Below are 124,238 nucleotides of genomic sequence, written 5' to 3' on the forward strand. Positions count from 1 at the left end.
GGCACTGGTAAGCTCATTAACACATGCTGTATGATTAAAAAAAAAAAACTAAAAACTGTGATCTTGATTCAAGCCCCAGGTGACAGACGGAATTGAATTGCCCGAGTAGTTAAGCATGCACTCCAATCTTAAATTTTAATGTTGCAAATTGCTTTTTATGTTGTAAACTGCTACAGGTTACATTGTATGATTTTGGATGAAAATTTTCCTTTTATTCTCTGCCGTCCATTGTAAAGGCCTTTGGCTATATAAAATAAAAATGGCGGGGGGGGGGGAATACTCCACCCATAGGAAAAGAATTTTCTTGGTGTATTTGAGTTCTGTGGTGATTCCTTTTGGTCTTCATGCCCAAGTGGGAAACCTGTGGCCTCCAAGATGATGGGCCTTGGAATCCAGTAATTCCCTGACTCACTTGGACCTGTGGCCAGTGTCTCCAATTGGCCAGCGTGCTGGCCAGTAGTGGCCGGCCAGTGCCTTTGGGGGCAGGTTAGGCAGAGATCAAGGAGACTCAACAAATCAGCAATTTATTTATTTACTGCCTTTAAATTCCACTTTTTTTCCCTCCAAGGAGCTCAAGGTAGCATACAAGGTTCTCCCCCATCTCATTTAATCTCTACAACAGCCCTGCAAGGTGAGGCTGAGAGGCAATGATTGGCCCAAGGATACCCAGGGAGATTCATGGCCGAGTGAGGATTTAAACCCTGGTCTCCCAGGTCCTAGTCTCACAATCTAGCCACAACAGCACAGTGCAGATATCAGAGGTGTTGTATGCTGGTAGGGTCTCATTCTGGTTAGCAATCATGCTGCAACATGCTATTGGATCACCCCTCCAGTGGTGGTGGCTGAATCCCTGCACCCAACACCGGATTTAGGGTGGTACAGGCAGTTCCCATGCACAGGATGCCAAGCCAAGGGGGCCATCATCATCATCATCATCATCATCATCAACAACAACAACCTATATTTATTAATTATTATTAACCTATATTGGAGTGGGTGCCAAATTTTGTCCTCGCTCATATTCCCAAAGTCTGTCCCTGTCCCACCTGATATTGCAGGCAAAACAGTGAGTGTCCTGAAGCTGTCCTGGGCAGGAAGTCATCACAGTGTTTTTCTAAACATCTCTTTATTCTGGAGGGTTCAGGTCTGCCTCAAAGGCAAGCTCTCAAATACCACAAAACTGTCCCCGTTGCTAAGGTTCCTTTTCTTAAGGGGGGTGGTGCATGGGTATTTTCTCATCTCAGTTGCTTCTCTGAGGGTGACCCACTTTACTGCGATGATCTGAGTGGCGAGTGAAGAGTCAAGTAAGGCAGAGAGCGGCACTGAGTGCTTGGTGACAGCATGTTTTGCAATAGCACTTCCTCAGGCCAATAAATAATGCAAAGGTTGGTTCTAGTTTTGGGAATGGAAAGGCCTGCAGTGCAAGGTTGTCCTGGATTAATTTTTCAAGAGCACAGAAAGGGCTTTGGGCTTTTACATGAGGCTTCTGATATTTTTGCAGATGGGGAGATGAGAGCTGGTGAGAAACATGCCTTGTAAACAGATAAATAAATGGATGGATGGATAAATTTCCTCCCCTGCTGCTGAACTTTCATTCTTAAGACTTCTGAGGTATGTGCACGTGTCACACATCCATATGTATTTATTTGTCAGTATGTTTACACCCCACCTTTCCTCCAAGGCACTCAAGGCAGTGTATGCAGTTTTCTCCTCCAGCTCATTTTATCCTCACAACAACCCTGTGAGGTAGGCTAAGCGGAAAGACTGTCTGCCAGCAGCCCAAAGTCACCAACTCAAGTTTCAGGGCCGAGTAGGGATTTGAACCCTGGTCTTCCAAGTCCTAGTCCAACACTCTAATCACTGTACCACACTGCTCCCCTGTACTGCTCTGATTACTTGACTCTTGATTCTCAGCCAACTGTGTGAACTGTCCCACGGGGGGGGGGGGGATATCCTTTTCAGGTATTTATTTATTACAACTATTTGTATCCTGTTTTATCAGGATGCAGATCCTTACAAGCAACAACCATGGAAATATGTTTGATAGAAACACAAATTAAAAATGTCAGGACATCAGCATCCTTCCCACAGCGCAGTTGGTGGCAAGTAGCCTTGTGAGGAGAGGCCAGCTGGAGCAGAAAGCTGGAGTTAACCTTGGCTGCCTCCTGGTCTCTCCTGGGATTGTGTCCATGGTAGGGAGTAGGGGATAGACGGACCTATAGAGGGAGGGACGGAACCAACTGGAGCAACTAAACAGTATCCAGGCTAGTTCAGCAGGAATTGCAGAACAGATGATAAAATCCATAAATGAACTTTATATCTTATATCCTGCTTAAATGCAAAAATGGCTTACAACAGAAGCAAAATGTTATACTTGTCTGAACTTAAAAAAAAAGAAGTTAAAGATTCAGGGTACAATCCAGTACTTGAGTTCAACCAGTGGATGGAGATATATCCCCAGCATGCTGGCATATGCTGGCAGAGCACTCTTAATGCAGAGCAGCCAAAAGGCCACAGATAACTTTCATAGAACCATAGAGTTGGAAGGGATTCCAGGGGTCATCTAGTCTAACCCCCTGCAATGCAGGTATCTCAACTACAGCATTTGTGACAGACGGCCATTCAACCTCTCTTTATAAACCTCCAGTGAAGGGGAGCCCACAACCTCCTGAGGGAGTTCATTCCACGGTCAAACAGGTCTTCCTGATGTTTAGCCAGGATTTCCTTTCTTGTAGTTTTCATCTGTTGGTTTGGGTCCTACCCTCTCGAGCAGCAGAAAGCAAGCTTACTCCATCTTCTGCCACCTGCCAGTCGTTTCATAATACTGTAACTTAAGTGCATGGTGGGCTTGAACTATGGAAGGCATGGGGAACCTGTAGTCTTCCATATGTTGTCAACCCCTATCTCCCATTAGCCCCAGTCAGCAGGGGAAATGGTTGGGAATTATTATTTTTTGGTACGGCCATGTTAGCTTATTCTGGCTTTAGTAACATCTTGAAATGGTTCAAATGCAATGAAATGTCTGTTTCTGATGTGCTGTTAAAACTGTGCATTGGTTCATTTGTGTACAGTTTTGTAATCTACATTGGGAAGCATTTTGTTTTTAAAGTGGTGTATTTTGCAGAAAATAAAATAATCTGGCAACTTCTGGAGAGCTGTGGGTTCCCCAGTCCTTAACAAGGGAAACAGACGGGGCACATATTGAGATCACCACCCAACAATTAAAATCACTTGGGGATAGGGCTCCACATTACAGGACTCTCTCCCAAGGGATGTGCTCTTGGTCCCTGCAGCTGCATGACTTGAAAAGGCTTTGGAAGCCCAGCTGTGCTGAATGGCTTTTACTTGATGTGTTTTATTGATCCTGTTGCTGTTTTATTGATATGGCTCTGGAATTTGGGTCTTTTTTTACTGGCTGAATTATATATTAATGGATTTTTGATTTGTATTTTAATGCTTGATCATAAGAGTGCATTGTGTTTTTATATTTGTGTTTTGCTTGCTGCCTTGGGCACAATTTGTCCAGAAATGCAGCCTGCAAGTATTTAAATCAGGGATGGGTTTTGCTTGGGTGGAATGTGTCCTTGAACTCTGATGTGGCCTCTTGCTTACCTGAGTACAGGATACAGAGGTATACATGAGTTCACGTAGAAACTAGCTTACTATACATACAAAGGCAAAATGTTCATTAATTTCTCTGTCCATTTTTGCTTCTGGTCATGCACACTGTTGGGATGTGGCCCCCAGAAGGAAACATGGCTCTCAGGCTGGGAAAAAGTTCCCCATCCCTTATTTATATTAGCAAAAGAATAAAATATATTACACTGCACCACCACCATCTGGGGGCCACTGCCTCCCTTGGTTCCATAAATTCACCCCCAGAGCCCTCTGCCCTGCCTGCCCTATAGAAAGCATTATTCAAAATAGCAGTTTCCATGACCCACTAAGGAAGAGAATGACACACACAAAATTCAAAATAGTAACAATTAATTGCACGGTTATTCAAAATCCAATCAAAACTATTTAATTAATTCAACAAAACTGATGGACCTTTCAAAGTCTGATAGCTATTTATACTTCCAGCAGGCCCTGCTCCCTTTTGGCTCTTTGCACCCACCTAAGTAATGCCACTCCCACAGAGTGTTGGGGGAAGTGTCCACTTTGGGAAGCATTGAACTAGATCCTTTCCTGCCTGCTCTGTAACCTGCCCAGGGGAGGCTGATCCATTAGGACTTAAGGAGCATTGCTCCTCCAACCTCAGTCTGCTTCCAGGTAGTCCCACCTGCACTTCTCACAGCCAGTCTGGAGTGTGGGTGTGTAGAACTCATCAGGGAGGAGGATGGGGGCAAAACTAGAATTTTTGGCACCACCTGTTATTGGCCTTGGCTCCACCTACTGTTGGGCTCCCCGCCTTTGCGCCCTACCTGTTCCAGTGGACTCCAACCACCACTGAAACTGACTGGCTGCTGTCTTGGTTGGACCGTGCTGCTTGACTTGATGCTCACTGGGTACTGACAGCCACACAGTTTGGGAATTTGTACCCACCTGTTTGACCCCCTTTGGAGCATTAGCCTCTTAACTGTCTGTTTGGCAGGAGGGAGCCTCGCTTGCTCCAGATAAGGAAAAAGTGGACTGATGAATAAAAATATCCCCCTGTCTGTTCTAGGAATTTATAGCAAGTGTAAGCCAACACATTTGTCGCTTCTTCCCCTGTCCCACTGATAATGATGAATATTTTCTTCTCTTCAAACATACAAATGTTCTCGATGTTAAAAATAAAGGAAACGGGAAGATGAAAGTGAGGTTTCTGGGGAGTGTGTGGGATGGCGAAGACGGCTGGTTTTTACATAAAAGGTTCTCAAGCTGTAGGACTGAAGCAAACACCAGCCCCACCAGGTTGCCCTGTCAGCTTCCATCCACAGGAGCCTTTCCATCAGAAGACTGCAGGGCCTCCCCACTCTCTCTGCCATAAGAACATAAGAAGAGCCTGCTGGATCAGGCCAGTGACCCATCTAATTCAGCATCCTGTTCTCTCAGTGGCCAACCAGAAGCCTGTGGGAAATCCGCAAGCAAGAGCCAATAGAAAGAGCACCCTGTAGTTTCCAGCAACAGGTATTCATAAACATTGTTGCCCCCAGCCACGGAGGCAGAACACAACCATCATGGCTAAGGACAGCGATGTTTGGTTCCACCTCTTCTTGAAATCTCTACATTCCACCTAGTATTTTACAACAACTATGAGTCGTATCTAATGCTGCTGTTGCACGAACAGAAAAGACTCCCACTTGCACAACAGGACTTGACCTTCCTCTCTTCTATGCAGTTCCCACCCCATGAATCCTCAAAATCTGCTCCAGAGCAGGGGCGTAGCAAGGGAGGGTGGGGGTGGGGGTGGGGGCTGCCCCGTATTCCATAATGGAGGGGGTGACAAATTATCAAGGAACAATTTTTTTGGGGGGGGGAAATATTGTATTATTTGTGAATATTTTTTTGAAAATGCCTGCTCTGAATGTCTTATCTTACTATATTAGGGATTATATAGCTATATATGAAATTCCATGCATATCGGTTAATATCTTGACCCTCCTCCACCAAAATAGCTGTTCACTTGGCTGTTTTCCTATGTCATGAAGGCTGAAATTTCAGTTCAGAGAACACTTACTGTTCCCAACCCTAACCCTGTGGAAAGCCATCTAACTAGACTTTAATTTGATTTTGAGATGTTTTTAGGAGGTAATTTAATTATTGTTTGATTTTATACCAATGTTATGTATCTGATGTTAGCCACGTTGAGCCCAACTTTGGCCGGCGAGGGCGGGATATAAATAAAAGATTTTTTTATTATTACTTGTTATTATTCCTTTGTCAGAAAATATGAAATAACGTAAAACCATTTTTGCGGGGGGGGGGAGGAATCAATGGGGGGGTTGACAAGAAATTTTCCACGCCGGGTAACACCTGACCTTCCCATGCCTTGGGGGGGGGGTTGAAATTTTTTTTTGTTTTGCCCCTGGGTACCAATTTACCTTGCTACGCCCCTACTCCAGAGGATTGTGGGAGCCTTCAGAACAGAGTTTAGGAGCACATGGGAGCTGCAGGGGGGTGGAGAGGAATAAATGGAAGGCTATGTTTAAAACACATTTAAAGCACGTTATTCCCCCCTGCAAAAAAATAAAAATAAATCTTGGGACCTGGAGGGTGCTGGGAATTGTAACCGTTTGGGGTGTAAGCAACAGTTTGCAGGATTCTTTGAGATAAGGCAAGTGCTTTAAATGTATGGTGTGCATGCAGTCAAAGTCCACTCAGACAGCAACGGATACAAATCCCTGTAGTTGTTTTTTTTAAAGTGCACAGAGTTTTTTCACCCCTCCTTTAAATAAAAAAGCAAATAAATAATAGATAAACCTCTTACTGAGCTGCTAGTCAGGAGTGAGAGAGACATTGCAAATATTTTTATTATTTCTCCTCCGCAAAATTTTATATACCACTTGCTTGTAAGAAGAAGAAGAAACACCTCAAAGCAGTTTGCAAAAAGAAATAAAATTAAGCAATAAAATTAACCCTAAGACAGCTAAAAACTGCTATTTGAAACATTCCAAAAGTAATTAAACCAACAAGCTAAAAACACATGTTAAAACACATTACAACATTCTGCATATCTGGGTAGGCTTGCCTAAACAAAAATGTTTTAGTATGTGCCAAAAAAAAAGTACAGTGAAGGTGCCTGCCTGATATAAATAGGCTGGGAGTTCCAAAGTGTGGGAGCTACCACGATAAAAGATTGATTGCTTACAAATAAGAGGGACCAAACATCTGACTTGGTGTAAGGCAGCTTCCTATGAGGTTTGTAAAGTTCATGTGCATCATGGAGAAAGTGGATAGACAGGAAGCCCCCATCTCACCCATAACACTAGAACAGCTTTTTCCAACCTGGTGCCTCCCCATATATTTTGGATTATGACTCTCATCAGTTGAGCAGGCTGGGATGGATGGGAGTTGTAGTCTAAAATGTCTGGCATAAGGCTACATTATTGTTTATTCATTAAATTTACACCCTACCCTTCCTCCCAAATCTTGGAAACAATTCCAGTGCATATGCAAACTGGGAAAGATCTCTGCTTTAAAAGCCTGCTTAAAAGAGGAAGCTCTTCAGCTGCTGCTGAAAAGACAGTGGAGATGACATCTGTCTAAAATGTCTAAAAGGGGAGAGATTCCAAAGGGTAGATGCCACCACACAGAAAAGCCTGGTTTCAATGTTATGCATGAAGGACCTCCTAATAAGATGACTTCTCTGCAAGAGGACCTCTCTAACCCATTGGTTCCTCAACTTTTTCGGGCCATCACCGCCTTGGTTCCATAAACTCATCCCCAATGCCCCCTTCCCCAACCTATAAAAAGCATTATTCAGAAGAGCAGTTTGGACCATCCACTAAGGAAGATAATAATACAATAACATTCAAAGCAGTTACAGTCAAGTTGCACATTTATTAAATATCCAATTTAAACTGTTTAATTTAATTCAACAAGATTGATGAACTTGATTCAGTGATAACAGCTTTTTGAAGTCTGATAGTTATTTACACCTCCTGCCACCCCCTTGCCTTTTAGCAATAGTGGTTTGGACAATCTGCTAAGGAAAATAATAACACAATAAAATTCAAAACAGTAACAATTAATTGCACATCTGTTCAAAGTCCAATTAAAACTATTTATGATTAACTTGATCCAAGAACTTGATCCAGTTGATTCTGAGCTGGACAAGCGTATTGGCAAGGCAATTCCAGCAATGGCTTGCCTTTCCAAAAGGGTATGGGAGAATGTGATGCTAACGACCCAATACCAAGATGAAGTCTTGCATGTTGAGCACACTGCTTTATGGAAGTGAGTTGTGGGCAACTTACACCTGCCAGGAGCAATGCCTCAGCATCTTCCACATGCACTGTGTTATAAAGATTTTGGGCATCACATCTCAAGACAGAGTCTCAAACAAAGATGTGCTCTCCCAAGCCCACATCCTCAGCATGTTCGCACAGCAACGTCTACACTGGCTTGATCAAGTCCGCAGAATGGAAGATGGCAGGATCCCCAAAGATGTGCTCTATGGGGAACTGGCTTCAGACACCAGGCCCATTGGCAGACCAACTCTACATTACAAAGATGTCTGCAAATGTGGCATGAAAGCTGGCAACATCAATCCTACCGTGTGGGAATTCCTTGCAGATGACCGCAGTGCCTGGAGACAGACAGTCAGGTCGTGCATCCACAGCAGTGATCAGAGGAGGAATGACGGCTGGGAGGAGTGCTGAGAGAATAAACACCATGGTGCACCTGCAGCAGCACAACTGGATGCCTTCATCTACCCCAGCTGCAACAAAACATGTCTCTCCTGCACCGGCCTCTAGTCACAGCAGGCACCATAGAAGCTAGGGGGTGAGCACTGCCATTCAAATGCTCTGTGTGTGTGTGTGTCATCATGTGATTGATTATGCGGGGTAGGGCTTATCTGCCCCCCTTTTTTCAAGTTGGCGCTCAGGCAACTTGATAGTCATTTACAACTCCAGCACACACACACACACCCCTTGCCTTTCAGTGCCACACCTAGGTAATTCCACCCCAGAGGGCAGTACCACCCACTTTGGGAATACAGTAACTGATCTAGCTAGTATTGCCAGCACCGATTGGCAGCTTCTTTTCAGGGTTTCATTCCCCGCCATACCTGGGCAGGTGGGGACTGAGCCTGGCGCTTTCTGCGTGCAGAGCAAATGCTCTGCCAACTCCAGCATTGATGACAGCCTCCCCACGGATGGATGCGATGGGTGTTGGGGGGAGGGGTTGTCTTCTTCTCCCCATAGCTGGAGAAGCCGCTGCTGGTTGTTGTGGTGGTGGTGATGGAGGCGCATGCGCTGTGCTCGTACTGCGGAGCCCAAAGCTCGCAGGGAAGCGCTCGCGCACCGAGCCTCCGCCGCGCGTGCGCTCTTCTGCACGCACCGTGAGAGGCAGTAGGAGCCGCTGCGATAGTCAGAGCAGAAGCTGCGGGTGCATCCTCGGCTCTGCAGCCTCCTCAAGTAGCATGACAGGCGGAGACATGAGCTGCAGCGGCAGCGGCAGCTGCAGGCGCTGAGCCCATCACCGTCGCCTCCAGCATCCCAGCAGGTGACAATGTGGAAATGCGATTTCTTGCTTTGCATTTTTGAAAAGAATTCTCTTCCCCCCCCCCTTTCTCCCTCCTCCCTCCGTTTCTCTGCAGGGTGATGCAAAATGTGAAGGGCTCTGACTTTGCATGGCGATGCGCTGGAAGGGCGGGTTGGCTGACTGATACTATCTTTTTTGGCTCCCTCCCCACCCCCGGATCTAGGGCTTGGCAGGCGAGGAGGGAGACAGCGAGAGTGAGAGCGAGAGAGCGCCCTTGGGCACCCTGGATTTGTGGGCTAGCAGCAAGTACTCCCCCCACCCCGCTCACTCTTTTTTTCCGGGAAAGAGGAGGGGGCGCGTGGTGGTGGGGAGGCTGGAGGGGGCTCCATTGCATTGCGCGAGGGAAGTGGCAGGGCAAGGCGAGTGGGTGGCTGGCTTCTGCATGCTGCATGTTGCGGCGCTTGGCACATTCCCGGTTGCTAGAATGTGGGCAGGAGGGCATGCGTGCCATTATTAGCAGAGAAGGGGGGCGGGCAGAGAGAGAGCGAGAGAGCGGGGCGTGGGGAGAGAGGGACAGATTCCGTTGTCAGACTTAACTAGAGAGAGGTGGGGTGGGGGTAGATGTTCCAAAGTGGAGAGCGAAGGATGTGGGGGCGGGGCGGGACCCTTACATCTTGGGATCCATAAAGACAGGGTAGCTCAGGGAGCTCTCTGGAGAAGGACAACGCTTTTTGCACATCATTCTATGGCCCCTGCTTCAGCATATATTAGGTGGGCACTTTGGAAAACCATCGATGTTGGCTTACTGCATTCCCTTTCGGGCAATTTCCACAACAAAAGGGCACGCGAGGGTGTTTGGAGGGAGGCCTCGAGGACTAGAAAGTGGTTTGTATGGGAGCCCAAGAGGGCTCCGCTTGCAGGACTTGTGGAGTCATGAGAGAGTACCTTGAAGCATGTGCAGAGTGCTTTGCTTCACTGCAGCTGCGTAACCAAGGTCAGCATTCCATGCATCTCTTGGATGAGCAAATGGAATTTCCAGGTCAGAGATTACGGCTTCTTGACCGCCTTGAGTCCTGGCATCTCAGGTTTTAGAAGCCGATTAGCCAGTGGCTGTGAGCTTGCCATACAGCTGGGCTTGAGCACTCGGGGGCATTCTTGTGATTGCAGTTCTGTGACTTGGATTTGCTTCTTGCTGAGTGTCAGATGCTGTGGTTTGAGTGGGTATGCCATTGGGTGAGAAAGAATAATAATAATAATAATAATAATAATAATAATAATAATAATAATAATAATGTCTGATAACATTGAGGTTCATTATAAGGTGGGATGAGAATATTAGACACATGACTGGATGAGTTGCCTGGGAATTCACCAACTGATTTAGCAATTTGAAAGCAACTGACTTCAAATTCCAGTACCTGGACTGGATGTCTTCACTCCTATAAATTATTGCTCCTTCCTACCCTGGCATCCTCTGTCCCCTGGTGATTTAAATATATTGTATTCTGTATATGGAGAAGCTGGGAAGACTTAGCTTGGGCAGCCCATTGGAGAGGTTAGCACATGTACACAGTCTCCTAGTCAGCTTGAGGCCTGTTTCAGGTGTCAATGTATACTGAGGCTGTTGCCCATCTCTGCACCTGCAAGCCAGCAGTGGCGTAGCATGGGTTGCTAGCACCAGGGGCGGGCAAACCGCTGATGATGACGCAGTGCCCCCCCAACAGAGCCAAGTGGGGCCGCGTTGCATAGCCTGCCCATGCAGGGGGGAGCCTGGCTGGCCAATGCAGCCCTTGGTGGGTGAACCCTTCCCCTGACGCTCATGGAGAAGACCACCTTGTCTAAATCCCTCTATTCACACCCACTCACCGTGGGCCTGAGCTGCTCTTCCACCTTCACCGGGGCAGGATGGGGATCCCTGTGGAAGCTGGCACCTGTGGGGGGGGGGTACCTGGTTGTGTCCTCTCAGAATTTTGCGCCCAGAGCCATGCCCCCACTGGCTCCCCCTATGCTACACCACTGCAAGCCATCATGGGCTAGTTTGCTGCTCCAGGTGAAAATTAGTTTGGCTTCCCCTTCCCCAGTCTTTTACATTTTCTTGAATTTTTTGTACTTGTGAGTGGAATGATAGTATGCATTAGCATGTGTGAGCAAAAGTGATATGATAAAAACTTTTAATGGAAGACACAAGTTCTCCCTTCTTTTGTTGGCTTTAGGAAAAAGCAATTCTCCCCTGCCCTTGCACCTGACTTAAACTTGACATGCAGGATCCATGACCAGATACCACAATATTTTTGTCTGTATTTTAAAGCAGTCACAGGGAGCTCTAGATTTGACTGAGGTAGTGCAGCTGGGGAAAGCATAAGGAGAGCTTTCTGGATCAGGCCAATGGCCCATCAATAATAATAATAATAATTTATTATTTATATCCCGCTCATCTGGCTGGGTCTCCCCGGCCACTCTGGGTGGCTTCCAACAAATATTAAAATACAATACAAAGTCACAGATTTAAAAACTTCCCTAAACAGGGCTGCCTTCAGGTATTTTCTAAATGACAGGTAGTTGTTTATTTCTCTGACCCCTGATGGGAGGGCGTTTCCACAGGGCGGGCGCCACTACCGAGAAGGCCCTCTGCCTGGTTCCCTGTAGCTTTGCTTCTCACAATGAGGGAACCGCCAGAAGGCTCTCGGTGCTGGATCTCAGTGTCCGGGCTGAATGGTGGGGGTGGAGACGCTCCTTCAGGTATACAGGACCGAGGCTGCTTAGGGCTTTAAAGGTCAACACCAACACTTTGAATTGTGCTCAGAAACGTACTGGGAGCCAATGCAGATCTCTCAGGACTGATGTTATGTGGTCCCGGCAGCCACTCCCAGTCACCAGTCTAGCTGCCACATTCTGGATTAATTGCAGTTTCCAGGTCACCTTCAAGGGTAGCCCCACGTAGAGTGCATTGCAGTAGTCCAAGCAGGTGATAACTAGAGCATGCACCACTCTGGTGAGACAGTCCGCGGGCAGGTAGGATCTCAGCCTGCGTACTAGATGGAGCTGGTAGACAGCTGCCCTGGACACAGAATTAACCTGCGCCTCCATGGACAGCTGTGAGTCCAAAATGACTCCCAGGCTACGCACCTGGTCCTTCAACCTGTTCTCATGGTGGCCAACCAGATGCCTGTGGGAAACCCACAAGCAGGATTTGGGCACAAGAGCCCTCTCTTCTCCTGTGGTTTGTAGCAACTGGTATTCGGAAGTATTATTGCCTCCAACTGTGGAGACAGAGCATAGTCATCAAGTCTAATAGCCACTAATAGCCTTATCCTTCATGAATTTTTCTAATCCTCTTTTAAAGCCATTGAGGTTAGTGGTCATCACTGCCTCCTGTGGAAAACAGGATACTGCTTCTCCCACCTTTTTTTTTCAACTTAAGGCCTAATCTGTGCTATATATTTAAAGCAGTACTGTACCACTTTAAATAATCATTCCTTTGCCCAAAGAAGCATGGGAAGTGTAGTTTGTTTATGGTGCTGAGAGTTGTTAGGAGATCCCTATTCCCCTCACAGAGGTATGATTCCAAGTTTACTGGGCAGAGGTGCCACCTTCTCCAGGGGACTGAGAGGGCGCACTGTGATGTCCTGACGTTAGAATGTCACATGCATTGTCAGGACATTGTGTGTGGAGCCCTCTGAACATTAAGGGGGCCCAGGCCCCTCAAAAAAAGATTGGGGGGGGCTCCAAAGTGCCACGGCCCCCAGGAGCCTGCACCCTTGTCCATGGGAAACAGGAGTGACTGTTAAACCACTTTGGGAATCATACCTCAGCGAGTGTAATAGAGACCTTCTCACAGCTCCTGTTAACAAAATACAGTTCTCAGGATTCTTTAGTGTAAGAGAGCTTTATGTATAGCAGTTAATCCTATAGGGGGAAATGCCCCTGTAATTTTTTTCCTTTGAGTGGTTACTCCTGCTCCATTCACCTGTATGGAAACAGGCGAAGAGACTATTTTCAGGTAAACCAAACAGCTGATGGAAAGGTGAAGCAGTATATCAGCTCTTACTGTGCCAAAATTTTGAAAAACCCAGATTTTAAAAAAAGTTTTCTTCATCTGTGAAAGGGGATTCAATTTCTCTGCCTCTCTTTTCAAGGTACTTTATAGTTTCTTTATGCTTTTAAAGGGTGCAAGATGGAGTTTTATCATTGTGAGGTAGCTATGGCGGGTGGGCAGTGTGTAGGTCTTCCTGTCACACATTTCTCCAGCTCTTTGCAGCCTCTCTAGCTGCTGTGCTTTAGCTCATGAGTTGGAGCTGGGCATATTTATCCTGGAGAAGAAAAGACTGCGAGGAGATATGATAGCCATCTTCACATATCTGAAGGGCTGTCATATAGAAGATGGAATAAGCTTGTTCTCTGCTGGTCCAGAGGGGTGGACCCAAAACCAATGGATTCAAATGACAAAAAAGGAGATTCCAAATACAGTGGTGCCTTAGTTTGCAAACTTAATCCATTCCGGAAGTCCATTCTTAAACCAAAGCGTTCTTAAACCAAGGTGTGCTTTCCCATAGCAGCGGAGGACTCAATTTACACTCAACAGGAAGCAGAACATGTTCTGTTTCCAAGGCAAAGTTCACAAACCAAAACACTTACTTCTGGGTTTGCAGCGTTCTTAATCCAAGTTGTTCATAAAGTAAGCTGTTCTTAAACCAAGGTACCACTGCTAACACTAGGAAGAACTTTCCAATGGTCAACAGTGGAATGGGCTGCCTCAGAATGCGGTGGACATTCTTCATTGGATGTTTTTAAACAAAAGTTAGATGGCCATCTGTCAGGGATTATTTAGCTGTGGTTCCTGCATTGCAAGGGGTTGGACTAAATTCACCTTGGGGACCCTTCCAACTCTACAATTCTGTGAATCTGTGTCTTCCCTTATTTTAATGGAAGTGTAGGAAGACTGTGTTTTTTTTGTGTGTGATTACTGAGCACCTGAATTCAGTACACTCATTCTTCCTTTTATCTTTTAGAAAAGATCTCATTGCACTGATTCCTGTAACAATTCCACTTTTTGAAAAATGTATGTAGCATTGTTAGGTGTACCAAGGATTGTTGGATAAACATGTAATTGGTCACTTATTAAGGACAGCCAGAAACTAGAAAGAAGGAAATATTTTTAATCGTATAAACATAGTATAACATGTTTTGGGAGACAGCACTTTATCAAAATCTGACACAATTTTTTTCCATGCCTAGAGGGCAAAAAGAGAGAAAGACTTTTGTGGTGGGCTGGTGGCCATTCATAGAGCACAGGAACAAAGTCCCTACAGGACAAACTGTACCTGTTGCATTCTGTAATAGATGGTTGTGTCAACGTCTTGACACCAGCAACTTTTGGACTCCCCACTTCAGTGCTTACAATACGGTAACTTTACTACTATTCTTAAGAGCTTCAGGTTTGTAATGGGGAAGAGGAGTGGGATGCTTAGTTTGTCCTTTTTCTCTTTTAAGCAAAAAAACCCCCAATGAATTGTTGTCAGGAGCAGGGAAGGCAGCATCTCTGCTGCCTGCACTTAAAGAAAAGTCATTTTGAGGATGTCACAGGGCTGTCAGGAAGCCTGGACACTCAGAAAGGCTGCAGAGCACAGACCACTGGCTGGATGATTTGGACTGATCCTGTGGGTGGGGTGTGTGTTGGGGAGAGGGGATAGGACTCTGTGACCCCCCCTGGAGGAATTTGACCAATGGCAGCCCCTCCCATCCTGCCTGTTGGGCTGAGCTTCTGCTGAGCAGGGCTACAGCGAACATACTGTGCATAATAGCATAGCTGTTTCATGAGATTATGGGGATGGAGCCAGTGCCACAAGTAGTGATTTCTAGACCCTGGGTCTGGCAGCCAATTTTCTGGCCTCTTCCATCCCCTGGGAAGCAGCACCAAGCTGAGTTAAGGATAATTGTGAGCCTTTTAAGGGCCCTGCTGCTGAATTTGTTCAAGTCCCTGCTGCTCAGCTGGTCTAATCCTGCTCTGCAGCTGAGGCACAAAAATAAGTTTGTAGCCAGTCTTTAATAGTAAAGGCCTTGATGTGTCTTTCTACCATCAGGCTGCAGACTGTTTCCCTTTCTGGTCTGCTATCTTTACTAAGGCCCCAAGTAGGCAAGCATTGCTAATTTGACATTATTTTAGTTGATGTTGTACAAGTGTGTCCCCAGAACCTCACTTTGTGCTCCTGGTTGGGCTCACAGGTGGGTTTAAGACTTGGTGCCCCAAATTTATGATCAGAAGGAGCTATCTTAATCAAACCTACTGGTCCAGACAACCCTCCACATTTATAAATACCAGAAGATGGGGTATTGCTTTGCTGGGTGCATACAGAGTCCATCAAGTCCAGCTCTCCATTTCTAGCTATGGTCAGCCAGATGCCCCACAATAATATCCCTTCCTTGTATACTGCCTCTGAACCTGGATGTCATATGAACTTAAGCTGGCGGCCATAATACCTTGTGACACTGAATGCCTTAAATCTTGTTAAACTATGGAACAAGGTGGTAGTGAAGGCCACCAACTTGGGTGGCTTTAAAAGAGGATTAGACAAATGCATGAGGACAAGGCTGTCAATGGCTACCAGCCACGATGGCTATGTTCTCCTTCCAATGCTGGAGATAAATATGCCAGTTGCTGGGAATCACAAGTGGGGAGAATTGCTGTTGTGCTCATGTCCTTCTGTGTTGAACCAAAGGTGAGCTGTTCCAGAAGCTTTGCTAACACCACAATTCAAAGTGTTGGTGCTGACCTTTAAAGGCCTAAATGACCTCGGGCCAGTATACCTGAAGGAGCGTCTCCACCCCCAACGTTCAGCCCAGACACTGAGGTCCAGCTCCGAGGGCCTTCTGACAGTCCCCTCACTGTGAGAAGTGAGGTTACAGCGAACCAGACAGAGGGCCTTCTTGGTAGTGGCACCTGCCCTGTGGAACGCCCTCCCATCAGATGTCAAGGAAATAAACAACTATCTGATTTCTGGAAGACATCTGAAGGCAGCCCTGTTTAGGAAAGTTTTTTATGTTTGATGCTTTATCGTGTTTTTAATATTCTGCTGGGAGCTGTCCAGAGTGGCTGGGGAAACCTAGTCAGATGGGTGGGCCATACACATACACACACACACACACACACACACACACAATATTCAAGATAACCCAACAGTTAATTGGTATTGGTTGCAGCAATGAGCTCATTTGTTTCAATGTATGTTAATTGGTTTGCTTTGATGTTATCCTTATCTGCGGAATTGGGGTGCTGGGCTGTGAGCCCAGAAAGGGGAGCTATCTGTAAGGGTTGGGTATTTGCCACCTATGCCCTCATCTAGTGAGGTGAAATGATGTATGCTGTATAAAGAATCTATGCACTTTTACATAAGAAGTTTACATAAGAAATAAGAAGGAAGGATGGAGAAATGAGGCAACTTCAGGAGTCGCACAAAATGAAAACAAGCGCTGCAGGTGGCCTACCTGTGCTCTAAAGTAGGCCTCACCAAACTGGTGCCTTCCAGCTATTTTGGACTACAATTCCCATGAGTCTTGGCTACCATGACAGTGCTGGCTAGAACTGATGGGAGTGGCAGTCCAGATAGGGGCCATCAGGTTGGTGAAGGCTGCTCTAAACAATTCATAATTTTAGGAACTTCTATCATTTTGCACTCTTCTCCTTTCCTCTTTTATATTGTTGTGATTGCATTATTTATTGTAGATCTTGCCTGATAAGCTGCCCCTCTCAAAGAGGTGCAACAATACAGAGCCAGCCTTAAATTACTAGCCATTTACTCATGCAAGAGACTTTCCCTGCCTGCCTCTGCCCCTTGGCGCTCAGCCAGATGTAATCATTCTGAATGTGCTGCTGCCATTAGCTCATCACTGCACTCATGCAGGAATAATGTAATCCCTTTGCCGTCTCAGTGCATTTTCCCATTGCTGTGGCTTCTCAGCACCCCAAATGCAAGTAGAAATCTGATCTTACATGACCCCATCAGCTTGCCTTTGGGGAGGTTTGAGGAGGCTGCTGACACCCCTGGTGGCTCATCCAAAACAATGTACTCTGTTGATTTTGGTGAAAGAGGAGCAGGGAAGACCTAAGTTTGTGTGCTTGGTACTCCCCTTGAAAAGAAGCAGACTTAAAATGTGTTTGTGGTGATGCTGGTCCTGTTGTGGAGGTGGGGATGATTAACAAAATCAATGCTCCTGGCTAACTGTGAATATCCCCTCACTCACCCAAGTTTAGGATATTTCACCATTCTTCAGCAGAGTTTCTCTTTCTTTGAGAAAAATAAGTGGCTCACGTAAATCTAAACTAAGCTTTAATAATACTGTAAAGAAAACTGTAACAAAATAACATAATGAGAGAAACTAAATACAGTACAACCACTTGAGGCAAGTCTGAGGCAAGAAGCAAGAGGCGGCAGTTGGTCCCTCTTAACCAGGGGTCGGCAAGGCTTACCAGCCATGGGCTGGATCACTCCCATGGAGATCGTCCATGGGCTGCACCAGCACAGCGTGATGCTAGAAATCGCTTCTGCGCATGCCCAGACAATGAAAACTGCACCTGCGCAGAAGCAATTTTCGGCGTCTGGGCATGCACAGAAGCAATTTCTGCTATCTGCGTGTGCACAGATGCGATTTCCAGTGCTGTTTGGTGAGTCCATGCGCTGTGCCGGTTTAGTGCAGCATGCAGGGACTCGCCAAGTGGGCGGCTCGATTCGGGGGCAGCTCGTGGGCTGGTAAAACGGTCTTTGTGGGCTGGATCCGGCCCATGGGCCGCACATTGCCGCATTCTTAACAGAACACAGACCAAAGGGAGGGGCTGATTCCAGAGCAAAACACAAAGCCCCGCCCAACACATACCAAACATTCTACTGATCAAATTAGGCCCCAGGGTTTTTCTTACAGTCCTCTTCTCGCTGTGCCTAATTTGAATTAATCAATTTGAATTTAGCATGTAAATTCTCAAAACTTTCTTATTTAACCATTCAGCAATTTCTGTACAATTTTGTTTGTTCTCTGTACACAAAATTGTATCATCTACCTTGTTTTATACCTTTGTAGATTTCCATCCTCATCTAACTTTTTCTTAAACACACATTTGCACCCTATAGCCCTTTTACCCTTTGGCAATTTAGTAAGTGTCCAAGTATTGTTTTTATTCAACGCTTCAATTTCTTCCTTGGCTGCTTCTATCCCCTCAGACCAGTTTTCCTTAAGAACTTCCAGGAAAGGTTGTCGAATGCCTTCTCTGCATCTACTAGCATAAAGGCTGCTTTCTTTCCTGGGTTTAAGTCTAGATATTCAATTACATTAATCAACATTCTCATATTATTTTTCATTTGTCTATCTGGCAAGAATCCGGCCTGATCTTCATTAATAATATCTTTGAGTACTTTTTTAAAATATATTGGCCAGAATTCCTGCATAAAGTTTATAATCATTATTAAACAATGAAATTAGTCGATAGTTGTTAACAGATTCTCGAGTTGTTCCTTGCTTAGGTATCAAAACTATGTTAGCTGCTTGCCAAGTCGCTGGTATTCTTCCATCTTCCAAGATCTTGTTCATAAGTATCTTCAGAGGTAAGGCTAACGCCTCTTATAGTCTTTTATAATGTATTACTGGCTGACCATCTGGTCCGGGGTTTTTCCAATATTGGCCTTTGAGATAGCTTGGTGTAGTTCCATCATAGATATAGGTGAATTTAATTGTTCAATTTTGTCTTTTGCTACCTTTGGGATTTCCTTTCCATGGAGATATTTTATTATGTCCTCCTCCTCTTCTTTTTTAAAATATTTTTATTGGTTTTCCCATATATACATCCTGTAACAATATTTCTCTAACAATTTTCCATATTTTCCCCCTCCTCCCCTGGACTTCCCTCATATTCCCATTTTGTTTTATTTCCATATTACCCTCTGTGTTGTTTCCCAATTTTCCCCCATACATATAATCTTAATTTTTGTTAAATACACTTGTGTTTGTTTATTCAAACCCTGCCAGTGAGTCCAATTCTTTATGTTACTTCTTCATAAATGCTGTAAATGGTTCCCATTCTCTTTTAAAGTCTTTGTTATCCTTATCATGTAATTTATCTGTTAATTTTGCCAGTTCTGTATATTCCATAAGTTTCCCTTGCCATTGTTCTTTTGTTGGTATTTCTTCTGTCTTCCAAGCTTGTGCTATGTTCTGTTCTTTTTCTATATCTGCCTTGTATAATTTTTTGAAATATCTTACAAAACACTTGCTTATTTCTTCTGGCTCGTCAATTATCTTCTCTTCTCTGTTTCTCTTTAAAATTGTTCAGATTAGGAACACATGGACAAGATTGCTCTCCTTCTCTGAAATACACTATGCTTCTCACTTTCACTTCTCCTGTCTTTGGATTAAGAATTCTGTAACTTTTGCGCCCCTTCTCAAAGCCAACAAATATTCCTAACTCAGTCCTGGTGATAAGTTTGGTATGTCTTTGTGCTGGCACATATGCAAACACTTTAGATCCAAAGACTCTAATGTGACTGATGTTCGGTACTCTTCCAAATCAAAGTTCAAATGCTGTTTTATTTGTAGCTTTTGTTGGCAGTCTGTTCTCCAAATACGTTGCTATCATCACTGCCTCACCCCAATATTCATTGATAAATTACCGTAGACTCTGTCAATATATATCTGACCATCTCCACCAGAGAGCAATTCTTTCTCTCCTCCACAGCATTTTGTTCTGGAGTAAATGGGGTAGTGGGCAAATGTTTAATACCATTTTCATCTAGATAAGATTTGATGTGGTGTGACATGTCCTCACCACCATTGTTTGAAATTATTGCTCATGGCTTTCTCCCAAATTGGTTTTCAACACTTGCAATAAACATCTTCAATTTCTCTGCAGTTTCTGATTTTTCCTTTAAAAGATAAGTTGTGCAATTTTGGGAATAATCATCAATGAACATGTATACATACTTATTTTTCCCATGGAACATCAGTTGAATTGGACCACATATACCAGTATAAATAAGTTGCAAAGGTTCTGTTGAACTTTTCTGGCTTTGCTCGGGATAGAAACAATTTTCACATATTTCACTGTTCAGGTCAACTTTACAAGGTTTAATTTCCATTCCTCTCACCAAACCTTTCTTTGGCAGGTCTGCAATAATCCTGAAGTCTCTATGCCCAAGCCTTATGTGCCATAGATGGATACAGGTTGCACTTGAATTCTTCTTGACCATATTCTTCTTGACCTATATCTAGCACAAAGAGTCCATTATTTTCAAAACCTTGTGTGTCTAAAACTCCATCTTTGGTAATTACACATCTGTTGTGATTAAAATTTACATTAAAACCACGTTTGATCAGGGTTGATACACTCAGCAAACTGTATATTAATTCTGGCAAGTAAGCTACACCTCTCACTTCATTGCAAACTGTTTTTCTGCCTGAACACATTTGAGTGAACCTGTTCCTTTTCATTGTACAGAAATTTTGTGGCCATTTGCAACTGTAACTGGCTCTGATGAGTTTTCATTTAACTCTGAAAAAATAGCATCACATGTCATGTGCAATGAAGCTCCCAAATCAATTAACCAACCAGAAGAGTTACTGTTAATAGTATCAATTTTCCTATAACTTGAGATTGCTAGATAGTTCTGATGAATTGCAAAAGCATTTTTAGTTTGCTTTCTGTCACCACCCTGGAATTTTTCTTTATTAGTGACCCTTTGCTTTGTACAATTCCTTGCAAAATTTCCTATTTTCCCACATGAAAAGCCTCTAGATTTGTATCTTTTGTCTGCACCTTGAAAAGCAGCCTTATTTTTAAATATATACGTATCAGTCTTTTGTACAGCAAATACTTATGTTTCACACTCTGCTGCCTTTTCAGCTCTCCTAGCAGTCTCCTCTTTAAGCCTTGATACAACATATTTCATATCAAGTTTATCTTTAGTCTCATGCATGTATCAAAAACTGTAACTTTCAGGCAAACTTTACAGAATTAAAATCATTTTGTCACCTTCTTCAAATTTCTTGCCTATAATATCTAAATGATCCATCAACACTGTCACTTGACTTAGGTGCTTTTCTAAATATCCATTTTCTTTCCATTTTAATTAAACAGCTTTCTTGATAAATACGGTCTCTCATTCAGAGTGTTTCTCTCATACAACTCTTTCAGACCTTGCCACAACTCTTTGGCAGTCTTAACATTTTTTATGTGGTGTAAGTTACTCACATAAATTGAAATTTCTGTCCTTGTCTTTCTGTCCTGCTTTTCCCACTTTACTTTTTCTGCCTCTTTTGCTGATGCAGATTTTTCAGTTGTTTCAAAATGTCCATAAAAGATAGTTACTTGAAGTGAGAACAGGCACAGCAGGCTCTAGGGCTTTCATAGCTTTTATATACTTGGCCATATTATGATTTTCTCTCTCTCTCTGCCAGACTGGGCCCATAACCCAATTGTTGTGGAGGTGGGGGGATGATTAACAAAATCAGTCCTCCTGTCAGACTGGAAATATCCCCTCACCCATGTTTAGGATATTCCATGCCTTTGCTCAGCAGAGTTTCTTTTTCTTTGAGGAAAATAAGTGGCTCACATAAATGTAAACTAAGCTTTAATATTAAAGGAAACTGTAACAAAATAGCATGATGTGAGAGGTTAAATACAACCACTTGAGGCAAGTCTGAGGCAAGAAGCAAAAAGAGGCAGTTGGTGCGTCTTAACTGACATTCTTAAGGGAACACAGACTGAAGGGAGGGGCTGATTCCGGAGCAAAACACACAAGCCCCGCCCACCAGGTACCAAACACTCTACTCAAATTAGGTGGGGGGGGGGTTCTTACAAGTGCTAGGCTGCATATGTCTTAAGGAGGAGAGAGATGGTGAACTGAATGCATGATGTGGTCACCTTAAAAAAGGTAAAGGACCCCTGACAGTTACTTGGGCATGGTGGGGGGTTGGGCTAGATGACCCATGTAGTCCCTTCCAACTTTACAGTGCTGTGATTCTAAGATATGACAGGCACCCACAATCTGTACTTTCTGGAAACAATTGAAAACATGTTTGTTTCAACAAGCTTTTCCTGCTGTGTGAAATATATTTTAGGTGTTCATCTTGTATTGTTTTTAAAACTAATTCAGTTGTTTTTATGGTATGTTTGTATATCACCTTGAGGCCTATGTAAAATGTGATAAAAAAAATTAAAAACCTAAATAGTAATAATATTTATTTATTTATTTATTTAATAAAACATTAAACACTGTTTGATTATAAAACAACCTCCTCAAAGTTTTTTTTACAGAAAAGATAAAGCAATAATAGTAGCAATAAGAAAAATTAACAACAATAGTTTAAAACTTTCAGAATGTCAAAATAACAATAGACTGAAAAGCAGATTAACATTTGCACCAAATTCACACTTTTCTGTCTTTTGCAATGCAGTTCTCCAGCCAGGTTATGTGTACAAATGCATATACTGTACTAGGGTAAATTTTGAACTGTTTACAGAAAATTGCATGGTGAAATTATTTTGTAAAAATGTGTACATTAGCATGCATTCGTCCTAAAATGCAGATTAATTTTCACAAGGACTTAAAAACAAGAACCACAAACTGATGTGGAATTGTGGAGAACTGAACTTATAATTGGGAAAATGGCAACTAGAGAGAAATTAAAACTGACAGATTCAACCATTCCTTCTCTGGAGGAGTCAGTAGACTGCCTGGGTATGGAGCCATATTGGAACCTGAAAAGCTATGCTAGCATCCTCCACCATATTATTTTGCAATGCCCAGGAGTATCTGTTGGGGGCTCAATAAAAAATGGGATCTGGTGATGAGGAAATATATTAAACTGTAAAGGAATCAACTCTTCCTCTTTCTTTAAATCCTCCCGACGAAGTCTTGCTTGGCACTTAAAGTTTACACAAACCTTCCCCAACCTGGTGTCCAGGTGTTTTGGACTACACATTCCCAGGCAGCATGGCCAATGGTCAAGAATTATGAGAACAGGGATTAATTCAAAACATGTGGTAGGAGAAGATTTAAGAGCTGGGGGGGGGGGAGTTACAAAATAAAGAAATAGAATGTGAGTTGAAATGGGATCACTGGGGGGGGGGAGTATGGGGAACCCTTTGGCTCTCCAAATGCTGCTGCCATTTTCCCTGGCCATTGGGCATGCTTGCTGGGGCTGAAGGGAGTTGTGGTTCAGCAATTCAAGCAGGTCTTTGTTGGAGTCATTCCAGGCATTTAGCAGCCCATGGAAATGGCAGGAGCTCATTGTATTGTGAAATAAACAAATAATATTAAAAATTGTCTAGTAGCACCTTAGAGACCAACTAATTTTGTTCTGGGTATAGCTTTTGTGGGTATAGCACATTTCTTCAGAATCATTGTATTGTGTTGGGGAAAGTGTATCACAGAAAGGAGCATGCTCTGATGCCATTGCCAGGCATGTTTGCTCTCGCTCTTGCTCTTTCTCTCCCCCCCACCCTCAGACTTAACATGTGCATTGAGTTGGACTGAGCAAACAGATTCATCTCCCAGAACAGAAACAGCTTGGGGAGGTCAGTGGATCTGACAGAGCTGAGATTCCAAAGAGGTTTGACGGATGCATTTTTGGAAACAGAAAAATGCCGCTGAAGGAAGTGACCATATGCTGCTAGACAAGAGACATCTCCCCCTCCACATTAAGTGGGGAGGCTCTGCCTTTGTGGGAGAATTGCAGGGACTGACCTGGCCTGCATCCCAAGTGTTTAGAAAGAGTGAGCTATGGACTCCTATTCATGATGGAACACCCTTTAATATTTCTTGTAAACCACTTAGAGGCTTCACTATAATCAAGCAGCATATAGTTTTTGTTAAATAAATAAACAATTAAGAAATCTATTTGGCTTCAACTTCTTTATGATCTATTATTACCTGATATCAGTGCCACAAAATCAGTGGTCTTTTTAGTATTCCCCAAATTTCTATTGATAAATTTGTTTCATTTTTATATATTGAAACATAGGGATAATGCCTCATTTATTCTTAGATTTTTCTGTATGCTTTTTACCAATCCATCCCCAAACATTTCTTGAAGTTTTGTAAGACTGTAAGAGGCCCAACACTACCTGGAGAAGCTCTGTGGACAGCACAATAAGGATGCAATGGAGGCAGCAAAGTATGCCTTCTTTGCTGCCTTCACTGCCACTAGGTAGGCTTGACTAGTGTTTGATTGTGTTCCCAGCTTGTTTCCTCACCCTAATCTCTCGAGTGTACAAGGGGGCCAAATGGGCTCTATGAAGTGGGAGAGAATGATCAGGGGCAATCATGTCAATGGCCTGAACCTTTGGATGTCCCAGAGGCCAGATAAGTAAAGGACAAGAGACTGTGAACAGGCAACAGAACAGATACTGGTATTCAGAGGCATACTGCTTCCGACATTGGAGGTACAGCATAGCCATTGTGGCTGATAGCCTTGATGTGCCATGAATTTGTCTAATCCTATAAAAATGAATGTCTGCTTAATAAGAACCTTCCAGTGTTCAGAAGCTGGTTGCACAGTCAAGTGCATCAGTCAGTCACTTAAAATCCGCAAGTGTGTGCTCCTTGAGTGGACTCTTTGTGCAAGACGAAAGAGGCACTGGAATTCCTCAGTCTTTTGTACCACCCAGATTCTTAGCTGCCATGACAGCTGGCAATAAATTAGAGCTATTCCAATAGCCATTTTAGCTTTCAGCCAGTTAAAAATTATTGCCACACAAATGGAAAGTAAAATGCTGCAGCAGCTGTCTCCTCGGAAAAAAATATGTATTTATTTTTATTTGCATGCATGCATTTCCCAACTTTGTTTCATCATTGAAGTGAAGCAGGTCTATGCAGGCTGTAGGTTTGGTTATTAGAAACAGTAGAAATATGCAGGGCGAACATATGTAACGTGAATATATGTAACAGTCTGAGTATAAGGCAGTTTCCTATGTTCCTATGATAGACCATGGGCTTGTCATTCCTGTCCTAGACAGAAGCAGGGGACAAACAAGGGCAGGCTCTGCTGTGGACTGTGGCCACTCCTACTGCCTTCCTGTGCTGCACTACTGCACTATCCCCATCTCAGTAAACCAGAGACAAATCCATGCCAAGGCATCAAGAATGTTTGTGTGTGTGCATGCACAGAGCTGAGGCATGTATCCTTTCAGGCTAAACTTATGATGCACATACTAAAAAGACCAGCCAACATTAACTTACGACAACTCAGGCCAATGGTCTTTCTTGCTTAGTACTATTTGTAAAAAAAAAAAAAGGACTACTTCACAAAGCACAGAGTTAAACTATGGCAGTAGCTCCCATAGGGGGGCAGTGATGACCACTTGTTTGGATGGCCTTAAAAGAGGGTTAAACAGATTTGTGGAGGAGAGGGCGACTGATGGTTACTAGCGATGATGTCTTTGCTATCCCTCCACAGTTGGAGGCAATAATGCTTCTGAATACCAGTTGCTGGAAACCACAGAACAAGAGATTGCTCTTGTGATTGGGTCCTGTTTACAGGTTTCCTACAGGCATCTGAATGGCCACTGTGTGAACAAGATGTTAGACCACATGGGTCATTCTCCTGATTCTCCAGAAACTTCTTGTGTGATATAATGTCCCAAGTTCCTTTTAAGTGGAGCTGTTGAAGCAAAGCATGTGCTCTATGACTGAGCTCTAACAAAGCACCCACAGGACATTTACTATTTTCAGAAACATTTTTTGCTTCTGTGTGAACCATAGTAGTTCCATAGCCTTGCTCAGCTGCTTTTCCTAGACTCTGCCAGTCTCTAGGCTAAAAGACGAGAGAGTATAATTTAGCTAAGCTGTTTCATTGCACTCTCATGATGGAATGTGCTGAATGGAATCTCTCTCTCTTCCTCCTCTTTCTCTCATGCAGAAGCCAAAGTCTTGAACAAGATGACTGCTCATCAAAATACCATTTTGTCCTGACATAATTCTTTATGTTCTGCCCTACTCATAGTCTTTCCAACTTGTTTTCTCTCCTGCATAAGGAACCATTGGATGCATTATGCATAGCCACCTGCTCTGAACCATAGGCACAATTGAGGGCTCGTGGGAGTGGTTGGATGCAGGGATACCAAACAAGGATACAGGGATACCAAACAAGTCAGCATATACTACTTGGAAGTAAGGGCTTCTGCTCTAGGTCATGTTTGTGAGATTTATTGAGGAAGGGGACCTAGCTCAGTTATAGTGCATTGCATGCAGAAGATCCCACATGCCTACAACTGATCTCCAGTTTTCGGCATTTATGGAGGTAGTGATGGGGAGGAAGTACTAACTAACACCATACATTGCAAATATATAACACCAAGCAATACCCATGAGTGTGAATAGGAAATACTGGGAAACACTTGTGCATATGACTGAAAGTGTTCATGTGTAGACAGAGGTGCACAAATGCACAGTGGTGGCTGGTGAACATTTGGACTGGCAGGGTGAAAGGCACAGAGCCCAACAGTAGGTGGAGCTACAGCCAATGAAAGTGTGAAAGATTGAGCCAAGCAGCTGCAGCTTTGTCTCCCAATCTCCTACCTACTGATTTCTGCAAGGACAAGACAAAGTCCTAGGAGACTGACAGCTAGTGCTACTCCTTGGACAGTTTGCAAGTAAGAAGGCAGGCAGGCTGGCTGGCTGAAGGCAAACTGAGGTTGGGGCAGTGCCCCATTTGCCCAAATGATCTAGCCTCAACTGCAAATACACAGAAACAGTGGCCCACATATGCATGAATGCCCTAGTGTGGACACAACGTAGATGGTCCTTTGATCTGATCTAGAAGGTTCCTTCATATGTCTTTTGTCCATCCACTAGTATTCATAAGCTAGAGCAGAGCTATCACGGCTAGTAGCCATTGATAGTCTTACTGGCCATGAATTTGTCCAGTCCTCTACTGAAGCCATCCAAGTTTAATGACAAATGCCTTTGCACGCATGATTAAGTAAACCCATCAGTGATTTCATGCATTTATTTAATTAATTGTGGGAATGAATTACTTAATCGCTTCTGGTGATGCTTAATTGTCCTGGCTGCCTTAATTATACAACTTACAATGAGAACGTTCAGTCCCTGTGGAATGTTTACTTGTTCTGTATTCCCCTAAAACACCATTTTGTGGGATCTGCTCATTTTTCCTTTTCAGGGTTTTGGACTTTCATGGTTTTAACTCTTCAGGCTGTGATTTCTGGAGGCTGGGCTCATAGCAAACACAGGTGTCACCATCCCTGTGTTTGCTGGACATGATGGGAGCAGTACTACAAAGCATGTGGGGGGCTCAAGATGGTGGAAGGCTGGTCTAGACAATGCATAGGCGTGTCTTAGATGACACAGTGGCATCCCATCCTCTATTATTATTAATAATTACATATATATTCCACCTTTCTTCTAAGGAGCTAAAGGTGGCATGCACAGTTATGCCTCTTCCAAATTTTATCCTTACAATCGTGTAACATGGGCAATGGTCCCAATATACCAGAAAGAGTCTGGAATAGTGGTAATACTGAAACCAGTATTCAGAGACTCCAGAATCATTTCACATGTTGGGCAGGATACTAAAATATTTACTGGCATTTTAGCCAACAGATTGGCAAATATATTACCTAGTATAATCCATACAAATCAAGCAGGTGTTGTTAAGCATAGACATATATCAGATCCCGTACATAAGATGTCAAACACAGTATATTATTGGAAACTGCCAAGGAATCTACATGTGATTGCTTCGTTAGATGTTCATAAAACCTTTGATAAAATATGTTGAAGTTATTTGTATCTACTCTTCTCTAAAATTAACTTTGATGGTGGTTTTATGTTAGCATTTCAACATTTATATACTAATAGCAAGGCAGTTGTTAGGGTTAATGGACAGGACTCTTCCACAATAGATGTACTGAGAGGTTCTAAGCAAAGCTGCCCTCTATCACTGCTGCTTTTCATATTAGCAATAGAACCACTTGCAAACACTCTTCAAAATAGTAATAAAATCAATGACATTAGATGTAATGGTCAATCCTATCCGCTCAATTTATTTGCTGATGATATAGCCTGATTGTCTCTGATCCAGAGGTGTCATTGACGGAGGCCATTGGGGAGATAAAAGCGTTTGGTAGAGTGACCGGATTGACAATTAATAAAACCAAATCAGAATTGTTGTGTTTGAATGTGCCAATAGATTTACAAGATGACTTAAGAGAGAATATAGGTTTTACGATCTGCCCACAATAAATCAAATATCTTGGAATTAATATAACAAAAATCTGGAAGAAAGCTAATTTTCTGACATTAGTAAGAAATATTAAGACAGATTTCAAAAACTGGTCCAGGCTGACATTATCATGGATGGGAAGAGTGTTGTTGGTGAAAATGATGGTTCTACCAAAGTTTTAGTTTTTGTTTCAGACTATACGCATTTGTATTTTGATTGAGATATTGTGAAAAAAGGCAAAAGGTTGTAAACTTTGTACACCAGGATGCCAACTTTGCTGCCACATAAACCCGGACAACACCATTACTGGCCCCAACAACATCAAACATACCATCTCAGGACTATTTAATTGCTCATCTTCCAAAATTGTGTATGCAATCAAATGCCAACAGTGCCCTTCAGCTCTCTATATTGGACAAACAGGCCAAACCCTACGCCAAAGGATAAATGGACATAAATCTGATATCAGGAATCACAAGACAGAGAAACCAGTAGGAGAACACTTCAATCTCCCAGGACATTATATAAAAGATCTCAAAGTAGCTGTCTTAATACAAAGGAATTTCAGAAATAGACTGGAAAGAGAAGTGGCTGAATTGCAACTAATCACCAAACTTAAAACCATGGAGAAACCTGGTCTGAACAAAGACATTGGATTCTTATCTCATTATACATGACAAAGCTATCTTTAGCCATCTCACCCCTTGCCTTTCCCTGTAGGACCCTGTAATAATTGCAGTCGTTAACAGTCGTCTACATGTTTTCCACACCTATCAGCTGATCACCCATTCCCACCACCCTTCTGAGTAATACCCCTCCCCACTCCCTCACTATATTTAAGGGTCTGGTGACTTCCGTTTCAGTGTATCTGAGGAAGTGTGCATGCACACGAAAGCTCATACCAAGAACTAATTTAGTTGGTCTCTAAGGTGCTACTGGAAGGAATTTTTTATTTTATTTTGTTTTGACTATGGCAGACCAACACGGCTACCTACCTGTAACTTGTACACCAGGGTAAAAGACCCAGATTATGATTATTTGTGATATACCAGCAATTTCAGAAGGTGTGTCTGTGTGTGTGTGTTGCTTTACTTTATTTACAAAGATATCAGGATGCTACTCATATTCAAAACGTATTGGAATAATGTGTTAACACAAATGATAAAACATGGCTGCAAATGGTTTTTGAAAGAGATATATAGAGCACCAAGTTTACAATTTTTAATACATAAGAAAAACAGTTTTGATTCCATAGTAAATCCATTTGCACAGGCAGATCTGAAAGTATGGAACATGTAGGCACCTAAATTAGCTCCTTCAGTCTCACCATTGTTACCTTTTGTACTGCATCTACTTTTTGATATGACAGGAAAATAGCATGTTATTCAGAAATGGAGAGCGAAAGATCTTTATAGGCCAACTGATTTATTTGAAAATGGTTCACCTATATCACCTGAACAAATAATGAGACAATTTGGAATGCAGAGTGTAAATTGGCTTTATGCTAATCAAATAGTGTATTTTATATCAAATTCTGAAGTTAAAACGCAAGCCACTTTAACATCATTTGAAAATTTGATTTTACATGCAAATGAATATACATTTTTTTTAAAAAAAAATCCATACTCTATTAAATAATAAACGAGTTAACAATTGGAGGATGTAATTCTGTGAAACAGCAATGGGAATTTGATTTAGAGATAGAGATTGCTGGGGTAGATTGGAATAATTTGTGGGCTAAAAAACCACTGATTTCAGTATCAACTCATATACAAGACAATACATTTAAATTATTACACCGATGGCATTTGACACCATTACACTATAGCTGTATTAATAAAACAACCTCACCATTGTGCTGAAGAGGGTGCAATAGTAGAGGTACAACATATCACATGTGCTGGACGTGTGAGCATATAAAACCCTTTTGGCAGAGGATATTTACTTATGTTAGCTATATCACAGGTCAACAGGTGGAATGTACCCCAAGCTTGGGATTGTTAACTATTTTTAAAGAAGGGCATTTTTACCTTTGTTATAAAGAACTAATTGCTATTCTTTTAGTAGCACCATGCCTGGCATAGAATTGGAAAGGATTGGATGAAACATCTGTGTATTGCTTGCTGGAAACAGAATGTATGGTTTATTGCTGTATCAGAAAAATTAACAAAGAGATGACAAGCATGTAGAAGGTTGTGTGGAAATATGGCATCCTTATATAAAGTAATTTACTGATAACTGTGCGGAATAGCAACCACTGAAATAACAGATTAGACTTTGGTTTCTTCCCCCCCCAAAAAAAATGTATTAATTTTTAACATAACACAAACAAAACACTACATAGAATAAAAAACAGTATAACAAAATACAAACAGAAACACTTATTTAAACCTATCTATCCTTTATAACATTGTAAATTTACTTCCTCACATCCTCTCCGTCTGCTTTCCTCGTAAATCATCTTTAGTAATTCCTTTACCTTTTTCTATTCTCATATTTATACTCTAATCATCCTATCATATTTAATAACCTTAGCATTACTTCATCTATTGCTACATCTTATCTAACTTCTATATCTGCAGCCTGTTTCTTCCTGCTTGTTTTAAACACTAATTTTAGCATGCTTCTTCAAATATACTTTAAATTTAGTCCAATCTTTCTCCACCTTGTCGTCCCTCTGGTCTCGGAGTTTCCTGGTCAGTTCAGCAAGCTCCATATAGTCCATCATTTTCACCTGCCATTCTTCAATCGTTGGTAGGTCCTCTGTCTTCCAGTTTTTAGCTAATAAAATTCTTGCTGCTGTTGTGGCATACATAAAGACTGTTCTGTCCTCTCTTTGGATTTCATGGTTTAAAATACCCAGTAGAAAGGCTTCTAGGTTTTTTACTAAATGTAATTTTCAACATCTTTTTCAACTCATTATATATCTTCTCCCATAAGCCTTCTACTTTCGGGCACGTCCACCACATATGAAAAAATGTCCCTTCTACTTGTTTACATTTCCAGCATTTGTTACATTGTCCATGATACATTTTTGCCAACTTAACCAGGGTTAAATACCACCTATACATCATTTTCATAACATTTTCTCTTAGGCTATTACATGCTGAAAATTTTATACCTGTCTTCCATAGTCTTTCCCAATCTTCTAACATGATGTTATGCCCTATATCCTTTGCCCAACTGATCATTACAGATTTTACCATCTCATCTTTTGTATGCCACTCCAGCAATATATTGTACATTCTGGACAGGTTTTTAACCTTTGGTTCTATCAGTTCCGTTTCCAACTTGGATTTCTCTGACTGAAAGCCATACTTCTTATCCAACTTATCCAACTCATTAATCTGATAATACTGCAACCAATCAGATACTTTCCCTTTCAACTGATCATATGATTTCAATTTATAATTTTCTCCTTCTTGAGCCAAAATGTCAATATATCTTGGCCAATTACCTTCCATATTTATTCTTTTGTAAGCTTTAGCTTCTAAAGGTGATATCCACCTGGGTGTTATCCTTTCTAGCAAATCTTTATATCTCAGCCAGACCTGGAACAAAGCATTCCTAATAATATGGGATAAATAACAGACTAGACTTTGGCAACCTTGAATAGATTGATTTGTCCCAGAGAGGGGAGTGGGGTAAGCTGGAATTTTGTTTTGTTTAATTTTCTTTTTGTAATGGTTGTTATATAATGGATATATAAAGGTAAATGTGGGTGTGGGTGCCACTGTGGTCTAAACCACTGAGCCTCTTGGGCTTGCCAATCAGAAGGTTGGCAGTTCGAATCCCCGTGACGGGGCGAGCAGAAAGCTGTCTGTGGACAAACGCTGGTTCCCTTGGCCTGAAGCAAGATGAGCGCTGCAACCCCAGAGTCATCTTTGACTGGACTTAACCATCCAAGGGGTCCTTTACCTTACCTTTTTAAAATAATGGATACACACACACACACACACACACACACACAATAACCCTGTGATGGAGGTTAGGCTGAGAGACTGCATTCATCATTGTTGCTGCATCCCTTGCGGCATCCTCATGGCTCAGTGCCCAGTGCCAACAAACCGGTCACACTCCCCAAAATAGACCTCTGCGGGGAGAATGACATGGAGAATGGTGTAAACTGGTTAATCTGCAGTTTGGGACAAGATAGAAGAGACTCTGCCTAGTGTGCAAGTATCTTTTGTTTCAGTAAGGCAGCCTTCACCAACCCGGTGCCTGCCAGATATTTTAGCCTACAACTCCCATAATCCCTCACCACTAGCTGTGCTGGCTGGGACTGATGGGAGTTGTAGTCCAGAACATCTGGAAGCCACCATGCTGATGAAGGCGGCAGTAAAATATATTGGGACCAAGAGCCAGGAGCTGTTCTCCCTTGTGAAAATATGGAAGTCAGCAGTTACTCTGATTCTGTTCCTACTGCTAACCAGCACTCACAGGTCCTTGGTAAAGCAGAGAGTAGAAGAAAATTGGTAGTCCTTCTCTTGTTAAAAGATTTAACAGTGATTCAGTTGTTAAAATATTTAGTGGTTTTAGATTATGCAAAGGCTAATGGAGCCTTAATAATCACAATTTGTCCTAGCTGTAGAGTCATGTTCATTTCATCCTGTCATACTGACTCTTTGCTCCTTCACTGTTTCTCTATCATCCCAAAGTCTAAAGAATACTCTCTGCATGAAGAGAGCTGCAAAAATAAATAAATAAATAAATAAATAAATAAATAAATAAATAAATAGTTAGGTTTACAGCTGTACACAGTTATACATTGTACTGTATGTACAGTAATATTTATTTAATTAATTTATTTCATAAAATTGATACTTCACTTGATTGTAAAAAAAACCCTCAAAGCAGTTAACAAAAAAGATGAAACAAAAAAAAATCAATAAGAAAAATTAACAATAATTTAAGACTTTCAAAAAGTTTAATGTAACAATAGATTATATAACATAAAAACTTGCATCGACTTTCTAAACAGCTAGGTAGGCTTGTCGAAACAAGAATGTCTTAGTCAGGTACCTAAAAGAGTACAGTGAAGGTGCCTTGCCAGTTGTCAGTAGGCAGGAAGTTCCAAAGTGAAGGTGCTGCAACACTAAAAGAGCAATTTCTTACAAATGTGGAACAGGTATTATGTGGCACCCATAACAGTGCCAGTTCCAATGATCAAAGCAGTTGAGCGGGCATATATAGGGTCAGGCAATCTCATAGTTAAACTGACCCCAAGATGTTAAGGGCTTTATATACAAATAGCTTTTCATAATATGTCTTTGGAGCATCCTCTAGGGAAATTGTGTTGGTTTTGCTAGGTACTGTATGGGCTACTTTTTTTCCTAGAATGTACATCTGATGATTCTTAAAATAACACTAATATCTGGCTTCCAGTTCCACACTGCCTTAATGGAGGTAGCCCCCATAACAGTGGGAGGTCGTTGGTGAAGGAAAAACAAGGATGATTGAGGGTAATCATCCTTGCAAGTTCCCCCCAGGGACAGGGAGAACAGGCTTCAATTGCAGTTCATCTTGGTACCTGGCTCTCACTCCGGCATGGAATATGGGGGGCAGGGAGGTGCTGAGTGCAAAAGCACTTCGCCTGCCAAAAACCCTCCAATGTTGCCATTAAGAAGCAGAGGTTCTCCTGGTAACTAGAGTTTAATTGGACTAAAGTACAGGCGCATGCTAGAAGAGATGAGATCACAAACTGCGGAACAAAACCAACTGCAAGGACTTTAAGGTTTGAACTTGAGATAATACTTCATTCGGTGCAAAAGATGGGGGGAGCCTACAGTTTCTTTATTTAAAGATTTCTTCTCTACATTTATGATTCGGCAACCCTCCTCTGAATGTTCAAGTTATATTTGTACAAGCAAGGGTGGAAGAAATTGGATTATAAATATGGAATATAGCATCAAACAGAACTGTGTGTGTAAAAAAAGGAAAAGGGGAGGGTAGCTCTATTTTGCAAAAGGTATACAATTGAAACTTAGAGCTGACTCTTACCCATCCTTTATTATTTATGGAGTGAACCTAAGAGGATTTAATTTAATTGGAAGTATAATTGCTCATATATCTTCAGTTGGAAGGAAGAATGAAAGGAGTCTGTGAACTGCCAAGGAACTGAGAAGGTTCTTTATTGAGTCATCTGCAGTTTGACAGACCGCTCTTTTTCCCAGGCTGAGGGGAAAATGGTAAAAATAGGTTATTTATTGGGACTTTTGCAGCTGTTGTTAAAGTTGCAAAACAACAAAGCGGGACAGAGCAATGGAGAAATTTCTAGAACAACAATGGGATAGCGCCGCCCAAGGCATGATGGATAACATCAACAACCAGGAGAAAGAAAGACATAACATCTTACAAGGACAGGAAGAAACACCACGGACAGAATAATTGCCACTCACAGGAAGAACAAGGATATAGTTTGAGTTCCTCACTTGTAGTTTCATAAATCATTAAAATGTCAACACAAATAGAAGTTATTAATATTGCTGTTGTTGTATAAGGGGTTGTTATTATGACTGGAATGTAATGAAAATTAATAAGATTTTGGAATGCAGAAATAAAGCAAATAATCAAGCCATCAAATCATGCGGGGGCCACTTTATCAAAATTATATAATTCTATATTTGAATGATGGGTATTAATAATTGTATTATAAATTGGTATTATAATGAGGCTATTATTGGATTGTAATTGAAAACTAATAAAAATTATTTAAAAAATAATACTAATATTTTTTAAAAAAAGTTTTAAAAATACATTGACAAAACTTCACAATGTAGGATGTATAAGAAATATATGCAGTATTATGTTTTAAAAATATAATAAAATAAAATAAATATCAATTTACATTAAAAGAAAGTTCAAGTGATGGGAAGATAAATAGACTGGACTAGAATCGCAAAACTATGTGAAATTTTCCCAACCCAGTTCTATATTTTTGGCAAAGTTGTTAAATTATGAACAAGTGGATGAATGGGACCTGGTTAGCTTTGCCTTCAGCCGTGATGATCTTTCAATATTATTGCTTGAGGTGGTTAATGGGGAGGTGGCGCACTGAAGAGGAATTGCTGCAACAACTCCGTTCTTCCCCAGTGGCCTTGTCCCAAAACACTTGTACTATTTCTTCCAAGTTCACTGGGTATTGGATGAAGACCCAGTGCTGCCTTTTGCTAAACCAAATTCCTTCCTTGCATTCATTCTCGTTTTGCTAAACCAAATTCCTTCCTTGCATTCATTCTTTTCTAGACCAGTGTTTGCAAGTTCATTTCATAACAGAATGCTGGCATTTAATTGGCAGGTGGAGTTAGTAGCTCTTCTGTTCCAGCTCCCTTAATCATGCCACTAATTCAAGTAGCTTGTGAAATGCTTTCTCAGGCTCTCCTTTACCCTCCCTATCCTTTCCATACTGTCTGAGCAGCATCCCATCAGAAATTCAAAATAAATGGCCAGGTCATGGAAATAGGCTTGATAAGAGATCTAGAAAAGTTTGTCCTCCAGTAATTAGACATGTTTGATCTCTAATAAGAAAGCTTAGGTATGATTGGTATATAGCCCCTGATCACTCAGTTGCCATCATCTCCAAGTAGAATGATGAAAGACGCCTGCCTGAAATTCTGGAGGGCCACTGCTATTCAGTGTAGGCCAGTTTTCCAAACTGTGTGTTGCGACATGTTAGTGCAGAGGTCCTCAACCTTTTTGAGTCCACGGCTCCCTTGACAAACTACATTCTTTCTGTGGCACCCCTGTGGGGCTCCGTTACATGCAGAGCTGGCAGCCCCTCACTCCTTTTCAAACACCCTCCCTTGTGGAGTGTTCCCTCATCTTCCTCTCCTCTCCTTGGGAGTCCTCTGGGCAGCTGCATCTCTGAGATGCCTTCCTTGCCCCCAAGAGAAGTGCCTCCTCTCACTGCCCCACAGGGACCTGGGATTCACCCCCTAGCCAGCACCAGAGGCACCATTTGCCTGGGGAGCTTATAGCCAGGGTTGCTGTAACAAACAGCTGTGCAAGCCTTTTGGAAACAGAGACGCAATAGGGCATCACAGGAGGGAGGGAAGGAAAGAGGGACAGAGGCCAGTGTTGTCTGTGGCACCCTTGACCATCATTCAAGGCACCCCAGGGTGCCTCAGCATATGGTTGAAAACCACTGTGTTAGTGTCAGCTACAGGGCGTAGGTGTGTTGCACAAACCTTCCCACACTCCTCCCGGAGCTGGAAAGGGGTTAGTTTAACCTCCGGTTTGCTAGTAAAACTGAATTACTGTGTCATGAAATGATGCATATCTAAAAAGTGTGTCACCAACTTGAAAAGTTTGGAAAGCGCTGGTGTAGGCAGCACTGAGCTGGATGGACCACTGGTCTAACATAGAACAAGACAACTTTTTAAGTTCCTGACAGATGCATTGTGCCATAGTTCCCTAGTCAAGCATTTACTGTGCTTGTAGAAGGTCTCAGGTTCAATACCCAGTTGCGTCTCCAGGTAGGCCTGGGGATACCACTTACCTTAAGCAGTGGGTGGCTTTCCAGGATAGGGCCTGCCCAACACCATAGCAGCCGCAGCAACAGGAGATTTCCTGTTGGATGGAGACATTCCTGGCCTTACTCTGATTGGATGGATTGAGGTTAGCCCATCTGCTGGATTTGGCTAATAGGAATGACTCCTGCCTGTGGGCATGGGGAACCACTGCCACCCAGTGTATAGAATACTGAGCTAGATGGACTTGTGCTCTGACTTGGAAGCTAAGGCAGCTTCCAACATTCCTTTTTATTTATTTATTTATTTTTTTGGGGGGGGAAATACAGACTTAGATACATATTTGGGGAGAACACACATTTTAATAGGTATTGTGAATTTGGGATGTCAGCCTGCATGAGGTCCTGAGTCACTTCCAATTATTGGGGTCTTGTATACCGTGGGGTTTAGAATTTAAAAGAGGGGGGGTTGCTGGACTACTCAATTTTCTTTGTAAGGCAGTGGCCTTTACAGGCAACTTAAGGGTCCTCATCAGCATCTCAGAATGATGTAGCAAGAGCTACAACTGGGTGATGGTGCCCTCCAGGCTAACAGGTGTACGTTTCCTCCACCCCACTCACCTAGCTGCTACGTAGGAGAGCAGCAGTGTGTGTATGCTCAGCTGGAAGCAGGCTGGAAACACAGGGACCTGCTTGCTCTGTGCTAGACCCAAAGCTTTACCTAACAGAGAAGCAGGATCTGTTGGGGTGTTAATGCTGTGAGCCCCTCCATCCTATGCTCAGGTTGTATATAGGTGTAAATAGAAAAACACCATATATCCTAAAGACACCAGAGTCTCTGCTGACCTTCCTTGCAAGGAAACAGAATCTGGGTAAGTGCCTGGAATCCATGAGTGTAGTGTTTAGCAGTATTTTGAGGGGTTCTTGTTTTGTTTTTTGTTGTAAAGATTATGTAATAGAGAAATGGAATGGAATTATGGGTAAAAAAATAAATAAAGGCAGGGGGAGGCCTGGGAAATAAGTTCATTAAAACTTGTTTAATACAAGGGTCCCTAGTGTCTTATTGAGCCCATCAGGAAATTAAATGTCACTTGATTCTTCAGCAGTTCCTCAGATTCCTTGCCAATGTGTGTAATGATGATAGCAGCTAATGCAGTGCATTCATTGCCCACAGGCTATTGCAGAATTGACAGTGCAATTTATATGTCACTCATCATCCATTTAAGCAGCTGGGTTCTTGTTTAGTGATGGACAATAGTTCACTTCAAAATGAGCAAAAAAAAGTGGCAAAGATTTTGGGATTCAGCACACGTTCCGGATGAAGGAATGCACACCAAATGTACTAAACAGATGCTTTTGAAGCACGGTTCACAAAATGAAAAGTGTGCATCAATTCCTTTGTACCTAGGGAAAGCCACAATGAGCATATCACGGCAAATCCAGCAAAATGCAGCTGTGTCCACTCAAATGGGAACAGCACACATTGAATTCTTGTTGTGAGTCCAGTCTAATAGGGTGGTGTGTGCTAAAAATAAAACAGAATTCTGAATCCAGGCACTCTTCAGTTCTTAGCCAAGAAAAGCTAAATTATGCCACCTCAATAAATGTGTGCCATGGCAACTCTGAAGAGCTCGTCATTCACCTTTCCCCATAACTCTGTGTGTTCTGAATATCCCAGATGGTTCTGTTAGGTGAGTTATGCCCACCTGCTTTCTAAATTAATAACATATATTCATTCTTTTGTGTGTACACACAGAATGTGTGGTGCAGTGGTTAAGAGCGGTAGGCTCGTAATCTGGTGAACCGGGTTCGCGTCCCTGCTCCTCCACATGCAGCTGCTGGGTGACCTTGGGCTAGTCACACTTCTTTGAAGTCTCTCAGCCCCACTCACCTTACTGAGTGTTTGTTGTGGGGGAGGAAGGGAAAGGAGAATGTGAGCCGCTTTGAGACTCCTTAGGGTAGTGATAAAGCGGGGTATCAAATCCAAACTTTTCTTCTGCTGCTGCTAAGCTTACTTCTTCCTCAGTAATATAAGTATTTCTTCTGTGGCGATGGAGAAACGGGCCTAGGAAGAAAGCAGAAGTGGATTCCTGCATACAAGGCGTGCAGGAAACTTTGGAACATCATCCAGGCATTCCCCCCCCCCCAAAAAAACACCTCTCATACTGTACTGTTCGTGGCTAAATAAATTTTGTCACAGAGAGTGTTTTTGTTTGTTATTATGCTATATGCTTTTGTGTTTTTATATTGTAAACCACCCTGTAATCTTTGGGTGAAGGGTGGTGTAGAAATTTAATAAATAATATAGATAAAATAAAAAGAATCCCTCTTCATTTGTATATTTTGTTCTGCAAGTTTTTACTGTGGGTTATTGCTGCTTTATCATTGGAGAGGGGCAAGTTTCTATTTAGGGCCCCTAAGAGTGAAAACTTTATTCTGCCACGGAATTATGGAATTTGGTGTAAGGCAGCTTCCTGTGCTTCTCTGTTCTTGTCCCTCGTTTGCTTTGCCTTGGCTTTCTTTCTTTCTGTTCTCCTCCTCAACACCAGTTTCAGTATGTCACCTCCTCTGGGAGAGACCCTGGTTTTTTTCCATTTTGCTTATGAAAACTTTGCGAAGTATAATGTCCATCGACACAAAAATTCTTACAAGAAAACTGAATTGGTCTCTGTAATCTCTTCTACCCTTTATCCAAGGCGAAGCCCTGCTGATTCCCTTCCAAGATGCCGTTGGTGAAGAGAAACATAGAACCTCGTCACCTCTGCCGTGGAGCCCTTCCAGATGGGGTTACCAGTGAGCTGGAATGTGTGACCAACAGCACTTTAGCCGCCATCATTAAGCAGCTGGGGAGCCTCAGTAAGTTGCTGATGAGTTTTGCATCTTAGAGAAGTTTGAGTGCTGTTCAGCTGGCAGAAAAGGTTTTGCATGGGGTTTAAACAGAGTTAGGGAACTCCAGATTCCCAGACTATCCCTGTATCTTTAATTTCTATGCTTGCTTCTCTCCATCCTTTGAGGTTTAGACTGATATGTCTTAGGTTGCATTCTGTTTACAATTCCATCCTCCTCAGCACACTTACTCTGGATCTCGAGGCATGAGGTCATCTTGGATCTACCTCCTGAGAACAAAGGGGCAAGCATGACTTCTTGGTTTCCCCAACTAGTTAGTTAGGTCTACAGAACTCTTTCCTATAAAAAATAGGCTTCCTTTAATAAGCATAAGCTTCCTTATTTCACACGAAGTGTGATTCTGAATATCTTTTAACTAATGGTGTGCTCCAAGCAAGCATTATCTTAACTAAAAAATTGTGTGTCCTGCACCATGCCTCATATCCATGAACTCCAGTCCCATCAGCCCCAGCCAGCATGGCCACTGATCAGGGATCATGGGAGTTGCAGTCCAGCAACATCTAGAGAGCCACAAGTTCCCCATCCCTATGACAGGTTATGTGCATTATAGTTTTCCCATTTTAAAAATCTGATGATGTGTCCGCATGACAAACTTATATTGGGTTTATGCCAGCTGAACAGTTATCACCCTGGAGAGATGCTGCCATTCAGTGACAACAATATCAGCTAGATGGACCAAAGTTCTAACTTGGTATATTCTTCTGTGAGTGGAACTGTCAGTGGTGCTGAATGGAACCATCTCTGTGGTAGCACCCTGTTTCTAGAATGATAGTATAGTAGGGGTGGAGAATCTTGTTTGGCCTTCCAGATGTATCTTACTGGCCCCTGGGACTCTGCCCAGGCCATGTATACCGGTATTTCTGAGGTTGCACCTCTCACCAGTTCTGCTTTTTTGTGTCTTCTTGAACTGTGATAATAATGCTTCTTGCTTGTCTGGTTGGAGGTGTGTGTGGTTGGAGGCATGCGTGCGTGCGTGCATGCATGCATGCACAGAAGTATCTGACAATGTAGCCTCTCACCTGTTTCTCTGCCCACTTTTGCCTCTGTGGCCCCCAGAAGCTTGCCCATAGGGGAATGTGGTCACTGGAATGAAAAAGGTTTATTCGTTTTATTGCCTGCCTAAGCCTGACAGAATAGAAGAGCTTTCAGCAGGCATTTAAAGGTTGGCACAGGAGGCGCCTGCTGAATCTCCAGCGGCTGAGTATTTGACAGGACTGGGCCAATGACACTCAAGGCTCAGTTTCTTGCTGTTGTCAGATGAGCCTCAGCAACCTGAGGAATGACCAAGGACACTCCTGCAGATGATCTCAGTGACAGAGCTGGGGCAAAAGGGTTCAGGCGCTCCCCAAGGTACCCAAGTTGTTCTGGGCTTTGTCAGTTAATGCAAGGACCGTGAACTTGGCTCAGTAGTAGATGGGCAGCCAGTGTAGATGTTTTAACAATGGAATCACATGTTCTCACCCCTGCCTGACAGGTGCCAGCACTGTTATAATTTCAGTGCCAAATGGTCTACCTGCTTGTTCAGGCATTTTAGGCAGTATCCCACAGCACCACTGCCAGGGAGTAGACACACAATTCCCCAAGACAATTCTCTGAGCTCAATCCCATAAGTAGCAGTGGGTAAAGGTAAAAGGTAAAGGACCCCTGGACAGTTAAGTCCGGACAAAGGCGACTATGGGCTTGCGGCACTCATCTTGCTTTCAGGCTGAGGAGCCAGCATTTGTCCACAGACAGCTTTCCGGGTCATGTGGCCAGCATGACTAAACCACTTCTGGCGCATTGGAACACTGTGACAGAAGCCAGAGCGCACAGAAACACCGTTTACCTTCCTATTTATCTACTCACACTGGCATGCTTTCAAACTGCTAGGTTGGAAGAAGTTGGGACAGAGCAACGGGAGCTCACCCCATTGTGCGGATTCAAAGCCCAAGAGGCTCAGTGGTTTGGACACACAATTCCCCAACACAATTCTCTGAGCTCAATCCCATAAGTAGCAGTGAAACCACTGCAAGACTGTGCCACCAACTCCCAACTCATGGTGTGGTCCAGGAGGATACCATGGCAAAGGGATCTAAAGCTGCTAAGACTCTCCCCATTCCTCTCCCAGCAAAAGCCACCCACCACCACCCTCTCATGCATCTTACCTCCAAGGCAGCAGTTGTCAAGTACCTCACAATCTAGAAAGGGCTTTTTTAGGAGCTGCCACACTGCCACTTTCTTCAAGACACTGGGTACCATCTCCTTTTGCAAAGATGCATTGACCAAGCTGGACTAACATATATACAGGTATACACACATACACACATGGCAAGCATGAGTAAGCCATGATGAGCAATGGTTGATAGAGCATGTTGTGAGCCAAACTGCAGCAAGCGTCGTGTTCATGTCCTCAGGTGAGGAGGTCAACTTGTGGGCCACTCAAAAGACATATCTTTGGCCACTGTGGAAGAGACAATGCTAGAGTAAGGCCACATGCACACCATACATTTAAAACACTTTGATACCACTTTAAACAGTCATGGCTTCCCAAAAAGAATTCTGAGAGCTGTAAAGGGTGCTGAGGGTTGCTCGGATATCCTTATTCCCTCAGAACTATAATTTGCAGAGTGGTTTAACAATCTATCTTGGGAACTCTGAGAATTGTAGATCTGTGATGGGAATAGGGGCCTCCTAACGATTCTCAGCATCCTCAACAAACTACAGCTCCCAGGATTCTTTGGGGGAAGCCATTAATGTAAAGTGGCATCATAGTTCTTTAATGTTTGATGTGAATGTGGCCTATATAGGCCTTTGGACTGATTTAGCAGCCAGCTCTTCTTCTATTCCTAACCTTTTCACAAGGTGTACTGAAAATAAAATTTTAATAAAGTAAGAGAGATTTTCTGGCACTGCTGAAAATGTTGGTGCAAAACTGTTAGTTGTTTTGACCTAGTGCAAGTCTGAATAAAAAAGCATGGCTACTCCACAAGGCTTGAAAACTACAAGGAAGACCATTTTCTTATGCCTTGAGTGAGCATCCAATAACAGGCCTGCATAATGCCTCCCCAAACTGCTAGCCAGGCTAAATCCACAAAGGGTGACAATTACCTCCTGTTTTGCAGCTTCTTTTATTCTTTTTTCAATACTGTGTGTTATTTGGAGTTGCTTCCTCAGGCGAGCACATGTGACTGACAAAGCATGCCCCTGTTTTGCTGTCTTGCGGAACAAGACTAGCATTGTAATTTGCCAGAGAGACATCTCTCTCTGAAAAACCCTCTGTTTGGCCCATCAAAAGGATCTGAAGCAAAACTAAATCAAAGTGAGACTGCATGTGGCAGTTTGTGCTGGTGGAGTTGGCTCAGAGGGTGTTTACACTGGATTTGTCACTTTTTCCAGTCATATTTTTGGCTATTTGATTTTGTTTCTCAGTATGTTGTATGCTGATTCACATGGTTCTCTAAAGGCTTGAGTAAATGTTAGTAGGCAAAAAAGGACTTGCAAAAGCAAGCGTCACCAATGTGGCAGTCATGGGCACGATTACTTTTATACTATAATGGCGCCCTTGAGGTCTTCCCCTGGTGCCCTCAAAGCCTCTGGGCTGCTCCACTTGCAGCCATGATGGTGAGGGTGGTTACCTCTGCCTATTTGGAAAAGTAGGGTAACCAGTCTCATATAACCAACATTCTTAAGTGTAATTAATGCATGAAGGGGTTCAGACCATAGAGTAAACTGTCCTGCCAGGCCTAGGCCTGGTAGGTCCACAGAGCTGAAGGAAGTTGGAAGAGTGAATCTATTTCCCATTTCCTTTTATAGCTCTATATGCTTTTCTTTCTTTCTTTCTTTCTTTCTCTTTAAATTATAAATTCTTTTCTAAGGCATTAATACAAAGACAAGAATTCTACCTCTTGACATGCAAGTAAAATAAAAATAAATAAAATAATGGAAACTAATAACATTGAAATAAATAAAAGACAGCATATGGTTGAACATTATCATTAAACTTATTATTCCAAAACATTTTTTAAACCACCCATTTCCTCATAAACTTACTTATTTACACATAATTTGCACATAAAGTAGGTGAACTTGATCAAAGTTGCAAGGAATAAGATGTTTCCAATCCATTCAAATTCTGTAGGAATTTTTTTAGGATTAGTTACTACTTCTAGATCATTTTCAATATAATCTCCAATATAATTTCCAAATAGACAGGTAAAAATACTTTAGGTTCTAAAGATATATGGCATCCTAATGTATCTGATATTTGGAAATCACATGGATTATTATTATTATTATTATTATTATCATCATCATCATCATCATCATCTGGTGGCAGTTCCAAAAGATATGTATAAAATTTGCTTTAGCTGAGCCCTATCTCCAGCAATTATCTAAATGCTTTTCAAAACCCAGATTAATTTTACTCTGTCCAACTTCTACCCAGAGCCCATAGCACTTACTTAGAAATACAGATGTGCCCAGAGGTCTAAAAAGGTTGGCAAGCCTTGCAAAAGTCACATAACTCTGATGTCGGTAGGCCTTTGTAAACAATAAAACCAACAAAAAGAGTTGCACTAATTGTTAGGTTCCCAACACCTTTTCAGTGTTGTATATGGCAAGGGGGGGAAAGGTATAAAATATATATAGAAAGGAAAATTCATTGGATGCCAGGATTCAGGTTTGGGGAAGTACTCTTTGGTGAGAGAACCCCAGCGGAGATTTAAAGTCACAAAATATGCAGCAAAGTAATGTCAAATTTTAGGCTGCATACCTTAAATATATACCCTTGTGAGTTCCAAGACTTCCTTCTTCCCCCAGGATAGGAGAAGACCAAACATTAGGTAAGTTAAAATTTGTACTTACAAACTTTTCAGAGGTCATTTCAGAGGTTCATTTTTCCATGCATTAGTCAGAAAAGTTGCACAGGCAGTAAAGCTTGGTTTAGTTGCAAAGTGGTGAATGTTGCTAAATTATTGGTATAGGAGCTCAATAGAGGCTTGTTAGAGTGTAGCAGCCTCTTCACACCTTGAGCTTCTGACTGGAGGGAAGCAAGGTCTTGATTATGTAGTTCAGGGCAGTCCAACCTTCATACAAGAGGGCTGCAATAATACTTTGATAAGGAATCTGCGGACTGCACACTGCTTTGTCACATGGGGAAGCAAGGCCAAAATTTGACACCCTTCCACCTAGCCCTCATGCTGCTTTTCCCAAAGTGGCTGAGCTTTAGGAGGGCACTGGGCTTTGGGAAGGAGGTGTGAGGATCTGGCAGTGTCCTAGAGCCCTGCCACCTCCTTCCCAAAGCTGGGAAAGCACTAACTAGGCTTTGGGAAGGAGGAGGGAGGACTCTAGGATAAGGTTACCAGACTGTTTCACGGGGACAGTCCCCGGATTTACAAATCAGTCCCCTGACAAAATCCATCTATTTAGTAGGAAGTTGAAAAGTGTCCCTGGATTCATTTAAAAAGATCTGGTAACCTTACTCTAGGACTTCTTTCCCAAATCCCAGCTTCTCGCTGCAAAAAAGAAAAGAAAAAGATAACATGAGCCTGGCATGACAGCTTTTTCTATGGTCTTGAACCCCTTCATGCATTAATTAGACTTGAGAATGTTGGTTATATGAGACTAGTTATCCCACATTTATCAAGGAGATTAATAATAATAATAATAATAATAATAATAATAATAATAATAATAATACAATTATACACCCTTCACAATGCAGCATTATAAAATTACAAGCTCTAAGAAGACACCACCAAGGGGAATAAGAGTGGTTTCAGCACATGTTTGTAAATGCATGCATATGGAGAGACATGCCAGTGTGTTGCTTTCCTTGCCCCCAATTGCGGCACAAAGTTGGTACAGGTGGTGACCATTTTGCACGCTTCCTATTGACGTGCGACTGCCAATACATGCATGTGTGACTGCTGGCACATGCAATGACCTGGAATGCAACCCCCGCACAAATGAGCTTCATGTACTGTACTATAACCATTGCTATTTTTCTAGAATAGGAAATACTGGAATTCACTGTGGATGCCTCCCTTGTTCTCTTATAATGGCAATGGCGCCCACCTGAGAAGTACCGGAACTGAGATCCAGTGAGTTCCGGCTGAAAAAAATCCCTCACTATAATAATTGCAGCCTTGGAAAAAGGTGGGGGGACGCACCAAACACAGGAAGCAAACGAAGGGGATAAAATATCCAGGTGCATATTCAGAATCCAAGGCTGAAAAACAGCAAGCGATAACAGCTGGTGACGTTAGGAACAGAAATACACGATTCCATAATGTCAAGGCCAGGCCAATGCAGGGGAGAGGGAAGCTGGGTACACTTGATCCAGGCCTTGGAGGGCTATGTTGGCCAGAGGGCCCTGCCAGACTTACACCGTCATGCCAAAAATGCCCCATCCTTCCCAGCCGACCTGGGACTTAATGGGCGAAACAGCCATGCCTGTCCATATGCACTGCAAGACTTCAATAGTAAAATCTGAACCTGTGTTAATGCAAATTAGTGTGTAGCATCAGATCAGATGAGGCAGTTGCACTGTAGTGGTCCATCTTATGGACAAAATTCCCACCCTGAGCCTCAGACAAGCTCTCCACTGGCCTGGTCAAAGCACTATAAGTGATCCAAGATGTTATGGGGGAATGAAACTTACCATTGCTGTTTCCTTTTGCAACCCCTTGTTTAAAGTAATGTGTAGTTCCAGTCTAAGAATGCATTTGTTCTCTCATTTCAGTTTTCTCTTGCATTAGATTTTGACAAGCTGTAGAAGGTACAGAAAAGGGGGCTGGAGCATCTTTCTGCAAGTGAAAGTTATAATATATTGGGGGGGTTAGTTTATTTTCAAAAATATGCAAAAGAAGCATAATTGAGGATTATAAAAGTTATGCATGGCATATAGCAACATTTTGGGGCTTGTGGGCACATTAGGAATTCTGGGTGAGTGCCACTGGCCCAATCACAATATGGCTGCTGTAGGGTCTGTGGCATAATACAAAATGGCTGCTACATCTAATAGAAAAGAAAAATGACAGGACCAGTGGGTTTTTTTCTGGGAGGACGCAGGGAGACGCATACCCCTAAACATTTTGTGAATCTAAGTTTGGCCTTGTTGAGGGGCAGTATTTCAATATGAGTAGGAAAATGAGAGTACCCCTAAACATTTTTTTTTAGAAGAAAAGCACTGGACAGGACCATTAAATGGTGTGGACACGTCCTGCTTCAGCCGTCCCACCCCCCTCCATGGAAGAAAGGGCACATGCAGGAGCCACTGCTGCGCTTGCTAACAAGGAGGATCTCTTTTGCACTCTTGTTTGTTCATAACAAATTAGAGGACGGGTGTCCAATCTTTGTATCTACAGTCATACCTCTTCTTGTGAACGCTTCATCTCGTGTGTTTTTTTGGGGTTAAGAACGCGGCAAACCCGGAAGTGTTTACTTCTGGGTTTCGCCATGTGCACACACACAGAAGCGCCACTCTGGTTGCGGACTTTTCAGGGTGCGAACGGCACCCCGAAATGGATCATGTCCACAAGCAGAGGTACCACTGTAATGAAATGTGAACACATCTAATGCTGCTTATTCAATGTAGGAAAGGCTGAGCCACTGCAAACAAGAACCAAGCAGGAAGAGCATTTTGGATTTTTAAGAGAATATTTACTTAGAACTTTTGCAAGCACCATAGTGGGTACTTAGTAGGCATACTGGTGCTCATGCGCACCATGCTGGTGACCCTTGGCATGGAGGAAGTAGACAGATGCATTTTTCTTCCTCTCTCATAATGCTGGGATCATGGGTCACCCACCTAAGCTTGTTGGCAGAAGGTTCAAGGAAGACTGAAAGATTTATTTATTTGCATAGCACATAATTAATATTTTTAGAATTTGCAGTTACAAGATACGATGGTGGCCACCAACATAGACAGCTGTAGAAAGAGGATTAGTCAAATGTATGTAGGAGAATAAATCTATTAATGGTTATTCGAAATAATTAATATATGTTGTCGCACACTTTGCCAACCTGGTGCCCTCCACATGTTTTGGACTACCATCAGCTGGCTGGGGCTGATGGGAGTTGCAGTCAAACTTTTGGAAGGCACCAGGTTGGAGAAGGCTGTGCTACCATCTCTGAACTATTTGCTGATTTGTGTGTTTAGACCTTTAACCTCCCCCTTAAATAAATTCAGACAATACTCATAATTTTGGTTTGGTTTTTGGCAGAATTTAGTTCACAACTTTATTGATTACAGCAAGTGAGTGGTTGCATAGGCTCTGGTTCGACTAGCTCCCTGCACCGTGGCAGGTAGAGCAGACCCAGGGTTCCAGCATAGGTCAGCCTAGGGTGAACACCTGGAACAGCGGAAAGCCAGGGTCAGGCTAGTCCACCACCCAGATGTCCTCTGGACTCGGGCACGGGCACAACCCCTCTCAGGGTTGACCAAACCATTGATTCCCTGGATTCCTTTAACGGAATACCCTTCGCTTAGGGATGGCGAGAGCGCTCCCCCATCCCTATCACGCTCGCTGCCAACCACTCACCTGTAACCAATCCCTTAACCCTGCTGACACAGTGGTCAGCCATAAATCCTTCCCAATCACAGATGGATGAAACCCATCAAGCATCTCAAAGGTAATGCCTGGGTGACGGCTTCCGTCCTTGCCCAAGGCCAAACTTTCTTTTGGCCTCCACGCTCCAGGCGCTCACCCGGCCCCTCTCAGTGGCAGCTGGGCAATGGCTACCTCGCCACACACAGCACTGCCATTAGTGACTAAATTTTGAGTCCAAGAAGAGCCGCCATCAACTCTTCACAGTCCTCCTGCAAGCTCAGCCAGGGGCTTCCGGCAATTGCGCCCAGCTGCACCACCGTCGCTGCAGGCATGCCTCCACAGACACCTTCGCCCGCACCACTTGGGAGAAGCCCCTCCCAAGGCATTCCTCGTCTGGACATCCAGAAGACACTCACGTGGTCGGGGAGCCCAAGCCTGCGTCCACATCCAGACTCCGCCACCCTCTCTCTGGCCCAGTGGACAATGGTGTGCCCGACTATCCAGATGTGCAATGTGGGCGGTCCTAGGAATGAATAAAAGAACATTAGCAACTGCACCTCAGCGCCGCATCCAAACATAACCCTTGTATGTTTCAATTTTCCAGTGGCCCAGATCCTTAATCCTGTCGACAGGTCCCCAATGTACAGCGGTGGTAGCTGCTCCAATGCGAAATGAATGAGGTGCAAACTCACTGGCCGACAGGCCACATGCTGCGATCGCCTTATGCCAGGGTGGATTTAAATCACTAGTCAGTAAGGCTCAGGGCCGATTTAAATTTTAAAAAACTCCAATTTTTTATTTATTTAAATCGGCCCTGAGCCTTACTGACTAGTGATTTAAATCAGTTTGATTTAAAACAAATCCACCCTGCCTTATGCATTACTGCAGCAAATTGATGCCTCTTTAGCAAGACCCATCCTCGTGAAGCAGGAAGGGACCAACCCTGGGTGGGTGAAGCGACAAATATCTCTTGGCATCCATACTAGACAAGAGCCAGCCTTACAAGTGGCAGGCAGCCTCATTAAGGCATCTCTGCCCATCTGGTCAGTTAGTGAATTGCAAATAGTGTACCAGCTCAGCATCAAACAACTGAATGTCATGCAAAGTAAGCCCCTGGAACCTTGTCCCGTGCTGACTCCAGCACCACTTCACCCACACGCAGTGCACCAAAGCAAGCCATTGAAAATGCTGCTGAAAAGAGTCTCGCCTCATAAGTAAATCAACATATCAGCCTCAGTTTCCTGCACATAGCACAAAAGAATGTCAAAAGTGACAGGCCTCCTACCTGGGACTCTGGGAGGCTGAAGCATAGCCCAGCCCTCAAGGGCCTTACACACCACAAATTTTGAGCAAGGAACCCTAGAATAAAGAGATTTGCAGAAAATTGCAACGGCAGATGACTGAATTCGGATGGACTTTACTGCACAACCCATAAAGCGCAGGTGTGCCAAATACAGCAACAACTGCTGAATGGAGGGATACTCTGTGGTTGAGCTGATAGTAAACTGTGCTCTAAAGGTCAGAAAGTCCACCCAGGCCTTCTTATAAGACCTCAAAGTGGAAGGAGACATAGATGCTACTACGCCCTACATAACTATCTGTTGCCAAAGTTCCAAAGTTGGGGTGGGAAATATTCCGGAAACTGCTGGGCAGTTGGCGCCAGGGATCTGAAGCGCTCCATTTGAAAACGGGATAGGGCATTACTAGTGCCAGGAATAAAGCAGGCAGAAAAGACAATGTTAAATGCGAGGCATTGCAACACAAAAGTGCACAACAGGGCAGAGACTGTACTGGAGCGGGAAGACTGCTTTGCCAAAACGCTCAACACCGCCTGGTTAGCGGACCAAAAACAGACCCGCCGGTCCATGAACTCCTTGGTCCAGATGTGCACTGCTGCTACAATGGGGAAAAACTCGAGAAAGGTTAAGTTGCATGTAACTGCTGTACCCTGCCAGTGCTCTGGCCACCTCTGAGCACAGGAAGTGGCTGGGTGACTCCCGAGCATTTATCGCAGACATGAGAATATCTGCAACCCTGACGCTGGCAAGACCCTTTGCTATATTCCCAGCAAATAGGACGCTTAGCAGACTTCTTAAACTCAGGCTTGTATTTTTGGTGCTCGATGGGTTTGTTCTCAAGGTGTGGGGGAGCATAAGTAGTCCACACATCAATATCCTTACGGTCCCATCGAACTGAAGGGATCCTGGCAGCCCTACAGCAAGACTCTCTCATCATAGCCTATGAAGGGACTCTGGGCACTGGAAGATCCTCCTCAGACGACCTCCTTTAGTGGGGGGGGAGCGTACCTGCAGGGAAGCAGAAGCAGAAGTGTGTGAGGAGCTTTGTTGGGAAGAAGAAGCCCCCCTGCTGCCCTCTATGGGGGCCTGGGCTCCCAGTCCCTGGGGGTGCAGACTGTGAATGTGGCAGCCCTGACTGGAAGGTCCGCTGCATCAAGGAATCTATGTCCCTAGGCCAGCTTCTGGGACTAGCTGGGACCGGGATCCTGGACTGCTGGAATTGGGAAAATAAGGCACCCAATGCATCAAAAGCCTCACTCCCCTCACTCGCATCCGAAGGGACATGAGCCTCGTAAACAGTAGAAGACGTGGAAGGGAGCTGTGGGGTAGGCTGCCTTCAAAACTGCTGAGCGAGGGACTCAAGTTCCGCACTAAATCTGGCCAGGGCCGCAGGATCAGACCCAATATCTGCCATAATTGTTCCCAAGAGGTCAAGCGTATTTTGGGGCAATGCTGGGATGGGCGCTGAACGGAGTGCCTGAGATGGGCCCCTAATTACCCTTTTAGAAGGGAGAGCAGGACCTGGATTCCGTTTCACAGGTAATCAATTAAATGTAGCAAAAGTAAAAAAGAGGTCTAAATTGCACTGCACAGTCAAAATGGCACTCCTGCCAACAAGATGGCACCCGAGCAATTAAAGATGGCGCTCCCGCCCAAATTGCCGACGGCAACATCCCCTGAAGAAAGTACAAAATGGCGGACACTTTTGGCACGAAAGGAAACAGGGTACCCAAACCTGGCAAATTCACCAAACCCCTAGAAAGGCAGCTACCAGGAGAGGGGACTCTCCGCTAACAGAAAATCGGCTTGCTGCTCAAAGCTAAAAAAAAACGATGCTGCAGCCGAAGCAGGAAGGGGCAGCCAGTAGACAACCGGCCACAAGGCGGTGGCAAGCTCTGGAGGCTAGAGGGCCGAAGCCCGGGGGGGCAAAAGCCCCTTAAAGGGAAGGGAAAGGCAAGGGAAGTGGGGGAAATTGCGGGGATAAACGACTAGAGGGAGAGTCAGGAAAAAGAAGGGAAATTGTAACAGATCACCATAATGTTTAAGGTAGATTGCGCTCTCTTTCGGCTCACAGTGGACCTGTTGCTGGTGTTCCGATGCACTGGCCCAAAAGAGGAAGCTCAGGGACACATGCATGGGTTTATCTAGGTCCCTCAATCCATTTGGCTATCATCCCATTGGTTTGACTACACACAGCATTGAGGGACCTACCAATCGGGTGTTGTGGCTATGCAATCGGGCCCACCCACAACACAGGGTTTGGTTGCCAGGTCGCACTGCAACACGTGCCCTCTTTGAGGGAGGACATGATATGCAACAGAAAATGATTTCGTAGAAATACGGTATTCCTTTGTAACGTATGTATTAGAAACTGATTCTGACACACAGCCTCTGGCAACACATGTCCAGTTATGGCAGGCTAACCTCTTATTCTCATAATGGGAAAGGGGTTGTGTTTATTGTATGGGGGCTTCTTGTGCTGTTCAACTGGAGAATGGAACAAAAGCATTTCCAGGAAATAAAAAGAACAGTATGCTGTGTTGCAGAAAAAACTCCTGCACTTGTTTTGTTGCTATTACTTCTGCCCTCTGGTTCATAAACAAACTTGCTCCCCTTTCCTCTGACTATCTGAAAGGCACCTCAATCTATTTTGCCTGGAACAGGTCACCTCTTTTGTTTCATGGTCTTTCAGGCAGACATGCTGAAGACATATTTGGGGAGCTTTTTAATGAAGCCAATAGTTTCTACATGCGGATGAATTCCCTGCAGGAGCGAGTGGATCTTCTGGTGATCAAGGTCACCCAACTGGACTCCACTGTGGAAGAAGGTAAGCAGCATCAGTAGCAGCCACTTGGGTCACATTAACCTTTGGTTTTGTTTATCTGGTCAAGGAGGACAGAATTGCATTTAGATGTTTTGCTTCCTTAAGCGCTAATGAAGTGTTGCCATTTTCAAGCTTCCCTTTGTGACTCAGTAAAGCAAAACCCTGCCGTGGAACAGGCAAAACACTCCCAGGAAAAGGAAATTCTAGGAAACAATTTGTTTTCCTAGAATATTAGGGGTTTTTGAACCATACGTTATGAAGAGGATGATTTATGGCAGGGATGGAGAGTCCTTCAGTCATTTGGGAGAGTAATTTGTCAGGGCTTGCATGCCAAGGTGGATAGGGTTAGAGCCAAACGTGGGTGGTGTGGCAAACTCCCTCAGTAAAAATGGAAGCAAGGTAACATGACCGGGTCTGGGTGATTTAAACTTAGAGACTCTCTCTCAAAAACAACTATTAATTCAGAGATTCTATGTGTATGGTAGCATTTACTATAATTCAGCAACAAGGACTCGTTGTAGGGATCCTGTGGCCCCTTATTTCTTGCGCTGGGAATAAATTAAAGATGAAGCATGGTGGAAGCAAAATTAGAATTTTATTAACAAGCACTATCTGTGGGATAAAGCTTAGTGGTTTCACTAGTAAAGGTACTTCATTTCAGTCTAAACTTCTTTTAAAGATGTAATTAAGAATGTTACTTATAACTTTCTTTTAACTTTCTAACACTGTTAGTTTTTAATAAACCTAATTCCTCCTAGAATGGATATCTATTTTACCCTGCCTGTAAAATGCCTCTAGCCTTTTTCTAGGATCTCTTCATTTCCCTAAAGAAATTAAACTGGTTTGTCCTGCCTAACAAACCCCTAACCCAGAGCTTTCCAGATTTTTCATTTTGGTGGCACACATTTTAGACATGCATAATTTCATGAGACAGTAATTCAGCTTTACTAGCAAACCAGAGATTAAACTAACCCCTTTGTCACAGATTTCAATTTAGGCAAAAGGCAACATTTAGGCCTTCAATCTCAGGTTATCCATCCTTGATTTATGGATTCTAGCACTCCCCCTTCCCCCCTCTTATTTTGCAGTGGGCACGTTTTATCTAAAGCACAATGTACAGTCCTGTTGAATGCAAGCAGTTTGGGTTAACAAAGTCACAAACCTCGACCTTGGGAAATGTCAGTCCTTCAGTATCTCATGATGAAAAGAACAGGCCTCTGGTTTCACCACTGAATTTTCAGTCTCTGAAGATAATTGCTTATTTGTTGAGAAGCTATATTCTCAGCTGACCAATCATTTTTCTTCAGAAATGCCTCCCAAGAATTTCAGGGGGACTTATTCCCAAGTAAATGCACAAAGGTGTGCAGCCTGGAAGGAGCTCCATTACTTCCTTCCTTGCTTGCTTCTTCCAGTAAGTGTTCTGAAAAGGCAATGATAATGAGGTGTTTTTCACATTAGTTACTATCATCATCTTCATCATAGGCCAAGGTTTCCAAAGCAGCTTAGAGTTATCAGTGAGATAGTCCCATGTAGTGATTAGCATGCATTTGTCCAGCACCTGTCAATTATCTGTCAATGTTCAGGCACCAGGCAAAATCATTTCTTTTCTGCCAGACCTTTTGGGTGCTCATCAAATTTGCAGATAGCACCAAACTGGGAGGGGCAGCTAATGCCGCAGAAGGGAAAAAAAACAGGATTCAATGTGATCTTAACAGATTGCAGAACTGGGCCAAAACTTTTTTTAAAAAGGAATTTCAAGAAGGACAAGTGTAAGGTTTGGCACTCAGACAGATATAGCCAGCTGAACAAATGTAAGATGGGGGACACCTGGCTTGCCAGTAGTACATGTGAAAAGGATCTCAGGGTCTTAGTGGGCCACAAGCTTAACATGAGTCAACAGTGTGATGCAGCAGCAAAAAAAAGGGGGGGGTAATGGTATTCTAGGCTGCATCAAAAGAAGTCTAGTGTCCAGATCAAGGGAAGTAATAGTCCCACTCTATTCTGCCTTGGTCAGACCACACCTGGAATACTGTGTACAGTTCTGAGTGCCACACTTTAAAAAGAATACCGTATTGACAAGCTGGAACATGTGCAAAGGAGGGCAACCAAAATGATAATGGGTCTGGAAACTAAGTCTCATGAGGAATGGTTGAGGGTGTTGGGTATGTTTAGCCTGGAAAATAGGAGACAGAGGAAATGTGATAGCCATCTTCAAATATCTAAAGGGCTGTCACATGGGCAAGCTGGTTTTTGCTCTGGAGGCTAGGACCTGAACCTATGGATTCAAGTTACAAGAAATGAGATTCCAACTAAACATCAAGAACTTTCTGATAGTAAGAGTTGTTCGACAGTGGAACAGACACCCTCGGGAGGCACCCTTGGAGGTTTTTAAGCAGAGGTTGGATAGCCATCTGTCATGGATGATTTAGAGTAGAGATTCCCCATTGCAGGGGGTTGGACTAGATGACCCTCAGGGCACCTTCCAACTTTACAATTCTATGATTCTATGGCCCTTAGTTATCTGTGTCCTGTGAGTGAGATATTTTAATTCTGCCTTTTAAAACACAATGGCCTTTTAGATTCTTCTTTGTCTTTCCATTTTATGCTAGCTTTAGTGTATGTGTTTGTGCTGTAGTGGTGGAGAGTGGTGGACTTGTAATCTGGTGAACCGGGTTCGCATCCCAGCTCCCCCACATGCAGCTGCTGGGTGACCTTAGGCTAGTCACACTTTTCTGAAGTCTCTCAGCCCCACTCACCTCACGGAGTGTTTGTTGTGGGGGAGGAAGGGAAAGGAGAATGTTAGCTGCTTTGAGACTCCTTCGGGTAGTGATAAAGCGGGACATCAAATACAAACTCTTCTCTTCTTCTTATATATCATAAGTCACTTTGAATTACCTTGGTAAAAAAGCAACCAATAAAATATAACAAATAAAAAACACAAAAACACATAGCTTTGTCTTTTCTCTATGGATCCACTTAAAGAAATATTGGACCATTATTTATATGACTTATAACTGAACCATAAATAAATTTGGATCAAAATAAAAATGCCCCCGGCAACCAGCATGTTTTCTTTTGTATTGAGATGCCATGCACACCATCACTGAATAGGCATTCCCTCCCACCTGTAAGATAAGGGAAAGTATTTTAAAAGGTAACACCTATCACATGTAGGTCTTTTTTGTAAATTAAAGTGTCCCCAATTCATCAGACAATATGTGTTTTTAAACAAATGCTAAAATAATTATAACGGGGGTGGTGGTGGTGTTTTTTAATGTAGGGAAAGATGATATAACAGGTACCCTGAACCCAAACTGAATAGCTTTAAATGTAAGCAACAACACTTTGAATTGGACCCAAATGGTAAAGTAAAAGGTAAAGGACCTGGACGCTTAAGTCCCGTCAAAAACAACTATGGGGTTGTGGCGCTCATCTCGCCTTCAGGCCAAGGGAGCTGGCATTTGTCCACAGACAGTTTTCCGGGTCATGTGGCCAGCATGACTAAACCGCTACTGGCGCATGGAGGACCGTGGCGAGTGCCAGAGCGCACAGAAACACCGTTTACCTTCCCACTGCAGTGGTACCTATTTATCTACTTGCACTGGCATGCTTTCGAACTACTAGGTTGGCGGGATCTGGGACAGAGCAATGGGAGCTCACCCCGTCGCAGGGATTCAAACCACTGACCTTCTGATAGCAAGCCCAAGAGGCTCAGTGGTTTAGACCACAGCGCCACCCGTGTCCCAGAAATGGACTGAGAGCCAGTGCAGATATCTCAGCACTATCAATATATTTTCCTTGTGCACAGTCCCAGTTAGCAGTCTTGCAACAGAAGTTTGCACTAACTGCAGTTTCCAAACTACCGTTTCAGAGGCAGCCCTATATTTAACACATTACTGTACAGTGATCAAACACAGAAGTTAGCAGGACATGGATAACAAAAGCAAGGCTGTCCTGTGCATGAGGGAGAAATACATTATTGTTACAAAAGTTGGGTGCCACCCCCACAAGACGCGGTCGAGACTGTCATAACTTTAGGAAATGTGATTTATACACATACTTACACCCTCAGTCTGCATGGAGGGATTCCAGATCGTGCAGCACGGTCATTTCAAGAGGGATTTGTCCCCCACATCAGTGCAGCACTGGAGTCCAAGGCATCTCTCCCAGCCAGCCTTCAGCCAGCCTGCCCAAGATATAGCTTTCTTTTTTTCTCCCAAAACAAAATAAAAAATAAAATAAATCCTTCCATTAGCACCTTAGAGACCAACTAAGTTTGTTCTTGGTATGAGCTTTCGTGTGCACTTCTTCTTCCCAGCACACTTTGCTAAGAAGACTCTTTCCCTGTCACCTCGTACACATACCTCATCACTGTGGCAGCCTCTGTCTGTCTGCCTAGAGTCAAGGATTCCTCTTTGATGGGCCATCAACACTTTTTGTCATGTCAGGCCCTGACTTGGAAGGAAGTTTAGCCAGTACTTTTCCGCTGGCTTCCAATCTTCACTTCAATACTCCAAATAATCAAAATCGTACCATTTATCAATTTCTAGGGTTGGGGGGGGGGGTGGTCCCACCCCAGCCAAACACTATTGTTCCCTGAACCAAATCAGACCACCTGACTACCTACAGATCAGGTGGTGGCCCTTACCGTTTAGTTTTGTTGTTCATTTCTGCTGGCCATGATTCCCACCCCCCCTCTTAGTGTTCTCAACAGGTGGTGAGGGGGAATTGTTGCTCTTGCAGGATTAGCTTTAGCACTTAGTTTTCTCTGCTAATCCACTGGGGGAGTGAAAGACAAGCTCTGAAGGACAGGACAAGCCCACTTGTTTTTCCATCAGCAGCTGGAAAACTTTCCTCAAAACAACCTTAACCTTTGGTGTTTTTCTCACTGAATTTTGGGTTGTGCTACTTCAAGCTACAGGTGGTTGCTCCCATCATTGAATGCTCCTAAGGTACATAACCCCCATGCCCCCCCCAAATACCATGGTTGGTTGGTGAGAGCAGAGTTATACCCTAGCCGCCTTCTCTGATACTAGAATTCAGTGGCCCTCAAAGTAGGCAGTACCATGGGTAACCTGTGTGAGGGCCGCTGGAACTGTACTTGACTATCAGATTTTGAAAAGCTGGTATCGACAGATCAAGTTCATCAGTTTTGTTGAATTAATTGAAATACTTTTAACTGGATTTTGAATAAATGTGCAATTGATCATTATTAATTCAATTTATATACTGCCCTTTGTCAAAAGATCCCAGGGCAGTGTACAACATTAAAAACACATTACAGAACATAAATGATAAAAACATAATAAAAAACTTAATAAAAAGCACACCGACAGACAGCCCAATAATAAAATAGTCATCCTAATAGCAGTCCTCTCCCTCACACTTTCACAAGCCATAGATTATTTAATAGCAATAGGTCTGGGTAAAGAAGAATAGAGGAATATTTTTGCCTGGCGCCTAAAGACATGTAATGATGACACCAGGCAAGTCTCTCTGGGGAGAGCATTCCACAATCAGGGAGCCACTACAGAAAGGGCCCGTTCTCTTGTTGCCACCCTCTGAACTTCTCTCAAATGGGGGATATAGAGAAGGGCCTTAGATGATAAGCACAGGGTTGGGTCAGTTTGTATGGGGAGAGGCGAGTCTTATATTGAGCTCCTGAGCCGTGTTATAGGTCAATACCAGCACTTTGAATTGGGCCTGGAAACTAATCGGCAGTCAGTGCAGTTGTGCCAGGATTGGTGATATGTGCTCAAACCATCATGTTCTGGTGAGCAATCTGGCCATTGCATTTTGCACCAGCTGAAGTTTCTGAACTGTCTTCAGAGGCAGCCCCATGTATATCACATTGCAGTAATCCAACCTAGAGGTTACCAGAAAGGAGGCCACAGAAATCAGGCTATCGCTGTCTGGATAGGGGCACAGCTGGGCCACCAGCCAAAGCTGACAGAAGGCATTCCACACCACTGAGGCCACCTGGGCCTTAAGCGACAGAATGGATCCAGGAGCCCCCCCCCAAGGCACGTACCTGCTGCATAAGAGGGACTTTAACCCTCTCAAGAGCAGGTAATCCTCCACCTAACTGTTCTGGGGAACCACTCACTAACAGTGCCTCAGTCTTACCTGGATTGAGCTTCAGTTTGTTGGCTCTCATCCAATCCATTACCGAGGCAAGACAGTGGTCCAGCACATCCACTGCCTCACCTGCAGATGTAAAGGAGAAATAGAGTTGTCTGTCATTAGCATACTGCCAACAGTGCATTCCAAAACTCCAAATGGCTCCATTCAGTGCTTCCATAGATATTAAACAAAATGGGGCATTGAATTGAGCCCTGAGGGACACCATATTGAGGGCCCCATGGTGCTAAAAAAAAAAAAACACACACCACAAAAACAGTCCCCAAGCATCACCTGCTGAAAACGACCCCCCAAATAGGAATGGAACCAATGAAAAGCAATGCTGCCCACCCACAACTCAGACAGCCTCCCCAGGAGGATACAGTGGGCTATATGTATGTGAGAAGGAATATACGTATGCAGGAATATTCCACTGTTAGAGCCCTCACTTGAAGTCTGAAATGGTACAGCCCAGATTTGCAGTGGCTAACATGTAATCCACCAGATGTTGTTGGATTCCAACTCCCATCCTCCCTGATACCTGGCCATGCTGGCTGGAGGGATGATGGGAGCTATAGTCCAACAACATAAGGAGGGACACAGCCTCTCTGCTCCCCGTTGTAGATCCATATTTGCCACCCACACTTAACCTTTTCAGAAGAGTGTAAGGGGTGTGATCTCAGATGCACCAATAAAGGCAAATTTAGATTTCTTGAGTATAATGCTGTTTCACTTATTCAACAATCAGATAATAGTTCTAGTATTTGCTTTAGCACAGTCCTTTTCTATGCTAGCTGCCTGACACACACAACTCCCACCTTCGGTCTGTGCCTGGCTGATCAATCAGACTCCAATGCCCCAACCCGTAATCAGCACAACACTCTATTACCTACTAGCAGATATCTCACAGGAAAAGTAAAATGAGGCAGGCAGAAAACATCAGCACACTCTTGCTGGCTGGGAGAGAAGATCAGGCAGAGGCAAGGATTGTGCAATGCAATCCATCCTCTCCCTGCTTCTTCCTCTGTAGGTCTGCTCCTTCCTTGTACTTTGATGATAGACCTGAAAAGTTCCTGCCAGTTGTTGTTTTTTTAAAATCAATCTTGTTAAAAAATTGAAACCAGGAACCTTCAGTTTAGCCACATGAACAGCTGTCTAATCTTCCTATCTGTCATTTCCATTAATCAGAAAATTGCCATCTCCCCCACAAATCATACTGACCCCCTGCTTTCCTAGCAACCTTAATCTTTTTCAGAAATCTGATGAAGTAATTGCTTGTGTTCCACCACCTCTCAGTAGTGGAGCTGGATAACTGCTGCTACATGGAAAGCGTAGGTGATGCAGAAGGCATAGAATATCCTAGGGGGTGTTGTTGTTGCTATAGCAATTTATCACCTGCCCTTTTACCCAAGGTCCCAGGGCAGGTACATCTTGCAGCGGTACTTTGGCTGAGTGGATACAGCTGGGGGGTGGGTGTTGGCCAAGGTCCTGCTTTGCTATAAAAGCAAGCGCTGCCGCACTTTCCGCCTTGGGAGCAGACCTACAGAAGACGGCGCGGGCTGGTTTGCACCATTCCAGCCCCTGCCCAGGTCTGCTCTCCAAGCCAGCAAGAGGGTGCCGAGCTTTTTGTTTATTGCATCGGGCTCGTTTATCCCGTGAGGTAAATCAGGGGTGGGGAACCTCTGGCCCTCCAGGTGTTTTTGGACTCCCAATTCCCATTGCCCCAGGCAATGTGGCCAATGGTTAGGGGAGAAAGTCCAGCTACATCTGGAGGGCCACAAGGTTCCCCACCCCTGAAGTAACAGGGTGTTTGTAGAAAGTATGCCCATACTTACTGCACATTTTAAAATCTGCAAGAATTCTCAAAGCAGAGATCATCACTGCAGTTTTCAAGGTTCCACTCTGGATGCCGCTTCTAAGTAAGTAAGTGTGAGATAACAGCTGTCTAAATCTTAGGGTTACGATCTTTAAGTCTCAATTGTATTCACACTTACCTGGAAGTAAGTCTCTGACTGAACTCAGTGAGACTTCCTTTTGAGTAGATTGCATAGGATTGTTAGTTCATTAACTGGTTATATTGATTGCCCATTGTTAATTACTTTTAATTGTATTAAATATGTAACTTGGTTTTTTCTGTATTTAAACTGCCCCCCCCCCGTATTTATATTACAAATTTTTTTTGTCATAGTGAATTACAGCATTTTTTATTTTATTTTTTAAGGTGTTTGTGTTATCTGTCAAACCTAGCTCTTGAGAGATGGGGGAGTTTATGATATGGCAGGCAGTTTTAGGTTTCGGTAGGTGGTGAGATTCTGCTTAGGGTCTTTAATCTTGCTCCCCACCCCGCCATATTTAAATATTTAAAATATTGGTTATAACGAATTGCAGTATAGTGTTAAAGCATTACCTGCCTTGAGATGGTAGGATAAGCATGGAAATCATCACACCAAAGAACCAGTGCGTGACTTGTAGGAAACAAAACCCGCATTGTGTGTCGGGATTGCGGGTGCGCAGGGTTGAGTTTCATCCTTTTCACGTTTCTGCCTTGGATTTCCAGTCTCGCTGCAGGATATCAACATGCGGAAAGCCTTCAAGAGCTCCACCATTCAGAACCAACAGGTGGTGTCTCGCAATTCCATCCCAAACCCTGTGATGGAGATGTACCAGCGGTGTGATAAGCCCCCACCACTCAACATCCTTACTCCTTACAGGTAGGGCATTTGGCAAAAGAGCCTCTGTTACTAAGTCTGTGCCCCTTTGGGGAGTCTAATAAGTTTAAAAGAATTTGTCCCGCAATGGTTAGCTTATGCAATTTAGCAAGGGCATAGGTGTCCTGTAAGGGCAAGGACCAAAGAGGGACACTCCTCCCCCCCCCAATTCCTGAATGCATTTATTTGTTTATTTTAATGTACACAAACATACACATACCTCTGGCTGGTCAGCAAAAGGCTTGGGGTGATCTCTGAAGCCACTTTGAATTGAGAGTGGCTGCCACACTCAATTTTCTGGAGAGCCTTCCCGTGCCAGCCAGCAGCTGAAGTGAATGCTGCTTGCTCCAATCTAATGATGCAAATTTCACAAGATTTGGAAACCCTAGAAATAAAATGATAATATAAACAAAGGAGTTGTGGTGCCTTTTTAAAAATCTAGTGATCATTTGCAGTGCTTGATGGGGCTCATGAGAGCTATTCATTAACATTGCAGGGGTTCCAACACTTGCCCTAGGTTCAATTTCCTTGCAATGAGAGTCAATGGAGACTGTGGCGTATTTAGGTTACGTTGTTTTATTTGCACATATATACAGCCGGAGCATAGGATGGAGGGGCTCATAGCATTAACAGCCCTGAAGATCTTGCTTCCCCATCAGGCTTCCAGGGAAGCCAGAAGCTAAGATTTGGGTCCAGTACGGAGCAAGCAATACCTCTGTGTCTGCAGCTTCCAGCATGAGCCAACACACACACACACACACACACACACACACACAGCCTGTTGTTCCCCAACCACTGTGTTATCTTGGCAGATGAGATGAGAAAAGACTCACTAATTTGAGCCACTCTTTAAGATGTGAATTACATGTTCTTAGCTGAGCAGCCTTGACTGTTTCAGCAGATTTCTCCTTATAGATGCTAGCCTCATCTACAAAGGATCACAGGTTGGAAGGTACTCCTGGGTGTCATTCAGACTGACCCCCCTAACCTGTAACAATAACAGTGGGAAAGCCACAAGTTCCCCACTTCTATTCTACCTGTGAATGTTTTCCTTACTGATAATTTATTCTCTTTCAGGGCTGTTGTTTTTTACAATCAAGTGGTATATAAATTTTATGAAATATAAATTTAAATAGTTCTCCCTCTCTCTCCCTCTCCCTCCCCCCTCAACCCCCCCCCCACTTGCTCATTCTAGAGATGACAAGAAAGACGGTTTGAAGTTTTACACGGACCCTTCATATTTCTTCAACTTGTGGAAAGAGAAGATGCTGCAGGCAACAGAGGACAAGAGGAAAGAGAAACGCAGGCAGAAGGTACATTTTTTGTGAAGGGGGAATATATGGGAGTTGGGATTCAGGTAGTCTCTCTATAGAGCACGTAAGCAGATAATCTCCCTGTCTAGAGATGATTGAAAGAGGAGATAATTCTCACACCCCAGCAGAGATTAAATGCTAAATAAATTGTTGATTGCAAACAGTGCGCCAGTGGTGGCTGGTGGGAAGAGGTGGCGCTGAATACCTGATCCCACCAATCTTGCTCTTCACCCTCTTCAAGCGCTTCTGCATGGTCAGAATGTGTCCTTTAACTGTGGTAATGCCTGGAATGTGGAAAGTTGTGGGTGGGTGTAAAAAGCTCTCACTTTTACGTGTTTAAAATGCAAAGGTATAAAAGTCACGCACTTTGCTCTTTTTGCCCTTACATTGGCCACCACTGGCAAATGTGGAAACATGGACCTGAGGCAAGGTCCATCAACACCCCTGCTGTAGAGTCATCATGAGGTGGATTTCCAGGGGGCGGCCCTTGAAGTGTTTGAAAAGCTAGTGTGACTGGATCAGGTTAAACCAAATAGTTTTAATTGGGTTTTGATTAAATGTGCAATTCATTGTTACTGCTTTGAATTGTATTGTGTTACTACGGTATCTTTCTTAGTGGATGGTGCAAGCAGCTATTCTGAGTAATGCTTTTTGTAGGGTAGGGTAGGGTAGGGTAGGGGGTACTGGGGATGAGTGTACAGAATCAAGGGAGCAGTGACCCCCAATGTTATAAACTAACGTAGACAACCTCAGAATACAGATGCATGGCCACATTTTTGATTCGCCTGCATTATGAAAAAAACAAACAAAGCACAGCTCTCTGTAAATAAGGAGTGTGTTGAGCCGAAAGCATTCTCACCTTTTGTTGTGCTGGTTTTTCTTTTTCTTGTAAGGAATTATTTACATATGGGAAACCCAAATACACACACACACACACACACACACACATATTAAAAAGAAACCCTCAGACTCTGCAGCCTGAAGGTGTACTCTGTTTTAACCCCTTGGGGATTTTCTTCCATTGTGGAGGCCAGCCAAGCCTTACAGTTCACATCAGTAGCAGAAAGGTGGTTGACACAGGAGATACTTTACTCTGTTTCTCTGCAGGAGCAGCGGCTGGTTGAGGACTCCACCAGGGAAGTGAAGAAAGTGCGAAAGGCTCGCAACCGGCGGCTGGAATGGAACATGATGGCATACGATAAGGAATTCCGGCCCGATAACAGGTTCTCACCATCCCCATATCACATGGCCTCATCGGAAGGATCACTGTCCCCAGATAATAGGCAGGTTTTATGTATTACACGCTTCGCTCGATCTTTTGTCTTTCTTTTGCTGTTTTTGGGCTTGATTATTGTTTGACTTATTGTTATTTTCCTGGATGCTTTTATTGCTCACAACAGCAAGGGTTCTTATCTGACTAGCTGGAGGTTCAGGGAAATGAGGCCTTTTGAAAAACTCTCCCCCTGCCCCAAATAAAATAATAATAATACTATGTTGTTGCTCTGGGGCTGCTGAATCATTGCATGGGCTTTGCTGCTGCATTCACATGATGCTGAGATGAGAAGTCAGTGTGCTGTTTGGAGCACAAGTTAAGAGTACTTAAACCCCTATAGAAGGCTTATCTCTTAAACTGTGGTGCTAACTTCCTAATCCATGCCTGCTCCATCCTTGCTGCATGTATGTGTTCCTTGAAGTGTGTGTGTGTGTGTGTGTGTGTGTGTGTGTGCATACACACACACACACACACACACCATGCCTTGATCCCAGCAGCTGATAGATGTCATCTTAATCTTCCCTTCAGTTTGGCTCCTTCCATCCACCCACCCCATCCAGGAGTACAACCTTTTGGTGTTTTTGTGTGTGACAGATCTTATGCGTCAGATGCAGCTGATCACTCATACCCGGCCAGCCCTAACCATCCTGCCCAGCAGATATTAGCTCCAGCCTCACACCTGTCAGCAGACAACAAAGAGGTCATCCTGGTGGCTAACCAGGCCCAGGAACATGTCTACAGGCCCACAGCAGCAGGAAGCCGGCAGAACAGTCTCAACCGGGTCCAACAGCCCCATGTACCGCAGCCGTCAGAGACTATGCTAAATGGACCGAGGCCTCAGATAGTCAAGGATTATGGGTATGGATTCCTGCCTGCTTTCCTTCCCCTGTTAGGTGTGGCTTTCTGCTTTCAGAAAGAGAGTTTGGCACTTTCTGAAGCTACCAGAGTATTGATAGTGTAGGAAACGTGTAGGAAAGGTGTTGAGAAGCAGAATGCAGTCAGATCCATGGATATGCAAGGAGCTGGGAAACTTGACCCCAACCCCATTCTTTGCCATTTATTTATTTATTTATTTATTTATTTATTTATTTATTTATTTATTTATTTATTTATTTTGGTATGGTCAAGCTCAAGTTTCCACCCTTTGGTTTCCACATTGGAAAGCAGCTGGTCCAAAGATCAGCTGATTACAAGGAATAGAGCTGTATTTGTCAATCCTGGCAAATATGAGGAAAATATAAATATTCCTCTTTTACTACATTTGTTGGAAGATCATATGGGTTTTCCCCATGGTAGGGCAGGCTTGCATTCTGTAAAACCAGCTGGCAAAAATATGGTTGCACAGAGGCTGCTCATTGGTACAGTAATGTGAGCGACAATCTAAATCCTGCCAGGACTCCCAAGAGAGAACTTGATTGTATATTCATCACTGTTCATCCCTTCATGTAAACGCCAGGCAGCATCCATGTCGCCCAACCTGGGAAAGTGCTGGCATCTGAAACAGCACTGAATGCCGCTGGCCTTCTCTGGTGGCCACAAGGGCAGGCTGACTTCACTCTGTTAGGCTCAGCAAGAATCCCCTATCATTTCCCTGCATCCTTTCCCCTTGATTAAGTTCTGTCCCAGTTGTTCCTAGCCTTTGTCATTACTCGGTAAATGAATGCTGGAAACTGAGCTTACGACCCAAATTCTGCCATTCCCATGCTGCTCTTGACCCCCTTTTGCATGGAGGCCCATGGGCAGAATTTACTCCCTCACTGTTAATTTGCAAGGATTTACATGCCAATTTGCTTATTTTTTTCCCCTCCTTTGGAAGAAGAGGCACCCCCAGTGGAAAAATTAAACCATCTGCAAGTCCTTGTAGGATCAATGGCTAAGGGCTGATATGTAATGAGCTTCAAAAGCCAGGCTTGAAAAAAAGACCAAGGGAGCTGCATAGAAAATATAGAAATGCAATAGGCTGACACCTATAGTTGGATGATCTGTAAAATGTGAAATAGCACTTCTAGACAAAGGGCTTATCCATACTTACCTTTTGCCCTGCACTTTACAGCAACAGGTCCTTGCTTCAAAGCTCCATGTCCAAGTGTCCTTTTCCTCTCAGGACTTTCCCCTGCAAAAACCTGTTCTTTAAAGCTGAAGTGCAACAATTCAGGTTTACCATGGATTGCTATTTGCTCTGATTCACTGGTAAAGAGTGGGTTTTTGCAGGGAAATCTCCAGCGGTGGGTAGCGGGGAGTGCTCAGATATGAAGCTTTAAAGTGCAGTCCGTGCCTGGAAAGTGTGGAGGAAAGGTTAAGTGTGAATGAGCCCTATGAGTGCAAACAATGGAGGTCTTCCTTTTTCAGGACTATGGAAAGCAGACAGCAAGAGAGCAGTTACTTTTCCTATGGGATTTTTGCCTGGAAAGGGATTTTATTGAACTCTCCAGTCAGTTTTTCACCATGCAGAATGTTGTCCAAACAAGACACAATTAGTATTAAACATGTATTCAATCTGAACATGAGATTTGCACACACAGAGTAGTGAGTACATTTGGGAAGCTCATCTGAATGCTAGTTGTGAGGAATCACAGGTGGGAGAGAGTGCTGTTGCACGCAGATCTTGCTTGCTGGCTACCCGCAGGCGATCTGTGAGATCAATATGGTGGACTAAATGGGCATTTAGACTGATTCAGCAGGAGTTTTCTGATGTGTGTGTGTCATTATTATTTTAATCTCTGTAGATGCTCCTGTTAGAAGGTATAGTGGTTAATGATAACCAACATGAAATGGTTTTATGCAACCTAATTATTACATTAATTGGGAAGGGGCCATAGCTTAGTGATGCAGCATCTGCTTAGCATGCAGAAGGTCCCTGGTTCATTCCCTGGCATTTTTGGAGGGGACTGGATGAGACCCCTGCCTGAAACCCCGGAAAGCCACTTCCAGGCAGCATACATAACATACAGTAGCACTTCCTTTTTACCCCTTCTCCAAAAATTAGAGATTTTAGTCTAGTTTACTATGGTGCCTCAGTCTTTACTGCTTAACTGCTTGCCTAGGGTAACAAAATGTTTTTGCACTTCTTGGTGGGTCATGAGTTGGGCAAGCTCAGCACAGGAGTTTGTTAGCAACTGGACTTTCTTGCACTAGTACTGGTTGCCATTCTGTATCTGGGTGCATGCCATGTCTGAGTACTGTGAAAATTCCCCCGTATGTGGGACTGTATCTGCTCTAGCTCACTTACTTACTTGGAGGGAGGAGTTGCCTTTAACCATAGCTCTAGCTCCAAAGTTGTGCAGCAGTTAAGAAGGGCTAAACTTAAAATAGCCTAATTCTGTGACTTGAGCTGCTCATTTGTTTTTGTTTCCATTTTATTATAGATGCAATAAAGTAAACCAAAATATCCATAAAGAAATAATCATGCAATTACGGCAGGTTGAAAACAGCATAAGGTTGAGCAGTATCATTAAACTTGCTGTTCCTAAACATTACAAAAAACACAAATTCTTCCAAAACCTACTAGGTTGATTTATATGTATTATTTTATAATTAGTTAACTCAATCAATTGTTACTATAGACCAGGGTGGTTCCCCCCCCAAAAAAACCCCTAAACATATATTAGGAGATATAACCCCCCTCCATTTTTAGCTATCATAATCTTAGCAGTTATGAGGTTGATCACTATTTTCCAATCATTTCCAAAGATAACACCCTTCAGATAACCAAGTAGAAATATTTTCAGTTCTAACAGTGTGCAATATTAGAAACATTAGCCTATTGAAACAGATTTTCAGAATGTTTGATCTGAGAGCAGTTCCAAAAGATGTGTCTGTAATTTGCTTTACTCAATCCACGTATCTAGCATTTGTCTGATGCCAACTTAATATATTAAGTTTAACTCGTAGATTTTTCGTATCTGTGACATATTTGATTGGACCAGAGTCTGTTTCAAATTGCCTCTTTTCCTTTCTCGTTTCAGCCCCCAGCAAGTGCCAATGGCCGAGTATTTTGTGCCACCTGCTCCCCCTCCCCCTCCACCGGTGATACCCTCCGCTCAAACTGCCTTTGACAGCCCTATCTCTGCCCCTCCCACCATGGCGCCCAATGCAGCTGCCACTGCTGCTCACTCCTCTTACGCACCTTCCCCTCCACCGGCCCCACCTTGCCCCTACTCTGCTTCTCCCCCTCAGACTGGCCCAATGGGGCCCCCCATTGCACCTCCGCCCCCTCCCCCTGGACCCCCAACGATTACCACCTCACCAGCTCACTTGGCCTCTCCCCCAGCCATGACGGTTGAACCACGGAAGCCTCAGTTCCCGCTGATACCAATGAGTGATGCCAGGAGTGACCTGCTTGCTGCAATTCGTAGAGGTGAGCACCAGCTTTTTCCTGTATAACAATATTCCCTCCCGCAAAGAGCCCATTTATTTATTTATTTATTTATTTATTTGCTTTTGAAATTCTAAATGGTAAAAATAAAGTGATTGCTCATCCAAATGGCATGTACAGGCACTAGTGCGTCCAATAGTAACTCCCAAGGCACACATGAAAAGTCTCAGTAAATATCTCATCCAAATCCACCATTACTAAGAGGCTGGCTGCTCTTCCGCCTCAGTTCCTGTTTGCATTGGCTTGACCTCTCGTTCTCCTTGAACAGGTGACTTATAGAGTGCTTGTCTTTGTGAGTGAGCATGATGATGACTGATGTAGACGTATTTTATCCCCTTAATGGGAGCAATGGGGCATCCAAGCTGCTTTAGTTGTGGTAGTCATTTTATTTTATGCCATGCTCTATGGCGGCCATTTTTGTGGCTGGTGCCCACACCACACTTTCAGAACCCCAAAGGTGCCCAGTGGCCCCAAAAGGTTGGCTACCCCTTATTGAATGCAGAATTAATTAGTATCAAACAAATAAAGTGACTGGGAAGGGATAGAGATTTGTTTTGGCCAGGCCTGTACAAATTGATCGCTGTCCCACAATTCCATCTAGCCCCACCTTTCCATGGTGAGGAGGAGAAGTGAAGCTCCACTTCCCTCTACAGTTGGGGAGGAAGCAATGCCCATTGTTTGTGCTGAGCTATGGAGGGTTCATTACAACTGCACACAGGGGGAATCTCAGTCCAACCTCTGTAGCTCCAAGCTGGAAATGGAAGCTAGAGATGCAGGCCCTTTGGCACCAGGTGCCAAGACAAGCCCCAGATTTTCCTCTGCCTTCAGCAAGGAAAAATGGGTGGATAATGGCCACTCGGGCTTCGTAACAGCAAAACAAGCCCGAGCTCCAAATTTAGAACTAGAGGTTGATGGAGATCGCCCCTGCTGTTGTGCTGGGCTTCTCAAGGTGATTGATTCCTGCATTGCAGGGTGTTGGATTTACTGGCCCTTTGGGTGCCTTACAGCTCTACAGATCTGTTTCTAATCTCAGTGTAGCTGCTGGGACCCCAGTTGGGACTTGGGAAGGGAACAGGGATTGTCTTTCATGGCTTGGGGTCTCAGTGTGAAGTCAGGTCCCAGCAACACACCTGCTCAGAAGCCAGTCCTCCAAAGTATTTCTTCCTTTGCAAATGCAGGGATTCAACTCCGGAAGGTCCAAGAACAATGGGAGCAAGAGGCAAAGAAAGAGCCAGTGGGCAACGATGTGGCGACAATCCTCTCCCGCAGAATCGCCGTCGAGTACAGTGAATCAGATGATGACTCGGAGCTGGACGAGAATGAATGGTCAGATTGAGAAGGGGCAGAGTGCTGCTTTGGGGAAGGATTCCCCCAAGTTCTTTTTGCCACCTTTCCACAGCCAGGTGTGTGTGTGTGTGTGACTGGGTGCCCCTGCGGGTAAATTCCAGCTGCTGCCAGCAGCTCATGTTCAGTGAGCTTTGCTTTCATGCCATGTTGCACTGTTGAAATTTTTTTAAGGTGGCCTCTTTGTGGGCAAGTGTGCATTAGTGACTTTTGTCTTTTGAAAAAAGCATTTGGTGGTGGTAGACCAGCAGTTGACCAATTTTTCCCCCAGGTGTGAGAAATGGCATTTGAGGCTTTGAAAGTCCTGGGAAAGCTAAAACAAACAACAACCACAACAACTCACTCCTGGTTTTGTTGTCAGTGTGGTCTATTACAGCTTAAGATATGGTCTCAGAGATAACATGCAGATTGACGGAGCAGTCAAACACAAGAGACAAAGTTTTAAGGCTTATTTAAGCAGATGCACTTTCTATGCTGCTGGGTATGAGTGGGAAGCCTTCTTTCTGTGTGGAGTACCGCCATGTGGTGTCATGGGTTAGGGGAAGGTGCTTTTACACACTTGTAAAGTTTCCTCTGTGGCTTAACATTTTAGAGGCAAGTTCCAGAGAAGTAGCCGTGTTAATCTGTTGTAGGAAAAGAGGCAAAAAGGACACCAAGGACTCAGGCCAAAATAACGATTTGATAGATATAAATATAAATTATACAAGTCTCTTGTAGGTTTAATTCCTTGAGGTTTGTAATACAAATGAAATACAGATGAAATACAGATGAAAACGCCAGGACAAGGCCTTGTTTCGGTATTCTTCCTCAGCTGGAAAATTAAGAGACCCTATGTTAATTATCATATCGAAAGTCTGAAGTTGTCTAACAGATATAGTCATCTACAGATTTACAAACACATATATGAAATATACAAAGAAATGGACAGGGAAAGTTAATCTTACCTACTAGTGTCTTAGAGTTTTCTGGTCAAACGCCTTGTCCTGGCGTTTTCATCTCATTTGTATTACAAACCTCAAGGAATTAAACCTACAAGAGACTTGTATAATTTATATTTATATCTATCAAATCGTTATTTTGGCCTGAGTCCTTGGTGTCCTTTTCACCTCTTTTCCTGTGTTAATCTGTTGTGGCAAAAGCAACAGAGTTCTGTGGCACTTTAAATTATCATGATGTCAGCTTTCATGTGTCAAAGGTTACTTCATCACATGCATGGGAAGTCACTTAAGAAGGTACAGAGATAACTAGAACATGTTGTTCTTGCTGGTTACAAAGTAGGGTTAAAATAGCAGTAGGTGTATTTCACTGTGCAGACTGCCAGTGAATACCAGAGCCAATAAAGTGAATATAAGTCATTATAAGAACGTAACAGTGGCCACTGTTCGACCACTGTTCGAAGCTACTAACATGAGTTTGGCCAAACTGCGAGAGGCAGTGAAGGATAGGTGTGCCTGGTGTGCTCTGGTCCATGGGGTCACGAAGAGTCGGACACGACTGAACAACAACAACAACAACAACAACAACAACAACAACAACAACAACAACAGTGGCCAATCAGATGCTTATGGGAAGCCCAAAAGCAGGACTTGAGGGCAATAGCACTCTGCCCTCCTGTGATTCCCAGTAACTGGTATTCAGAGTCATTGTGGTAGTAATGATATAGACAGTTTTACTAAATATAAGGCATCGCAAAACCTAGTAAGTGCACTGTGTTGGACAACAACCACTTTATTCTGTCTGTACTAAGGGATAAGAACATGTAAGTGATTATATCATGCATGTGACAAAGTGAACTCTGATCCACTAAAACACCTGTTTAGGCAACCATTCCCCTGAATACAACCTGTGATTTCATTGTTTTAACTGTTCCTTTAAAAAAACACCCCAACTGTGTTTATTGTTATGCTTTTTAATGGTTTAGTGCTTGGGGTTTGAGCTGCAATTCTATCTGCACTTTTCTGAAAGCTAGTCCCACTGATTATAGTGGGACTTACTTCAGGATAAACGTAAATTAGAAAGCACTGCACATGAGGAGCAACTTCAGTTGAATTGGGGCCAAGCTGATTTATGGCCGGTTCCTTCTTAAACACTGCTCCCAAGTTGTGACAAAATGCTGTTTGCATGTGGCATCACTGTTTGACCCTTGGCATGGTAAACAGAAACAAACAAACAAAAATGAAAGGTCAAAATGGTAAAATAGCTTGCTTTGCATAATTTATCCACCTTTCCAAAGTCAGTTTTTCTTGGTTGAGAATCACTGCCAAGTGCCTCCATCTTTCCATTCTGAAGCCAGAGGGAAATCTTGGTCTTGTCTTGGCTCTGATGCTCATAACGTCTGTTCCAAGCATTGCTCAAACATCCGTCTCAATACCTTCAGCTTGGGGTTGCAGACAAAGGGTTCTCCCTTCCCCAAATCTCAGTTGCGGAGGAGGTTGGGGCCCCTCTTCTCACCCTTGCCAAAGAGTAGCGGAGCAATCACCATGGAGATGGTGGCAGGTAGAATTGCGGACCCTCCTCTGTGACATCAGGATAGGAAATGCAGGGGAAATAAGATGGTGGGCCAGTCAGGTATGGTGTTGGTTGTGTTTGTAAGCTGTTTGGGATTGTTAGCTGTTTTAGAGATAAATAGGTCATAATAGAAAACAATTTCTGTAGAATGGCTGGGGCAGTAGGGTTGGGAAGTTACCACTACAGTGTTCTAAGGTTAGCCCTGTGCATTATGTGTCTAGCAGACAACTGGGTGCATTTTAGGGATGATACCTTATGTAACAACATCATATAAGCTAAGCATTCCCTGTGATTGGTTATTGTTGTACTGTATTAATATAGTGGCTTTTATATGAAGCATCTATTAAAAGGGTTGGGTTCATTTCTTCTCCCTCTCACCTATATTATTCTAGAAGAATATGTGTTAGCATTTATTTTCAAAGAATATATCTGCATAGTGAAGAGATGTATTCATCAAGCTTTTATTTTCTGTTGATTAGTTAACGTAGTTGCTAGGTCCTAGGGGCTCAGATAGGCAGAGTTTTGAATCAGAATTCAAAGGCTGCATTTAAAGGCTTGACTCGCTCATACATGTGACAAGAACAGGAAAGGTCGTGTGGAATATTTTGTTCCACTGTTCATTATAACATCTGAGGGTGGCAGGAGACAGAGAGGACAGATTTCTCTCTCAGCAGAAGATTAAGCTTGGTCCAGGGAAATCCATATTAAAAGTATTGGGACTAAATTTGTATATACATATGGTAAAACGATATTGAAGGTAAGCTGGTCCCACATTGTTCAGGGCTCTATATACACCTTAAACTAGGCCCCGTTAGCAAATTGGCAACCAGAGCAGGTTTCTGAGTACAGGTACTCTCTGTTAGCAAGGTCTCACTCGTGTCAACAATCTTGCTGTAGCATTCTACACTAACTGCAGCTTCCGGGATCCAGCTGCCAAACTGAACAGTTGATTCCTTGCAAGTGCAGGACTCCATTGACATTCTTTTTTCTAAGTCCAGGTTCTGGGCCTTGATGCCACTGAGTGACAAGGTAAACACCTTTGCCATCACTGTACTCTGCTTGCCTCTTACCGTACCTTTTTTTTCAGCAGTGGCCAGTGCCCGTTGAGACTGGTAGGATGGAAGGCAGGGAGGCCAACAGTAGGTGGAGCTAGAGCTCGTGTCAGGCCCAGATGACTAATTCTCTTTCTGTCCCCACCTTCCTCCCTGCTGAACCGTAAGTAAGCAGGGATGCAGGCTGGAAGCACACTGAGGTTGGTGGTGCTCGGCCCCATTCATCCTAACGGACCAGCCTGCACTGATTTTTCTTCTGGCTTATGAGCTTCTAGCTACTAACATGAGATTCTGTGCACTTCTTCATAGAGAGGACAAAAGCAAGTAAAACTAAATAGCCTTTCTCACACCACCTTTGTCACCCAACAGGACCAGGCATCCATCTCTGAAAGGTTGGAAGCAATGATTAATTTGCATACTGAAATTTTAGACTGTAATTTGCCCCCACCCAAGTCTTTGTGGTAAAAGAAAAAAATAATAACCAATTGATGTCATCTGGCTATCACAGAATTCAAGCTTCTTGTGGCAGGATTTATGTGTAGCTCTTATTTGTCTCTTTTTGGGTTAGGCATCAGTTAATGCAGCATTATATATAGCAAACTATACTGGGAATGGTACTACTGAATTAAACTTCACACTTCAGAGCAGCTGCTGAAGAATACAATATGTTAAAAAAAGGCTTCCTTCTCATTCTGTTTGGGTGCCTCTGCCAAAAGTTAAGCCAGGCAGGGTTATGCAACCCCCAGCATCCAAAAAATCCCTAAAGAAGATAATAAGGCCCATATAATATTTAAACTGCTCCATCTCAATTGGCAGTCCCTCGTTAATTTATCAATTTATTTATTTCACAAAATTTATACACCACTTGGTTGTTTTGCTTTTTTAAAAAAAACAACAACCAGCAAGCCACAAAGTGGTTTTCAAGAATAATAAAAACAATGGCATTATTAGTTAAAAACAACTATTTAAACATCCAGAAATAATTAAATTAAATTAAATTAATAATTAAATCAGCAACATGCTAAGAAACCAAATTAAAACATGTGTCAACATTCTTACCTATCTGAATAGGCTGGCCTATTCATCATCAGGAATGCAAATTTCTAGGATGTAACTTTGCTGTTAGCTTCATGATGGCAGTAATTAATATTCATCTGGCCCCACCCTGGAGTTCTGTTGCATGCCCCTGAGCATGGCAGGAGTGGCAGCTGCCATCCCCATCACACAGCTCTGTGTGACTGAGGTGCTCACTGATTATACAGGCATTAAATAACTAAAGAAATAAAGAAAGAAATAAGGTAGGTGGGTAGGAAGAACTGTATTTAGATTCAGGCATCATCAAACAAGAGATTCTTCTTGTCTTCATCCTCCATTGTGAAACTGATTTGAAAGTTCACTTTGGGATTGCATATAACCCTGTTTGAATTTCTAAGTAACCAAAGCAGAGTGATTACAACAACCCCAGGCATTTTGATACCTGATTCTCTCTTTCTCTTTCTCTTTCTCTTTCTCTTTCTCTTTCTCTTTCTCTTTCTCTTTCTCTTTTTCTCTTTCTCTTTCTCTTTCTCTTTCTCTTTCTTTCCCTCCCCACTCCACAATTCCCTGTTCAGAAGCTGAGTGAATTCACAGTTGAATCTTGCTTCAACACTGGTGTTTACAATATAGTATCCTGCACTGCAGCTGAGGGCTAGAGTAGGCAGAGCATGTGGTGTGACATACACAACATGAAGTAGTAAAGGAACTGACAGTTCAAATGTGAAAATTGTAGAGGCAGACTTGGCAAACTCTTCTATGAACTGTCATGGCATGTAATCTGATGCTTTTGGAAGCATAAAGTGGCTCCAGTCGGGTGTACATTTGCCCAATGGGGAAGGTAATGGTATCTTCCTCGGCAATGCTGCTTACAGATGCAACTCCATAGGCAGGCTGTTTTATGGCCATAGGGTGGTTTGGAATGGCTTCTTTTCATTTTCTGCATGTTTTCATATCTAAAAAGCACCTTCTGGCTTTTGCACTATATAGGATTTGTTGCAATAATGTATTGTGTTTGTTGCAGTAACATATTATTTGTGTGTGTTTGTGTATGTAGGATGTTAGGCTGATTTCAATGGTACTATTTTGTCCCTTGCTTTTGCCATCATCACCATCATTTGACATTTAACATTATGGTGAGGTCTTGTGTGATTCAGCCAGCACTTTGTTCATTCCATTCCATGCACGCATACCCCTACCCATTTAGTTTAGAAGGCTCTTAGGCACAATTACAAAATCAGTATTAATGTGGACCCTCAAAGTCTGAAAAGACATGATAATGCGAGAAAAGATGAATGCGAGCTCAAGAACAAGTTCATGGAGTTACAGTTCTTATGAGGCAGCTATGTAGTTTGGTTTGCGCAGATTTTGATTGCCTGGAAATCCTCTTTCCAGTGTCTGGGTTTGTTAGTGTCAGTTCTGACTTTCTTGCCCTTAATCAAGCTTCACTATCTCTGAAACACTCTCCCCCCCCCGTCCCTGCTACTCCCCCCTCCCATCATATCCAGAAGCAGAGCTAGTGACAGTGTCCAGGCCAGGAGGCCCAGGAGTTCCCCTGTCACACAGTTCTCCCCCAGACAGCTGGCCTGATGGCAGTCAAGATCCTAAGGATGTCATACTGCTACATCTGGCATGATGATGTCATGGGCAGATGTGAATAAAATCGTACAGTTGCCTCGGCCAGTCAGCACGCACCCATACCTTAAGATCTCCCTCAGAGACAGAATTCTTGTCCTCATTATTCAAACCATTTGGTGTTTGGTGACACAGGAGAGGGGCTTTTTACTTCTGGCACCAAGATTGTGGGATGTCCTGGGGAACAATGTTCTGCTTCCTTGCTCCCGATGTTTAGATAGTTGACTAAGGCACTCATCTTTCAGAGAGCCTTAGGACAGGCATGGAGGAAGCCTCATCGCTACCTGGGGCAGCAAACGGAGGCACCCCCTGGGGGTGGGGCGTCGTGATGTTGTGTTGTGATGTCACAACACAACTTCAGGACGGAGTGCACATGCGCCCCAATCGGTGCATGTGCGCTCCATCACCGGGCTGCCGCCGCTCCCGCACCAACCTTGTGGGCCACTGAGCGATCGGTGGCTCGTGGGGCTGCTGAGCCCGAGCGGCAGGCGTAAGGCCGAGCTGCTTTTCGCACGTAGCAGCCCCACGAGCCGCCGATCGCTCAGCAGCTCACAAGGTCACCGCGGGAGCAGCAGTGGCAGCCCCATAGCGGCGCTGGCGGGCAGGCCCCGACGGGCCGCAGGGTGGAGCAGGTTTGCGAGCAGGCTGCGGGGTGAGGCTGCCTCACTCCACGGCTTGTTCGGGGCCCGCCGGCGGGGCGGGGCCGGTCCAAGTTTCACCCCGGCCCCTACACCCCGCCCTCACTACGCCACCGGCTTAGGGCACCCTGATTGTTTTGGGGAGGGTAGATGAGGGAGGCGATTGATTGATTGATTGATTGATTGATTGATTGACTGACTGACTGTACATTTACTGTTCTTTCGCTATACCGTAGTGGGCTATATGACTGTTATATTTTTTAATTGTACATTAAGTGCTTAAGCTTTTTTGTAAATCTGGCTATTATATGTGTGCTAATAATTAAAACATCAGTATAAGCTAAGTAGATGGGTGGGAGATCTACACAGAGAAGCCCACCTGTGCTGAGAGTGTAGACAAATGAAATTCAAAGAAAATTCTAAGCTGCCTTGCAGACCTAAATAGTAGAAAGTTAGGATATAACTCTGTCAAATAAAAAGTGAGAAAGCAAGTTAAAAAAAAAAAAAAAGCTGCCCTTGCTTCCTGATGTGGCTCTTGTGGGCATCAGGGCTTAGGATGTGGTTTTCTCTCTGCTGCTCCACTGTACTCCTCCTATCCCACTGAGGTTAAGATTCCTTTGGCCTGTAAGTAAGTAAACAAGGAGACCTCTGAGTAGCAGCAGTTGCTGGGTCGGAAGCAGCTGGGAGAACTGGGGCCGAAGCAATGCAAAATGTTCAGCAATGCAAGTCAACTCTTTTTTTTTTCTGCAGAAACCAGTATAGCTCATCATAACAACACCCAATCTGCTATTTCTAAACAAACACTGAAATTAGAGAATATTCAATACAGCCTGACCTGAATGTGTGAGAATGCTGCTTAACAGCCATTACAGAGCTGACCCTGTCGGTGTGTGTGATAAGCTTGTGCTGGCCTAGCTGCTACCAGTTGGCCAAGTCATGTGAATTTAGCCCCCCAAAGGGCAAGAGAAGGGCTCTGTCCTTAGAGAAACTTGCAGTTTGAAGCAAAGATTTCAGAACCTGCACTGCACTTTAGAAGGTGTTGTCCTCTGATTTACATCCTGTTTCTCCCCCCCTTTTCTTTCTTTCTTTTTGTTGGCATTTGTCTGTTTTGGGAGACAATGGAAGAGTGCGCCTTCTTGGGTAAAAGTATTTGTTACCCTGTCACTGTGAATAAATGATCAGTAGTTCTGGACTAAACTCGAGGCAGAAATGATGGTACATGGTGAGAGAAACTGCTTTAGAAGGGGAGGTTGTATCTGGGTTTTATTTTGCAATTGTAAAATGATGTAGTTGAGACCAAGTGGAAGGCTTGAGGAGGGGGCAGAGGTAGTTAGTTATCCTGATAGGTTTCTCATTCCCAAGAGCAGGCTTGGAAAGAGCCGATGACCCACCGGATGCTGTTGGGCTACAACTCCCATCAGCCCCAGCCACTATGAACAGGGATGATGGAAGATGTAGCCAAGCAACACCTGGAGAACCACAGGTTCCCCACCCCACCCCACCCCTGCCCCTAAACCTTCTCCACCCTCAGCCCCATTATGAAGTTTCATGATCATAACACAGTTCCTAAAAGGAAAAAATATTTAAGTCCACGAGGCAGCTTGGTTTAAAAGCAGTTGTTTACAGCCATGGAGAACGGGTGTATCTCAGTATCCCTATAACAGGAGACTGGGTTTTGGACTTCATGGGAATGAGAGATGTTGCTCCAACCAGCTCTGCTCCAAGTAGGGATGCTACCAAATTCGCTGTCTTCCAGCCTATTGTGTTCAGTGAGCAGTCTTACTGGCAGTTGCCTTCTTTTGGGAGATGCTGTCTCCTTGCTTTGTTGTAGGACATGAGCCATTAATGCCACGTGCCAGTTCCTTGCTCCCTGAGCCACTGCCTGGAAGAGAGCCACTGCCAGTGTATTGATGTCCAGAATCCCTCTGGTTCCTGGGAATGAGGGCTGGGGAATTAAAAAGTTGGGGATTTGCCATGCACACAATTCTACCTGCCAATATTTATGTATGTCTGTGCTAATGGAAGCCAATATTTTTTTCAGCCGTTTGGAAAGAAATGGATGACCTGTGTCACTTTGCCCCTGACAGCAAATAGTTTTTAAGTTCCTCTTGAGAAGGATCTGACAGTGTATCAGTGCCTTGAGAAACATGGCAACAGCAAGACTGGCACTGTGGGCTCAGCTGTGCAGTTGCTGAATCCCAGGATTGGCCATGCTTTCAGAGGAAGCAAGATCTCAAAGTCCCACCAAGCCTTAAGTCATTGTTCTCCTTCACTGCATGCTCTTAGAGTGCCATGCTTGCCTCCCATTTCCCCCCTGAACTTTCTTAAGCTTCTCTTGTGATGCTAACACACCAACATAGGTGAGTAGAGAAGATCTCTGGGTAATACACTCTGAATGCGAACACTCTATATCAAGTGTGTAACCAACATGGTTCTCTTCAGTTGCTGTGGACTCCATCAGCCCTGCTGGTCAGGGATGATGGTAGTTGTAGACCACAACATCTGGAGAGTACCATTTTGGTTATCTCTGCTGTGCATCCTAGCCAGTACAGCCACACCACTTGGCGATGCCTCAGGGAAGCTCATAGGCAACAACCTTCCCCTATCTTATGTTCCTAGCAGCTGGTATCCAGAGGTATACTGCCTCTAAAAATGAAAGTTCACTCTAGCTTTCATGGCTAATTGCTGTTGAGACCTATCCTCCACTTGGGTTGCTGAAGGGACACCCACCAAGCAATGCAAGTGATCTTCAGAGTTGTGTTGCTCTCTCTTCTGCTCATATAATACTTTGTACTATTTCTTTTTCATTTTCGGAAATGAGTGTTTATACACACACATACACACACACACACGTGTACGTTTGATTTCTGTTCAGCAGGAGAGACATGAAGTTTGTACATGCTTCAAGGTATTGATAATTTGATTCATGTGCATTATTATAGAGCTGGCAAAGCAGCAGCACTAATGAGAAGCTTTTCACAGTCTAATGGGGTGTTCTAAACATGTGCATTTAGTCAGTAGATCAGTATATGTTTGCTACTAGTATTTATCTGCCGTACAGTTTGCTGTTTATAAAGCAAGGGTTCCCGATGTTGTGGGTTCTGCTTGTGTCAGTGCTGACAAAATCAGGACCAAAGTTTATGGTTGCAAAATGGAACTTTATTATTTTCCTGCCTGTAGAGGGGAAAAAGACACAATCTGTGCAAGATACTGTGGGATGGGTGGGGGGAACTGCTAGTAATGCTTCATGGGACTTTTTATTTTTTCAAGAAATGTTGTACAACATAATCTGAAGCTGTTGACACTTTATGCATGTTAGTAATAGAAATAAATAAAGCTTTTAAGACAATTTCTGTCTGCGTGGTCACTGGTTTTTCTTCTCTCTGCTCCCCCTTTTGATATTTCCATTAGTTTTAAACAGTGGGCAAAACCTTGTCCAGCCTTCCTTGACCTGATGGCCTCCAAACATTTTGGGCTGCAGCTTCCATCAAATCCAGCCAGCACAGTTGTTCTGGCCAGGGCTGGTGGTAGTTCAAACATCTGGAGGGAACCTGATAGGGGGATGCTTTTGTGAGCTCATGCATGAGAGAGCTCTGATAACTTACTAACAATTAATCACTGGTATATTACTACCCTTTTAATTCTCTCTCTTGCTCTCTCTCTCTTGCACACACACACACACACACACACCACAAAAGCTGATGCAATTTACATTTATCTAAATCTGCCAGTTAAAATGCAAAGGTGCATTTAATGGCATGTCTATTTTGGCCTTAGTTTGGACTTTGGTGGTCCCATTGAAATCATGGACATCAAATCTGAGATGAGTAGAAAAGTGCAGATTCCAGAAGCTGAAGTTACAAAAATCAGACCAGGATCCAGTACTTTGACAGATTCACTTGATTTCAACAGAAGGGAGTAAGGAAGTACTTTTATGCTCCCATTGGAATCAGCGGGGCTTAATTATTTTTTTAAGTTAGGACAGATTGCACCCCAGCTCATATTGTGAGGAACTCCACTGGCCTGCAATTCGTAGAACTTCTTCTGACAAAAATGGAGGAATGCCACATCCTTATACCTACAAAGCTAAATGGGCCATTGGCATGATCCAGCAAGCTCTTCTTATGTTCTTAACCTATAGGGCTCATTGGCAAATCAACAGATTGAAAACTAACAAATCAAATGGGCCCAAATGTCGTGCACCTGACAGTTTTTCATTCATAAGTGAAATTGCTAATCTATCATTGGCCTGGGATTACCATCCTTCTGCTCCCACCTCACATCAAATGCTACTGACTTTAAGTTCATAAATTACTGCTGCTCCTGAGTCCTATCTTTTTGCCATGTGCTCTGTTGTGGCCAAGACATGGGGCCTAGGGTTTGAGTCTCACTTGTCACCAAGCCCATGGCCTAAAATGACTAAAAAGCCCTGGGGCCATGAAAAATATTCTTCCCACCTACCTAATCCATACAAGAGAATGGCTGCCATTTCTCTCCTCTGGAGAAAATAAGGCACTGCATTTGACCAGTGTGTGTGTGCTAAAATCTGCTGTCTGCCTTCAACATAGAGTGGGCTGTCTCTACAGACAGGGATCTCCCTGGAAGAGATGGCAGAAGGGTTGTAGTTCACCAATAGTTGAGTATATGACTGCAAACAAAAGACCCCAAGTTCAGTCTGTCACATTTCCATCTCGGGCTGGAAACACTGTGGCAGGCCTACAGAGCTTGTGTGTCATAAAACTGAACATATCCTACTGGGAGCAGGATAAACTTCCTGGTTTTTCCCCCCTGCATGGACCTGCAGAAGCGGTGTAGGTTGTCAGTCACCTGGCAGGTAACTCTATATGGCTGATAGACCACACTGGATGCTGTGGGGGGACACACAGTGCAGCCTTATAATATAGGAAACAGCTCTAAGCACAATATCATTGCTGACATTTATTAAGACAAATCTAAAAAAGCAAAAGACACAAGAATATTGGCACATATCAGGGACAATGCCCCAGAAGTCAACATCTCTCTTTAATCTTCTTTTAAAAATAATTTTAAGTATCATTTTGACAAATCACTTCAACATTTTATGTACAGTAATAAAAATAAATTACTCTTAACAGATGAATGTAACAGTTTTATATACCATAGAGATACAGTGCAATAATAGCATTGGTTTCTTGTTTTTCCCACTCATCCATAAAGTGCATTGCAGGGACTTGGTTTCACCAAATGGAATGGTTGCTGTACATTTATATCTCTTTGGAGGGTAAACGTGTGGACATTCCATTCAACAAGTAGCACTTCTTGCACCAAAGAATGGCTTCCCCCACACTGTTTTGTCTTTTCAGTGGCCCCCAGGGAAACAGTGAGACCATGCTGGTTGTTGGAGGGACCTGAGGCAAAAGTGAGCGGAGGAACAAATGCAAATTTTACCTTTCTACATTCTGCTTGTTTCTACACAGAGACTCAGACACCCCTCTTTATCCTGTCAAGACAAGCAAGAGGCATGATCAGAGTTCAATGATACAAATTGCAAGAAAGGAGAGCCTAACTAAACATTCTGACGGTATGAACTTATTTGACAGTGGAACAGCCTACCTTGGCAAGTGGTGGACTCTCCTTCATTGGAGGTATTTAAATAAAGATTGGATGGCCAACTGCCAGGGATTCTTCAGCTAAGATTCTTGGATTTCATGGGGTTGGATTAGATGACATTTGGTGTCCCTTTCAACTCTACAGTTCTATGATTCTAGGACACATCCCAGCCAGAGAAAAACATTCAGGGTGTGCAGCAGGGCTAGTGAGACGTGTAACCTAGGGAGAGATTTGAGGGCCAGGCCTGAAGTTCCCACCTATACTATAAGGGGTAATCTGTATACAACAGCACCCAGTTTCCACATCACACCTTTTTCCAGTGTGTGTACACAACTAAGCTCTTCTACAACAGTCATTCAAGTCAAAGGTGTTTTTTCTTTCTAAGACCTCCGGGTAGGTAAGATGCACAAGTTTCACAATAGTTTTATTTTTATACAACTTAGGAAACGAAGACTGAACTGTGTAAAGCAACAATCCTGCAAGGAGATAAAGGTGTTGGGGTGGAGGGAATGGTGTGGTGGTTGGAAAGAATTTGTGCATTTATGTTCAGGAGTTGCTAATCAAACTAGAATTAATAAATGTAGAGCAGATAAATGTTATGTAACCATGTTTTAAAAACCATCTAAAAATTGTGCATCTTTCTTTTGGGGGTGGGTAGCTACATTCACAAAGGGATGCCTACCAGGGCAAACCACATCTGCTGCATAGGTTTCCCTTAGCATTTTTTGTCTGGACTAGTAAGGAAACACCAGTGCACAGACTAAGCTGTACTGCATTTCTAGGTTGTAACCCAACAAATCTCTTGGTTTGCACAAAGTAATTTTCGGGATAAGTTTTATGAACAAAACAAATAAACATAAAAAAGTGAAGTAAACAGAGATTTCCACAGTGATGCAATATCTTCTTGTCTCAGCTTAGCTTGGGTTTTGTTTTTGCATGTGTCTGACCAATGCATACACCACAGGGATGCAATGTTGCAGGTCTGCACATAATTTGGGCACAAGAAAAACATCTGGGAAAGCAAAAAAAATATGCATATATGCAGCTGAAACCTAGTCTGTCAAAGGCATCAACATTTTGACATAAGTATCATTGAGGAATTTGCTTGTGGATGCTACAAAAGGAATTATTCAAACATAAGAGACATATATCTGCATTTTTGCACTTGTGTGCATGCATAAGGTGAAGATACAGCATAGCAGAAAATAGAAGAAAATAATGTTCTGTGTGGCTATATCTTGTCTACTACATCTAAGCCTCAAATTGCTGGCTGACCTAAACACACACACACACACACACACACACAGAAGAGCAACACACTTAGGAACAATCCTGGTCCTATTGTCATCAATAGCAAAGTTCCTTTTAACTTTAATGGTGCAGGATTGCATCTGTCATAAGTAAGTCATGCAAGCCATTGGGTGAATTGCAGTCTCTATCACCACAGTTGTTTTCTGGCTTAATCTCACTGATTCTTCCACAGGGCTTTTAATTCTCTTTCCTAAATGACCGAACTGCATTTCCTTTATTGGCTACGCTACATCCCATTATAAAGGTCACTTCATGTTCCCCTGCCTGGTTTCACATCACAATTGACATCACACATAGAGGAAAATGAGTTTAGCAAAGAGTGCCTGTTCAAACATGTTACTTTAGTAGCTTCAGGTATGCAGAACAATAAGACTGGTGAAGCTGAAGGCCTCAGTCTCTCATCTCCTTCCCTCCTACTAAATAGGGTTGGTAGTTTTGCAAACCTCTCATCTTCCTTAAAACCTAAAGTTAACTAACTGGGCTTCCCAATCATATCAACCCTATTCTCCCATATCTGCTCTTTCCTTTCCATTTTAGGTCAGTCTGTGTAGCCCCAATTATCTCTGGGGTCACTTTTAAGTCCAAATAAATAAATAAATTTGCAGGAAATAAATGGTTAGTCTATAATCTCACACGGTGATACACGAATTTAAAGTGTGTTCATTCCCCTTAGAGTACTTGCTCCACAGTAGGATAATGGAACAGCCATTCAACCTTCTCACTCAACTCATGAGTTGTTGAGTTGTGCAATCTTTATGAGGGCTGGAGGGAAGGTGGGGAGGCAATGACGAGGAATGGCAGTTATTTTTATCTGACTCAGCCCGGTCCATCTCCTTTGGCCGGGGCGAATAAATGCACACTACACGCTTTCCCCCCCCCCCCCCAAAACAGAAGCCCGTGTGCTTTTTAAACAAGTCTCTACGCCGGTAGCGTTTAAAAGTTTGATTGCGACTTCCCCGGAGCTGTCCAGTCCTGATGGTGCTGACAAGTCTTTGGGATGAGAAGGAATCTGGCAGATTCCACTCATCCCAGGACGTCTCGGTTTATTTGTTTTTAAACGACTATTGATATTGCATAGAGGATCAAAACTTGATTAGGATAAAAATGGAAACTCCAAACGGAGTAGCCCACCTTTTTCTCTGGAAATATTCCTGCAAACTATATGTTTATCATTTTGGTTTGGCTCTTTCCCTCCCGCTTTTGCTATCTTTATATTCGACATTAATAAAGGGAAACAAACATTTAACTGTTTGCGTCTGGCTTCCTGCTCCCGCGCTTACCCTCACGCCCTCACGTGTGCTTCGTTCAGAGAAGAGCCCTGAGCTGCCCTAGACCTCGGAGTCAAGGCAAAACCTCCTCTTACGCTCCAGTCTCCACTAAAAGAAACTCAAAGGCTGAATTCACAGGACCCATTTAAAAAACAAAAAAACAAACAAACTTGTACCCGCAGAATAAAATCAGGCAACTTTTTTTTTTAAAGCAGAAGAAACCCCGCCCGCTCCCCGCAAACGCCTTTCCTGAGAATCCTGCTTTCAATCAAAGGAGAAGAAATTTTAGAGGCGAAAAAGTTAATCAAGAAAGCAGACCAAGATTTGTTATGTTTTGAAACATTATCTTGCAGTTTACCCTTGGATGAATTCCACATTGGCCACAGATTTTGGCAAATGTCCGAGTCTTTCGCCACGCCTCCCTCCCTAAACACAAAGAAATAATAAAATTAAAATATCGCCCGGACGCTTGCGGGGAGAGGGAGTGGGGAGCATGTCAGGCACATCTTACTTGTGTATAACCAGGCATAAGAAAACAACCACCTGGAGAGCCTTGACACTGACACCCTGCTTTCTTTTCCTAAGAAGGTTGGGTAGGGGTTCATCCCCTCCCCTGTTTTGTTTTCTCTCCCCCTCCCCCCCCTTCCTGCTGCAGCTGCTGGTGCTGGGGGATCATACAAAGGCGAGGAAGGGGGAAAGGAGGAGAAAGAGAGAACGAGAAAGAGAGAGAGAAGAAAGAAAGAAAGAAAGAAAGAAAGAAAGAAAGAAAGAAAGAAAGAAAGAAAGAAAGAAAGAAAGAAAGAAAGAAAGAAAGAAAGAAAGAAAGAAAATAGTCTAAGATTCCAAAACCATAAAGGCAACCATAGACCCTCGTCATACGTCGCTGGATGTCCTGGGCCGAGAGGAGAAGCCGGAGGTGATGCACCCACAGCAGGCTACCCAGAGGGATTTCTGGATGTCCGGATTTCTGAAAGCATAAATGATGGGGTTGATGAGCGAGTTGCACGCTGCCGGCAGGGCCAAAGAATAGGTGTAGACGGCCGGGTAGCTGGAGTCCGCCACCAGGGAATAGATGGCGAACGGGATCCAGCAGAGGGCGAAAGTGCCCAAGATGACCGAGAGCGTGGAGAGCCCCTTGCGGGTGGAGGTGGCTTGAGAGGTGGCGATGAACTGGTGCTGGACGGCAATCTGCTGGGCGTGCCGGAAGGCGATCTTGCAGATCTGCAGGTAGAGCTGCATCATCAGCGCGAAGAGGAGCAGGAAAGCGACGGCCAGCACCGCGGCGTTATCCTTGGTAATTGGCCGGAGGACACTGCAGGTGCCGGGCTCCCGCAGGCAGTTCCAGCCTAGCAGGGGCAGGAGTCCGACGCCCAGGCAGAGCAGCCAGACAAGCAGCAGCATAGCTGCCGTGAAGGTCAGCGTGCGCTCTGAGTGGTAAGTCAGCGCGTTGTAGAGCGACAGGTAGCGATCGATTGTGATAGCTAGCAGGCTGCACACCGAGGCGGAGAAGGCAGCCAGCAGCAGGCCGGCGGCGCTCAGCAGGGCAGTCTCGCTTGGCGAGGACAGCAGGTACTGCACGCTGAAGTTGACGATGAGCCCCAGGCCGGCCAGCAGGTCTGCTAGGGCCAGGCTGCCGATGAGCAGGAACGTGGGTGCGCGCAGACTGGGCGTGTAGAAGAGCACCAGAAGCACCAAGGCGTTCTCGCAGGCCATCGCCGTGCCGGTGGCGCACAGCGCGATGTCCCACGGGTTGACCGCCGCGGCCGCTGCGGCCACATCCCCCGCGACTGCGGCTTCTCCGCTGCCCGCGCCGCTGCCCGCGGCTCCGCCTGCCTCCTCTCCCGCTCCTGACGCCGGAGACAGATCCAAAGGGTTTCCCGCGGCGGCAGAGGCGCCCGACGGCGGCCAGAGGCTGGCGAAGGGCTGGGAGGAAGCGTTGAGAAGCACTAAGAGTTGCTGCTGCTGCTGTTGCTGCTGCTGCTGCAGACGTTGCTGCTGCAGAAGCAAGTGCTCTTCCATGGCTGCTGAAGCTGCTGTAGGGTGACGGAGCATCACTGGAGAGTGGAAGAAAAAGGCAACAGGAGACAGTTAAAGGGGAGAAGGCAGGGCGGAGGGGAGCAGAGGCGGGGGGCGGGCGGTCCCTCGGAGAAGGTCAAGGACGAGTTGGCAGGGTTTGGGGTGCCTGTGCCAAGTATGGTGGCCACCCGCCCACCCCCAGGTCCGCACGTGGAAAGGAGGAGGGAAGGGCCATTAGAGGTGTTTGCATCTACAGAGCTCTGGTTTGGGTTTCACTAGGGTGCATTCAAACTCGAACGGAGAGGATGCTCCGCGACAGAGAATGGCCCAGCTTCAATCCCTGGCATCTCCAGGTATAACTGGGAGATAACCCCTGTCCGGAATCTCGGAGAGCCGCTTCCAGACAGTATGGACGATACTGAGTTGGTGGACCTGACTCCATGTAAAGGCAGTTCCGTATGCATGGGGAAGTGACTTAGCTTGGTGGTAGAGCATCTGCAGAAGTCCCAGGTTCAATCTCCCGCATCTCCAGGCAGGGCTAGGAAAAGCCGGGAACCCTGGAGATCCACCGCCGGTGCAAAGCAGATGCCTTTGTTCCTATGACCCAATATATCCCAGTCCCATTCCTGGGGAGGGGGAGGAGATGTCAGTTCCACCTGGATTTGACACCAAACCAGCCACCCCGTCCCATTGCCAACGAAAGCAATCATCAGCCTTTGACCCTGCGGCTGAGAAGGCATCTTATAATCAGCTTGGATGCTCCCTAGCTAAGGCCCTTCTCTGCCCCAGGAAACACACATCTGCTCCCGAGCCGCGAAGGTGGAGGCACGGAAGACGACGCGCTCCTCAGCCTGTATTAAAAGCTGTTACCCTAAAAACTCCGGAGCCAGACGCCAGAGGCACTCGCGGGAACACAACAGCAGCTTTGAAAAGGGCACCTTTGCAAAAGCAAAAACCAGCCCCTTCCCTACAAGCAGTGACCAGTATTCTGGGCGTATGTCTGTGCGCATACTTAGCTGAGTGTAACCTGCTTGGTTACTTCCTCTCCCAAAACCCCAGGTGAAGAGTCCTTCACAGGAGGACTGCTGATTTTCGGGGTAGTGGGTATTTTTAATTTACTGTAAATTATCTCCATTCCCCCGCCGCTCATGCCCCTCACCAAAACGAGCAAAATCAGAGTGCCATGTTGTGCATCCAAAATGTTTCCTACCCCACTCCACACACACACATGCTTCACACTATTAGGATGCAGAGGCGCTTGCATCATCAGTTGTATGTTGGGTGCTGCGGCTACACGGTGGGGAGGGAAGGAAAATGGAGCACAGGAGAAGACGTTATATAGCGGGGCTAGAATTTCTTGGCTTGGTCTTTCCCAGAGCTGCTGCTGCTGCTGCTAATAATAATAATAATACCTTTTGACTCGGATGGGAAATAATTCTCGCTCTCTAGCTATATAACACATCCAGCTACAGTCAAAACAGTAAGACTGCCGCACCGAAGCAAAGCCAGTTTAATTTTCAGTTCCCGCCCCGACCCCTCCTTTTTTGGGGAATGACACAAACCGCCTGCGAACAACCGCAGAAGCTCAGCTGCTGCGAAAAAAAACCCCAAACGCGCGCGCTCGCACAGACACAATCACACAGTTACCCGCGCGCAACCTTCCCAATCTGTGAGACTCCAACGTATTCCCACCCATCACCCCATCCTTCCACAACCACCGCGCACATTTCTCTCTCGTGTCAGGTTTCAGCGTTGTGAACAAAGAACCCGAGAGCCATTCAAAGGTCACCCTTTGCTCTGTGCTGCTGCCGCCGCCGCCGCCGCCGCCGCCGCTGCTTTCGACTCCCGTGGCTGCTCCCATAATGCAACTTAGCATAGCCCACCAAAGAACAGTTTAGAAAACAGCAGCCAAGCATTGGGCTGGTTTCCTCGTTCCATGCAACGCGAACACCCTCCGCCTCCCGCTTTCCAAGCCCACTGCGGGATGGAAGAATGTGTGGGTGGGGAAGGAATCAGGCAGACCCCAGGCTACATTCAGAAGCAGGCATGCAGTCCCCCACCTCCCCAGTGGTTGTTCGTACCTTGGTTTCCAATTCTTTGGTCAGTTGTCCTCCCTGCTAAATCCTTCTCAGTCCTCGGAGTTAAGGCTTCCTTCTCTGGTTAACATGGCTAATAACGCTGGCAGGTCTCTGCCAACCGAGTTGTTCTTAATATTCTTTCCCCCTTTGGGTCTGCTGATATATCTCTACTCTGACGTCAAAAGTCTTCTCTTATATTCACGATCGGCTCCAAGTCTGTGAATCAGAAGAGCCTGTGATCAGAATAACAACGAGGCTCTCTCTCTCTCTCTCTCACTAGCTCAGCCCCTCCTTTTCTCCGAGATACGCACAGACGAGGAGATAAACACACGCGCGCGCGTGCGCGCGCATACACACGCGTCCTCTGGAATTTCATTCATAAGGCTGCCGAGACCCGCCTCCTTTTCCCAAGGTCAGGTGCTTCACATCTTCGCTTTGCAGGAGGAGAAGCCTGCAAGGTCTCTCCGGTATGAAATGCAGAATGACACAATAAGAACATGAAAAAGAATGCTTTATTGTTATTGTTATTATTACTATTATTACTACTACTACTACTACTACTGCTATTATTGTTGTTGTTATTTTGACTGGAGGAAGGATGCTGGTGATGACTTCTGGGGCTCAACTGCACCTGGCTGGATGTTGTGTAATTAGATCGAGCTGCAGGGACCCTCTAGATACTGATGGGGATGAGAAGAGCAACCCAAGGGCGTTAAGCACTGCTTAAACAATAGCAACAGTCTTGTGGCAGTTTAAAGACTAGAACATGTGTTATGGCACAAGGACCTCCGATGCATGAAGTGTTATACTGAGTTGCAAGTATATAAACAAATGCATGCTGGGGACATTATAAACACTAAGGTCAGAGGAAAATGAGATGTAGAAAAATACAGATAATTAGGTAACTGAACAAATATTGTGGATTTTTAAAATCACACTGCATGTGTTCATTGGCTTACCATGCCAGGATGTTTGTGTTACTGGCACAACTGCGTGTTGTATATGACCACAGCTAACTATGCAAATATGTCTGTACTTGTTTGCCTCTCATTTCACTCTGGCCTCACTCTTTGCACGCATGAGCACACGTGTGCATGCGAGCGCGCGCACACGCACACACACAGGAACATAGGAAACTGCCTTTTACCAAGTCAGATCACTGATCCACTATGTTTGTGGCAAGGAAAAGAATGGTAGGCCTACAAAAGAATAATTCCCTGGATGCCAAGAGCCAAGTTTGGGGCAAGTACTCTTTGGTGAGAGAACCCTAACAGAGATTTTTTTTTTTAAACCAAAATATGCAGCAATGTAAAGCATGGAAATATAGGCTGTTGTACCTTCAATATATGTCTTATGGAGAGCCAGTGTGGTGTAGTGGTTAAGAGCGGTAGACTCATTATCTGGGGAACTGGGTTCGCGTCTCCACTACTCCACATGCAGCTGCTGGGTGACCTTGGGCTAGTCACACTTCTCTGAAGTCTCTCAGCCCCACTCACCTCACAGAGTGTTTGTTGTGGGGGAGGAAGGGAAAGGAGAATGTTAGCCGCTTTGAGACTCCTTCGGGTAGTGAAAAGCGGGATATCAAATCCAAACTCTTCTTCTTCTCTTCTTCTTTCTGAGTGAGTTCCAAAATAGTCCCCTCTTCCTCCAGCATAGGAAAAGAAAGGTCACATGTTTAGTAAGATAAAAATGGTTTACTTACAAACTCTTCTCAGCTCAGACCTCCTCAGACCAGCTCAAACCTCCTCACATGTTAAACCTCTCAGGTAGACTGGAGGTGAAGAAAGATTTGATTACCTAGTCCCTCCCATGGTGAGCTAAGCCTGGCAGAACAGCTTACTTTACAGTATCAACCCCTTCATGGATTAATCAGACTAAATTAAGCATGTTGGTTCTATATTGCCTACACTGATTGACAGTGGCTTTCTAGGATTTCAGGCAGAAGTCTCTCCCACCCATGAAGACTTCTTCATGAGGCAATTACCTTTGGCAGCAGGCTGGGGACAGCTGGAAGGGGCAGCAGATCCAGGTCCCACAGGAGCATGCTGCTTGCCAGCAAATGTGGGAATGGATGAGGAGGGCAACCATTTTATGTTTTGCCTTGATTGGTAAAACATCCAGGGCTGGCCCTGATGCCAACCCTGCCTGGAGATGCCCGTGAACATTGGACCTGGGAGGTCCTGTTTGCAAGGAACATACTCTACCACTGAGCTACGACCTCACCCCACCCTCCACAAATTATGTATATATGTATCTGCAACTCAAGATAACACTATGCATCTGATGAAGAGGATTGTAGCCCACAAACAAGACACTTTGTTGATTTTGCTAACGTAGAATAATAGAATTATAGAGCTGGAGGAAATCCTGGTGGTCATTTAGTCAAACCCCCTGCAATGCTGGAATCTCAACTAAAGCATCCATAACAGTTGTCCACCCAAACTTTGCTTAAAAACCTCCAAGGAAGGAGAGTCCGGCACCTTCCAAGGGATACTGTTCCACTGTCAAACAGCTCACACTGCCCAAAAGTTATTCCTGATGTTTAGTTGGATTCTCCTTTTTTTGTAACTTGAATCCATTGGTTCAGGCTACCCTTCAGAACAAGAGAAAGCAAGCTTGTTCCATCTTCCATGTGACAGCCCTTCAGATATTTGAGATGGCTAGGATTATTATTCTTTTTTAAGTGGGTAACCCAAAGTTGGGCCAACCCAATAGGAGGTCCAAGATGCTGTCCAGGCTGCAGTGTCCCAGGGCCTCCAAGCTAAGGTTAATGCACATTCTTTCAAATTAAGCCACTTGAGACCCCTGTAGAATCAATGGCCCATCTAGTTCAGCTCTCACAGTGGCCAACCAGGTGCCTCTGGGAAGCCTGTGAACAGGACATGAGCACAGCACTTGTGATTCCCAACAACTGGCATTTAGCTGCACCCTGCCTCTGACACTGGAGGTGGTAGTACATAGCTATCATGGCTAGTAGCCATTGATAGCTTTATTCTGCTTCCTCTCTGGAAGTATCACTTGCACACTGTGTGAGATAGATGATAGATAGATAGATAGATAGATAGATAGATAGATAGATAGATAGATAGATAGATGCATTTAAATAATAAAGCATGTATGAAAATGCTTCTTTTAAGGAAGCATTATGGATGTTTTTAATTACAACAAATATGTAGGGCTGCAACTCTAGTGGATTTTATTTCCTTACTTGAAAATGAATTTGAACATGAATAATGTTTTGAAAATGGATGTACCATCCTATACAAGTGGCTTTCAGGGTTACTGTATATTGAAGGAGGGGCAATGCTAAGCTCTGGGCCACAGTTTCATTGTAGAAATGTACTGGGAGACTAGGAGAGGATATATTGTTTTGTTATTATCCTTCCTAGCTCATGTGAATAAGATCAGCAGAGTACCATCCTTTGCAGCTTAAACTTAGAAGCTAAGACAAGGTTGACTCAACATTCTAGAAAAAAACAATCCAGGATGCTCTGAAGCAGTCAGGATTTCCCCGGGTATTACCCCTTTTGCCCCTCTTAAGAACATCAGTTACACACATTGTTTTGTGAAGAAATAAAAGTACTATTTACTGACATGATCTAGGTCTTAAAGCAGGAGTTACAGCAGCAAAATGAAAGCAGGTTTATAACTACTATCTAAGTTACAAAAGTACAAAATGTAAGTTCAAAAACAGTGTCTGAGCTGCAGATTTCAGACATGTACAGGTGGTCAGCTTGGAAGCATAATGAAGAAAAAGAAAGGGATGCCCAAGCTGGAAGGAAGTATGTAGTGTTACAGCTTCCAGCCAAGGCAGAAAAAGAAAGTGATTTCACAGAATTCTCTCTAGCAAGTTTTATAGGAAAGCTCTGTGAGCTTCAGCCCCTTCATGTGCCCATCTGGCAAAACATGATTTGTTGGTTTGACTGCAATAATGTCCCACATGGATAGCCTGCTAAGTTGTTTAGTTTGATCTGTTTGCCAGTTCCTACCAAAGGTTTGGTCAGATACTTTGCTCACAGTTTCACATGTAAGGAAATGATGTGGTGGGAATCTGTGGGAATCTCAAAATCCATATTACTAGAGCTAGATGCTAAATAAAAGAGACAGAGTTCTGCAAAACTCAAAATCTTGTGTGCTATTTTTATAGCATTTGGGTTGATCAAATAAAAGTATTGCCATAACATGGATTTTGGAAATTCTTTTACAGATCAACACAGCTATTTTCCTTTTATTGTGTGTGAATTAAATTTAGATTGTATGGCACAGCTCTCTCTTGGGAATATTAGAATACTGGTAGTTAAAAAACACTGCAAGGCTGCAATTCCTATATTTTCATCTGATACACTGGGGTGTATAGTAATCAGCACTGTGTACTAAATATTTTAAGAATGCAGAAGAGGAATGATATAAGCTAATTAGTTGCTAGACGTGCATCTCCCCACCCCCTAGCAGTGGTGTGCAGTTTTCAGTCCAAACTCATTGGGATCACCAAGAACATGTTTATATTAAGCAACTCTTGCAGAAACATGTCACTTTAACCATCTGCCTCCTCAAGAGAGGCTCTCTCTTTCTGACACATCTCTCTTCTCATTCCGACACATTTAGGCATCACAATCTGGCACAGTCAGAAACAACTGGCAGTTTTGCTAAGCAGAGACTGGATCTGCTACATCTAAGAGTGAAAACCACACAGGCTAAAAAGCATCCTCCATGGTCCCTCTTAGCTTTCGAGGTAGCATAGGAGAACTGTCTAGCCACGTGCACAAAATACCGGTACATCAAGTGAGGAAGGTGTCCTGCAGCATCAGCAGTCAGAAGGCATAGAAAGGGAAAAGTTCTCCAGAAGGTGGTTTTTTAAAAAAAATACTGTATCCTTACATTTCTTTCCCACCATTCTTCCATGCCATGGAACCCAAGCTAGCACTCATGGTTCCCAAGCAGTCACCCATCCAGTCACCCATAGAACAGATCCAGACCTGCTTAGCTTCAGCAAGGCCTCATTAATATAAGACAGGACTTTCACTGTACAGTACGCTTTTCAGCACCTCCTGAGAACATTTTTTGTTTAGGCAAGCTTACACAGGTGTTAAGAAAGTTGGTACTGTACAAGTGTTAAGCTGTTTTTAGTTTATTGCCATTTTAACTGTTGGAAAGTCTTAGATTATTGTTGCTAATTCGTCTTACTGCTTTGCCTTTTTTTGTAAACCACTTTGAGTTTTTTGTTTTTACAAGTGGTGTAAAAAAAAATATGAAATAAATAAATGTGCCTTCATGTGGCTTCAGTCCATAGTCTAGAATAAATCTATGGAGTAGATGTATGGAGGCCGTAGCACCAGAAGTCTCCAAGCAGTAAATGAGGGTTTATGTCAGGGTTGAGGAAGCTGCAGTCCACTTGGTGTTGTTAGACTGCAGCTTCTTCCCAGCCAGTCAGGGACGATGTGAGCTGTAGTCCAATGACATACAGAGGGCCTTGGGTTCCCCATTCCCTGGTTTATGTAGTCAGCTTGGTTGACTCACTCATCCTGATGTATTAGTGAGGTTCTGATCCTGACTGGACATGGTTCCCCCTGTCGAGTAGGAATCTGATAAGACATGCCTCATGTTTTCAAACAAGTCTACTATTGTTTCAGACTCCTTGTAGTCCATGTTCTTTAGTCTCCTGTGATGATGGAAGAGTGTCCCAAGCTGGGAATGTGTCCAGTTGGAGCAAATTCTTGGAGCATGGTTTCTGGTGTTCACTCTTGGTGACTTATCTCCATCTGGTCCTGGTTCATGCTGGAGTCTTCCTCTTGATAGGGAAGTCTCATCAAATTCTACAACTAGGAGCTGACCCATTTCTGAAGCTGACCTACGCCAAACCTCTCCTTCAAATGTTTTGGATGATAACTCCAATCATCCTCAATGCTTGGGGAAGTCTATCCTATACAAATAGTAGATGTTGTTGGCAGACAATGACCACTTTGAGAAGATGTGGCATATGCATTTGCAAAGATTTATATCACATTGTATGGCGGAAGTTTAGTCCTGGGTCATGTTGCTCAGATTGCTGTGAGGCCATAGCACAGGATTGTTGAATTTCTGGGTTTGTGATTCTGGTGATAAGCTGACTGATGAGAGGTAATTTAGTGCTGAGTGAGACCTTTAAAGAGCTGGTTGTTGGGGGGGGGGGGAGAAAGAGAAATATAGACAATGTGACAATGGGATACTGAAGTTGGATGCTGCGCTGCTCATTCATAAAATCCAAGCATGTCAGGGTAAAACTGCTCAAGGATGGCAACAAAGGCTTTTTATTGACATGTGACATGACCACATGCCATTATAAGAATCCATTTCTGCAATTCCTGGGGAGTAAAAAAGAGAGAAAATCTCATTGTTAATGATCCTGGTTTTAAAAATAGCCTTTGCTATTTGGTCTGGGTAGCACATACACACTTCAGAAATGCTGTTCACAGTGTGCTGGCATTCATCACAGCCACTTTCCTAAGAGAAAGCTCCTCTCTACTATCAGTGGAATACAATCACATAACATAATGGATGGCATAATAACAGAAAGCTGTCAAGATCATGTTTGGAAATAGAACAAGGCGTAAGTCCCACTTGTCTGGATGGAGAAGAGGGAGGGGGTACGTGAATCTGTGTAGTAAGCAGCCTTCTTGTACAGAGGTGAAGTGTACATCGGCTGCCCCACCCACTTTTGCCTCTAACCCTGCCCATCACTGGCATGTGGCACCTAGACTGATGCCTAGAAGGAAATGTGGTTCCAGGTTGAAAAAGTCCCTGACCCCTGGGTTACACTACTGCAGGGGTTTCCCCCTTTTTATTTCCCGTTTCTATGACAGCATTTGAGTCACAACTTTGCAGCACAATAAATCTAACTGAGTTTAATGGTTCTACTCCCAGGGAACTGTGTGGAAGATTGTGTTTTCAGTCAATTAATTGGCTAGGTTAATCAGTTAAAACATTTAATCGGACAAACTGTAACTGTCAAGTGCTATCTTGGAAGAGGCATCACCCCCATTTGAGTCAGAATGGGAGCTGCAGTATGGGGTGGGTATCTGTGGGAGAAAGAGAGAGAGTTGCAGTTGCAATGTGGGGCAGGGTGTAGTGGTTTGGGGTATTCATAGGGGATTCAGTGTGTGTGTGTGTAGCATAGTGAAAGGGCTGCAGCATAGAGTGGGGTATTTGAGGGTATGGACAGAGGTGGATTTAGGGCAGCATAACCAGATCCACTGCACAGGGGATAAAGGCCAAGGGAGTGCCTTCTCATCTCCTTCCCAAAGCCTAGTAAGTGCTGGGCTTTGAGAAGAAGATGTGAGAGCTCTGATAGGTTCTAGAGTCCTCCTTCCCAAAGCCTAGTTAGCACTTGCCTAGCTTTGAGAAGGAGGAGGGAGGGCTCTAGGTGGCTTTGGCAGGGGGGCGGATTTTGGTCTGCTCCAGGGCACCATATTACCAAGGTCCATCCCTGGTTTGTAGTGGTGCATATGTGGTTGTGGGGTGCATTCTCCATGACCGTGTTGCACAACACTATCACATTCCATAACTAAATGAATAGGTTGTGGCTCAGTGGTAGACAATGTACTTTGCATACAAACATTTAAGGTTTAACCCACCATATTTCCAGGTAGGACAGGAAGGGAAAGGCCCTGTCTTAAACCCTGGAGAGATGCTGCTGCTTAGTGTACTTAGCTAGATAGACCTATGGTTTGACTCAATTGAATAAAACTTGATTACGGTCACAGACCAGCATAAGAGAAACATATGAATAAAATAGCAGTTAGGATTTTAACAGGTAATTGTTAAAGCAAATAAGAACAAAGAAACAAGCATAGGATAAAACATGTGAACACGAGATTAAACACGGCTAATTGATGAATAAGAACTGATAATTAAAACAGATAAGGACTAAAAGACACGCAGTTAAAACAACTATAAGGGGTGGAGTTTAGGGGAATATCGGTCTTGCAATATGGGCCTTCAGTTTAGGACTGGTTTGTAGCACAAACCACCCTTCGGCAAATACCCATCATTGGCAGCACAAAATCTAGCAACTGAATATGTAACATCTGGGTTTTCATCCTGGAGTAGTAGGGAGGTGTTGAGTTGTTCTGTGCGTCCTGGAAATTTTTGCAGGTTAGGCAGGATAAACCTGGCTCATATGTCTACATAGTACTGGCAATGGAAAAGGGTATGTTCCGTTGTTTCCTCTGGCCTCGATTATTATGGATCCAGTTTCAAGATGTATGGTAGCATTGGAGATGTGTCTAGGCACTTGTAGAGCAGATCTTAAGAATTTGGATTGTACCAATTCTAGTGGTGCGCAGTTGGTGGAGGGGCCTAATTGGGCTCCATATAACAGCTGTGCAATCGATTTAGCCTCAAACAATTTGAGGGCTGCAGGTATATAGTGTCCACCTTTGATCCTGAAGTACTTGAGGATACCATTTGCGCTTCTCTGGGCATTCCCTGCAACGTAGTCACCGTGGGCTTTTCTGCTTCCCGATGAATGTGGGGCTATACCCAGGTGACTGGCTCGTTCTTGTGACCATTGAGGTACCATGCACGTAGTTTGGGCCTCTTGGCAAAAAACCATAATTTTGGTTTTCTGGTAATTGAGTTCCAATTGGCCCTCCTTACAATATGCTGCCAGTGTTTTCATGGCTCTTTGAAGGCCTATCGGTGTTCTTGAGAGGATTGCTGCGTCATCTGTGTAAAGCAGCACCGGAATATGCTTTCCTGTGAGTTTTGGAGGGTGGAAATTCATATTGTGGAGGTGGGGAATCATATCATTTATATAAAAATGAATAAAGATGGGGGCAATGTGCATCCCTGCTTGACTCCCTTCTCGGTCTGTATTGCGTTGGATAGATGGCTTGGGGGGAACATCGCACTTTTAGCGAGGTCCCTTCATGTAGTATGTGCATTAAATATAGCAAGCATCTGTCAAGTATGGAGGTCTCCAGTTTTTCCCATAGCTTTATTCTGGAGATGGAGTCGAAGGCGGCTCTGAAGTTGATGAAGGCCACGTAGAGAGAGACAGTATTACTAGATGAGTACTTCTCTATTAGGTGTTGGAGAACTAAGCATTGGTCAATGGTCGAGCGTCCTTCTCTGAATCCTGCTTGTTCATCTGCAAGTATATTTTCTTGTTGTAGCAGTCTTGAAATTTCCGTTGCAGGTGTCTTGCATACAGTTTACTTATTATGTTAGGGAGACTGACTGGTCTGTAGTTAGCAGGATCATCTTTCTTGCCTTTTTTATATATTGGGACAATGATTGAGAGTCCCCAGTCTTTGGGGATATGTCCATAGGTGTCTGTGCCGATGAAAAATGTGGCTAGGGTAGGAGTCCAAAAGTCCAAGTTATTTTTGATGGCCTCTGCAGGTATTAAGTCTGCACCTGGGGCTTTCCCCTGTTCCAGTTGGGCTACCCATCTCTCGATCTCCGACGTTGTTACAGGGCCTGCTCTGGGAGGTTCGCTATGCTTTCTGGGATTTGGCTTCTCCCATCAGCTCTGTCCTTGTAGAGTTCCTGAAAATATATCTTCCAGATCCTTGGCGGGATAAAGGATTCTACCACTAATGGTTTGTTAGATTGGGAGAGCCTTATGGTATTCTGGAAGAGATCTGAATTGTTGGATTTGGATGCTTGGATAGTCTGTGTCCAGTTGTTTCTTTCTGCTTCTCTCTCCCCCACCACCCAACCAGCACCTGCTTATAGTGTCATTCATGGTAGAGGAGGTCCAATGCAGCTCTATGAGTTGCATTTGAAACAAATGCTTCATATGAGTTTATAAGAGCTTTTTTTTTTTGCACCAATGCCGTCCTTGTCAAATCATAGTTTAGAGTGGTGTTGATGGTGTCTCTGCTCTGTCATGTTAAGATGTTGGTATAGTTCTTGAGTCAGGTCCTTATACGCCGGCAGCAGGGCCTCTGGGGACTCAGCTGATATCAGTGTAGCTTGGATGGTCTGTAAGCTTTCTGAGTTCAGCATCTTGGTTACTTTTTTATTTAATTGGGGAGTCCATTTGACACAGTGGTGGATTTTTCCTGCAAGCATTAAAGTGGGCTTGGAATTGCCCTCACTATGTTCCTTCTGTGTAATTTTCATAAGGTGGACTGAGACTGGGAAATGGTCACTCTCAAATCTGGTTATGACCTGTATATAGCTTACGTATTGGAGAAGGTCCTCAAAGACGATTAGGTAGTCAATGACACTCATCCTGATTCCAGACAGGAAAGTGAACTCAGGTTAGTGGTCCTTTCCAAAGGCACCATTTAGGATGTAAAGACCTAGTTTGAAGGACATTTGCACTAGGCAGAGACCTGCAAAGTTCAACATTTGGTCTTTTGAGGCTCGTGTTGTTAGCATGCTTACGACCACCAGATCTGGTGGGGTATAGCCGAACCATGTATATAGGGTTTGGTGGTTCGGTCCTTGTCTGGCATTTAGGTCCCCTCCCAGTGCCATCATTGCATTAATGTTTTGTGGAATGTGTTCTGTAACATATTCTTCCAGCTCATTCCACTGCGCTCTGATATCAGATTTCTGGCATATTAGGGACATGTAGGCATTTATAATTAGTAGAGCCTTCTTGTTAAGATGGAGCAGAGTGGCCATGGCAAGTGTCTTAAAAGAGGGGAGGCGCCTTGGTGTGGAGCCAATATTGGTAGAGATAAGGGTCCCCAGTCCCCTTTTTTCTCTGCCATGCCTCTTCCCCACTTCAGCTCCAGTTGTAAACGAATGATATCCATTTAATGATATATCATCATTGGTCCAGGTTTCCTAAATCAATAGGATGTAGTGTTGTAATAAAAAATCAGTGAAACAGGTACCCCTTATAGATGCAGCCCATCCAGCTACATTCCAGGTTAGGAGGGTGACCTTATGCTGGCCTGTTGGCTGTCAGTCCCTCTTTCCCTCATGAGATGGTTGGGGGGCTGTTAGCACCTTCTGTGCCTTTGGAAGTATTACGTAGTCATGTGCTGCAAAGTGGGGGTTGTTGGCTAGCAAGGAACCAACTTCCTGAGCAGAGATCTCATTTGTCCTGTTCTGCCAGAGATGTAGTGGGGAAAGCTGGTCCACCTGTATGAGGGTGAGTATCTGGGCACCAGTTGGATCGTGAGTTTTAGAGGCATTAGGTAGAAATCTGTTTGTAGCCTGGGTACTGTTGTGTGGTTTCAGCTGTCTGTCAGCAACATAAGGTTCCTTGAAGGTTATTAGCATGGGAGTGGCAAAGTTGTCAGACTCCTCCTCTTCATCACTGTTGCTTGGGGAGTTTGACTCAGTATAAGGCTGCTTTCTATCTTGGCATTACACAAAGCAACCAATAGATGCTTCCTTAGCAAAACGCTTGCTTCAAAAATCAAATCTGTCCATGTCCTGATTTATTTTGCCAGCAGTTGCTGCCATTGGCTTTCGTTTTGCAGGAAAGCATTAATAACTTTTGAGGACTTCACCAAAACACTTAATGATCATTTTCCTGAATAAAATAATATTAACCATTTTCACCAAAATTGGAAATATAATATAAAAACGTTTAAACATTTGAGTTAAAAGTGCCAAAGTGTGATTTCGCAGCACTTTCTAAGTTGCTATTAACTATAGCATTGGGAGGGGGGGCAATTTGGAATTTTCAGGTTTGTAGACCCCTTGAAGTAGATCTTGTATGCAAAGTCTTATGTTATTGGCTATAAAGTGGTACCTCGGGTTAAGAACTTAATTCATTCTGGAGGTTCATTCTTAACCTGAAACTGTTCTTAATCTTAAACTAATGGGGCCTCCCGCTGCTGCCACCGTCCCACCGCCCGATTTCTGTTCTCATCCTGAAGCAAAGTTCTTAACCCAAGGTACTATTTCTAGGTTAGCAGAGGCTGTAACCTGAAGCGTCTGTAACCCGAGGTACCACTGTATAGTTGCTAATTTTTTATATATAAAATATAGGATTTTGAGCTTTATTATGATGGAGCACCTTTTTTACCTTTATCTATGTACATACTAACTTAGTAATTATTTATTTTGCTGCTCACCTTAACTAAAAAAAAGGTACTTTTATTTATTTATTTATTTATTTATTTATTTATTATTATTATTATTATTATTATTATTATTATTATTCCAGTTACAGGTAGGTAGCTGTGTTGGTCTGCCGTAGTCAAAACAAAATAAAAAATTAAAAAAATCCTTCCAATAGCACCTTAGAGACCAACTAAGTTTGTTATTGGTATGAGATTTCATGTGCATGCACACTTCTTCAGATACTATGCATACGAAAGCTCATACCAATATCTAACTTAGTTGGTCTCTAAGGTGCTACTGGAAGGATTTTATTATTATTATTTATTTTGTTTCAACTACGGCAGGCCAACACAGCTACCTACCTGTAACTGTATTATTTTACATATATATTTCCTTGATAAATGTGGGATAACAAGTCTCATATAACCAACATTCTCAAGTCTAATTAATGCATCATCATCATCATCATTATTATTATTATTATTATTATTAAAATTTGTATACTGCCCATGAATCTCAGGATGGTTCATAACTTTAAAATACAATATAAAAACACATAACTCCCCTTCCCCCATCCTTCAATAGGCAGGGAGTCCCAAAGGATAGGTGCTGCCACACTAAAGGACCAAGTTCTTAGAACTACAGAATGGGTATTATGTGGCATCTGTTGTAGTGCCAATTCCGCCGATTGAAGTGGTTGAATGAGCACAGATGGGGTAAGGCGATCTTGAAGATAAATTGGTTGCAAATTGTTAAGAAATTTATTTATCAATAGTAGCACGTAGAACCTGGCCTGGTAGAAAATGGGCAAACGATGCCGACCACTGAGCACAGGTGATATATGCTGACAAGGTCTCACTTCTATCAGCAATTGCGGAGCAGCATTCTGCACTAACTGCAGCTTCTGGATCACACATGGAAGCCCTGCATAAAGCATATTGAAGTAATCCAGTCTTGAAGTAAAGGTAAAGTAAAAGATAAAGAACCCCTGAATGGTTAAGTCCAGTCAAAGGCGACTATGGGGTTGTGGTGCTCATCTCGCCGGCATTTGTCCACAGACAGCTTTCCGGGTCATGTGGCCGGCATGACTAAACTGCTTCTGGCACAATGGGACACCGTGACAGAAACCAGAGCGCACAGAAACACTGTTTACCTTCCCGCCTCAGCGGTACCTATTTATCTACCTCCACTGGTGTGCTTTCAAACTGCTAGGTTGGCAGGAGCTGGGACAAAGCAATGGGAGCACACCCCATTGCGCCAATTTGAACCCTTGACCTTCCAGTTGGCAAACCCAAGAGGATCGGTGGTTTAGACAACAGTGTCGCCTGTGTCTTGAAGTAACCAGTGCATGAAATACTGTGGCAAGCCTTTCCCAATCCAGGAAACCAATCGCAATTGGTGAAAGGAACATCCGGTCACTGAGGCTACCTGAACCTCCTAGTGACAGGGCTTAATCCAGAAGCAGATGCGAACTGAGAGCCTGCTCCCTCATGGGAAGTGCAGCCCTATGCAATGCAGACAACTGACCAATTTCTTGGACCTGAGAGCTACTCACCCACACTTCCTTTACCTTGCCAGGATTCCAGCTCAGCTTGTTTTTACTCATCCATTTCACCACTGCATCCAGGGACTGCACAGCCTCTCCTGATTCAGATGTTATAGAGAAGTAGAGCTGACGGCGAATGACTGCTCCCGGCGACTTCATGCAGATAGCACCAGAGATAAGATAGATCCTTGTGGCACCCCATAATGTAGCCACTGGGGGGGGAGCACTCTTCTCTAGAGGCAAATCAGGCTCCCTTGCACCCTTGCACCCCCCTCTGTCCCTTGGGTCCTTGGCTTTTGAATATGTAATGTTTTATTGTGCTTTTATATATGTTGGAAGCCTCTCAGAGTGATTGGAGCAACCCAGTCAGATGGACATTGTACTTTGTTGTTCAGTCGTTCAGTCGTGTCCGACTCTTCGTGACCCCATGGACCAGAGCACACCAGGCACGCCTATCCTTCACTGCCTCTCGCAGTTTGGCCAAACTCATGTTAGTAGCTTTGAGAACACTGTCCAACCATCTCATCCTCTGTCGTCCCCTTCTCCTTGTGCCCTCCATCTTTCCCAACATCAGAGTCTTTTCTAAGGAGTCTTCTCTTCTCATGAGGTGGCCAAAGTACTGGAGCCTCAACTTCAGGATCTGTCCTTCTAGTGAGCATCATCACCCCCCCCCACCCCTAGCAGAGCCTGTGCACCTCAGCTACCCATGCAGAGCAGCAAAAGAGTGGCCTGGGGAGCAGGCAGATGGGTTCCTAGCCACTCCTAGTCAGAGTGGAGAGGCCCTTTGTAGGGGGGGCAACTTGGCCAGCCCCTAGGTACACCCCTGCTACTCCCTGGACTTAGTCCTGAAGGTTGGGTTGGAATTTATATGACACTATGCCCCCATTTCCTATTTCCTGGAGCCAGTCTAGGAGGATACCATTTGCTGGTATGGGATTGAATCTCACCCCAAAATAGTGACAGCCTAGAAATACACCTCACCTGTGCTTGACATGGAGAGTGTTCAAGCTGAGACAGGAGGAACACAGAGGAATCAGCTGCAGATCTTGACAGGGCAAGTTCTGAAAGCAGAATGGACTTGCCATGGAGAGTTAATACAAACTCCTGGGCTTCACAGGGGGAATGTGGCTTTTGGAATGCAAAAATTACAGAAGCACCTCACCCCATCCAAAAATAGTGTGAGCGCTTCATTTTTCTCTCCCCTTTCAATGTTTTGAGTTATTGACATTTAGCAATGCTAGGAGGCCTCCAGCAGTGCAGCTGCGCTTCTCACATGGTGAGTTGGAGAGAAATGCCTTTGGAAGATGGTGCTGATTTTTATGGTTACAGAACTAAAACCTGATTTGAGTAATGGTGTGCAATCAAACAACTCTGCTTCAATGAGCCATTGTGATTGCAATGGCAAATCTGAAAGGGCCCAGGCAGTGTGTCTTGAGGACAGAGGGCTGGAGTCAGGGGCCCAGGGCAGAACCTGTACAGAGCTATGCTATACACTGGTAAGGATTAAGGTGACATGAAATTATGTCATGTTTTATTTTCAGTGTGGAACAATTATGGTGTTGTGTTGTTGTTGTTTTTTAAAGCCATTGCTGGGAAGGAGCTGTAGCTCATACACAGACTTTCTCTGAAGCAAGTCTGGGTTCGATCCCTCACATCTCCAGTTATAATGGTAACAAGGAAACGTCTCTGTCAGTCCCTAAATGTGGCCATTAAATCTCAAGCAAGGATGTGTGTAGAAGGATGTGTGCTAGATGGCTAGAGAGACTGCTGTTTCTCACTACTCTTGTACCTTAAAGGTAAAGGTAAAGGGACCCCTGACCATTAGGTCCAGTTGTGTCCGACTCTGGGGTTGCGGCGCTCATCTCGCTTTATTGGCCAAGGGACCCGGCGTACAGCTTCCGGGTAATGTGGCCAACATGACTAAGCTGCTTCTGGCGAACAAGAGCAGTGCACGGAAATGCCGTTTACCTTCCCGCTGGAGCGGTACCTATTTATCTACTTGCACTTTGACGTGCTTTCGAACTGCTAGGTGGGCAGGAGCTGGTACCGAGCAACGGGAGCTCACCCCGTCGCGGGGATTCGAACCACCGACCTTCTGATCAGCAAGCCCTAGGCTCTGTGGTTTAACCCACAACGCCACCCGTGCACCTAGATCAGTCTTGTGTACACTGACTGGCAGCCTCTCTCCAGGTTCTCAGCCAGGAAAGTTGCAATGTAAATAACGCAGTCAAACATTAAGTAAGTTTGTAAATAGTTTAAAATTGATTTCCTCCATTAGGTGTCTTCTACTTGCTCTCTTTCCAGGGTACTGAATAAGCATGTGCCATGCTGTTTTAAAATAGTCTTTGTTCTTTGTGTTGCTGAACAGTGTTCCTGGGCTTTTAGAATTAAGTAGCAGCTGCTTTCATAGAATCATAGAAATTGTAAAGTTGAAAGGGAACCAAATGGTCATCTAGTCCAACATTCTGCCATGCAGTAATCTCAGCTAAAGCATCCCTGAAAATATGACCATCAAACCTCTGCTTAAAAACCTCCAGCGAAGGACAGCCAACCACCTTCTGAAGGAGTCCATTCCACTGTCAAACAACTTATTGTCCGAAAGTTCTCCCTGGTGTTAAGTTGGAATCTCCTTTCTTGTCATTTCAATCCATTGATTTGAGATCCATCCTCTAAAGCAGCAGAACACAAGCTTGTTCCATCTTCCATATGGCAGTCCTTTAGATATTTGAAGGTGGCTATCTTTTCCATTATTGCGTTGTTATATTTCCAACTGCAGGCACAAAAAATGTTAGTAGATCCTTAAACAGTAAATTATTTAAAGGATAGATCCATCTTTACATGCAAACGGAATCAATTTTTTCTCCCATCCTCCCTATGTGAAGTAAATCCCACTGAAGAACTTCTGAGTAAACATACAAAGGGCTGCACTTTTCAAGTTTCTAGCCCTCCCAGAGAAAGCCTCACATGAAAACGTAACTCTTTCCTTTTCACTCTCTTTTTAGCTGCAAGCATTCTGGATGTGCATTCGCTCTATTCATGTGTTACAGCCTTTGGGGAGCTAAAATAAAACCTGACTTGATGTGATGCCTCTATTTATACGCACCCCTCTCCAGCTCCTTACCTCCCCCATCCTCTTTTTTTAGCATCTCATATCGCCACAGTGAACCACTCCCTATTTTAAATAGCATTTTTTTAAAAAAATTGTGTGAGTATTTCTTTTGGCTTTGCTGGTGGTGTCACACACACCCACACCACGCCACTGCTGCCTCATTGTGAAAGCCACATATCAGGCCCTTTCAAAATGTTGCTTTCAAACTGAGTAGGAAGAATAGAGCTGTCAGGGCCTCCCTTTCAGCTCATGAGCTACCCTTTCTCCTTAAATGTGCATGTAGCAAAGGAAAGCGACACTGACTGACTGGTGCTCACTGCTCCCACCCCCACCCCCTTTTGCCAAGCAAAAGGCAGTAAATGAAGCTCCAAATCAACAGCCGCCTCCTCTCTTCACGAGCCTGCCATCAAGCACACCCTCCTGGCACACCTATGGCACACAAGAAAAGCCTAACCACCTTTTAGCAGGCTACCTGAACTGGGCTCCTTCGTGAAGAAAAAGTCACCTTGACTTGAACAGACGACAATGAAACCCAGTTGCTTTATACTTTTTCTTGAATGCACAAAAAAGGCAAGCATTGATAATAGCCTTTTCATTTGTTTCGTTCCCACGTGAACAAAAGAGCAGGCCAGGCCCCAGGTCAGGAGTCCTCATATATTTTACCAGCTCAACAGAGATGAGCTGTTTGTTTGTTTGTTGCAATTATATCCCACCTTTTTCTCTAAGGAACTCAAGGTGTGGCATACACAATTCTCCCCCTTCTCATTTAATCCCCACAACAACCCTGTTGGGTAGGTTAGGCTGCTAAGTAATGACTAGGCCATGCTCATCCAGTGAGCTTCGTGGCCAAGTGGTAGATTTGAACCCTGGTCTTTCAGGCCCTAGCCCATCACTCTTAACTGCTACACCATACTGGTTGCCTTTTCAAACAGCCTGCCCCTATAAATACATCCTCAGGCATGGGGACCCCAAAGTGAGTTAAGTTGGGTTCAGATTTCTGCTCCGTTCTTAAATTCCAAGCAACTCCGGAGTAGTTGCTGTCATACCTTAAAGGGCGGTTCCAATAACAAAACAAGTTGCTCTGAGGCATGTTGTCAGTGTGTGGTGAAAGATACTTTGGGTACAAATGGGATATGAACGGTGCGTTTTTTCTGGGGGTACACAGGGGTACGCATACACCTAAACATTTTGTGAATCTAAGTTTGGCCTCATTGAGGAGCAGTATTTCAATATGAGTAGGAAAATGAGAACACACCTGAACATTTTTTTAAGAAAAAAAAGCACTGGATATGAATAATTTGAAATAAATACATAATATTGAGTCAAATTATTTACCTATCCAGGTCAATATTGACTGGCAGCGGCTCTCTAGTCTAGGATCCTGGTAGAGGTCTTCCCCATCTCTATATATGGGGAGCTTTTTCCCTGGACATGCCACAGGGTTGAGAACCTTGCAACCTTCAGAGCATGAGAAAGTAGATAAGAACTCTTGCAACCCACTGAGCTGTGCCACTGGCCCCCTTCCCAGTAAAGTTGACCTCTGCGCTTCTCTAACAGGGTCTCTCCCTCTTTGTACAAAAGTATTTCACCTTGCAACTTGCGCAGCATAATTGTTCTTTCTTGGAAGGGAACGTCACGAGCTAGAAGAAATTAAACAATGGAAGGTATTTTCTGCACAACGACGCGGGCACATTGCACTGGCCACCAGGCATGAGATCTGATATTCTAGGAAAGCCTGATTGCATGGATGAGAGACCCCCCCCCCACACACATATGCTCTACTTTTTAAAAGTTGGTGGTGCCCCAGTCTAACAGCGCATCCCTAAATGAACTACATAATATCCCAGGTACAAATCAAATGAGTAGTACAGTGAAGACAGCATTTGTATCACAAGCAATCAGATGCAAGTGGGAACATACTGCAAAATATTGCAGTGTGAAGTGCTCCTGTTCAAGGACTCAGTCAGCGAGCCGCATCCTTTTCCTGGACAATCCATTCCATTTGTTTTCCTCATCCCCACCCAGAGTTTTCAATTTTTCCATGCAGACCAAGTATGCTTAAGTCTCATTGGGCATTTCTTTTAGGGTTGCCCTGTTAAGCCCCCCACCCCCCAAGATTAGTTTTGCAATTATGCAAGTTTGCAAAAGAATCCAGGACTGATTGGCTGGTGCCCTTGATATCAGCATGAGAACTCCTGCTCCAAGCTCACAGTGGTTTTGTATGGGGTGAGTGGGAAGGAGGTTCCTTTTTATATTAATAAAGTGATTACTGAATAGAGAAATGGCTAACTGCAATGCTTGAGGAAGGGATGGATTAAAAAGCAAGCAGCACACATCTGAAATATAGGTGAAGGGTAAGACTGATGCTGAATAAGAATTTGGCCAATGGTCATTTGCAAAGCAAGGCAGGTCCTGGGCTTCCACTACAGATGAGTCCACTTAAAAAAATAAAATAAATCTATGATGCTATTCGCCCATAGTCATTAAGTCTCTCTTCAGCTGAGTTTATCACTTATCATGAGAAACCATTCATGTATAATTGAAATATCACCCGCCCCTCTGTATTTCCAAGGAGAATACAATGAGTAATCACTATAGCAACAAACAATCTGCTTCTCTTTGGCAACTGACTCATCACACACTATTACATCGATAGAACAAGGGTGATAGTGACAAGCTGCTCTGAAAAGGCAGGTGACCTTTGGGTTTCTCTGGCTTGCTCCAGAATGGAGAGGAGGCAGGTGGCCTCACTCCTTTGCTCAACAAGGTTACTAAAATACTGAGAAAGCTATTGAGGAACCTAGACATTTTGAGCATCATAAGGTCTACATCTATGGCCGGTTCACAATGTTGCCCCACTTTTTGGATAAAGACCAAAGCAATAGATTTCAGTAAAGTTAGTTAGATAATTTGTTTATTAAACCAGCTTCCCCCCCACACACAACTTGGTGCCCTCCAGATGTTTTGAACTACAACTGGGTTACTTTGTGAGGAATGACCAAATATTTAATACTGTATGTAATAAAATAATTATAACTCCCATCAGTGTGTGTGTGCTGGCTGGGGTTGATAAGAGTTGTACTCCATATCATTTGGTGGGCACTAGATTGGTGAAGGTAGTATTAAACAATTTACACTTTAACATGCTAATCCTCACTGTCAAACTTCAGACATTTATTGAAGACTTTCTTATGCCAACACGTTTATTCAGTCGTTTCCTTTATATCATCTACCTACCTACCTACCTACCTATCATCTATCATCTTCATCATCATCATCTATCATCTATCTATTCATCATCTATCTAAGACCATCATTCCTGGGATTATTTTGTACCGCTTTACAGTATTTTAAGACTCACACCACCTTAACTGGGTAGTTTATAACTTCTGCTTATAGGACTGGAGGGGTTGGCTTGGATGATATATTTGGGTCTCAACCAAGCCTGTGAGAATTTGCCGTAGAAGATAGGGCTGAACTGGTGGGGGGGGGAGGTCAATGGGTTATCTAGTCCAGCATCCTGTTCTCACAGTGGCCAACCTGTGGGAAAACTGCATGCTGGACCTGAGAATGTTCGATCTCTCCTGTGGTTTCCAGCAACTGGTATTCAGAAGCATTGCTGCCTCCAACTGTGGAGGCAGAGCAAAGACATCGTGGCTAGTACAAGTACAGTGGTACCTCGTCTTGTGGACGGGATCCATTCCAGAGGCCCATCCATAATGTGAGATGCCCACAACTTGAAGCGCTGTGTCTACGTAGGCGTGTGGCACGATTTGGTGCTTCTGCACATGTGCGAAGCACGATTTAGCTCTTCTGCACATGCACGAAAGGTGAAAGCCAGAAGTAACCTGTTCCGGTACTTCCAGGTTGCCACGGGACATAATGCGAAAAGACGCAACATGAAGCAGATGCAACACGAGGTATGACTGTAGATCAATAGCCCTCTCTCCTCTATGAATCTGTCTAATCTCCCATGTCTAAGACATCTATGTTGGTGGCCATTGCTGCCTTCCATGGGAGCAAGTTCCATAGTTTAACTAGGTGCTGCATGAAGAAGTCCTTTCTTTTATTTGTCCTTAATCTTCCAATATTCAGCTTCACTGGATGCCCACAAGTTCTGGTGTTAAGAGAGATAGAAAAAAATGCCTATCTACTTTCTCCATGCATAATTTTATAAACTTGTATCATGTCACATATTATGTGTTTTTTCTCTAAACTAAAAAGTCCCAGATTGCTGGAAGTTTTCTTCATAGGGGAGTCTCTCCATCCCCTTGATCACTTTGGTTGCCATTTTCTGAACTGCTTCTAACTCTACGATATCCTTTGTGAGGTAAGGTGACCAGAACAGCACACAGTATTCCAAATGCAGTTGGAATGTAGATTTATATAATGGCATTATAATGACAGCAGTTTTATTCTCAGTTCCTTTCCCAATGATCCCTAGCATTGAATCTGCCTTTTTCATAGCTGCCACACACTGCATTGACATCTTCATTAAACTACCTACTTGAGGTCTTCTTCAATCTCCAAGTTCATGATGGGCTTAGCCGATGAAAGATTTCACAGGTAGGTGGGGACACCCATCTGTCAATCACATAATGTCATTATGACACCACTAGATTGACAGGTAGGTTATCCCACCCAGCCAGCAAAATCCCTTGGACATTAGAAATATGGTCAAATTTAAAATTGTCATTGTTAGGTAGGATTTCTGTGATTAAGATGAATGTATTGCCAAATATATTGTTTTTATTCCAAGCTATACCTATCGTTGATAATATGAAATGCTTCAAGGAATGGCAAAAAAGTATTGTCGAAATTTATCTGGCAGGGGAAAAAACCCAGAATTAAGTTCAAAATATTAACAGATGCGAAAGAAAGAAGGGGATTTTCTCTGTCAGATTTAAAGTTATATTTTGAAGCTGCAGCATTTTGTTGGATAAAGGATTGGATTATGTTAGAGAATACAGATGTATAAGACTTGGAAGATGTTGGAAATGTAAAGAGAAAGAAGGAACGTTTTATCATATGTGGCGGACTTGTCCAAAGGTAAAAGACTTCTGGGAAAAGATATATAATGAGTTGAAAAAAGTTTTTAAAAATACATTTATCAAAAAACAAGAAGCCTTTCTACTTGGAATAATTGGTGAAGAACTGCCCAAAAAAGATAGAAGTTTCTTTCTGTATGCTACGACAGCTGCAAGACTATTGCTTGCCAAAAACTGGAAAACACAGGGCATTCCAGTGATAGAAGAATGGCAAATGAAGATGCTGGACTATATGGAACTGGCCAAAATGACTGGACGGGTCCGAGAACAGAAGGAGGAGACAGTGGAGGAAGATTGGAGTAAATTTAAAGTATACTTTTTAAAAATTGTAATATTTGAAAATTGGAAAGATTTTGGAAGTAAATTGAGGCTAAGGTTTAAAATGAAAATAGTAAAATTGGAAATTAGGGTAATAAAAATAGATGATGTTAAAAAGAAGCTTAATTTCGAGGATTTTTAAAGCTTAATAATGAAGTTGGAAAACTGCTAAAGATGTAATATAATGAAATTCAACAAAGAGGGGTGAGGTGAGGTGACACCCTCACTGTGCCTCATGAGCAGCCAGCCCTGTGAAGAAGGAAAGGACTTGCCATTTCTGGGAATTTGGATAACACCAAAAAGCATTAACCTATTCAAAGACAATTATAGAAAAGCATGGAAGGAAATTAAGGCAAATATGGAAACATGGAATACGTTACACCTTTCCCTCTGGGGAAGAATATCAGTTGTCAAAATGAATATCCTTCCCAAGATGATTTTTTTTTTATTTCAATCTATACCAATTTTTTTTGGGGGGGGGTATGAAGTGTTTTAAAGAATGGAAAAGAGACCTAACAAGGTTTATCTGGAATGGCAAAAGATCCCCTTTGTGTTGGAGGTGCAATAAAGAAATCGGGTCGTACAAACATATGTGGTGGACCTGTCCGGTTATATGTGATTTTTGGAACGCTGTATATGAAGAACACAAAAAACTCTTAAAGCACACATTCAAAAAGAGACCAGAAATGTTCCTGTTAAGCATCTTGCCGGAAGAGATCAAAAAACCAGAAAGAGTAATTTGCTTATACGGTATAACAGCAGCAAGAATGTTAGTGGCCAGAAACTGGAAGAATCCAGTAGCACCAACTATAACGGACTGGCAAAATTTAATGTTAGAATATCTGTATTTAGCAAAAACAACAAGTAAAGTTAGGAATCAAATGTCCCAGGAAGTATGGAAAGAATGGAGGATATTCAAAGATTACTTAAGGAATAATGGTATAAGTGGAATCCTAATGGCAGATGCAGACTGAACCTTTAAGGTAAACAAATAGAGACTTAAGGATGGAAAATTATGATTTGTAAATGAAATATATAACTGTACGCGATATAGGTATAATAGCTTAAAAATGCAATGAGGATAATTGGAGGTACAAGAATTTGTTTGTAAATAAGAAAAGAGAAGAATAGCAGTTTGTTTATGTTTATGTTTACTTTGTTGTGTTTGTGTTTGTCTTTATGTGTATTTGTATTTTTATGTGTATTTTTAAATAATAAAGAGAGATTATAATAAAAAAAGGAATGGCAAAAGACCAAGAATAAAATATCATTTATTGACAGATAAGAGAGAGGGGGCAGGATTTGCTCTTCTGAATTTGGAGCTTTACCATGCAGCAGCAGGTCTAACCTGGTTAAAGGATTGGATAACTCTAAAATATCCTGAAGTACTAGATTTAGAGGGTGTAGACAATTGGTATGGCTGGCACTCTTATTTATTATATGACAAGGGATTTCTCAACCACTTAGTGTGGAAATAATAATATTTAATTTGGTCAAAGTATAAAGGTATACTGGAACCCAAAATACCATTGTGGACCTCACCAATAAAGGTAACAACAGTTAAGAAACTGAACATGGAAGGAAGAAGAGCCACATACCAAATACTATTGGAAGAAAAACAAAATGAATTACATCTTTTAAAATGTGAAGAAATTAAAGAATATCTTTCTGATTGGTTGCAATATTTTCAAATCCATCAATATTATTGAAATGGAAGCTTAAAGAGGAACAGGTGAAATCTGTGATGGTGACAGATTTCACCTGTTCCTCTTTATTACCAAGACTTAGGTTATAATGTCCTTATGGACCAATGGGAAAAAAACTGTGGCAGGTGGACATAAAATTTAGGTCCTGTTATAACCCAAGAGAAAATGTCTTTAAAATTATGTAGAGGTGGCACCAAACTCCGGAAAAACTGGCCAAAATGTATAGAAATAGATCCCCTTTAAGCAGGAGGTGTAATAAAGAAAATGGGTCTTATAAACATATGTGGTGGACATATCCTGATATTTGTGTTTATTGGAATGATATCTACAAAGAACTTAAAAAATTGATTAAATGTACATTTAAAAAAAAGGCCAGAAATGTTCTTAAGTATTTTGCCAGAGGAAATCAAGAAAACCAAAAGAGTACTATGTATGGGATAACAGCAGCCAGAATTTTGGTAGCTAGAAATTGGAAGAACAAAACTCTACCGAGTATAACAGACTGGTAAAATCTAATGTTAGAATATTTACAGTTAGCGAAGACAACTGGAAGAATAAGAGGACAAATGATTCAATCAGTGTGGAAAGAATGGAGGATGTTTAAAGAATATTTAATGAGTAATGGTATAAGTGGAACCCTAATGGAACCCCTAGAGGGACGCGGGTGGCGCTGTGGGTTAAACCACAGAGCCTAGGGCTTGCTGATCAGAAGGTTGGTGGTTCGAATCCCAGCGATGGGGTGAGCTCCCATTGCTCGGTCCCAGCTCCTGCCAACCTAGCAGTTCGAAAGCACGTCAAAGTGCAAGTAGATAAATAGGTACCACTGCAGCGGGAAGGTAAACGGCATTGCTGTGTGCTGCTCTGGTTCGCCAGAAGCAGCTTAGTCATGTTGGCCACATTACCCGGAAGCTGTACGCCGGGTCCCTCGGCCAATAAAGCGAGATGAGCGCCGCAACCCCAGAGTCGTCCGCGACTGGACCTATAATGGTCAGGGGTCCCTTTACCTTTAACTTTAAGGTACAAGAGTAGAGAGAAACAGCAGTGTCTCTAGCCATCTAGCACACATCCTTCTACACACATCGTTGCTTGTACGCTGTACACCGGGTCCCTCGGCCAATAAAGCGAGATGAGCGCCACAACCCCAGAGTCGGACACAACTGGACCTAATGGTCAGGGGTCCCTTTACCTTTAATGGCAGATTTAGACTGAAGCTAGAGTAAATACAATCAAGATGAGAAAAGAATAAGCAATTAAGTAGTAAACAGAAATACGTAACTGTGCAATATAATAGTATAATAATACAAAAATACAGTGAGAATAATTGGAAGTTGTTTTTAGCAAATTGATTTTTTCTTTATGTAAACCTTTCATATAGTTTTGGAACGATAATGCTGTTCCTTTATGTTTTGTTCTGTTTGCATCAATTTTTAATGTATGTTTGTATATTGTGTGTGATATATATATGTTTCTACTTTTTAAACAATAAAGAATTTACTAAAAAAAAAGGCTTTCTTGGACTGTATGTGCCTATTATTTTCCTGACAAGTAAGGGTTAAATTCTAAATTAAATTCTCAGTAGGAAATGGGCATGGATGGTGCAGTCAAATGCAGGCTTCTGTCTCTCTCTCTACCAAAGAACTGTGTCTCCCAGGGGCAGATATCATTTCCCCACCACAGCCACGTCCAATACTAGCAACTGCTTCTAAAGGCTCAGTCTTCCCTACCCCAATTGGTTCTCCCCATGACTCTCCTGGGAGCTGCAAGTAGGCTTCTCTTTTCTCTCTCAAATAACAGCTCTGGGAAAGCAAAGCTTTCCTGCATGATGCGGGTTGGGGGTTGGGGGGGGATGAGACCCTACATTGCATCTCCCATGAGGGTGTGTGGGAAACCACTTGGATAAGGATGATGAATTTTGGGAAGAAGCTGCTAGCCTTGGAACTGGGAGAGGGTGAGAGAAATAAGGCTGCGTTGCAAAGTCTTTATTTGTGTGGCCCTCTTCTCTGCCTGCCAAAGCAGCACTGGGCAGTGTTTAACCCCTACTCAGCACCTGCCTCCCAGGTGGAGGGGGACAAGGAAAGCTGATCCTTGCAAAAGGGGTTCTTTCTCTCCACCCCCCTTCTCCTTCACAGAGTGATGTAGGAAAATAATGGGTCAGTTTCCTTTTGCTGCACACACCTTTTCCCAGAGAAACTGAGCAGGATATACCCCTGCCTGTTAGCTGTTAAATGAGGGTTAAATCCTGCTGCTTCTAGCTGTCAGCATCTCTTCACTACTGGGAACAGGCACCCACAACAGTGCAGAACTGTGTGGTTGGGGGGAAATGGCCTAGTGGACCAAATTGGAAACCCTGGTGGGCCATGACTAGGCTATGAGCCAGAGGTTTCCCAGCCCAGCCTAGGGGAAGGAGAACAAAAGGACAGGAGCTTGTCTTTGTTTTAGTCTAGGCTGAAGGTGGGAGCTAGAAAGACAGAAATACTTGCTCTCTCTGTGCCAAAACTAAAGCTAGAATTTTGGGGGAACCCATTAGGAATTTAATATGGAAGCCATATCAGAGAATTGGGTGTGTCCAACACTGGTGACAGCAGTGGGATTATGGTTCCTGGAGGAGGAAGTGTGAGCCTCTCCATACTAGATGTCTTTCTAAACTATAGAATGTGGCTATTTGTCAAAGCCATTGGAAGTTTCTGGATTTCTTAGCTGCTTTGGCAAATAGCACTGTCCTATATGTTATAACAACTTCTAAACTGGAGGTAACCAGTTTTTCCTGGTTCCTGAAAAATTCAGATAATGAACACTTCTTAAAATATCAGCACTGTTATCCATTTGACTCCAGAATAAACAGCACTTTCAGCACTGTTAGAATATGTTGCTGAAAGACATTGTTACACCATCTACTAGAGACTCATTAGTGTGATTGTACTCATATTTCAAGGCATGTTCATGAGCTGATTTAAATTGTTTGAAAGATTTAAACCCATTGTTGATGAAAATAAATAAAACGAATGGAGTATGCAGAACTGGACAAAATGACGGGAAGAATCCGGGAACAGCGGGACCAGAAATTCATCAAAGACTGGTTAAAGTTTACGAACTATTTGACTAACAATTCACAGTTGAATACGCTAATAGGACTTCAAGAAGCTTTGTAGTTAATATGTAGAAATACTATTGTAATTATGATAGATAGAGTGAGTAAGAGATATATGATAATGTAAACAATGGTAGATTAAAGAAGTATAACATTAAGATATAAATCTGAATGCCATGTGGAAGGTCTGAGGGAAGTCATGGCTATGATAGTCAAAACTGGAAAATGAATGTGAATGTATATTTTATTTTTTGTAGTAATTTAGCATAAAACAATAAAAATATATTTTTAAAAAGAAAATAAAACGAACATGAATATGTTTTAAGAGTGTTGGTTGCTTGTGGAGCTGAAACAAACATTCACACAGACGTTTTGAAATATCTGGCTTTGCTACTCAAATTCTGAATGTGCAATGAATCTGAGTGTTTTAAAGTAGGGATGGATGAACTCAGGTTTCTCCTGGTTTCTCATTTTTCCACAATTTTGCATCAGTATGCATTTTTTAAGTCCTCATGAAGATCTGTTAGTGTTTTATAGCTTATTAAATTTATATCCTTTTGTTCCTAAGGAACAAAACAAGGAAACAAACAAACAAAACAGCAAAAGCAATATAAAACATTCCAAACTTTTAAAAATCTGTATGTACTTTTGCATAATATACATATTTCTGGTTTTTGTTTTTTGTGGTTTTTTATATGTTAGATTGAATGTGTGCCTTTCTAGACACACTTTCCATAATAAATGCATTTTGTAACATAATTTCAGGGGGCTGGAAAATTGCATTGTAAATTCAGAGATGAGCACTTTAAAAAGTTATCTGAGTTTTAGTTCTCCTGGTAACTGCAAATTACCGGTAGGTAGATTTGTATTAAGATGTGAACCAATCAAATTTCTACTCTATCCTCACTTTGAACTCATTGACATTTCTTGATGGCTTTTCCTGAATCAAACAAGAACTCTTTCAACATAATCACAGGTCAAATCCTCTCAAATACTGAATAAGAGGAAATGTCAGCTTTAGATGTTGAACTCAAATACTGTATTTAGTTGGAATATTCATAGGACATGCATCAGCAATGTTCTTAGAATGGCATATGAAAGGAGAAAATCACATTTGAAAAACAAAAATTGCAAACTTTGTTTTAGGCCAAGCAAGGTATCACAAAATAGTGTGCAAACTTTGGCTCCTCCAGAACTTTTCATCAGGTAGGTGATAAACAGAACTATCGTGGTGGTAGTGGTGGTGGTGGTGATGGCAGGGAGATACTGTTGTTGAAGCCATGGAGTTTGCATCAGGTCACAATCTTAAGATGGAATTTGAGACGAGGTAGTAAACATTCAAATGAGGCTATGCAGGTATTAGGTTGCAACAATAGAAATAGAATTAAAAATACTTTATTGTCACTGTACCACGTTTACAGTGAGATTAAATGAGCCCCCCTCCCCCCCCACAATCTCTCAGTCCTTGTTACACTCTATGTGCTGTTGTACAACCATCGACCCCGAACGTCAGCTGCAGTGTTGCTGTCTTCCATTCAGCAGCCTCACGACCCACAGGTAGAAACTGTTCTTTAACCTGTTCAGTTTATCATGCTACTATATCTCCTGCCCAAGGGCAGGAGATTAAAAAGGTGCTGGCCAGGATGTGAGTCATCCCTGAGAATGTTCCTCACTCTTCTGAGGCAAATCGTCTTCTGCGATAACATCTAGCAGATTCAGGGGACAGCCCATGATGTCTTGTGCTGTCTTCACCACCCTCTGTAAGGACTTTCTGTCCATGGCTGTCAAACCAGTGTACCACACCGTGATACGGTATGAAAGAACACTTTCTATTGTGGACCGATAGAAGGAAATCATTAGCTGTTGTCTAACATTGTTATTTCGCAAGACCCTAAGGAAATGAAGTCTCTGTTGGGCCTTCCTGACCACCTGGGCTGTATTGACCTTCCAAGTAAGGTCTTCACTAAGATGGACTCCCAGGAATTTAAAGGAAAAGACTCTCTCCAAGCAGCCTCCCTCCCGATATACAACAGGGCTAGCTCGCCTCTCTTCCTCCAAAAGTCCAACACCATCTCCTTTGTCTTGCCAATGTTTAGGTGCAGATTGTTCTCTGAGCACCATGTGGTTACCTTTTGAACCTCCCCCCTGTACACAGATTCATCTTCACCTGTAATTAAACCCATTATGGTGGTGTCATCAGCAAACTTAATAATTGCAGTAGATGGGTCAGATGAAATGCAATCATATGTGTACAACGAATACATGTATGGGCTCAGCATGCATCCCTGTGGAGTGCCAGTGCTGAGCTTCAGGGAGGTAGATGTAACAGGCCCGATCCTCACTGTTTGTGTCCGGTCTCTCAGAAAGTCTTTAATCCAATCACATATGTTAGAAGAAAGGTCCAGGTCTCTTAACTTTCCAATGAGAATATCTGGAAGGATGTTATTGAAAGCTGAGCTATAATCAATAAACAGTATCCTGACATAATTCCCTGGTCTCTCCAGATGACTCGCTGCAAGGTGAAAAGTTGTAGCAATGGCATCATCTGTTGACCTATTTCTCCTGTAGGCGAACTGATGTTTATCAAGGTCTGGTGGAAAACATGTTTAAGGTGTTGAAGGACCAATTGCTTGAAGCACTTCATCACTACAGATGTTAATGCAATCGATCTATAGTCATTTAGGCCTGTTGGGAACAAGCAGCATAATAGTGGCTGATTCCCCATCTTTGAAAAGATGCTACTAGGGCTGTAGGGAAAAAACCAGTTCAGTTTGCATTTGAAGGCAAAGTTACCTGATTTGTACTTTCTGAAGCATTATGCAAACCAAAACACAGCCATCTTTCGAAATTTGCATTTCTTGAATTTTGCAATTTGGTTCTCCAGTCAAATAATATGTTAAAAATATATATGTATAGGGTAAAGTGTTCATAAGAATGCATATATCACTGAAGATGCAAAAATGTGCATGTTAGACAAAGATGCAAAAATGTGCATGTTAGACAAAGATGCCAACAAAAAAGTGTATATTGAATAAATTCAGGCATAAATGTTGATGAATTTTCATGAGGACTCACTTAAACAACAGCCCCAAAGTGGTGTGAAAATTTGGAGAACTGAACTGAAGTTTGGAAGAAACAGAAACTGAGAGAAGCCAAAATCGACAGATTTGCCAATACCTACTTGTGACCTAGATCTGGCTCCATCTCTTGGCAAAATACATGGGAACCAGGAGAAACTAGGCAGACCTTATATCAGTGAAGGTGGAAATTGGTTTTACGTGGTGTGCTGGACAAAAAGCCAATAGAAAGCCAATAGACTGGGGAGCCTTACCTAGCAGCTGGAGGGACTGTTCCTTTGGAGCACCAAGTCCCACCTTCACATAGTATGAAATTCTCTTCCATTAGTTTACAATCCCACTAGATCAACCTAACACCTCGACTATTAAAGGACCTGCACAATTAAACAGCTTTCCACTTGTTGCCCCAAAGCAAAAAAAAGGATGGTGCGAACAGCACCATTCAAGGAAGGGAATGCAAGCAGACGGGTGCCACAATATAAGAAGCTCTGCCTTCAGTCATCATTTGTCTCACTGCAGGATCTGGAGCAGGTTTTCAAGAGGTGGGTCTTAACAACTGAGTACACTCATAAGGCAGCAGGCTGTTCAAGTAAACTGAGCCTTATTTGTGCATTCAAAGGAACTTATGAGAGCTCAAGCTGGTGAGGGAGGTGTCTAGGCATACTTGCCCCACCACTGAACCCCATCCCTCATTTTAGGAAGCAGGAATGAAGAGGGTTTGTAAGTACCTTTAGATGAATCCACTTACAAGGTCCCTCCCCCATAAATAATTATGCATTATCGGGGTTACTGTTCATGAGGAAGGCTTGTAAGCCAAATGTTCTTTCAGACCCTGCCACTTAACAATGGAAGGTTGGGAGTGAAATGGGCACATCTGGTGCAAGTGGGAGTGGTGAAGTGGTGCACCCCAGTTTAAACTCTCATTCATTCTTTTAAATATGCATTTAATTAAATAAAGTACAAATGCAAACTTGTTAAAGTAAAATACAAACCATCAATATGCTGGAGCTCTGCAACCTTGTTCTTTTGTAGCAGCATATTGAATAAAATTAAGCCAAGCAGCAGAAAATTTGCCTGACTTCTAATTACGTCTTCATTCTCTCCATCTGACAGTACAATTTCCCACTGAAATTAGATCTCATATTTGTTGAAACCAAAACAATTAGCAACAATGGATCACCAAAATTTAGTAATGGTTAATCTTGCTGCATTGATCAGATGAATAATATGATCTTACCAGGTGAGATATTGGGGGTTTGCATCAAATTTGGACAGAAGAGCAATTTTTGAGTCTGGGGCTATAGTTTATTTTGCAATCAATTCTGGCTCATGAAAGGTTTTAATACAGAAGTCTTTGGCCCAGGGGCACCATGTCCGCTCACCGCAGCATTGCGGCCAGGCCCCAGGCCCACAAGTGATCCAACAAATGATCCTTGGTCCCCACAGTTCCTCCAACAAACTGCGTTATTTGTTTTAGAAACCCTACGTAGCAAAAGCGGATACATCAGTTGAGTGTTTTTAGAGGATTTTCACTGATTAATTGTAATGAGGAGAGAAATGGGGGGGGGGGTGTCCCAAGACCATTCCCATGTATTGCATATTTTTAAATCAGGATTTAAAACTAAGGAGGTTTGAAGATATAAAGGAATTAGTAACAGATTGTTTGCAATATTATCAACTTAATGAAGTGTTGAACTTGGATAAAAAGAAGGGTTTTTCAAATAAAACCTCCCAGGTTTTAAAAATAAAATTAAGTTAATTTCTAAAATGTATAAACTTTTATTAGAGTGGCAAACAAAAGACGAACAGGTTAAATCGGTTATGATCCACTGGGCCAAGGATTTTGGTTATAACATTGAATTATCCATATGGGAGAGACTATGGACAACAGGATTAAAATTTACAGCATGTTGGAGAATTATATGAAAATGATGCATCGTTAGCAAATTAGCTAAGATGTACAAATCAAAGTCTAAAATGTGCTGGAAATGTAAAGAAAAAGAGGGTACTTTTTATCATATGTGGTGGTCATGTAAGATGATAAAAGACTTCTGGGAAATGATATATAATGAACTGAAAAAAATGTTGAAAATAACTTTCCCTAAGAAACCAGAAGCTTTTCTTTTAGATACCATTAAAAATCAAGGGGGGGGGGAGAGAAAAAGACAATACCCGAATATAAGCTGCTCCCTTAAAATTGGGTTACAGGCTGAAAATCGCGTAGGATTTCAGTAACATCTAGAGGGCAGAGGTTGTAGGTGATTTCCAATTCTTTCTTACATCTGCTAAGACTTACACACCACTAGTTGTTTGCAATTTTATCATTCTGAGTAGGTACTCTACACATTAATCTGAACACAGATAACTCTTTTAGAATACCTTGATAATCTCACCATAAAAGCAAACCTGTAAGAGGCAACTCACCTCCAGGTGGCTCAATGAAACCTTTAAAAGCATTAGGCATGACAACTAATCTGGAATAGGAAAAACAGGAAGGCACAAACTCAACACACTACTGGTTATTCAATTCCAAAGGCCAGTTTTGAATAGCAACCTGCACTGAATAGCAACCTGCACTGACTTGCACTGTAATATTCCAGATGGCGAAGTGCTCTGCTATGGTTTCCTTGTTGTCTTAGGAAGACAAAGCCCATCACAGCAGCTAGTTTAGCAAGACCAAAACTGAACTTGTTTTAGAGCTCGATAAAAGTACAACCTATCCTTAAGAGCCTAGGGCTTGCTGATCAGAAGGTTGGCGGTTTGAATCCCCACAACGGGGTGAGCTCCTGTTGTTCGGTCCCAGCTCCTGCCCACCTAGCAGTTCAAAAGCACATCAAAGTGCAAGTAGATAAATACCGGTAGGTACCACTCCGGCAGGAAGGTAAACGACGTTTCCATGCGCTGTTCTGGTTCGCCAGAAGCGGCTTTGTCATGCTGGCCACATGACCTGGAAGCTGTATGCCAGCTCCCTCGGCCAGTAACGTGAGATGAGCGCCGCAACCCCAGAGTCAGACACAACTGGACCTAATGGTCAGGGTTCCCTTTACCTTTATGTAACAATACCATACAGGCAAATGTCTTGGGTATATGCTTCCGATTGTAGAGGTGGGATATAGCCATCATGGCTAGTAGACTTCGTCCTCTCCTCCATGAATCTGTTGTTCTTTTAAAGACAGCCAACTTGATGACCAACACTGCCTCCTGTGCAAGTGAGCAAGTGAGGTCCATAGTTTTATGTGCTGAATGAAGTAACCCATGGATTTGGGAAATGTACTCACTATGTGAAGAGACCTTGCAAAGGGTCTGCCTACTACCAGTAAGCAGCTGGAACCAGGAAATTTTTTAAAGCTGTATTTATTTGTGAACCACAGACCATCAACACAGCAGAACAGCTAGCACTTGCTACACAGGCAAGACTAAGAGCTTTTCCACACTTACATCTCCTGTGCTTTTCAGGCACAGCTTGCACTTTAAAGCTCTGTCCAAATGCCCCACACACTTTTGCTCTGGAGCTTTCCCTGTGAAAACCCACTCTTCAAAGCTGAATCAGAACAAACAGCAATGCACAGAAACCTCAAATTTCTGTTTGTTGTGCTTCAGCTTTAAAGAGCTTAATCACTGCCCCCAGCCAGCATGCCACCAGAACTGGCAGAAATGATTCTTCTGGCACTGGTTACTGCAGCCTCTTAACTCACAATCCCAGGAGATATGAGACACATTGACAAAATTAATATTCAACCATGCTATCCAGGCCCAGCTCTCTGCTTCTTAAGAAATTGCCTCTTAAGAGTGAAATGCTAGGCAGTACATATTTGTCCTGATTTGAGGCAGTCTCATATCTGCACGTATTTGCCACTCAGTTTGTGCATGGCCCCACCTACCCTGTATGAACCTGCCATGTGATTTGAAATGTTTTTACTTAATGGCATGTAGAGGCTGCTAAGTCCAGGACCTCCTTACACTGTATGTCACCCAGTCTGTTTAAAAGGGATGAAAAAAAAATCTTACAACACTTGGCAATCCCAAGAAACCAGAGTACAATACATTTAGAACTAGTGGGAACTGCCCAGCACTGCCCCCAAATTTGTAGAAAACCACCACCAAATGTGGTTTTTTTAATGGATACAGTGGTGCCTCGCAAGAAGAAATTAATTCGTTCCGCGAGTCGTTTCGTATTGCGAAGCACTGTTTCCCATAGGAATGCATTTAAATTTAATTCCCATAGGAATGCATTGAAATTTTCGTCTTACGAAGCACGACCATAGAAAAATTTGTCTCGAGTCACCTAAAAAAATCGCAAAACCTTTTCGTCTAGCGAGTTTTTCGTTGCGCAAGGCATTCGTCTTGCGAGGTACCACTGTAGTGTAATTTGTGTTCAAAAAGTTGCTTTCTCCCCAGAGCTGCACTAGCTTCCAAACATGTGGGTGAAGTCTGGCTTTCTATTCTAGAAAAAAAGTGTGGAAATCGTTAATCAACACCTGTGCTCTTAATAGAAGTTATGTGCAAAGAAACGGGTTGTGAACATAAAACTCTTATTACAGACACACACAGAGATGAGACTGTTGTCCCAAGAACAGTTGCTCACCAAGGCTATTCAACATTCAGCATGAAGTTTTGGAGAAATAAAGGGTAAATGTAAACTTGTTTCACAACCCATGGTGGCTTTCAAAGGTGGGTAGGGGCCATTTCAGGCTAGACCTCCCCAAGGGGATGAACCAAATCCAGGCATCAGTGCAGTGGGCACTGCAAGGTGCCCTTACAGCTGCCTACTGATGTATTATGTGCTAATGCCAGGCCTCAACCTGCCTTTTAAGAGACTGAGCTATGAACCATTTCAAATCTTACCTCTAGCTCTCTCATCTGCAATACAACCATATTACCAACATACCGTATAACAAACAAGGGTAACCAGCATGGCATACTCCAGATATTCTGAACTATAAAATGTATCTTGTACTGGCATCAATCAGGCATCTTTGTTATATCTGTTTTGGCACATACTAAAATCTCTGTTTGGGCAAACCTACCCAGACACGTAAAAGCTGCCATGAGCTTTAATTTCTAATTTTAAAAACTGGCTTTCACCTTTGATAATTTTAATCTATACTTTTGTTTTGTTAACTGCTTACAAGTTTTATTTACAGGTAAGCAATACACACATTGTGTTATACACACACACATCTGGCACAAGTCACTTTATCTCAGCCCAGGGTTCTTGTTGTAAAGGTATAACAGAGGTAGGGAGACCACACATGCCACTTTTCGGAGGATGAGGAATTTCACTATACTCTATCTTCTATTGGAAACATTTTGGCGGCCATTTAATTATACAGAAGCAGCATCAAACCACTCTCTCCACAATAAAAATTGTAGCAAAAGTGCACTTTTAATCTATAGTGTACATATATCTCTTAATATTTTCTATTTCTTACAAGACATTTTATTTGTAAAAGCATTATCACCAATTATACAAAATAGAAGTGGGGTGGTCCTATGTTCTGCCATATGTTCTCCTACATTACTCTGCCATATTTGCTGTTTAGTGTGTGCCTTCACACCTGTGACCTTCCTCCTACAAGATGACAGGCTTTGCTTAACAGCTCCATTTTGGGTCTTTACGGGTGGATTTCTAGCCAAGAGAACATTCACATTTAATGCATCATCAAGAGCCACTTGTAAAAGACTTAT

General features: G+C 43.4%; 2 protein-coding genes across 5 annotated transcripts; one reads left to right on the plus strand and one right to left on the minus strand.

The window, feature by feature from the left end:
* Positions 1–8,941: 8,941 nt before the first annotated feature.
* Positions 8,942–70,112, plus strand: LOC117040253 (wiskott-Aldrich syndrome protein family member 3-like). 4 transcript variants are annotated; one of them, XM_033137915.1, is made up of 9 exons: positions 8,944–9,153; positions 39,520–39,679; positions 52,252–52,386; positions 61,061–61,214; positions 62,407–62,524; positions 63,632–63,747; positions 64,392–64,655; positions 67,763–68,154; positions 69,351–70,109. In XM_033137915.1, exons 2-9 carry the CDS (start codon positions 39,547–39,549, stop codon positions 69,506–69,508), a joined length of 1,470 nt encoding a protein of 489 aa, XP_032993806.1. In that variant the 5' UTR covers positions 8,944–9,153; positions 39,520–39,546; the 3' UTR covers positions 69,509–70,109. The 4 variants fall into 4 exon arrangements, with proteins under 4 accessions (XP_032993808.1, XP_032993806.1, XP_032993804.1 ...); XM_033137913.1 differs by having other exon boundaries at positions 8,947–9,153; positions 63,632–63,807; positions 69,351–70,105; XM_033137917.1 differs by lacking the exon at positions 64,392–64,655 and having other exon boundaries at positions 8,942–9,153; positions 63,632–63,807; positions 69,351–70,112.
* Positions 70,113–84,776: 14,664 nt separating this feature from the next.
* LOC117040464 (G-protein coupled receptor 12-like) lies at positions 84,777–86,373 on the minus strand (the record flags this gene model as incomplete). Its single annotated transcript, XM_033138245.1, has 2 exons — positions 84,777–84,975; positions 85,429–86,373. Coding segments are annotated over 2 exons (1,017 nt in total), but the record flags the coding sequence as incomplete, so codon positions are not given.
* Between the last annotated feature and the right edge of the window lie 37,865 nt (positions 86,374–124,238).

The sequence above is a fragment of the Lacerta agilis genome, chromosome Z (genome assembly GCF_009819535.1).
Source record: "Lacerta agilis isolate rLacAgi1 chromosome Z, rLacAgi1.pri, whole genome shotgun sequence".
Classification (NCBI taxonomy): domain Eukaryota; kingdom Metazoa; phylum Chordata; class Lepidosauria; order Squamata; family Lacertidae; genus Lacerta; species Lacerta agilis.

What these genes read in the sequence shown, in the direction of transcription:
- LOC117040253 (XM_033137913.1), top strand. Translation starts at nt 39,547, where the DNA reads ATGCCGTTGGTGAAGAGAAACATAGAACCTCGTCACCTCTGCCGTGGA. An exon ending in AAGAGAAACGCAGGCAGAAG is followed by an intron (nt 62,525 to 63,631) that starts GTACATTTTTTG and finishes GTTTCTCTGCAG; the next exon opens with GAGCAGCGGCTGGTTGAGGA. An exon ending in CAGATAGTCAAGGATTATGG is followed by an intron (nt 64,656 to 67,762) that starts GTATGGATTCCT and finishes TTCTCGTTTCAG; the next exon opens with CCCCCAGCAAGTGCCAATGG.